The sequence below is a fragment of the Podarcis tiliguerta genome (genome assembly GCF_965153285.1).
Source record: "Podarcis tiliguerta genome assembly, chromosome: Z".
Classification (NCBI taxonomy): Eukaryota; Metazoa; Chordata; class Lepidosauria; order Squamata; family Lacertidae; genus Podarcis; species Podarcis tiliguerta.
Window position 1 is genome coordinate 4202524 of NC_139553.1, and position 121896 is coordinate 4324419.

The 121896-nt window shown below is 44.8% G+C and overlaps 4 protein-coding genes, 4 long non-coding RNA genes and 1 pseudogene across 18 annotated transcripts in view; 5 read left to right on the plus strand and 4 right to left on the minus strand.

The window, feature by feature from the left end:
• Window positions 1–5038, minus strand: part of ST6GALNAC4 (ST6 N-acetylgalactosaminide alpha-2,6-sialyltransferase 4) — a 17112-nt gene extending 12074 nt beyond the window's left edge. The window contains exons 1-2 of one of the 2 annotated variants that reach the window (XM_083423192.1): window positions 4085–5038; window positions 1912–1976 (exon numbers count right to left, since the gene is read on the minus strand). In XM_083423192.1, coding sequence (XP_083279318.1) covers window positions 1912–1923 — 12 coding nt within the window. In that variant the 5' untranslated portion in view covers window positions 1924–1976; window positions 4085–5038. Of the gene's footprint in view, window positions 1–1911; window positions 1977–4073 lie in introns of both variants that reach the window. The other variant, XM_083423191.1, reaches the window with a different exon arrangement.
• A 1216-nt stretch (window positions 5039–6254) lies between these two features.
• On the plus strand, window positions 6255–12504 carry LOC310669336. Of its 3 annotated transcripts, none has more exons than XR_014507093.1 (5): window positions 6255–6682; window positions 7882–8058; window positions 8432–10471; window positions 10548–10605; window positions 12315–12504. It is a non-coding gene; the product is annotated as an uncharacterized lncRNA (long non-coding RNA). The 3 variants fall into 3 exon arrangements; XR_014507094.1 differs by lacking the exon at window positions 12315–12504 and adding an exon at window positions 10972–11067; XR_014507095.1 differs by lacking the exon at window positions 12315–12504 and adding an exon at window positions 11175–12295 and having other exon boundaries at window positions 6256–6682.
• Window positions 12505–17581: 5077 nt separating this feature from the next.
• On the minus strand, window positions 17582–41619 carry PIP5KL1 (phosphatidylinositol-4-phosphate 5-kinase like 1). The gene is made up of 10 exons (XM_083423112.1): window positions 41521–41619; window positions 38146–38346; window positions 33514–33564; window positions 32371–32525; window positions 28033–28157; window positions 27876–27910; window positions 24901–24956; window positions 23152–23264; window positions 20433–20592; window positions 17582–18578 (listed from the first exon to the last, which is right to left on the minus strand). Exons 1-10 carry the CDS (start codon window positions 41536–41538, stop codon window positions 18002–18004), a joined length of 1491 nt encoding a protein of 496 aa, XP_083279238.1. The 5' UTR covers window positions 41539–41619; the 3' UTR covers window positions 17582–18001.
• LOC310669334 (10 kDa heat shock protein, mitochondrial-like) lies at window positions 19636–20248 on the plus strand (annotated as a pseudogene). Its single transcript has one exon. The product of its transcript is annotated as a 10 kDa heat shock protein, mitochondrial-like (transcript).
• Window positions 41620–43025: 1406 nt separating the features above from the next.
• Window positions 43026–48715, minus strand: DPM2 (dolichyl-phosphate mannosyltransferase subunit 2, regulatory). Of its 4 annotated transcripts, none has more exons than XR_014507090.1 (4): window positions 48264–48405; window positions 47533–47622; window positions 45452–46406; window positions 43026–45082 (listed from the first exon to the last, which is right to left on the minus strand). XR_014507090.1 is itself a non-coding variant. In XM_083423219.1 (4 exons), exons 1-4 carry the CDS (start codon window positions 48607–48609, stop codon window positions 44879–44881), a joined length of 255 nt encoding a protein of 84 aa, XP_083279345.1. In that variant the 5' UTR covers window positions 48610–48714; the 3' UTR covers window positions 43166–44878. The 4 variants fall into 4 exon arrangements, 2 of the variants coding, with proteins under 2 accessions (XP_083279345.1, XP_083279346.1); XR_014507091.1 differs by lacking the exon at window positions 48264–48405 and adding an exon at window positions 48607–48715 and having other exon boundaries at window positions 43166–45082; XM_083423219.1 differs by lacking the exon at window positions 48264–48405 and adding an exon at window positions 48607–48714 and having other exon boundaries at window positions 43166–44937; window positions 46304–46406.
• A 5163-nt stretch (window positions 48716–53878) lies between these two features.
• Window positions 53879–58665, plus strand: LOC310669385. The gene is made up of 2 exons (XR_014507164.1): window positions 53879–54373; window positions 55343–58665. It is a non-coding gene; the product is annotated as an uncharacterized lncRNA (long non-coding RNA).
• On the minus strand, window positions 55783–113619 carry EEIG1 (estrogen-induced osteoclastogenesis regulator 1). 4 transcript variants are annotated; one of them, XM_083423129.1, is made up of 13 exons: window positions 113448–113619; window positions 107511–108211; window positions 82883–83003; window positions 81545–81574; window positions 70961–71077; window positions 70324–70370; window positions 68565–68740; window positions 66940–67044; window positions 66111–66300; window positions 64971–65092; window positions 62988–63057; window positions 62192–62217; window positions 55783–62065 (listed from the first exon to the last, which is right to left on the minus strand). In XM_083423129.1, the coding sequence occupies exons 2-13, from the start codon at window positions 107654–107656 to the stop codon at window positions 62034–62036; spliced, it is 1182 nt and encodes a 393-aa protein (XP_083279255.1). In that variant the 5' UTR covers window positions 107657–108211; window positions 113448–113619; the 3' UTR covers window positions 55783–62033. The 4 variants fall into 4 exon arrangements, with proteins under 4 accessions (XP_083279255.1, XP_083279257.1, XP_083279256.1 ...); XM_083423131.1 differs by lacking the exon at window positions 62192–62217; XM_083423130.1 differs by lacking the exon at window positions 113448–113619 and having other exon boundaries at window positions 107511–108223.
• On the plus strand, window positions 63066–90414 carry LOC310669347. Its single transcript, XR_014507121.1, has 3 exons — window positions 63066–63998; window positions 81146–81295; window positions 88395–90414. It is a non-coding gene; the product is annotated as an uncharacterized lncRNA (long non-coding RNA).
• Window positions 113620–114571: 952 nt separating the features above from the next.
• Window positions 114572–119636, plus strand: LOC310669202. The gene is made up of 2 exons (XR_014507074.1): window positions 114572–115315; window positions 117746–119636. It is a non-coding gene; the product is annotated as an uncharacterized lncRNA (long non-coding RNA).
• The last annotated feature ends 2260 nt before the right edge of the window (window positions 119637–121896 follow it).

Below are 121896 nucleotides of genomic sequence, written 5' to 3' on the forward strand. Positions count from 1 at the left end.
GGAACCTTTCAGAGGCAAGCATGCCAGTGATTGGGGGGGGGGGGGGCGGGGTTGGAGGCAGAGGCAAAAAGTGAGCAATGAATGCAAATGTTTACTTTTGTATGGTAGGTGAGATTCTCCACATTCCCCGCTACTGCCCATGCGGACAAGTATAAGAGGCAGTGTTTGCGGACACCTCGTATCCAAGCAAAAGCAAAAGGAGGGCATGAAGCTGGAGCAGTGAGGTGTGTGGCCTGGAGAGAATCCAGGAGGCCAGGTAGAGAGGTTTGGAAAGCCCTATCGTGCCTTGGCCTATGATTCCCCACACCTGGTTCAAACTATGGTTACTTCAAACAAGCCAGGATCAAACTGTGGCTTAAGAACCACTAAGCAACATTCTGAGTTTTGACTTAATGCGGAGATGGGCTCAGTATAAAAGCAGTTGACTAGCTCACTGGGAAGAGCCTGAGACTCTTAATCTCAGGGCCACGGGTTCGAGTTGCACCTTGGGCAAAAGAGTCCTGCATTGCAGAGGGTTGGAGTAGATGACCCTTGTGGTTCCTCCCAGCTCTGAAATTCTATGTGTCTATGAGATATTATTTTAATTAATTAATTGGTCAACCTCTTTATCTTGTCCAAGCCAACTTACAGCCAAATATTTCCAAACGTTTTACTTGCAGTCACACTAAAGAACGAGGGGCAAGCGCCACAAGGTTTGCAAACACCATGCCAAAGCACAGTAATCGTCTCTGGACTCCAATTCCCATTAGCCCCAGCATGGCCCAACGGTCAATGAACCTGGGAGCTGGGGTCTATCACCACCTTCCAAAGGGCCGCAGGTTAGCTACCCATGGTTTAGGGCTGTATCTGAACAGGGCATTCAACTCAGCCTTACATCAGCTGCTCTGCACCAAACCTGTCCCACTCAGACTTCACAGGTCTGCCGATAGTCCCACCTGCCCTTCGTTCCATGAGCTAAGTGGATGGCGATCACTGTGCTCTTAAGAGGCTTGTTTTAGATGCCATAATTGGCTTAGGCCTGCATTGCGCGAGATCTAACTGCAAAGAAGCTTAAAAGAAACAGAGCTTTGGTTTAACTGGTTGCAGGTTAAATTCCTCCCCACCCCACGCAGGTAAGCAGCCAAGTGGCCACACATGGAACAGTATTAGGTATGTGCCCACAACAGGTTTTGGGGAGCAAGGAGGTTGATCTTAAGGTTACACTGGGTCTAAAAGAAACCATCGTGGATGGGGCAGGTGCTGTAGCTCAGCAACGGAGGATCAGATTTGCATGAAGAAGTTCTCAGGTTCAATTGCTGGCATTTCCCAGTATGCCTCAAGCAATTCTCAGGCAAAGGACTGGTTTAAGGCAGTTTCCTGTGTTCCTCAAGGCCAAATGTTGCTGGACTAAAATTTCCATCTTCAGGGGAACAGCCATAGCTTCAGTGTCAGAGAATTCAGCTTGGCATGCAGAAGCCCCAAGTTCAGCCCTTTGCTGAGAACCACAAGGACTAGAATCTTACTTAATCTTTAGGTGAAGAACAACAGCTAAGTAACAGAGTGTATGTTTTGCAAGCCGATGGTCCCCAGTCCAATCCCTGGCATCTGTCAGAAAGTGCTGGGAAACAACTCCTGTCTGAAATCCTGGAGAGCCCTTGCCTGCCAGCCTGTAGACAAACGATCTGACTTGACTTAACTTAAGGCAGATGCCTCTGTTACTAAAGCGGCTGCAACTGTTGGGCAAAAGGAACCCAACAGGCAGAGTTCTGAAAGCAAGCAACCCCCTGGGAAGGTGTGCTATGCCAGTCAAATGAGCAGAAGGCAAGGAGGCACGTGAAGAATGTTAAATGGAAGGAATATTCCCATGGTGAAAGGAGCATATGAGTACAGACTCAGATCCCATATACACCTTCTCCCCAATTGCATACTTACAAACAACTGCATCCTTTTAAGGTCTCATCAGCCATGTATCTGCTTTGGGCTTTGAGGACAATGCCCTGAAAAAAACAAAACCGATTGTTTAAAACACTGCTTCTTAGGACATCTCCACCACATGAAGACATTTGGAAAAGTGGAAGGAGTGCTGCAGACCACTTTTCATACTTGGATATTATCCTTTGTGCTGGGCATGGTCAGTTCAATGGAAGTGAAGTCCAATACACTTTATGTGTCTGTATGTGTGTTCAGTGGGTTTGGTGGGAAGACTGTTTCACCAAACCCGTGAGCTTATGGCCCTCCATATTTTGTTGGACCACAATTCCTCATCATCCCTGGCCATTGGCTAGGCTGGCTAGTACCCCATCCCTCCTGTGCAGGTAGAAAATGCTGCAAGACCTTCCAGGTGGGAAGGGGGAGAACAAATATCCAGGAGGACCTATGAAACTAGATTCAGGAGAAGCGGAAATGCCACTGAGACTCGTAGGGTGGAAGGGGTCCAAATGCAGCCATACCTCGGGATAAATACGCTTCAGGTTGAGCGCTTTCGGGTTGTGCTCCGCGGCGACCCGGAAGTAATGGAGCACGTTAATTCCGGGTTTTGCCACTCGCACATGCGCAGACGGTCAAAATGACATCACACACATGCGTGGAAGCAGTGAAATGCGACCCGCGCGGACGTGCTGTCGTGTCTTACGTTCTGTTCAGGATGCGAATGGGGCTCTGGAACGGATCCCATTCGCATCCCGGGGTACCACTGTAATATGTGCAGACAGAGTCAACTAATTCTACTTTTGTCACCATCCACCTCCCTGCTGAGACTAAGGAGGGAGGCAGTGTGGCCACCCATCCCCAAAATAGCAATATAGTTTGTGTCTCTGCTTTGCCCCAGTTTAAAACTAAGTCAGAACTTTCAGAACTTGTCATGTTGGTGACACACTTTTTAGACATGCCCCATTTCACGAGACAGTAATTTAGTTTTACTACCAAAATGGAGGTTAAACTAACCCCAGGAGAAGCACAGGCTTTGCTTGCCGAAGATTCTAGAGGTGTAGTATATGTGCATATGTATGTATATATACACACCTACGCACAGGGAGCTGGTCTGTTAGGGCACACAGGGCTCTGCCTCACCACCTCAGCCTGTGCTCAGCCAGCTTTTTTGATTACAACCAGCCCCAGAGATGGCACAGACTGTCAGCTGCCTCCTCCTGAGTTTTTTATTTAACTGTGGGTAAAATTGAAGCTAATCTGTTGGCTAACATTCCTGCAAATTATTTACTGTTAGACATGTAGGCTAGGCATCAAATGGCACCTTAAATCTAGATTTGCAGAATGTCTATTTGCCAGGGGGTTGGACTAGATGATCCTCACAGTCCCTTCCAGCACTATAGTTTTACGGTACTATGATCCTATGATCTCAGCTACATTGCTTGACTTTAGCTTGCTCTTACAACAGTTCACTTGTCCTAGGATGCAAGAAGGAAAAGCTCTCACAGTGGAAATGGTATTACTTTCTATTTTGTTCTCTTCCTGTCACGTGATCACAACAGCTGCCTTTTTAACACCTCTCTTCAGCATCACTGATACTGTTTTATTTCAGGCTCTGTGAAGTTTTGGCAATTTGGCCACTTTCAGCTTCTGTAGTGTTGTTCGATCAGTCACAGGAGTTTTTCCTTGTCTGTGGTGGACTTTACAACTAGATTCTTGCTGCTGTGCGACTGATGGGTTGGACTTTTTGATTTCATGTTTTTATCGAGTGCTTCAGGTCTGCTCTTCTTACCATACATGTTGGACTTGAGAATACTGTATTTCTATTAGGCAACTCAAAAACTGAGTTAAATAAACAAGTAAAATTTTGTAAGTAATAATGAGAATAACTGACAACAATACTGTAATTAAAATACTGTGGGTCACTTCCAACTGCTAAGTCACACTCCAGAGAAGACTCACTGAAATTACATGACATGACTAGCTTAGATCCATTAGGACTATTTTGAATAGGGTTTAGTTGGATACATCACAATCACACACACACACGACCATTTTTGGACAAACCACATGCCCAAATATCTAATCTTAGCCGGATACCGCGGGGGCACAGTTGATCAAAGAGGAGGAGGGCGTTCTGCACATGCTCAACAGCACATTCATCATACCTGCTCTGTACCTGAGCTCAAGGAGGGGGCGGAGGCAATGGGTGGTCTTCCTTCCACACGTAAAAGCAAGACTGGGCTGAGAACCCTTTTGCTGCTCCGGTTTCCCCGGCTCAAATTCGGACCGCTGACTTCACGAAGCTCGACGAGAGCGGAGGCGCAAGAGGAATTGGGGCCCCCGCTGCTATCTCGGTGACTCGGTCTGGGAAGAGGAGACGTGCGCGACTCCCACAGCGCTGCAGAGGGCCGGGAGGAGAAGCGCGCATGGCCCCCGAGGGCGGCCGCTTGGCGAGGAGGTATCCTTCCCAAGGCGCGCTCTGCAAGTAGACTTTGATGTGCCAAAAGGCGCGGCGGGAGGCGGAGGCGGAGGCGGCGACTGGGACTTCCCAGCCTAGCTGTTTGCTCGCGGGTTCCGAGGAACGGGCCTCGCCCGGCGTTTCGCAGCCTCAGCCGAGGTCTGCGCGCAACGCGGCCGCACGCTCTCCAAAAGCGCAACGCTGCGCGCAACCGCTCGGCCAGCTGGTGCTCTGCTTCCTTCCTTAGCTGATTGCGACTCCGCCCTTTCCCCTCCCAGCGCCGGAGGGTTCGCGCGACCGCAGCTGTTCCCTTTCGCGGCGCGCGGGAAACGATTCCAGGCCGGTTGCCTTGTGCCGAAAAGCACCGCCTCTCCTTCCAGCTCAGGCCCGGGCCGCCGGCTCCCCGAATGATGGATAGGTTCTCTAGGCTAGGGTTTCAGGAAAAGAGGGTTCTTCCTATCCCTAGCTAAAGATGTTCCACCTCGGTCCTTTGGGGTGGGGGGAACGAAATGAAAGAAAAATTGGAAGGGGGAAAGCTGGTGCTTTAGCGCCCCTTCCTAGGGGCTGCGATCCAAAACGCAACTTACAATTGGGAATCTGCCCTCGGAAATCCCTGCTCCCGAGGAAGCGCATTGCAGAGCCCTGACCCAAGAGCAAGGGCAACCTTCGGCAAGCCTCGTCTGTACCTCTCTTGCCTTCCAGACCCGCGGGTCGTTTGGCGCTGTGGCATACTAGCTCAGATCCATTGGTGGCTGATCCATTAGAGCCAGTGGCTTCCTGCCAGTCCTCCTACTTAGAACCACCACTGGGGTGGCCCTGGCTTTCAGCTTCCCCCAGCTTAGCCTCAGTGTTGCTGGGAGGATGGGTGCAAAACTTGAATTACACAGACCCTGCCTGTCGTTGGCCCTGGCGCCAGCCACTGTTGGTCCCCCTGCCTTCTGCCCTACCAGCCCCAACAGGCAGCAGCCACCAAGGCCTGCAAAGCCCAAAGTGGGAAGATGTTCCTACGGTTGGAGCACTACTACTCAAACTTTTGACCAGGACTGCTGTGAACATTTTTGGATCTGGATTCAGAAGATTAAGAAGGCAGAAGGAATTGAAACCGTTAATTTCTTTTATCTGGGTTTGGGAATTAATCCAATACGAAAATGTTTCCCTGTACCCGGCACATCAGCACCTTTTCATATTGTGTTAAATAATATTTTGAATTTTGGGATTGAAAAGTCTGATATTTTTAAAAAAATAAAATAAAAGCAAGAAAGACAATTTTCTACCTGTAATCCCTTGGGAGATGTCTGTTGATGGTGCCACTTTCAATTACAACTAGGTAGAAATTATGGGAGGAACAAGAACATCTTATTATAGGGAAAGGGAAGAGCATCGACACCGCCCCCCCCAAAGAAAAACTGGCTATGGGAGGCTCAGGAGAATCTCCAGAAAAGCACACTGTGGAGGAGAATTTCCCATCTCCCACTCAGTGAAGAATTCGAACTCAGGCTGCAGAGTCTACCAAAATCTTTAATGCTCAGATCAGTGTGATACATGGGCAAAATGCCATTCAAAGGCACAGCAGGTGCTACACATAGCAAAGCAAGCAAAGACATTGATCCAGGAACAACATATAACCCAACTTAAGAGCTAACTCTTCTTAAGCCCCCTCCCCAATAAAATATTTGAAGGGACTGGGACCTCCTCCAAAAAAGTTGATGGGTATTGCCATTCAAATGGGGGGGGGGTGCGCCATGTCATGTGATTGATTATGGAGGGCAGAGCTTACTGCCCCCCCCCCCAATATTTTATTCAAGTTGGCACCCAGCAACCCTGTTATTAGGGACTGGGGTGGGCACTAATTTCTCACTCATGCGCAATGACCCCATGTTGTAAACAAACACATTTGTATCTACTGTATTAATGGGCAGAGGGACTTTTTTATGTGCCTTTATGACCAACAATGGTGGAAGGAGCGAGCCAGATTCTAGTGAGTGAGACTGTCCCTGGCTATAGTACTGGTTTTAGCCCTCTCACTGGTCAGAGCTGGAGGAGCTAATGGACAGAGAGATTAGGAGAGGGAGGCTGGGGAAATAGGTTTAAAATGGAAACTAAAACCAGTTTGGGTTAGATTTATTTTCAAAACTATTGTTAATTTTTTTTTTAAGTAAGCAAAGGAATTGTAAGGCACAGAAAAATTATTATTTACCACTTTAAAAAGAGATATAAAGGAAAACGAATACAAATTAAAGAATGTGAGAGGCGAAATCAAGTTTATTTACCTTGCAACCAACAAGTTACTGGGTGTGAAAAGGAGCACAAGAAATGGTAGGTGGATATGAAGTCTGCTTCAAGCAGAGTGAAGAATAAATACAGAAAATAGAAGGCTTTTCTTTTAAAAGGCAACTGGAGAAGCCATTTCATAAAAAGAATGGGGTTTCTGTTGTCAAAGTTGTTATTTGTTTGTTTGTTTTCTATACCCTATACCCAAAGGTCTCAGGGCTGTCCACATAAAATATCAAATACACAAAATCAAAACAATAACAACCCAGTAACCCCCCCCCCCCAAGAGAGCCAGCATTTTAAAAAGGGTATAGGATGTAGATCAGGTCAGGCAAATGCCTTGTTAAAAAGGGACGTTTTTGCCTGGTGTCTAAAGTATATAGTGAAGGCACCAGGCAAACCTCACTGGGGAGAGCATTCCACAGGTGGGGAGCCACTGCAGAGAAGGCCCCTTCTTGTGTCGCCACCCTCTGGACCTCACATGGGTGAGGCACCCAAAGAAGGGCCTCAGAAGATGATCTCAGGGTCCGGTTAGGTTCATATGGGAAGAGGCTTTCCTTGAAGTATTGTGGTCCTGAGCTGTTTAAGGCTTTATAGGTCAACACCAGCACTTTGAATTGGTCCCAGAAACTAATTGGTAGCCAGTGCAGTTGGACCAGGATTGATGTAATATGCTCAAACCGTCTTGCTGCAGTGAGCAACCTGGCCACTGTATTCTGCACCAGCTGAAGTTTCCGAACCTTCTTCAAAGGCAGCCCTATGCATAACGCATTGCAGTAATCTAACCTTGAGGTTACCAGAGCATAGACAACAGTAGTTAGGCTATCCCTGTCCAGATACAGGTGTAGCTGGGCCACCAGCCGAAGCTGATGGAAGGCACTCTGGCCACTGAGGTGATCTAAGCCTCAAGCAACAGCAAAGGATCCAGGAGTACCCCCAAGCTACAAACCTACTCCTTCAGGGGTGGTGTAACCCCATCCAGAGCAGGCGACCTCCCAGGGTTAAACAACATGGGGGATAGAATTGAGCCCTGCGGAACCCCTGTTGGAGGTTCCACAGGGCTGAAAAGTAACACCCTCCGGGAGCAACCATCCAAGTAGGACTGGAACCACCGCAAATTGGTGCCACTTACTCCTAGTTCAGAGAGTTGCTCCAGAAGGATACTGTGATTGATGGCATCGAAAGCCACTGAGAGGTCAAGAAGAATTAACAGGGACATGTTTCCCTTGTCTCTCTCTTGACAGGTCATCACACAGGGTGACCCAGGCAGTTTCTGTGCCAAAACCAGGCCTAAACCCTGATTGAAATGGATCCAGAAAATCAGCTTCTTCCAAGAACACCTGGATCTAGTCTGTGACCACTCGCTCCAGAACCTTACTCCAGAAGTTAGAAAAACCAAGATTGGGAAGATTTTAACATAGGTAAGATTTAGAAGTGAGAAGGGTAGGTGGATCTCGGGGGGAAAGAAGGCTGTGCATGTGATAAAGAGCAAAGCAGAGGGGAGAAGGCAGCATAGTTCCTTTTAATTTTATGTTATCTCAGGTTGCCTTGTTGACAAAAATGCTTTGCAGCCATTTTGTGATAGCTCTTGGGGACTATAGATAAGCTCCTTTGCTAATGGGCAGAACTTAATTTTATTTATAATGTGGCTTCCAAGGAATAGAATAACAAACCCTCTTGAGCAGCTGGCTTAAAAGTGGTGGCATTTGGCATATGAAGCTAGGAAGAGACATTATTATTATTATTGTTATTGTTATTATTAATACCCCACCCTTTTCCCTGATGGGAATCAAGGTAACTGACAAGCATTCCAGGAGCCACTTCAGACTGGTGAAGTTAGAACAGAATGAAGGCACGAAAACTATTGAAAAGAAAAGATTTGGAAGTCACTAGGATCAAGAATTGGTTCTGGGGGAAGCAAAAAAAGGAGGAAATAACTGAGAAAACCACAAGGAGCAGCAGCAAAAAGCAACCAACCAAAGATGAGAGTATTATACCTAATTGTAGTTACTGGGCAACTGCAGAAGACGGTCACCAAAATATTGTTGAGTTTTTGTTTCTTCAGATGTCTATAAATCCACAAGGTTCCAAACATGGTTTGGATCCTCACCAGTACTTCTGCTCCTAAGGTAATACATTAGGAATACCCATTTTAAAACCTGATGCATCAAACTGCTTCCTTTGTCTGTAACAGTTGCCTTGCTGATTTCAGTGTGAAAAAGCAAGTAAGGCATTTTGAGGGTGAATCTACTGATGGCAATGGTAGAGGCGGCCTGGTAGAAGCATTGGAGTGAACAGAGGTTTTCACCATTTTGTCGGCCATTTTTAAGCAAAGAAAAGTCCAGCGAACATTTAAGCAATACATATTCATAATTAGGAAGGATGAGCCTTGACCATTTTTCCTGTACATAAAGGGCAGAAAATTTTGTCTGCTAATGGTAAGGCTGAAATGACTGAGAAAATAATTGAAAGCTTATGAATCCTGACTCTGGCCATTTTGACTCATACATAAGGGGGTGGCTGATTGTTCCACTAATGATCAGAGCAGGACCACACAAAATAATAATAACCCATGTTTGTGAACATTTTGGAATAGAGATCTGTACCCCTATCTCCTGTAGATAAAGGAGGCATGTAGCTCCCAATTTTCTTTGCCTGGGGTTCAGATAGGTCTGTTTACTGCAGGAAATATGATCCATTTATTAGAAATTTAATTTGACCAAAATTGTATTACTGGCTTTTTGGTGAAAACTTGCATGATAGGGTTGATAGTTGCTGGGTTTCCGACAAATACTAAAATTTGGATCCTCACCAGTACTTCTGTTCCTAAGGTAATATATTAAAAAACCTGGTATAGCAAACTTATTCCTTTGTAACGTCTCACTTAGTTACCTTCAACTGCAATCGTAGCTTCTATTTAAAAAAAACTTTTGAATTATCAGAGATTGCGATAGGCACTAATAACTAACAAGTGATCTCTAAGTGCTTTATTGTAATTATACCAGCAATACAGTTGTGTGTCTTCTGGCTGAAGGTCAACTAGGTGAGTATCTTGTGCTTGGCTGAGGAAAAAATCTCTGTTGTGTTCTGCCTGCAACTCTTTGTACAAAGATTCTTTCAGGTCGCAGTGAGGGGGACCATTCAAGCACCCTGAGCCCGTTAGAGAAAAGGTAGGCTCCAAATGGAATAATACATCAAATATGCAAACTGAATATTCCAAAGAGCTTGTATTGAGCAATGTTGGTTATTCAATCCCTTTTTCAGAAGAGCTGCAAACTCGAAAGCCTAATGCAGTCACTCTCCGTGCTTCTACCTGGAGGGACTTCTCTTGTCGGGACACCGCTGCAAGGGAGGCCCTTTCCTGTGCCATCGCCACACAGTAAGGTACATCTTTTGGTGGGACAGCCAACCTTGCTTTGTTCCAGCTCTTTTTTTTTTACAGACCTCACAGAGCTACCTGTGCCTGAAGCAGATCTGCTCAATTGACAAGAGGCATTGTCAGAGCTCTTGATATATCAAGTGAACATCTGCAGCATAGGATTGAGAGATACTTGCGTATTCACTGCGCTGCTTTAGGTAACCTCTGTGTCTGGAGGGGAGGGCTGCTGAAGACCCTAGTCTCTTCCAGGTGCATCTCAGTGACACAAGAAATGGAATTTTGCAAGCCTTCAGGAAACTTAACGGCAAGTGAACTTCACACTCCACAATTCAGTGATCTTTTTCAGTACCATCCTTTTGTGCTGGCTTCTCCATTTCCGTTCGCTTGATCTCTTCACAATTCTGTCCAAGAGCCCACCACACTCAGGGGAAGCCAGCTCCTCCTGCAGAAGTCAGGTTGGTAAGAACATTTCTCTGGAATTGGTGGGAATAGGCTGGGGACAAGCTAATGAGTCCAAATTGCTTTTCACAGACCAGCAGAAGGAACTTCCAGGCCCATGAATTCACACTTCAGAGGGACAAACAAAAAGGTGAGCCTAAAGGCAGAGTTTTAAGACTTGAACCAGTCTCTCTCTGCTGCCCTGCAAATTAATGGCCCTGCAAATATTGACTTAAACACATCTTGGTGAATATCCCTTAAAACCTCGATTGTGTTCTGTCTGCAACTCCATAACTCTTAAGGGTTTTCTTTTTCCTGAGAGAACATTCAGTATTCAGAATGTTCGCTCAGGTTTTGCTTTTCACTTTGTTGCATTGCCAAAAAAAGAAAAAGGAAAAAAAAGCAAAAGGCTCTGGTGGTTGGCACTCCTGGTTTCCAGGACGGGGTTCAAGTCCCTGCAGTGCCTTTGCTTACTTCCAATGCAACCTCTTTCTCTATCTATCTCTTCTTCCCTAAGAACTAAATCAAGCAAAGCGCTCCCCTGATGCATCACTGGCGTGTGTCTAAAATAAGCTGTATTACATGGATGCTTCCCATTCTAGCACTCCCAGACATAGGGAACAAAATACTTCTTTTTTTATTGAAAAAAGACTGTCTCTGAATTTTGCATTGTTTGTTTAGGAAGCAACCTAAATATACAAACAAATGGATCCTATTTAGATTATGCAGAATGTGGAAAAGGCCGGGATGAAAGAGAAATGGCATCACGTTCACTCATCAGCAGAAGAAGAAGAGCAAATATAAGATGCTCAGGTGTCCTATTTTACAGAAGACAGTGGTAAATTATCAGGGATATCAGAGGCTTAGGATGTGGACGTGTGACAGTTCTCTGTATGAAGGTGTCCTCTATTTGAATGGCTGTGCATTCCAGGTCTGGTTGAAAGATACAAATTGGTGTCCATTCCTTTGGCCAAGTGTCAATGGCCACTCTAAACAAAGAGGTGCCCAATTTCTGCAGTTGGGAGTATCTAGGGGTGCAATATTGCATGTTCAGTCAGGCCCTTTTGTTTTCTCCTGATCGTGAGGAATGCAGTTTGACCCTAAGTAAGTTTACTTCGAAGGAAGTCTGAGTGCTTCCAAAGACTTACTCCCTAGTAAGTGCACGTTGGAGTAGGTCTACAGCTCCGTTTCAGAGTGCATGCTCTGTATGCAGGAGGTGGTGTCCCAGGCATTTCCAGATAAGGCTGATAGGAAACATCCTTACAGAGCGACTGCAAGTCAGCGATACCCAGGCATTAGAAGAATTATTCAACCAGATCTTCAGGAGGGCCAGAATTGCATTTTGCAACATTTTCCACATTAGTTTGTGGAAATTTCTTTCTTACTTCGGGGCGGTATGTTGCTGAAGGGAACGGCACACCTTCCCCTGCAGTGAGATTTTCAAATTCCAGTTATCTGGAACATGCACATTTTTGCTAGGTATCTGAGGAAATATTTTACAGTAAACTGGAGGAGGAAGTGTGAGTTACTGGTGCCCCCACATCCCCCAATATGTACATATATTATATATGTATGGCAATGGAGCACCAATGACTCACACTTCCTCTTCCAATATTTATTTTAGTGTGTGTAATTCCCCTCTTTGAGAAACTTCAAATATTACTGCATTAGAATGAAGCGCATGGGACACTAAATGTGACACTCATGTGGTACCAATGTTCTGGGCCTGGTTACATGACACAGAAGTGCTCTGGCCTGGCCAGAGACTAATTTGGAAATTTATACATGATTCTACAAACCATCGTCTTCACCATAAATCTACAGCAGTACTCATAAACCTCTCTGTTCGTTGTTTTACAGCTTTATCAGAAAATCAAGCATGTGTGAAAGGCCACAGCCACACCATACACACGAAGCACATTTAAAGCACATGGTCACACCCACCCAGAATCATAGGAACTACAGTTTACCCCTCAGTTTCTGTGGACAGCTTGTAAAGATTTTATCTTTCACTGATGCATAAAATTGGACCTAGTCCTTTGTGCTTGAATTTCTTCCATTTTTATTTGCTCTTACATATTTTTATGCTTTTTTTTTATGGAATGCCAAATGGTATCCTTTTGGTAAAATATGCAGGGATATCTGATATGTAAAATGAACCGTGGAAAGAGACGAAGGGAAGTCATAGATATCTTAAGGGTGTAAAAACGAGTGCTTTAAATGGTAAAACAGAAAATTCAATAAAAATTATATTACACACACACCCCAATGGTTTTAAAAGAAACGACACGAGAAGACTCGTACAAAGTTATTCCAAGGAGCGGTTATTTTGTTTTGCATCTTTCCCTTTCCCTTTCCCTTTCCAATTTCCCGGGCAACGCCGCCTCCCGAAGCCGAGAGCGGGGGCAGGGCCACGAGGCCACGAGGAGGGTTAGGCCCGCCCGGCAGGCAAGGAGCAGGACGGCCGAAGCCGGGGACCACGCCGCGGTCTCTCCGCCGACGTCCCCCCGGCCAAGGCAGGCCTCGCGGGGAGCTGGGCGGCGGCACCCTCCTATAGCGACGCCCTGCTCTCCATCCTCGCCACCGTCCCGGGGAGTCTCTCGGAGGGCAGGGCAGCCGAGTCAGGCGTCCAGAGGGCGAGGGGGAAGCAGGGGCGTCCCTTGCTGGGGGAGTGGGGGACTTTCCCCGCCACGCGCGGAGGGCGGGCCGAGCTGCACCTGTTGGAGTCCCGCCTGCCGCGCGGACCAGGAACGAGGCGGGTGGAGAGACACAACCCCGGGGCTGCCCTTTCGCATGGAAGGGGCGAGGTTTCTGCAGCAGCGCCTCTTCCTTTTGGAAGACGAAGCAGCGTGGCTGGATTAGAACCTCAGGACGCAAGGATAGCTAGTTGCTCCCCTCTCCCTGTGCGCAGTAACATGGCAGAGGTCTGTCATCCGGAGGTGGTTGACCAACCCATCTTTACTTGGTGAGGTTCAGTCTGCAGCAAACTTCTGTCCTCCTGAACATGACCCCTTGAGTCATGGCGTGATTGCTTTTCATATCTCTTGAAAAGTGCACAGAGCTTAGAGGAAATTGGGAGAGTGGTCCTCGCTCCCGTTTCCTCTTTCAGCTCTGCTTTTCAAGGTTTAGGATTAAGGCTGTGTGTGCACTCTCACTCCCGTTGACTTTGAATGCAGTGTACAGAGTAAATGTGCAGATAGGTTGCTTTTCTCAATCTGGATCTAAGCTGGGGGGGGTTGGGGGGATGCCATCAAAGTGCAGCATTTCATAAGACAGTATAAATACAAGATAGATATGGATTGTGGCTAATGTGGTTGGATTGCATTGGGTGCAGAATAAGTAGGAGTGTGTACCCAGTCTAATGGCTGTCATTTTTACCTAGATCCTTTGGGATGGCAAGATTTGTGATTGGGGGGGGGGCAGAGAAGTGAATCTTAGAAGCAGCACCCATAACCGACACAGATAACTGCTATTGTGCCCACAGGCCTAGAAAGGTTTGAACCTCTAGAAAAGATTGTTCTGTTTGTGGAATAAAGGTAAAACCATTAGGTCCAGTCGTGACCAACTCTGGGGTTGCGGCGCTCATCTCGCTTTACTGTCTGAGGGAGCCGGCGTACAGCTTCCTGGTCATGTGGCCAGCATGACTAAGCCGCTTCTGGCGAACCAGAGCTGCGCACGGAAATGCCGTTTACCTTCCCGCTGGAGTGATACCTATTTATCTACTTGCACTTTGACGTGCTTTCGAACTGCTAGGTTGGCAGGAGCAGGGACCGAGCAACGGGAGCTCACCCCGTCGTGGGGATTCGAACCGCCAACCTTCTGATCAGCAAGTCCTAGGCTCTGTGGTTTAACCCACAGCGCCACCCGCGTCCCTTTTGTTTGTGGAATACACCAGTTCTAATTCAGCAGTGTCAAAAATGTAGAAGATGGGGAGAAAAGCTCCGACTATCACCCAGATAAGGACGCTTTTAATTGATCAGCTAGTTAGTTACTTCTTCATAGATTTGCCCATGAGAAGAAAAACCTAATTCAAATTGGTGGGAGTTGCCAGTGCCTGTCATTCTTCAAAGTTCAGCTCCTGGCAGATGGTTTCTGGACTGGGGCTGATGCTGTTGGACTGCAAGTCCCATCATCCCCAACCAGGGCCATGCTGGCTGGGGCTGATGGGCATTGGAGTCCAACAGCGTATGGTGGGTCACAGATTCCCCATCTGCTCTAGACACAGATGGAGAAGGAGATGGAAAGGGCGATTTTGAGGTCATTGTTAGAGGATCTGCTTTGCACACAGAAGATTCCAGGTTCAGCCACCAGGATCTGCAGGTAGGGCTGGGAAAGATTCCCTCACTGTGGTCCTGGAGAGCTGCTGCCTATCAACCCCAGGAAAGATGAACCAAAGGTCTGACTCAATTATAAAGCAGCTTCTTAAGACTTTTAGGTAAAGGTAAAGGGACCCCTGACCATTAGGTCCAGTCATGGCCGACTCTGCGGTTGCCGCGCTCATCTCGCTTTATTGACTGAGGGAGCCGGTGTACAGCTTCCGGGTCAAGTGGCCAGCATGACTAAGCTGCTTCTGGCCAACCAGAGCAGCGCATGGAAATGCCGTTTACCTTCCCGCCAGAGTGGTACCTATTTATCTACTTGCACTTTGAGGTGCTTTTGAACTGCTAGGTTGGCAGGAGCAGGGACCGAGCAACGGGAGCTCACCGCGTCACAGGGATTCGAACCGCCGACCTTCTGATCGGCAAGTCCTAGGCTCTGTGGTTTAACCCAAAGTGCCACCCGCATCCCCTTCAGACTTTTAGGCTGAGTTTATTTCCTGAACTTTTAGGCAGTTTGTTTGTTTGCTTAAAGAAGGTCCAAATCTGTTTACTAGATTTAGATCAGGGGTCAGCAAACTTTTTCAGCAGGGGGCCGATCCACTATCGCTCAGACCTTGCAGGGGGCGTTGCGGCGGACTATATTTTGCAAGGGAAAAAATGAACGAATTTCTATGCCCCCAAAATAACCCAGAGATGCATTTTAAACAAAAGCACACATTCTACTCGTGTAAAAACACCAGGCAGGCCCCACAAATAACCCAGAGATGCATTTTAAAGAAAAGGACACATTCTACTCATGTAAAAATGCACTGATTCCCGGACCGTTCGCGGGCCAGATTTAGAAGGCGATTGGGCCAAATCTGGCCCTGGGCCTTAGTCTGCCTAACCCATGACTTAGATCTACAGCAGGGATGGAAAACCAGTAGCCCTTGCAATGTGGTTGTGATTCCAGTTCCCATCATCTCTAGCCTTTGGCTCCACTGGCTGGGAGCTGGAGTCAAACATTACTTGGAGGGCCACAGATGTTCCCAAGTCTTGTTTCAAACAAATGCACTGCTTGTTCTCCTGTCCTTGTTCTCCCTTTCCCCATCCCCCATTCTTTCCCAGCTCAAAAACTTGCTATCCCACCAGCCCTAGCCAGAATGGCCAATGAGCCAAGGATGAAAAGAATTGCAGTCCGTCATCATCTGGAGGGTTAGATTCCTCACACAACTCCTTTTCTCAATTACTCAATACAGTGGTTTCTCAAACTTTTTCCTTTGGCCCACACTTTCAGAATAAAAATTTGCTTGCGCAAAGTTTTTAATGATAATACATTGGAAATACAACCAGGATTGTACTCAAAATTACATGGAGCTTTTGCTCTCCTTTTGAAAAGATATCCTTTGTTATCAAATGTGATATATATATATATATATATATATATATATATATCTCCTTTGAATATATTTATCCTTTGTTATCAAAATACACTGAAATGTTTAAATGTTTCTTTGATTGAACCTTCCTGCTATACTTGCCATCCTCACACTTTGAGGACCACTGCCTTAACAGTTCTCAAAATTATGGAATAGTTGGAGCTCCATAACTGCATGCATTAACTGTCTTCAAATATAGGAGAGCATATATTTATTGAATATATGGGAAATAATTGTGTACAGCTGAAAACGCTGGCAGAGTTAAGATAAACCCAACAGTGTAAATAAGGTTTGATGGCTGCAATAATGGAATACTGATTGGTATAGTTTTTGTAGAATATGCAGGGATTTATGATTTGTAAAATGAACCATGGAAAGACAAGAAGGGAAGTCATGGCCATCTTAAGGATGTAAAAGGAGTTTTTTAAATTGCAAAACAAAATTTAATAAAAATTATGTGTGTATTCACAGAGTGAGAAAACAAATATAGGAGAGCATTTGTGCCCACCCATTTCAGTGCGATGCCTTTTGTACTGCTGGAGGACAATATGCAAATGAACTGTTGTCTCTGTGTGGACCTAGAGGAATAGAGCCTGTTGATCATGACCTTTTGCATTCCAGTTTGTATTATGTGTTCGGGGTGTTAACATGGGTTTCCAGATCCCTCTAATCCCTGGATCCAGCATGTGTTAAAATATAAGCCAGGCTGGCTTTCTGATGAAAGATAAAGCCAGAATTTAGAGTTGAAAGTGATGAGATGTCATAAAGAAGAAAAGCGTCAAGCTGGAAAGCCAGAGAGGCAGAGCAGTGGTTGGTATCTGTATGGATCCAAGACTGCAGTTACGAGAGAAGAAAGACCCTTTTGGGGTGTTAATGCCATGAACCCCTCCATCATAGGCTTAGCTTGTATATAGGTATAAATAAACCATATATCCTAAAGACAGCACTGTCTCCGCTGTGCCTCGTTTCCAAAAAGAAACATGAGCCCTGGTTGAGCACCAAGAACCCCTGGGATTTCGCACTGCTCACAGATTGGGGTGTTGTGAGTGGGGGAGAGGTTGATTCTTCACTTATTAAGAACTCTCCTGGGAATTCTGCTAAGATTTGGTATTTTTTTTTTTATGAGATGCTTTATTCCGTATTACTGAAAGTGTTTCCCAAAAAATATTCCCAATTTTAATGAATATCAGTGCAACTTTCTTGTCAGCTTCTTGAAGGGAAAACAAAGTATGCGTATAGCTATTTATTTTTTAATCGTTTGCCATCAGTGGGTTGCTGTCGCTGCATGTCTGATGTCTCTTCTCCCCTCCCCTTTAACTCCACCTGGCCTCCTTAATGCCTCTGTATAACTATGCTCAATAACAAGCTGGGATGCAGAAACACACACAAACACTTTTGTAGATTCCTGTATTGTCACCACCCTCATATCCAGGATGCAGCAATGATGTTTACAATGTCCAGGATTCATATCTAAATCCCAGCAGTTGCAGTGTCTCAGCTCTTCAAGACACACGTCTCCCCACCCTCACAAAAATACACACCACTCCTGCAGAAAAACCTGTTCCCTTCTGGCCCTGTAACATAACCCAGCTACCGGGATACAGGGGAATTTTAGTTTCCTGCAGATGTTGTTCCCATCCCTGGACACCAAAAAGTTTCCACAACGACCTCCAAGTCCCTGGAGCAGTCACTTCAAAGCTTGTTCTTGTGTACTTGTTGTTTTCTCTGCAAGGCATGTAGGGGACAAGACTCTGGGGACAGTCTGGGGATGTTTCCCTCAGCCCTCCTGCAACTGCCCCCCTCCCTGTGTTCATGCGGTATGGTCTTGTACCCATTTGCGAAGCCTCCTAGCATAATAGACGGGGCCAACTGTGGAGAAACTTTTATCGCGGAACCGAAGGGTCTTCCAGAAATGCTCCATCTTCTTGCGGAAGTTGTAGACTGTGAACAGGTCAACGATACCTATGTAATAGCGATAGTCAGGCCCATCGATCACGTGCAAGGCATTCCGCGTGTTGGGAAGGAGCCGCCTGTTCTGGGCAAGGTGGAAGAGTGACTCCGCCAGATGGCTGAAGGTTTGGGGATGCCCACCCTCCTCTGTTCCAACAGGACACTGGGCGTTCGGGTCGAAGCTGATCCCATGGAGCACGTAAGGAGCCAAGACTTCCTGCATGAAGGTCTCGCTTCCCCTAGAAGAGTCTGCCTCCTTGTCTACGTTTGCTTTCCTCTTCAGGTACAGCGCCAGCATGTTCTGGATGGTGTACCTGCTTTCGGGAGAGAGCTTGTAGAACTGGTCCACACTAGAAGAACAGCCATGAGACGGGTGAGACTCCAGCAAGGCGTTCCCAAAGTTCTGGTTCTGGTGATCACTGTTCGTGTCAATCGACCTGTCAGGGGAACATAAGCGCATTTGAAGAGCCTTGCTGGGTCAGGCGAAGGCCCATTCAGTCCAACATCCTGTTTGTATAGTGGTTCCTTTCAGATGCCCTTTTTTGTCGATTCATGACAGTTGTATGCAATACTGTATTCAGTACTGTTTGTGCCTGCAAAGCTTTCAAGGCAGACATACTCCTACATTTCCAACCAGCCCCCCCTAACTTCCAGCTGAAACCAGGTAACTTTTTAATACCACAAGTGTTATTTCGTGGTGGACCATGGTGTCTCAAATTTCAGGGGAGCCCTGTATGATGCCAAAATTCAGTGCCCCCACGCCTCTTGACGTCCATTAAACATCATAGTTGTGGTGCCCCCTGCGGGGCCCACAAGGCTTTGTGCCAGTGTGACCAAACCAGTTGCACTCCCCTAATTCCATCTAAATGTTATGGGGAGGGGGAGTTGTCCCACTTAAGTTGCACTTAAGAGCTCAAGAGAGCCCCTCTGGCCAACAATAATATAGTAACACAGGGGAAGCATCACAGAACAACTTAGAAAGCAAAATGACATGTGGACGGTCCACCACAATTGCAATATTATTGCATCAGTGACCTGCAAAAATGTCTGCAACAAGTCACTGACTGCAGCAATAGTGCCCTGCTATGCCTTTCACACATGGAGCAACTGGGAAGAGATTTTGGGGGCCATCCATAAATAAGATAGTATAGAATAAATACCGGTACAGTGGTGCCTCGCAAGACGAAAAGAATCCGTTCCGTGAGTCTCTTCGTCTAGCGGTTTTTTTGTCTTGCGAAGCAAGCCCATTACCGGATTAGCGCTATTAGCGGTTTAGCGGCTATTAAAGGCTTAAGGGATTAGCGGATTAGCTGCTAAAAGGCTATTAGCAGCTTAGTGCCTTAGAAAAAGGGGGTGGGGAGCGGAAAAAAACCCCCAGGAATCGCAAGCCCATAGCAAATTCGTCCTGCGAAGCACCTCCAAAACGGAAAACCCTTTCATCTAGCGGGTTTTCCGTCTTGCGAGGCATTCGTCTTGCGGGGCACCACTGTAATTCATATTTATTATAGTATACTGCATATGTTCTCCTCCACACATACAGGAGGACATGCAGACTTGTATGCAGGGGTATACAAGTTTGTAAATTAAAAGAAAATGTTTTATTTTTAAAAAAATCTCAAGTTCTTGCAGAGGGAGCAGGTAGCCAGAACAGGGGGCCTTGCAAGTGTGTACCATGGCAAAGCAGGCAATGAAAAAAATTCTTCCCCTCTTTGACCGTGTATTGGTTGAAAGGTGTGCAGCTGAGACTGTAACAAAGGAGGCATTGTGATTCTACAAGCCACTGTTATGGCAATTGGAACAGGCTCTAAAGGCAAGGAGGGAGACACTCATCCAGTTAGTTTAAAAGTTGGTGAGAAGTTTCTGCTACTGGAGAATGATGGAGAAACAGTTTGACTGGATGACAAGGACTGTTTCATATTTAGAGATATTCTTGGAAAATATGTGGACTGAGTAGTTCATCTTGATGCACTATCATTAAGTTTTCATTCATTCATTATTAGTATTATTATTATTCTGAAAAAGTGCTCAAATGGTTTTGTCCCACCGCATAAATAATTTCTTTATTTTTCCAATAAGTACAAACTCTCCCAAATTACCAAGCATCATTCTGACTGTGTGTGTGTGTGTGTGTGTGGAGGTGGTGTGAGAAGCACCTGGGAGCTTTCAGGGCTTGTAGAACATTGAGTTGGCTGGTAGAGGGTAGGGAGAAAGTAAGGGCCCCGCCAAACTGGCTTCCCCTATGACACATACCCCCCACCAACAATAGCAACAACCCCACCGTAGGGCCTCACATGCTTCTGGCAATGATGTTGGCAAGTGCGTGGCTCAGGAGCCTCTCGTCCTCATGAAGGGGCTGCAAGCCCACCAGAAGGCTGTAGTCTATCACGCCCAAATCCTTCAGGAATTGTGTGTCCAGCTCAAGCTGAGTCAGCATCCAGGCACGCTGTGGACCTGCATGGATGAGAGACGGGCATATTCGGCCAGTCAGGGGTGAAGAGGTTGCAAGATCCCCTGTACTGAGCAGAAAAGCAAACTCTTTGGCCTCCGAGACCTCTCCCAACTCGGAGCAGCCTTCATTAGAGGAATTTTGTCCTGCTTTTGCTGAGCTACAACACAAGAGTGCACCCCCAGGTGGCAATAATGTGGTAACCCTGGGGAAGCATTGCAAAGCAGCTGATAAAGCAGAATGATGTTTGTGTGGACAGTCCATAAGAAAGCTGCACTATTATTGCATCTATATAGCATATTGCAGAATACGGCCCCCTCCACACAAAAACATCAGTCTGGAGGGACAGTAGCTTTCATTTCGGAGATTGTGGATTTACATGTTGCCATTTATTTAAGATTATTTACTTATTTCAGGGACGTGGGTGGCGCTGTGGGTAAAAGCCTCAGCGTCTAGGGCTTGCCGATCAAAAGGTCGGTGGTTCGAATCCCCGCAGCAGGATGCGCTCCCGTTGTTCGGTCCCAGCGCCTGCCAACCTAGCAGTTTGAAAGCACTCCCGGGTGCAAGTAGATAAATAGGGACCGCTTACTAGCGGGAAGGTAAACGGCGTTTCCATGTGCAGCTCTGGCTCGCCAGAGCAGCGATGTCACGCTGGCCACATGACCCGGAAGTGTCTCCGGACAGCGCTAGCCCCCGGCCTCTTGAGTGAGATGGGCGCACAACCCTAGAGTCTGTCAAGACTGGCCCGTACGGGCAGGGGTACCTTTACCTTTACTTTACTTATTTCATGGGACGCGGGTGGCGCTGTGGGTAAAAGCCTCAGTGCCTAGGACTTGCCGATCGAAAGTCGGCGGTTTGAATCCCCGTGGCGGGGTGCGCTCCCGTTGCTCGGTCCCAGCGCCTGCCAACCTAGCAGTTCGAAAGCACCCCCGGGTGCAAGTAGATAAATAGGGACCGCTTACCAGCGGGAAGGTAAACAGCGTTTCCGTGTGCTGTGCTGGCTCGCCAGATGCAGCTTTGTCACGCTGGCCACATGACCCGGAAGTGTCTCCGGACAGCGCTGGCCCCCGGTCTCTTAAGTGAGATGGGCGCACAACCCTAGAGTCGGACACGACTGGCCCATACGGGCAGGGGTACCTTTACCTTACTTATTTCATAAAATGTATACGCTACCAGATTGTAAGGAACATCAAAGCCGTTTACAGAAAGATAAATCCAAAAAATCAGGAAAAACTTACAGTACATTAAATGTTGAAAAAGTGAATACCAGAATAGATTAAAACTCCCTCCAGCACATCTAAGCATCTCGTCTAAATATGAATTATTTTAGCAGGCATCAGAAAGAGTTCAATGAAGACACATGATTGATCTCAATAGGCAGGGAGTTCCGAAGTGCAGGGGCTGCCACACTGCAGCTCTTACAGGTATGGAATGGGTACCATGTGGCATCTGTAGCAGTACCAGTTTTGTCCATTGAAGCAGCCAGGTGGGCACATGTAGGTAAACTGGTCCCAAGGGGTTAAGGGTTTTGTATACTAATAGCAGCCCCTTGAACCTGGCCTGGTCGCAGATCAGCAACCAGTGCAGATCTCTGAGAAGAGATGTTATATATGCGGACAAGGCCTCACTCCTATAAGCAACATTCTAAAATAACTACCGGTAATTGCTCTGTGGCAACAGGCTGCAATGACAACTCTTTGCGGATGCACGGGTGCGCTACAGAATCCCTGATATTTGCACTTTCTGCCTAAGACACCCGTTGTTGTTTTACACACACAGCTATTCTGTAGAATGCCTGAACAATGTGGGAGAGAACAGATTTTCACTACTTTGGCTGGGTTTTATTTTTTGCAGAAAGTGTAGATTCCCCAGAGATTCCTTGGATTACTTGCGCTGAAATGTTGCCTGTACGCGCACACATATACCCTTGACCCCGCCTTTAAGGCAGAAATGGATGCCAACAAAATAGTCATAGAATCATAGAATCATAGAGTTGGAAGAGACCACAAGGGCCATCGAGTCCAACCCCCTGCCAAGCAGGAACCACCATCAGAGCACTCCTGACATATGGTTGTCAAGCCTCTGCTTAAAGACCTCCAAAGAAGGAGACTCCACCACACTCCTTGGCAGCAAATTCCACTGTCGAACAGCTCTTACTGTCAGGAAGTTCTTCCTAATGTTTAGGTGGAATCTTCTTTCTTGTAGTTTGGATCCATTGCTCCGTGTCCGCTTCTCTGGAGCAGCAGAAAACAACCTTTCTCCCTCCTCTATGTGACATCCTTTTATATATTTTACCAATATTGTGGTTAGGTGCCCAAGAATGTATAGAGCAGCAAATTTGCTGTCATCTGAGCAAAACATCTAGTTCAACATCCTGCTGATGCTGTTTTCTTGTGCAAAAATAAATATTAAGCAGTTGATTTATTTATAAATAAATAAACAGCGAAATAACACACACCCCTGGACTGCCTCCCCTGCTTTAGCACAAAGTGTGACTTTTGTAGGGACGGGGGCCAGGAAGGTCCACATCTCCTTCAGGTGGGGTGGGGGGTGGCGAGACCTACCAAGGCAAATGGTCTTATCAGCAAAGTTTAGATCCTTAAAAACCACAATGATTTCGCTGCCCTTCGGGGCCGGATCTGTCCAGCGGCCCACGTCACATCCTTTAATATCATACCTGCGAGGAAAAAGGAGGGCTGGTGAGTGCCAGAGAGGTGGTCTTCATTCCCTCACATGTCGTCCAAGAAGGCCTGGGGCATCCCAGCAACAACACCCCCCTGAGGTAGGTCAGAGATGTTGACACCCAAGACCACCCCAGTGAGCTTCCTGGCTGAGCAGGGATTCGAACCTGGGCCTGCTGGATCAACACTCCCAACTTGCTTTCAGGGCTCTGTTGTTCTTTCAGCAACCCACTTCCCTTCAGAGTAGCAGGCCAGAGAACAATTTTTATAGTGAGAACAGTGGCTTCCAATCTGCAGTCCGAGCAATGCTAGGGTCCCTCAGAGGTTTATGAAGGAGACTCAAGATTTGGTGACAATGGACAAACTTCTCTTGCTTCTCTGCTACACCTCCTCTCATTCCCTGGCAACACACAACTTCGCGGGGGGGGGGGTGCACACCAGACATGTCCCTGGGTGTGTGCAGTTGGGCCCAGGTCTTGCTGAGGCCAGGTACCTGCATCTAAGCTGTGGGAATTCATACTTGCTAGAAACGAAAACAATAAATCCCTGCACACAGAAACCTAACATGTCAGGGAGAGGGATGGTAAGCCTTGCTTCAAAGAGCCCAGTCTTTGAATTTGATAGGGAATAAGGTCTTCCTCCACAGCACAACCCTGTGCACGTTCCTCCAGAAGTAAACCCCCTCCCTTTGTTCAACGGGGCTTACTCCCAGGGGAATAAGGAAGTCTAGCTTGACTACTGTAATTCGCTCTACAAGGGGCTGCCCTTGAAACTGTCCCAGAAACTCCAGCGGGTGCAAAATGCTGCAGCGAGGCTCCTCACGAGGTCCCTGCCATGGGAGCATATTCACCCAGTGCTTTACCAGTTGCACTGGCTCCCGGTGGAGTATAGGGTCAGGTTCAAGGTGCTGGTCTTGACCTTTAAAGCCTTTTGTGGCTTAGGGCCCTCGTATTTATGGGACCGCCTCTCCTGGTATGCCCCGCAGAGGACCTTAAAGTCCACGAATACCCATAGTTTAGAGGTCCTGGGTCCTAAGGAAGTCAGACTATCCTCCACCAGGGCCAGGGCCTTCTCAGTGATAGCTCCAACCTGGTGGAATGCTCTGTCCCTTGAGACTGGGGCCCTTCCGGATTTAACCTGCTTCCATCGGGCCTGTAAGACACAGCTATTCCACCTGGCCTTTAATTTGAATTCAGCCTGATCTTTTATTTCCCTTCTCTTCCCTCCCCCTCCCATTTATGAAGATTACCTGTTCTGAGACCCCATAGCTAATTCTCTCCTGGCCTCCTCGCTGGCCTAAGTAGGGCCAATTCAGTCAGCTAGCCCTGGTGATTATCTAATGCTTATTTCCCCTAAATTGATTCTAAATTTTGAATTTTATTGTTATTCATGTTTTTATACTGTATTTTATGCTGCTTTTACAATTAAGTGTTTTAAATTTGTTGTTAGCCGCCCTGAGCCCGGTTTTTGAACCGGGAAGGGCGGGGTATAAATTATTATTATTATTATTATTATTATTATTATTATTATTATTATTGGACCCAGGAGTGGAGGAAGGCCTCTATCGTCAACTCAGATCCACCCCCCAGCTAAAAATGGTGCCATTCCTCTCAAACCATGCAAGGAACTCACCGCTCGACAATCTTATCGTGAGGGTAGAAGATACTCTGCATGATGATGAAGTATCTCTAGAGGCACAAGCAGAAAACAGCAGCAGGTCAGTCCAGGGCTCAGACCGTTCAAGCATGCAGTACTCATGGCAGTCTGCAATCCCTCCCATAGGACGTTTACAGGATGCTTAATGCTAAGATGGGACGTGGGTGGCGCTGTGGGTTAAACCACTGAGCCTAGGGCTTGCCGATTGGAAGGTCAGCGGTTCGAATCCCCGTGATGGGGTGAGCTCCCGTTGCTCGGTCCCTGCTCCTGTCAACCTAGCAGTTCGAAAGCATGTCAAAGTGCAAGTAGATAAATAGGTACCACTCCGGCAGGAAGGTAAACGGCGTTTCCGTGCGCTGCTCTGGTTTGCCAGAAGCGGCTTAGTCATGCTGGCCACATGACCCAGAAGCTGTACGCCGGCTCCCTCGGCCAGTAAAGCGAGATGAGTGCTGCAACCCCAGAGTCGGCCATGACTGGACCTAATGGTCAGGGGTCCCTTTACCTTTAATGCTAAGACAGAAAGATGGGTAGAAGGTAAGGGCCTTCCTCAATGGGTGGGGATGGGAAGGAGCCCTAAGACCCACCTCTTGACCCTGGCTTTTGACACTTAAGATGTATATTTTTAGGACGCACTTTACTTCTGTAATTTCAACTTCTTGTAAACTATTTTTAATATTGTGTTTCAATCATTTTAACCTGCCCTGGGATCTGAGGGTGAACAGTGAGTAAACAACAACAACTTCTGAATGCTACTAAGCATTGTTGTTATTTTAAATAAAGCACCTACAGTAGGGGGGTGGGGTTTAAGCCATGGGTGGTGATCATATTCAGCCTGCCCCCCTCAAAAAAAGTGGGTCTCCAAAGACTCCCCAAGTCTGTCTTTTCTAAGAGGAAAAATGATTTTTAAAAAGGTGTTTTTTCTTTTGGTAATAAAAAATTATTGACTTCCCCAACTGTGATGCCAAAGTCTTTTTTTTTTTTTTGTGCCTCACAAAGCTTTTAAAGTTTGTCCATTAAAAAACTATTTCCCACCCCTCATTTTCAGGGTTTGCTGCTGTAATGCTGTGATGCATACAAGGCCCCTAAAAATGTGTTCAGTTTTTTAAAAAATATTTTTTTATTTTATTTTTTTGTACAGCACCTGAAAATCTCTGGATGACATTAAATAAAAAAACTCCAAAAAGCAAGACAGGCTCTGCAAAAAGTGAGATGAGGACAAGAAAACAAGCAAATGTAGGTGCCCGTTCTTCCCAAGTTAGATAATAAACATAATGGCTTGTAGCCAAATAAGTTCAGAGTAGAACCATTGGAATTAATGGGCCTACGTAAGCCATGCTTGGCAGTTTCGATGGGTCTACTCTGAGCAGGGCTAGCACTGGGTACAACACCTCAGGCTTTTCAAAATAAAAATGAGGGGGCTAGGAGAGGAGGGGTGATTACATAGCCGCCGCCCCCTCTCCAGGCCTTATTTATAGATGTTTCTGTTGTGGCAATTATCTAACATTCCCTCTAACAGCAAACTCAAGTGTTTGAGTGCGAACAGGATTGTCTCCAAAACAGGGATATTGAGGAACAAGAGGGAGGTGTGCAGAAGCTGCAACACAGACCCTCCAAGTGTCCCTGATTTAGAGAAGCCATCCCAAATTCTGATGTGATCCCGGAATGTCCTGCTTTTCATTGGAGAAATGTTGGAGGGTATGGAGTGATCAGACCCCCGAGCCTTCTGAAGGGAATTCTGTATAGGGAAGTTTTTTTAAAAAAAAATGTTTAATGTTTTATTATGTTGGAAGCTGCCCAATGTTGGGGCAACCCAATAAGATGTGTGGGGTATAATAGTAAAAATATCATCATGGAATGGGATGTCCCTATTTTCATCAGAGAAATGTTGGAGTGTATGGTAACAAAATGCCCTGGGGGGCGAGTGAACTGCCCTGTTTGAGCCCCCTAACTAGCTCATTTCAAGGCTGGAGCCCCAGCAGAAATATTCCAGTAAGGGAGCTTTGAAGCCCTGCAAAATCTCCTCGCAGGTACTGTATATTAACTGAAGGAGGTGAGGACAGGTGACCCCACCTAGGCCCAAAGTCACCCCCCCAACCAGGCCTCAAACTGTCCAAAATTCCTTTTCTCTCTTCTAAAAATCCACAGCTAGTTTTCCTCTGTTTTCTCACAAGATGCTGTGGCAAAGGCAAAATGTTATTCTTTATCAGTACGAGAAGGCTTCAAAAAGCTAATGAATAGGCTGTCATTGCCAAGAATACTCAGGCCTGAGAACTGACTCTTATCTCATTTGGTTGTAACACATCTTGAACACGCTGAACCGCAAGGCTCCTCGACCCACCCCCTAGGCTTCTACCCCGCTTTCCTGGGAAGAGTCCAAAAGAGTCCCAAAGACAGGAGCTTTCTGTTCATGCTCAGGAAACTCACTCAACATGGGGCAGGACTCATGAGGAGGAGGAGAAAGGGGAGGGGAATATATGCTCTGTGCAAATGACTGTGAACCCGTGCTTGTTTGTGAGTTATCACACTTGCTCCTTCTACCAGCCCGGATGGTAGAAATACAGTGGTGCCTCACAAGACGAAATTAATTCGTTCTGTGAGTTTTTTCGTCTTGTGAATTTTTCATCTTGCGAAGCACGGTTTCCCATAGGAAATGCATTGACGGTTTCCCATAGGAATGCATTGACGGTTTTAAGAAAAAGGCGCAAGATGTTTTTCGTCTTGCGAAGCAAGCCCATAGGGAAATTCGTCTTGCGAAGCAACCCAAAAAACTCTTTCGTCTTGCGAGTTTTTCGTCTTGCGAGGCATTCGTCTTGCGAGGTACCACTGTAAAGCTTTTTCCTCTGAAACTATTCCTTGAGTGTCTGTTGACTCCCACTTCCCTTTCCCGGGCGCAAAGCTCTTCTCACTCGAGCCTAAAAAGGCTACATTCAATAGCTCACATAAAACCTTACCTTCTTTTCCCGAGGGACGATAATACTGTGGACACCTGTTGGAAGGAAGGGAGAAACACACATCACAGCCAAAGGATTTGGCCTGATCATAAGAAACCTATTACTGCTGCTGACTTTTAAGGCTTGTTTTCATTCATGTTCTACAAGCATGTCTTACCCAGGAATTTGACGAGGATGGAGTGAGGATATCTCTCCATGTGCTCAAGATACTTGGCTAGGTTCGTGAGAAGAAATTGGATTTCTTGCTTACTCTGAGTCTTCAGGAAGAAGCGCTTATCATTGCTGTTTAAGACGGGGAGGGAAGCAGAAATTCACTTATATGTTTAAATTTACATATCACTTTCTCATGCAAGTATGCCCAAATCAGCTTTCAACAGAACAAAACTGCAAATCAATACATCATTACAACAAAGCTCAAATATGAAATAACTGCATGGACTAGATGACTGTTGGGTTCAATGAGTTCAAAAGAACACCCCCCCAACCCCCCCCCAACAATCCAACAAATAACTCAGGTTGTTTATACGAACACCATAACATTTCAAAGTCATCATATAGCAAACTATCAACCATTAAAATAGAACAATTATTGCAAAATGTAATTAACATTCCAATGTGATTGCATGCCAGTGATAATATAACCAGCAGTAACTGCCTGGCAAGAACTGTATCAAATGGTAGAAGAATTAACAAAGTCCATAAATTTTTGTTGTTTTGCTTTTCTTTATTTGCAATATATATCATTCATAAACAGTGATTCATAGATAGCACATGTGGAGAGGCTAAAAATGTTAAATGCATGCAATTTTTAGTAGAGTTAGCGCACAGCTTGGAAGCTGGCTGTATACTGAATACATGTTGCTGAACGCGATCTAGTGGTGAAACAATCACACTGAGTGTGGTAAACTTAGTTTATTATAAGAAATACATATTGGATAGTAAATAGTTCCTACTCCAGCTAACAAGCTGCAAAGGAGCAGAGCTTGCTCTCTGATCTCAGCAGGAGAGAGAAAGGAAGATGGATCCTCTCTGCTTCGGAAGGAACAGGGTAGGGTCAACAACCCTAAGACCCTAAGAGCAGCAAGCTAGTAATACACTGGTACCTCGGGTTAAGAATTTAATTCATTCTTCACCTGAGGTACCACTTTAGCTAATGGGGCTTCCCGCTGCCACCGCACCACAGCAGTGCGATTTCTGTTCTCATCCTGAAGCGAAGTTCTTAATCCGAGGTACTATTTCTGGGTTAGCGGAGTCTGTACCTGAAGCGTCTGTAACCCAAGGTACCACTGTACTGTACAGTCATACCTTGGTTCTCGAACATAATCCATTCCGGGAGTTTGTTCGACCCCCCAAACCGTTCGAAAACCAAAGCGCAGCTTCTGATTGGCTGCAGGAGCTTCTTGCACTCAAGCAGAAGCCATGTCAGACGTTCAGCTCCCGGGGAAAAAAACTTTGCAAACTGGAACACTTCTGGGTTTGCAGTGTTCAGGAGCCAATTTGTTCGGCAACTAATCCATTTGAGAAGCAAGGTACCACTGTATAGGAAAGGTCAGCACATGTTAGTTTAGATTGAAAGACAGTCTAGGAAGTTTGGAGGTACTACTCTCTATCTGCTTTGTCCTTGCGCAAATCTCATCCAGTATGAATGCAAATTGAGTTGCATAAGAGGCAGATCTGGGAAGCACAACTGGTTTGGTTGCACAGAGTAGGGAGTCTGGGGCACCACAAGGGATGTTGCAACTATGACTTAGAATGGAGCACAAGAGGTGGAATTTTAGCAGTGCACAGGATGCCACTGAAGTGTGAGACCCATAGATCTGCCACTGGCTGCATTCTAACAGCTCCAACATAAAATGCATAGGAATTCATAAATATATACAGTGGGACCTTGGTTTACAAATGCTTCAGGTTACAGACACTTCGGGTTACAGACTCTGCTAACCTGGAAGTAGTACCTCGGGTTGAGAATTTTGCCCCAGGATGAGAACGGAAATCACACGCTGGCGGCCCGGCGGCAGCGGGAGGCCCCCCATGAGCTAAAGTGGTACCTCAGGTTAAGAACAGTTTCGGGTTAAGAATGGACCTCCGGAATGAACTAAGTTCGTAACCAGAAGTACCACTGTACTATAAAGTGCATAAAGAACTTATAGAGGCTAAATTTTAAAGTATGGTACATTTCATAGCAACTTGATCATAGAAAGTGCCCAGAGAAACACCTTCATTAGTGAGAGATGGCTGCTTAAGGCAGCCTTGGCCCAGTTCAGACACCTGCGTTCAAACACACACACACACCTGTGTTGCAAAATATGAGTCAGCAATATCAAAAGCAACACGATGGCCAGAAACAATTACAATGTGAAAAACTTTATGGAATAAGTCAAAACATCAAAACCAACAAACTGAAGTCTCTGAAAGTCCATAAATGAATCACGGTGCCAGACTTTACCCGGCAGAGAGCAAGCTGTGAAGCTTTGTATAATCAGCAAATGTCCAATTCTGATGTCCAACTCTGAACTCTGCTGAACAGTGTTTCCGGATAACAACTACTATTTCGTTGAATTCTTCACCAGCCAATTAGTTCAACACTCGTAAGTAGAAAGATATGTAATTTCTTCATTAACCAATCTTTTTTTTGAATAGATATAATATACATGAGAATGAAAAATACTGTGGAACAGTGTTCGTGCGATTATGATTCATTGAAGGACTTTCAGAGACTTCAGTTTATTAGTTTTGATGTTCTGAATTATTCTGTAAAGTTTTTCACATTGTAATTGTTTCTGGCCACCGTGTTGCTTTTGATGGGTTCAAGCCCCACACTGAGCAAAAGACTCCTGCATTCTAGGGGGTTGGACTAGATGACACTCGTGGCCCCTTCCTACTCAACACTTCTATGATTCTATGCCCCAGCCAACCCACTGTCCAGCCTTGCATGAGTGGCAGGGGCCACCAGAGCAGATGAAGGATGAGAAGAGGACAGAGAGTGGGGCGGAAAGAGCTGTGAGTGGAGGAGAACCCTTTCCCCATCCTTTGGACCCCCTGGGAAACTCTACAAATTCTCCACCTGGAAATGAGTGTGGAGAATGCAGCTGAATGGGACACAGCTATAGGCAGCCTGAGGAAGCGCCACCAACCCTGGGCCTGCCCATAGAAAGCAAATCCAGAGTTTGGATCCTGGTTAAGAACCCAGCTGCTGAGAGGGAGGGTGTGTCAGAAGGAAAATGAATTGGTACTGATTTACGGGGAGCTGGCTTAAGCACCAGGCCAGACCAAGTCCTGATTGCAAAGATGTGTGCAAACTGGACATGAAGGCTGGCAACATTCACCCCGCCATGTGGGAATTCCTTGCAGACGACCACAGTGCCTGGAGACAGACAGGTCATGTGCTTCCATAGAAGTGGAGGAATGATCACTGGGAGGAGCACAGAGAAGAGATGCCCGGGTGCATCTGCAGCAGCACACCTGGACACCTTCACCTGCTCCAGAGGCAACAAAACATGTCTCTCCCATATCAGTCTCCACGGCCACAGCAGGCGCTGTAAATCTCCAGTGGTTTGACTTCACCCCCAAAGGCGCACTCCTCCATTGTCACCTGAGAGAGATGGATGCCAACAACAACCATGTATTAATGCAACATTTTTTATACAAATGAGCTGTTTGTACTATTAATTTTGGGATGCGGGTGGCGCTGTGATCTAAACCACAGAGCCTAGGACTTGCCGATCAGAACATCGGCGGTTTGAATCCCCGAGACGGGGTGAGCTCCCGTTGCTCAGTCCCTGCTCCTGCCAACCTAACAGTTCGAAAGCAAGTCAACGTGCAAGTAGATAAATAGGTACCGTTCCAGCGGGAAGGTAAACGGCATTTCCATGCGCTGCTCTGGTTCACCAGAAGCGGCTTAGTCATGCTGGCCACATGGCCCAGAAGCTGTATGCCGGCTCCCTTGGCCAGTAAAGCGAGATGAGCGCCGCAACCCCAGAGTCGTCTGCAACTGGACCTAATGGTCAGGGGTCCCTTTACTTTTACCTTTGCTATTGATTTACACTATTGAATCCTGTCAGAATAATGCTAGGCTGGATGGACTGCGAGTCTGACACAGCAAAAAGCAGATTCATATTAATATATTCACATTATTCCCTGTATTTCCAATGTGCAGTGTGTGTGCGCGCTGATGCTTCTAGGACAGAACCACCCATCCACAAGCAGGCTTGGGAGAATCCCAGAGTTTGCTGATGTACCAAAAAAAATCCCTTTGGGGGGGGGGGAAGCCTAAATGAGGGTGAGGGCAGTGAAGAGACAGACTCAAAGTAGTCCAGTGAGAACTGAGCATGCTCAGAGTGCATGGAAGGCTCACGGATTGTTGTGGGGAGGGGCAACCAAAAGCCAGGGAAGCAGGGCAGGGGAGATATGCTGAACAGCAGCAGGACACGCTGCAGCTCTTCAATGCAGGTCTCACTTGTGTCTTTTCTTGCTGTGGACAAGGTAGTTCTCTGACCTGAGGAAGAAGTCAGCCGTGCTTTTAGAGTTGCTGATGAACTGCAAGTATGAGCTGTCACAAGTCAGTGACCGTTGGTAATCGACATCCACCATGCCAAGGAATTTTCGGAACCGGGTGAAAGCAGGAGCAGCGTATGTCCTCATCTCAAAGCCCTGCCGGGAAGCAGAACTGAGGTCAGTGCAGAGAAAGGGGCGGCCAGAATGCTCAGGGGGCCAAAATGCTGCCCTTCTGGTGGAAAGCCCTTACAGCTGAGCAAAATCTCTGATAGGGAGGGAATGATTCGATTCAGTTCCCATTTCAAGGCAAATATATCTGCTTCACACTTTTCAAAGCAATATGTGGGAACTGGAACACAGCAGACCTTCAAAATGTGGACTCATCCAAATCGCCCATTGCTAAGTTCTCCAGCCAAGAAAAAATGCACACTAAAAGTGTGCTTAAAATGCACATATTAGTGATAATAGACACAACATACGTTATATTAGGAGGAAATTGCTTAGCATAAAATGTGTTTATTAGGGTAAATTACATACATAGACACACGTGCTCACTTCAGTCTAATTCAGTCTCTGGAACTGGCAGTGTTACATGTGCCACATAATACTCATTCAGCATTTTTAAGAAATCTATCTTTTAATCTAGCAGCATCCACACTTTGGAACTCCCTGCCTATTGACTTCAGGCAGACAACCTTCACTGTACTCCTTTTGGTGCCTTCTAAATATATTCTTGCTTACCCAGATATGTATAATGCTGACATGTGTTTCAATTTGTGTTTACCTTATTGCTGACTTTTAATGTTATAAATAGCTTTCTAAAACTTTTTTTACTGTTAATTTCATTCCTGAATTTCATTCTTTTTGTATGCTGCTCTGAGGCGTTTTGTATTTTAAATTTCTATTCCTCCCTATAGCCGTAGATCTCAGGGCGGTTTCACAACAAACGTTACGAAATAGTAAATAAATAAGGAGAAATGTGTGCTCAGGTGCTGATGAATTTTCATGTGAAGAACTGAACCTAATGCTGGAAAAAGGAGGAGTGGAGAGAATCTGGAATGTTGGTACAGATCTGCCCAGCCCAAACCCAACTTGTGCTTGGGAAGTTTCCTTTGGGGACCCCCACCCTTCAAAGGATGCCTACCTCGTGCATCTGTCTGAGGACTGCCTTAAACTGATCCTCCCTCAGGACGTCCTGCGGAGAGAAAGAGAGTCAGAACACCCACCCTTTCCCTCTTCTTGTCCTCAGAACTCCCAGCAACTTCCTCAGGATTTCCCAGCAAATTCCTCACAGGCTTGTCACCAATAAAATACATCTCTTTATTATCATATGTGGTGGACGTAGAATCATAGAATCATAGAATCATAGAGTTGGAAGAGACAAGGGCCATCGAGTCCAACCCCCTGCCAAGCAGGAACCACCATCAGAGCACTCCTGACATATGGTTGTCAAGCCTCTGCTTAAAGACCTCCAAAGAAGGAGACTCCACCACACTCCTTGGCAGCAAATTCCACTGTCGAACAGCTCTTACTGTCAGGAAGTTCTTCCTAATGTTTAGGTGGAATCTTCTTTCTTGTAGTTTGGATCCATTGCTCCGTGTCCGCTTCTCTGGAGCAGCAGAAAACGACCTTTCTCCCTCCTCTATGTGACATCCTTTGATATATTTGAACATGGCTATCATATCACCCCTTAACCTCCTCTTCTCCAGGCTAAACATGCCCAGCTCCCTTAGCCGTTCCTCATAAGGCATCGTTTCCAGGCCTTTGACCATTTTGGTTGCCCTCCTCTGGACACGTTCCAGTTTGTCAGTGTCCTTCTTGAAGGACACTGACAAACTAAGGTGTCCTAAGGTGAAAGACTTCTGGGAAAAGAAATATAATGAGTTGAAAAAAATATTGAAAACTACATTTTTTAAAAGCCAGAAGCCTTTCTACTTGGAATAATAGGATTGGAATTGCCCCAAAAAAGATGTTAGATTGTTTTTTATGCCACTACAGCGGCAAGACTTTTATTAGCCAAAAATTGGAAATCGCAAGAGATACCAACAATAGAAGAATGGCAGATGAAGATGGTGGACTTTTTGGAGCTGGCCGACCTGACTGGAAGAATCCACGACCAGAAAGAAGAGGAGACACAAGAGGATTGGAAGAACTTTAAAGAATATTTGGCTAAATATTGTAATTTAAGAGAAAGAGAAATTTATTGGAAGTAATAATTAGGCTTAGGGGTAGAATAAGAACATGTTGTTAATAAATATTAAGGATTAAAACATTAATAAAGGAAAAGAAGTTAGTAAATGAAAGAAGTTAATATTATTAGAAATATGAATTTGGAGAACTGCTAAACAGGAGATATAATGAAACTCAGTTAAAGGGATTCGAGGAGTCAGTTATCAATGAAATAAAATTAGGATTTGGAAGTAAAAATTCTTTTTTATGTGTTTTTCTTTGTTTTTGTGTATTGTAATGTTTTTCTTTTTTCTTGCTTCTTTTTTATGTGATAAATGAGAAAACAAATAATTTTTTTTGGAAAATAAAATAAAATACATCTCTTTACATGTAATAAAAACTTGAATCTCTCAGGCATTTCTCAAATCCTGAGGCTGCTGAACAGCCTCTTGCACTGGGTTGTTGTTTATGGGGTATGGCATGCGGGGTTGTTGCTGTTAATTTTATGTGTCTCTATTATGGATCTTATGATTTATGTCAGTGGCTCTCAGAAGATGTGGTGCACCATAATGGTGTGGCAGTAGAGGGTGGGAAGGGTGGTGGAAAGATTCAAGGCCAAGTGTGTGCTCAGAGGAAACTCCCATCATCCCTGTCCATTGACCATGCTTCCTGAGGCGATGCGGGTTGAAGTCCAAAACATCTGGAGGGCCACATGTACTCCATGCCCAATGACAGGGAGCCTTTCTTCAATTCAAGGGCCTTGTTGCTTTCTGAGCAACCTTCAAAGGGCCAGTGAGTAGGTGAGTGGGGCTGGGGCAAAACTGGGCAAAGCAAAAATGTTGATACTACCTCTGGACCGTGCAATGTTTGCTCACCCTTCTTTGTGTGAAGAAGACATCTTACGTGCAGGAGGCTAGTTTCTACATCCAAACTCACACACCCTTCCCCATCCTATATCTAGGCAAGGAAGAGCCATGATCAAGGATGCATCCCAGTGAGGCAGGAACACTCCATGAATGTGCAAAGCAAAGGGTGCAAGGAGTGTGACTTGGGGAAGAGGGGTGTGGCCTCAGGATAGTCGTGAAAGCCACATAGATAAGCCTGGGGGAGATATTTAGGCCTCAGGCCTCAGAGGTTTTCCACACACGGATTCACATAGCACCATCTATACATACCAAGAATGAGGAACCTGCCACTCTTCACCTCTTCTCTCGCCAGAGTGGTGCATGCTCTAGTTATCTCCCGCTTGGACTACTGCAATGCGCTTTATGTGGGGCTACCTTTGAAGGTGACCCGGAAACTACAACTAATCCAGAATGCGGCAGCTAGACTGGTGACTGGGGGTGGCAGCCAAGACCGCATAACACCGGTCCTGAGAGATCTGCATTGGCTCCCAGTACATTTCCGGGCACAATTCAAAGTGTTGGTGTTGACCTTTAAAGCCCTAAACAGCCCTGGCCCAGTATACCTGAAGGAGCGTCTCCACCATCATCATTCAGCCCAAACACTGAGGTCCAGCGCTAAGGGCCTTATGGTGGTTCCCTCATTACGAGGTTACAGAGAACCAGGCAGAGGGCCTTCTCAGTAGTGGTGCCTGCCCTGTGGAACGCCCTGTCATCAGATGTCAAGGAAATAAACAACTACCTGACCTTTAGAAAACATCTGAAGGCAACCCTGTTTAGGGAAGTTTTTAATATTTGATGTTTTATTGTATTTTTAATATTTTGTTGGAAGCCACCTAGAGTGGCTGGGGAAACCCAGCCAGATGGGCGGGGTATAAATATTAGTAGTAGTAACTCCCACCATCCTTGTAACTGTAACTCAATTGGCCAGGGCCAATGGACCTTGGGAATCCAACAACACCTGAGGGGCCACAGCTTCTTCATCCCTGATGTGGGCCTCTCTGCCCTCTCCTTCCTAATAGTGTGGGTTGCCAGACCTGGGTCAGAACAAGTGTTGTCGCCCCCCCCCAACCTGCCCCGCCCCTTGGACTAGGCAGCTGGAGTGGAGGCATGCACCTGAGAGGAGAGGCTTTCTCCCTCCTTGGTGGGTGGTGCTGCTGCCCTCCCCCTCTATCCCTCTCAGACAGGCCAAGCAGCACATGAGTGGTGGTAGGAGAGCTGAGGGCTGCTGTCCTCACATATTCTGCTGTTGCCCACCAACCATGGCCTCCCACCGCCAGCAAGGCCAGCGCCAGGACCACTGAATGGAGGTGCCACCGCTCCGCACACAACGACCCCAACTCAGCCTCTTCCGTAGCCTCCTCCTCGCCCTCGGTGGAAGCAGAGGACTGGGTCACGACCACTGCTTCCACTCGTGCCTTGCGTTCCCCTGGCCCTGCCACCTCCATCCTCGACACCTCGCAGGCTGGGCAAGCAAGCCCTCACCTCTTGGCCAGCCCAGGAGCTGGGTGCATGGGGGCATCTGAGAAGGACCAGAAAGCACACAGGCCCAGCCCGGGCGTGGCTTCCCTCCCTGCGTCTCCAGAAGGCAACAGAAGCGCAGCAGAGTGCCTGCCATAGGAGCACCTAGTTCAGGGGTAGGCAACCTGAGGTCCATGGGCCAGATGTGGCCCAATCACCTTCTCAATCCGGCCCATGGACGGTCCAGGAATCAGCGTGTTTTTACATGAGTAGAATGTGTCCTTTTATTTAAAATGCATTTCTGGGTTATTTGTGGGACATAGGAATTTGTTCATATTTTTTTCTTTCAAAAAATCCACCACATGGTCTGAGGGACAGTGGACCGGCCCACAGCTGGAAAAGGTTACTGACCCCTGACTAGTTGAATCCCTCTCAGGATTCTGCACCTGGCACCCGGGAAGAATGGCAGATGAAGCTGATGGACTATATGGAAATGGCGGAAATGACTGGCAGAATCCAAGACCAGGGAGAAGAGTCGATGGAAGAAGATTGGAAAAAATTTAAAGTATATTTACAGAAATATTGCAAAATTAATGAATGTTAGAAGAATATTGGAATGAAGTTACATGGTTTTAGCAGAAGTGTTATTAAGAATTACATGAATATTAATTGTTAATGCGCTAAAGTGGAAAATTTAAACTGTGTTAGGATAAATTATAGAACAAAAATTGAGAAAGAGGGAAAGGATTTGTTGAACTAGCTAATTTGAATTAGAATACAAAAAAGGGAGGTGCGAGGAAGTCGAGGAAACAAGCATATGAAAGATAATGAAATGAAATTTGGATGTGTTTTTAAATGTTTTAGGTTTTTCTTGTTGTTTTGTGGTATTGTTTTTTCTTTTTCTTTTTGATGTATTGTTTGTTAAACTTTCAATGTTTCTTTTTCTCTTTTTATTTTTTCTTCTTTTTGTAACTATTAAACACTTAATAAATATCATTTTTTTAAAAAAGGATTCTGCACCTGGTTTCCCCCCCCCCACTCCGCTACTGCCTCCTCTTAATCTTCTACACCTGGCTCCAGATGGTCAACCTTGGGGTTCAAGGGGGAGTGGGAGGAAAAGTTGATCCCCCAAACATAAAGTCAGCCCATCCCTGTGCCCAGAAGGCTCCTGTTTCACAGTTGCCAAGGAGGCATCACAGGTGGGAGTAGAACCTGCCCCCCCACATCCTGCAGCCCAAACTCACTGTGGTTACTGGGTTATGGATAGCATGATTGACAGACGCCCTGAGCCCCTTCTTTATCATACTGGTGAACTGATAGAGCGGGTGATCCTCGTTGATTTCAAAGAAGCCCAAAAGGTTCCACTGCTGGCGGATTCTCCAGAGGATCCGGTACAGGAATGGGTTAAACCTCCGACTTCTACCTTTAGGTAGGATCTCGCAGTGCTAAAAGGGAAGGCAGAAGAAGGAAGGAAGGAAGGAAGGAAGGAAGGAAGGAAGGAAGGAAGGAAGGAGTCAGTAGTGGATGGGGAGAGGCAAAGCGGGTAGAATCAGAATAAGTCACACTCAGAGCAAACCCAGCAAAATCAATGGTGCCTTAGTTCTCATACTTAATCCGTTCTGGAAGTCAGTTCCAAAACCAAAGCGTTCCAAAACCAAGGCGTGGTTACCCATAGAAAGTAATGCAAAATGGATTCATTCTGAAAGGTCACCAGCTTTTTAGCATGAATTTCTACCAGTATATTTATTTTTCTACCAGTATATTTATTTTTGTAAGCAATTTTGTGTCTCGCATAGTTTCAGAAAGTGCATGGTTTAAATGCAAACCAAATCAGATTTCTCCCCCGCTGCTGATATTCACTGGGTGATGTCTGACAGAGTGTGGTGCAGCTGAATGTTGCTCAGTGCTTGGAGAAAAGGGCTGGAGATTCGTTTCTATCAAATGGCCCAGGTCCAGAATCTGTTACAGCTGCTGTAGCGGGTGATCGTATGGATGTATACATTGCCAGGTAGCCTACATGTGAAGAGGTGCAAAAAAAAAAGTGTGTGTGAAAGGATATTGTTAGGATAATCTGCTCACTTTATGTGTCAAGAATGTTTGTGCAGGAAAAGAATGCAGCCTTGGACCAGTTTTGTAGAAGGTAGACACTGAATTATTCCTGCTGAATCAGGCAACCAGCTCTGATAATGCAGGCATGCTTTTCCTCTGAGAATGTGAATTTATATGCATGTGTACAGAAGTTTGCCTAGAGTCCCTTGTGCCATTGCCAAGGCAATTTAACAGTGCCCCCCCCCCCAGTCCCTTACACCCTTGGCAATCGCTGGCACTTTCTGTACAATTTTTGCATCCCCTAGGTCTGCGCTGTTGGTGGGGGGCAACCTAGCCAACCCCTAGTTATGCCCCTGAATGTGTGGGGTTTTGCCTTTCTATAAGCATGTATAACTTATGGGCCTGTGGACTCTGCTTTTGTGAGTTCCTCAGTGGCCGCTCTTGTTCTGAGGAAAGTAAAGCTGCCTTAAACATCATAAATTGAAGAAAATCCACTATAGCTTTCTCCAATCTATGGATCTCCAAATGTTATTTTTCTGGGGCTTGAAGGGTATATAAGGTAAGAATAAATTCCTTGGCAATATCTGATTCACCACATCACGACTGAGTTCATGGTTTACCACTTATCTGATTTTTTGGTAAGACTGTTGGCCAAATGATAGTCCCAAGATGTAACATCCTTTGCTAATGTTATTGTACCAATGAATTTATTCAGTTAACTATATACATAACTATATACATACATACATACATACATACATACATACATACATACATATACACACACACACACACCACTTGAATGCAGCAAAACCTCTACGCAGTTTTCAAAAAATATTAAATTTATCAATTAAAAAAATTAAAACAATGGAACTCTCTCTCTCTCTCTCTCTCTCTCTCTCTCACACACACACACACACACAATGGTAAAAGAGATTAAGCATGTCAAGGTGTCTGGATCAGCTTCCCTAAACAAAAATGTTTTAAGCAGGTGCTGAAAAGTATATAGCAAAAGAACCTGTCAGGTGTCAACAGGCAGGGAGTTCCGAAGTGTAGCTGCTGCCACATTACAAGGTCTTTTTACTCACAAGCGCAGAGTCTTCTGGGGCACCTGTAAGTGCCAGCTCTGTAGATCAATGCAGAATTCTATTGTTTGTCTTGATTTTATCCCAGATTCAGTCCTCAGAAGGACTAAATGCAAGACCAATCACTGGAAATGTAAGGAAGCAACAGTGGCCTAGAAAATTGTGGATACTCTTTATCAGTGGATAGCATACCATATGTCTTGAAATGCATTTGCACTTACTTGCTCATGAAATATATGAATCCCAGATGCCATTTTCATTTAAAAACAAAAACCTCTCAGTTGCTAAGTTGTGAACAGGAATGGTTAAACCCCATTAAAAAGGGAAATACTCTGCCAATTGTTGTAAATGGATTTATCTCACAGAAAAGTGGCTCTTATAGGAAATGCCTGGATTGGCTCCAGTGTTAGTTCAACTCAGGCACATTAAAAATGGCGGCCAGGACTACTGTAGCCCCACAGTATTTTATTTCAGTGGGTCCTATCTTGAAAAGGAAGTAGTAGCACTGCGTACATCCCTTATTAGCTTCTGTGTATCTTGATATTAGTATAAAATACATTTGTTTGTTTGTTTGAAACCGGGACATACCTGGAGGGTACCAGATTGGGAAGAGCACCGCACATCATAGTCACCTTCAACTGGACTTAACTGTCCAGGGGTCCTTTCTCAATACCTGTGCCATCAAATAAATACCATATGCACATGGCATTGCCGTGAGGTCTCATTCCAAGGAAGGGGACAGGAAGCTTTAGGGAACACACTGTCACTTATCTGGGAGTAAATCCCCATTGCGATCAGGGGGACTTTCTTCTGAGTAAACAGGCAGAATTGTCTGGGAGCCCTTTAAAAGGACCTGGCAGTGTGTTCCACTGAGATGGAAGAAACATGGATTAAGAGTGTTAGGGGACCCTGAGGGCTGCATTTGCTTCTGGGCAACATTCCGAGGGCCACATGACAGTGGTGGGTGGGGCAAAGGCAAAAAATGGGCGGGGCACCAAATGTAAATATTCCTTTTGTACAGTAGGTTTGGTTCTATGCCCACACACCTCTATCCTCCATTCAGGCAACTGAGAAGCATGTTCAGAGTTCAAGGACATATTCCAGCCAGGCAAAAACACCTGGGCTGCACTGTAGGCCCAGTGAGGGGTGTGTGGTTGAGGGAGAGTTCTAAGGGCCAGGCAGAGAGGTGTGGAGGGCGACACTTGACCACTGGGCCCGAGGTTCTGTATTAAAGGATTGATTTGTGGATTCTGCACAATCACCAGGAAATGAGCCCACCAATGATGTGGACTGACTCCAACAAGCCTTTCATTTTGTTCAAAGCAAGGGAATGTGAATACGAGTCCATTACTGGGATGTTTTATGGTGTGGGGCAGCCTAGCCTTCCAAATGCTCCAATGAGTGTCAACTTTGTGACCTGGAGCAAGGGGTATGAGGAAGGACCACAGGTTTTTGTGAACGAGTGGGGGAAAGTTTCCTACATACCTGACTTTTGGAACTCATGATAAACGGACGGGTCGCACAGTCACTTCTGAGAGAAACAAGCTGGTGACGACCAGGTGCCTTCTAATCTCCCTAGAAACCACGGAACCACTCGGAGGTTCCTTTCCGAGGTGGCAGTTCAGTCATCTTGTCTTATGGCCTTTCAGGGGGCCACGTGGGAGTTCCATTGCATGAGGAGAAGAAATTGGATCGGGTTCTTGGGCCGAGGAGGCTGGTCCATACGGGTGAGTGTGGCACTGCCTCCACCAACCACACTCTGCCCTCAGCCAGCTGTCCATCCATCATGGGCACCGACATATCCTCCAACATTCCACAGATTAAAATAGGGACATTTCACACTCCCCGCTCCCCATATTTCATCCCACCCACACTGAGCATTTTCTATCAGAAGAAGAGAAAGTGCCGCCGCCACTACTCCTATGGGACACAGAACACTTGCCCTCCAAAGTCTTGAGAAAACCCCTTAATAGAGATTTTATTTTTTGGTAGATTTACAAAAAAGAATGCACGCCCCAATAAATAAATTTTACAAAGGGGCAAGATCAGATGCACAAAGCATTTCTTTATATTTTTAAAAAAAAATCAAAACTTTGATTGAAAAGTGTGGAACAAATAATGGGAAGACGTGTAAGCACCCTGCAATCAAAGGTGGGTTAATAGAAGATGAATTCTCCATGTCATATAACTGCCCTGTAAATAAATAAAAATGAATGCTCAATAAAGACCAGGTTTTGGGTCACATTCACACCATACATTCAGACCATGTGACTCCCACCCCTCCCCCGGGGGAATCCTAGGAATTGCAGTTTGTTAAGGATGCTATGACTTGCAGCTCTGTGGTGGATGAACTACGGTTCTTTGAGGGAAGCCATGTGCTTAATATATGGTTTTAAACGTAAGATGTGGATGTGACCCCATAGCCCAACCACCACATAAGCTTCATGCAAGCAAATCAGGATGAAGGCTGAATAAACAGGGCTTCTGGAGGAACATCCGGACTGGAACATCATCTGTCTTATGCCAGGTCAGACTGTCTATAACCAGCCCAGTCTTCTCTCTTCTGCCTCTTCAGGACTTCAGAGAGAGACCACCCCCTGCTTCTTTTCATTGGAGACACCAGATTTTGAACCTCTTCCCCACTCCTCACTCACCACCAACCACAATGGTTTTTTGTTTGAGGAAGGCAGGGGTGGTGCGTCCCATTTCGCTGCCTGAGGTAAAACGGGAAGATGCTACCTGAGGTAAAACGGGAAAGGGCCAGCTGAGGCGAAACAGGAAGGTGCCACTCCACCCCTGCCAAAATATGGCCCTATAAAGCGGGGGGAAATAAAGAAAAGAGATGGAGCCTGCAAAACTGTACCCATGGAAGAAACTAGCACATACTTTATTACTAGAGCTGCTGGGGATTACTCCACCCCTGCCAAAATATGGCCCTATAAAGCGGGGGGAAATAAAGAAAAGAGATGGAGCCTGCAAAACTGTACCCATGGAAGAAACTAGCACATACTTTATTACCAGAGCTGCTGGGGATTACAGGGCAAGAGCCTGGGGAGACAATTCTGAGGAGGAGAGTCTCCAATACATACATAGGCAGAGGAAATAATAGCAATAACAAAAACTAGAAGAAGAGGGGCCATTAACTGTTTATTCTGATAAGCTCAATACACTTTGGTCAGGAAACCTGTTTTCAGCTCAAAGAGCCATACAGAGGGTTGTCCAACGCTAGTCCTATTTCACAGTAGACCCACTAAAATGAATGGGGCTAAATTAGTCATCCCCAATCATTTCAATGGGTCAACGCCGGAGTAGGACTGGATTGGATATTCTTTTGCACTGCTTTTCGGGCACTGCTTCCAGCTTTTCCTCTCCTCTTTCTCTTTTTAATGTTCAAAAGACAGGGTGGTTTCAAAAAAGGTTCTTCCTGCTTGCGAATCCCCATGCTGTGAGTGGAACCATCAACCCCCCTCAGTGTTTATACCTCCATTTAACAGATGTGCAGTCTGAGCCCCAGCTAGTGGGTTAACTTTCCCCGCCTCTGGGTTAATAAAATTACAAAGCTGAATTAATACTCCAGGACAACAAAAGCGGGCTCTTGTGTGCTTATTGAACTCCTTAAAAACCAGGCCAGCCAGGCAGCCTCAGACAAGCTCTAAGTCAGGGTAAGGAATCTGTGGCCCTCCAACCATTGGAGGACTCCAACTCCCATCAGCCTCAGTCAGAACAGCCAATGCTTAGGGATGATGGAAGTTGGGAGTCGAACAGCAACCCTGGCAGGGCCATAACTGCACACATACAAACATGCCACAGCTGTAAGCAAAGCTCTGCTCTCATGTGGGACCTGCTTACTCATCAGACAACTCTGGGTCAGCACAGCAGTAAGAGTGCCGGTTTCAGCTATATGACCCTGCTTCAAAAGTCAGGCTGTCCAAATGCTGCCAGTAAACATGTGGAAGTGTTCCTAGGAGCTCTTTTGCAATTTTGACAAGGAGCTCGCAGGATGCAGCAGATCTGCCCAGGGCTTCACAGTGACGGCAGGACACTGTACTAGGGGAGGCCGAACTAAAGGAAAACACGGTCCAAAGAGCTGAAAGGGGAGTGAGATTGTTGGTGACAGAGAGATGGAACTGAAGGAGGTGGAGGAGGCAGGGGAAGAGGAAAAAGTGTGTCAACAAAAAGAGGTTGCAGTGCAACCAGAGGTAGCCAATATGGCACCTTGCAGCTGCTGTTGCGACTCTAGCTCCCATTAGGCCCCAGTGGTTCAGGGATGGAAGGAGATGTAGCCTAACAACATCTGGAAGGGCCACAGGTTCTCCATCTGTACTCCAAGACATCCCCTACAGCATTTCAGAGATGGAGGAAGACCTCTGTTTGGACAAAGGCCTCCCTTCCTGAGAAGGGATGGGGAACCTGGTGCCCTTCAGTCGCAACCACTGGATGGCCAATGGTTATGGGATGATGGGGGTGAGTGTGACAACATCTGAAGAGCATCTTGCTGGCTACCCCAGATTTAGGCTCTTTACTGGGGTAGCCAAGAGGACATTGGGGCACTGATCTAAGTATTCCAAAAGGCTGGAACAGAGCAGCATTGCTTGTGGTGCCTCTGGCTTTGAGTCCCTTTGGTCCATACCCAGACTGGGACATAGCTGATGAGGGTAGCAGCCAAGTCCCTCTGCCCTTCCTAGCATCTGCTGCTGGTGACTGCTAGTTATTGTGGGCTGGGCCGCCCCAGAAAATGTGTTGCTGTTCAGTAAAAATGATTTGGTGGAAAAAAACCCACACACGTTGCTGCTGTCAAAAGTGCCTGCAGGATTTCCTGTGTCCTCCTTCCTTCTTGCCACCTTCATGCAGATTTCTTCGCAGTCTTCCGGTTCTTCCATGTGATGGTGGCTATGAACGTTCCTAGCGAAACACAAAGGGAGGGAAATCTGTTTTAAGGCACTGCTGTGCTGCCCTGAGCAACGTCAGACTCTCGGCCATCAAGTTATTTAAGAAACAAAGCTGTTGTACGGCAATAGAACCATTGGTGCATTGGAAGAACTCTTCTCTATTTACAGTGGTGCCCCGCAAGACGAATGCCTCGCAAGACGGAAAACCCGCAAGACGAAAGGGTTTTCCGTTTGCAGAGGCACTTCGCAAGACGAAATTCCCTATGGGCTTGCTTCGCAAGACGAAAAATGACGAAAAAAATTGAATTTTTTTTCCGCTCCAAAACCCCTTATTTTGAATCGCTAAGCTGCTAAAAGCATTTTAGCAGCAAAACCGCTAATCTCCCAAGCGTTAAAAAGCCGTTTTTAGCCCTTAAAATGTCAATAGCGCTAATAGCGCTACTCCGTCAATGGGCTTGCTTCACAAGACGAAAAAACCGCAAGACGAAAAGACCTGCGGAACGGATTCTTTTCATCTTGCGAGGCACCACTGTATCAAAGTGAGGAAGGAACCTCATTTCCTCGCCCCCTAGGCTTTACATTGCGCATTTCAGGTTATGTGAAAGGAAGAACAGGCAACACAAATAAGACAGGTTCTGCTGAGAAGCCAGTTCCATCAGGCACCTCCGTCGAGCGATTGTCATCTTCCAGCAACTATTCCATCAGGCTGCCGCAGAGGGAAAGAAGGTAAGTGGGGCTACTCCATTGGCCTGCAAAGAGACCAGCAATTTCTGACTCCTTTCCTTGAACAGTTTCCCATTCCAGTCGGTTTTGGGGAGGTACTGCCCAAGCAGGATTACTGCCCCCTGCTTTCTTCAGGGTTTGGGTACACCAAACAGTTTCTAGTAAGAACTTGCTGGCATGCCTGAACCAGACAGGATTTAACTCTCCGGTCACCAGCTGATGTGCTATTCAATCCTGCTTTCTGCAGCCGTGTCCCTACCTGCCCCACTACTGATCTCACACGCGACGTCAGGTGTGGGGCAAGTGGGCATTGGTTGGGGCTCGTGGGCAAAATGGGGAGGCTGGATGTTTCCCACCCCTGAACTACTACCTGTGTTTGTTTTAATCTCCTCATTCCTTCTGTGACATGCCTTTTAGATTGTTGGCTGGTGCTGATGGAAGCTGTAGTGCAATGAGATCGGGAGGCTTGCCCCCCCCCCCATTATTATTTTTTACAGCTTTTACATTTTGTATCATTTGCTGGCCAGAGAGTGTTAATTATTGGGCAGTACACACATATTATGAATCAATACAGAGATTTCTTGCTAAGTCCTTATCACAAGTTTCCATCTGTAAAAAAACAAAACACAACATGAAGACCTGGAGATATGACTTACCTATAAAGAGCAGCAACACAAGCCCCGCAACTATAGGGATGATCACCGAATACTCTCGTGGCAAAAAATACTTGTGAATCAGGTGGTCAATTTCAATGAAGGGCTGAAGGAACAGGTACATATGTCAGTGAGTGCAAATGAGGAAATGTTTCTGTGCCTGTACCCTCAGCAGCAGACCAGATTCCAACACCCCTCCACCTTTTTGAACAGAGATTTTGTGAAAGTCAAAGGGACCACAAACTCAATGGTTAGGGAGCTCACGCTTTGCATCTGGAATTTCCTGGATTCAACCCCTGAAACCTCCAGTAAATAGGACCACAGAGTGGGCGACTGGAAAGACTTTCCTACAGAAGTTCTGTAGCTAAGTGGCAGAACATCTGCTTGAAATGCAAAAGGCCACAAGTTCAATCGTCAGCATCTCCTTGTAGGGCTGGAAAAGTCCCCAATCTAAAATCTGGGGACCCACTGCTGGTCAGTGTTGACAATACTGAGCTAGATGGGCTATTTGTGTGACTTTGAATAAGGCAGCTTCTTATGTTACTCTTTGGGAAGTTTGTGGCTCAGTGTTGGAGAATCTGCTTGGCATGCAAAAGGTCCCAGGTTCAATCTCCAGCATCTCTTGGTAAGACAGGGGGAAATCCCTGTCCAAAACCTTGGGAGAGCTGCTATGACGATTGTGCTGCAATTGAATTTGCAAGAACCGGTGTTGTGCCATGGTTCAAGTGAGACTAGGGAGTCGGATTTAAACCCACACTCAGTCACAGTGCTAACTAAGTGCTGCTGGTTCAGTCACTATTGCTCAGCCTAACCTGCCTCACAGGCTTGTTGCGAGGATAAGCTGGGGACGGGGAGAATATTACAGAGCACCTTGAGCTCCTTAGAGCAAAAGTAGAGAACCGTTTTCAGCACAGGGGCAACATTCCCACCTGACCATCCTAAGAGGCACATGCTAATGTTGGGTGGGACCAGAGGCAAAAGTGGGCCAATCAAAGAATGTAACATTTCACCCTTATACGGCAGGCTAATTTCTGCGCACACACCTCTCTACCTTCCATTCAGGCAGGTGACGGGTGAGCTCGGGGGGGGGGCAGTTCCGAGGGCCAAATAGAAAGGCCTTAAGGGCCACATTTCATCCCCAGAACTCAGTTTTCCTACCCTTGCCTTGGAGGAAAGGCTGGGTATAAATGTACTAAAATAAGATTTTTTAAAAACAATAATAAATAACATACCAGAATGATAATCCAGACAGTATAGTAAGCAAAGAGAATGAGACTGAAGGCTACCAAGCCATACCCAACCAACTGGTCAGTAGCAGTGGCCTAAAACAAAGCCAGAAGTAGAAGAAAAATTAGGGTCGTCTCAATGAAAGGCAGTCAAGATATAACATAAACCAACATATACGCCGTTTACTCAACATCCAAGTGGTTTACAAAACACAATGTAAAACATTTGTTAACAAAATACAGATAAAAAGCAAACATTACAGACAAGCTCACATAAAATGTTACAAAAATATGAACAAAATCAGAAATTTTAATGTTATGCTATTTGTGCTAGGGTTTTTTGGGCAGGGCGTTGAAATGATTGATTTTTTTTACTAATTTAAACTGTTCAAAATTATTGTTATATTGTTAGAATTGTATATTATTTTAACTCCGTGCAAACAACCCAGAGGACTTTTTTAAAACAACAACAACAACAACCTTTGCTTCTTTTCTTTAAGTAAACGATTTTCAAAAAAGAGTAGATTGCATTAAAGAATTAATATATTGAAACCCAATACTTGACGTTATGCTGTACAGTGAAAACAGATCAAACCAATGTATTGTTCCACAGTTGTCCGTGAGAATCGACCCATATCGTATAACGAGGTCCAAACCCCACGGCCCAGCCCCCACCCCCCAAGGGCAGTGCGGTGTTCTTTTCATAAAACTTATGTGCCCTATCATCGTGTGACAACCATGCTTCGGAGAGGTCCTGAGAAAGGTCCCTTCGAGAGCGCTGCTCCCTGGCTGAGCTACAGATGATTCTACCAGCCTTTCTCAACCTGTGGGTCCCCAGATGTTGTCGGACTACAACTCCCATCATCCCTAGCTAGCAAGGCCAGAGCTCGGGGATGATGGGAGTTGTAGTCCAACAACATCTGGGGACCCACAGGTTGAGAACCACAAGAAAACAAATAAGGGAGGCGGCCGCACCTGCAACGCCCAGCTCCCCGGTATGAGTCCCAACGAAAGAGAGGCAGCAAAACGCCCTTTCCCCGCAGCGAGACCCTCAACCAGCGGGGAGGGAAAGGGACTCACCATAGTAAGCGCGGCTAGTCCGGTCTCTCCCTTTCCAAGGCGGGTTGACGGGTTCACTTCCGGCCAGGCTGTCCAACCAGAACTCAGGACGTAATACAAGCGCCGGAAGAGAGCACCCAACCATAGAGATAGGAAAAGAAGGAAAGGCTATACTAGCAAGTGACTTTCGGGAACGTCGAAACCTCACCATAGACTTATTGAATAAATAGACGGAAGCACGGAAGCCATATTTTTATTTTTCGAAAGAATATTTATTTCATTCTAACTGACAGGCTGTTCACATTACCAGTGGAGGGAGCTGTAACAGGGGAGGAGGGGGAAAGTGTCCCTGCCCCTCCCCCCAAAAGCAACAAGAACAGGGACCATCGAAGAAAAAGCCCTTTCCCAAGCACATACTGTTTTTGTGTGAAATGTTCAGTTTTGTTGGCCATTTGCAGTGCAGTCCTGCAAATGTCTTCCCAGAAGTAAAACCCTGATTAGTTGAATGGGGCTTTCTGTCCTGTAAGTGAGCCTGGACCTTAGGGAGCTTCCTTACACCCAGTCAGCTCCACCTCTCTTTCAAATCAGAACCAGTGAAAGCAGTGAAGGTCCTGTGTGAGTGTCTGAAGGAGGTTGGAGAATGGATGGCGGCTAACAGATTGAGGTTGAATCCTGACAAGACAGAAGTACTGTTTCGGGGAGACAGGCTGGTGGGTATGGAGGACTCCCTGGTCCTGTTTATCAGCTCCATCTGGTACACAGGCTGAGACCCACCTGCCCGCAGACTATCTCGCCAGAGTGGTGCATGCTCTGGTTATCTCCCGCTTGGACTACTGCCATGCGCTCTACATGGGGCTACCTTTGAAGGTGACCCAGAAACTACAACTAATCCAGAATGCGGCAGCTAGACTGGTGATTGGGAGACCACATAACACCAGTCCTGAAAGACCTACATTGGCTCCCAGTACATTTCCAGGCACAATTCAAAGTGTTGGTGCTGACTTTTAAAGCCCTCAATGGCCTTGGGCCAGAATACCTGAAGGAGTGTCTCCACCCCCATCGTTCAGCCCAGACACTGAGGTCCAGCGCCGAGGGCCTTCAGGCAGTTCCACCACTGTGAGAAGTGAGGTTACAAGGAACCAGGCAGAGGGCCTTCTCGGTAGTGGTGCCCACCCTGTGGAACACCCTTCCATCAGATGTCCAGGAAATAAACAACTATGTGACTTTTAAAAGATATGAAGGCAGCCCTGTTTAGGGAAGTTTTTAATGTTTTGTTGGAAGCTACCCAGGGCTTCAGGCAGGGGAATTTCCCCAGCCCTCCCTGGAGATGCTGGGAGTGAACCTTCTGCATTTAAAGCAGATGTTCTGTCACCACCAATGTCTCACTCACACCCTATACATTTAAAGCACTCTTAATGCTGCTTTCACAGATGGTCATGGAGACTACCAGGAACTGTAAATTCTTCAGGTTGCTGGGAATTGAAACTCCACATGGTCAGCACCCTCAACAAACTAAATTTCCCAGGATTCCAATGACTCCATCTCATTCTTCCTCAATAAATCATCCTCCCCATTGCCTTGCAGTCCAAGCCCTCCAGTTGTTCACCCATGCTCTAGGCCTCCAGATGTGCTCCTGGTGGTTGTAGCATCTTGCCAGGCAGGGCTCCTGCCTCGCATAGAGTTGCTTTTCTCCCCAAGGAAGCTTCTCATGCATTTTGCTCGCAGGTGCTTCCCTTCAGCGAACTGCTGGCCCTGTTGTTGCTCCATTTGGTCAAGCCACTGGCTTTGCTGCTCCATCAGCAAGTTGAACTGCTCCAGGAGTATTTTTTGTTTTCTCCCTCCATTTTGACTTCAGCCACACTTTGTTCTCAGGCCTTTTTCCACTAGGGAACACAGATTCTGCTGCTGACACGACCATTAAAGTGGCATAACAGTGCTTTTTAGTGTATAGCGTGAATGTGACCTGAGTTATGACCCATCTCCTCTGGGAATGTAGCCAACCTGCCAACAACAACCCTGGACGCTATTGCAGATATATTGTGCGCACCACTTCTCTTCCTGATTTGAGCACTGGAACACATTGCTGAGTTCGTCCCCACCTTTCCCTGCCACTCCCTGCATCCCCCCCTCTGCCTCAGCCAACTTGTAAATAGTGTGCAATACAACTAGACTACATTGTAGGGTTGTTTCAGCCCAATGCCCAACGTAATATATCCAGGAAGACCTGCACGGCACAGCTGTCATCACCCACTCTCCCCTGGACCCAGGCTTCTCCAATATGCAATATGTAATTTTCATTATGGATGTTTATGTTATTTTTGTCCTCTGTTGTTGTTGTTTAGTCGTTCAGTCGTGTCCGACTCTTCGTGACCCCATGGACCAGAGCACGCCAGGCACCCCTGTCTTCCACTGCCTCCCGCAGTTTGGTCAAATTCATGCTGGTAGCTTCGAGAAAACTATCCAACCATCTTGTCCTCTGTCGTCCCCTTCTCCTTGTGCCCTCCATCTTTCCCAACATCAGGGTCTTTTCCAGTGAGTCTTCTCTTCTCATGAGGTGGCCAAAGTATTGGAGCCTCAGCTTCACGATCTGTCCTTCCAGTGAGCACTCAGGGCTGATTTCCTTAAGAATGGATGCGTTTGATCTTCTTGCAGTCCATGGGTCTCTCAAGAGTTTCCTCCAGCACCATAATTCAAAAGCGTCAATTCTTCAGCGATCAGCCTTCTTTATGGTCCAGCTCTCACTTCCATACATCACTACTGGGAAAACCATAGCTTTTACTATACGGACCTTTGTTGGCAAGGTGATGTCTCTACTTTTTAAAATGCTTTTTAAAAAATAATAATTTTTTTTTAAAGCATTTAAAAAAAAAAATTTGTCCTCTATAAACCTCTAAAAGGAGCCGTATTTTGCACCTGAATGGTTTTGTATATAAATTAAACAGAAATAACGAAATTTGCATGGGATGTATATTGGTGAAGAGTGGTGGGCAACTTTTTCTGTTGAGGGCCACATTTTCTCAGGGTTAACCTATCTTATTTGGTGGGGTGGGGCCACCCCATTTTCTTTCTCATTCAGTCACTTTTTCCTCCATGTTTCAATCACCATTTCCTCCATTAAATTAAGCCAAGGCCTTAATTGCACCTGAGAGCTGCAGGTTGCCAACCCCCATTTTACTTGAGCAACAACTGAATCAGAGCAGAAAGCTCCTCTCTTTGCTACCGTTTATTTGGTGATGGAGAGGGCACATGGGTGCTCAATTGCCAGCTTTGTTAAATGGGATTTCCACACCGATTCCTAGCAGCAGCTTTCAATTCCTCTCCAGTGTCGGGGGGCATTTAAAAATGGCTTCTCTATTATTATTTTTTAAAATAATTTTTATTACATTTTCAATTTTTTATAATCACAATATCCATACATAAATCAATAAGCTCAAACATCACTCTATCCGAGCATCTACTAAAAATGGCTTCTCAGTGTGAACCAGGAAATGTCATACATGGAAAATGAGATGGTTCTTTTTATTTTTTGGCTATGCCACTATCAGTGAGTGCCTGTCACTCTAACCCAGAGTTTTCCAAACTTTTCATGTTGGTGACACACTTTTTAGACATGCATCATTTCTCAACACAGTAATTCAGTTTTACTAGTAAACCAGAGGTTAAACTAACCCCTTTCCAGCCCCGGGAGGAGCATGGGGAGCGTTCACACGTCACACTAACGTGTCACAACATGCAGTTTGGAAAGCTCTACTCTAACCTTTAGGATCCGTTTTTATTGTTCCAACCCAGTTATTTTATCAAACAGATATTTCTGGCTATGAGAGCGACATCGGAGAGTGCCAGCCGTGTCGTGCTCTGTGACCCAGTGTCCTGCTGCTTGCACCTTGATGCAAGCTGACAATCTCGGACAATCTGCGGGTCTACGAGACAGTCCTCCCCCACCCTGGGGGGTCTGCCAGGGATAATTACCCCCCACATCAGCCCTGAATTACTGGCACGACTGCGATCCGATCGTATGGGAGACAGCCATTTCCCACCGCCGGAAACAGGAAGCCCACCACATCCTTTTCTTAGTGCTTACAGACTGTTTAATTACCATATTTTTTGCTCTATGACTCACCTTTTCCCTCCTATAAAGTAAGGGGAAATGTGTGTGCGTCTTATGGAGCGAATGCAGGATGCGCAGCTATGCCAGAAGCCAGAACAGCAAGAGGGGTTGCTGCTTTCACTGCGCAGCGATCCCTCTTGCTGTTCTGGCTTCTGAGATTCAGAATTTTTTTTTTCTTGTTTTCCTCCTCCAAAAACTAGGTGCGTCTTATGGTCTGGTGCGTCTTATAGAGCGGAAAATACGGTATGTGTTTTAGGACCTTTACTGATATCAATATCAAGCTCACCAGTTGGTAGTTACGTGGGTCTTCCCCCCCCTTTTGAAAATGGGAGCATTTGCCCACCTCGTCTGCAGGGACCTCACCCGTTCTCCCAAGAGTTCTCAAAGATTATAGACAGAGGCTCTGAGATTACATCCACAACCTCCTTTGTGATTTCCCTTTTCTTCCATTTCTTATGCATGCCCTTCTTAAATTTCACCTCAACTGCAAGCTCCTTATGCAGCCACACTGGTTTCCTTATATGCCTCCCACTTTTCTTTCTTGTTGGGAATTGTCTGCATTTGGGCCTTCAATATTTCACCTTTTAAGAAAGTACTGTCTACTGTGCACCTCCCCCCCCCCCCCGAGTTGGGGAACATCAGGACCAGGGCGGAATGCAACCCTCCAGGCCTCCCCTCTTTGGCCCAAGGCCATATGTTCAAGTTGAGGTGTGTATAAAAACCAGTAGCTTTTGCATATACATAGTTAAGTTGCTCTGCCTACTTTGGCATCTGGGCCATGGAAGGCTTCCTCATGATAGATATGCAGCCACTTTGCTGAAAGTAGTTCCCCACCCTGGGGGCTCCCTGCTTGCAGAATGTTTTCCCCCAGGCGGCTTGCCTGGCACCAGCACTAGGCAGAAACATTTTTCTCGCCACATCTTTGGTTATTAATTATTTGTGGCCTCCTTGAGTAGGTGGAATGTTTCACTCCTGTCCTTTAAAAATAGGATTGTCTTGTAGATTTTTGTTGTTCTTTTGTGCCAGTTTAAAATGTGTGTATTTGTTTCTATATTGTAAAGCTCTTTATATTGTTACCTTGGTAACAATATGCAACAAATCCAATTTAATAAAAATTAATTGCATTGTCAGAATTCCCTCTTTTCAAACCAAGTAACACAATATTCAATCCACCCAGGCATATTTAACAACTTTATAGGTGCTATAGGTTTGGAGTATTAGTCTTGATGATATCTGTGGTCCTTTCTAGGCCTATAGTTCTTCATCCAGTAAGGTTTAGAATCTAGTAGCAGCAGTTGAACAGTCAGACCAGTTTCTTCTTCATAAGGTAATGGCCTTAGTTAAGTGCCACCATTTACACATCCCAAGATAAATGGGGGTGATCCTCCCCCACCCATTGAAAGCAACATCACCTTCCAAGGTTCAAGTGGTATTGTCAGTTTGGTATGTTTTGGCTGATGCTGGAAGACGAGGACAAAGACTCATTTTGCTCTGTGCTGGCGCCAAAGCTGTGGCTTGGGGCTTCCCTAGAAACCCAAGGGGGAAACCAGTATCTGTTGAAGTGTTAATGCAGCAGGCCTTTCCATCGTACGCTCAAGTTGAATATATGTGTAAACAAAACCGTGTATCGTAAAGAAGCCAGTCTCCATTGACCTTTATCTAAAGGAAACCAAACCCTAGGTAAGTGGGGGAACTCCTGGAGTCTCTCACCCCTCCAGGACAGGGGTACACACCTTTTCTCTCCCTCTTAGTGCACTTTTACTGCTTCTGCCTTATTTTCTAATAGAATTTGGGATCTCCAGTTTGACTGATTTTTTTCCCCTAGTATCAGGATATATCTTTACTGTGTTGGGCTCTTCTGAGTATTACATAATAAGTGTGGATGGCTGTCACTGAATCCTAGCCCCAAAAGGCAAATGCAGAAACTTTGTAGAGGGACTTAGGCTTGTTTCCAGCTATGCAAGAGTTGATGTGCAGACACTCAGTGAGATGGGCATCTGCCATGAATGCTTTAGTTGAGAAACCTGCATTGCAGGGGTGGGGTTCTATGACCCTCAGGATCCCTTTCAACTCTATAATTTTGTAACTCATTGTACATTAAGAATCCCACTTACAGTGGAATATTATTATACAGTGGAATATATTATGCCTACTTTTGAAGCAAGTATGTTTGTATTTAAATAGCTGTACTACTGGGTAAGCAGCCCATTCTTTGGCTTAGGATTGCCATGGGGGGGGGGAGGTTCTTGTACTTTCTTAACAGCTGTATCACCACAACCAGGACCAGTAGGACATAGTGGACTTCCCATGGTTAACAGGTTTGGGGAGCAGAATTAACTGTGCTCCATAATCTTGTTATGGTGCCCATGGTGGTGTTTTGCTGTTATGCCAAACCCCTATGGCAGCCATTTTGTGACTGGACCGAAAACACTCTCAAAATTCAGAATGTGCCCGCTGTTCCAAAAACTATCATTAGCTAATATTGATACGGTATCTCATTGCTATTCAACTCCCACCTTGCTATTTTCTTTTTGATATACCTGCCCACTAATATGTCACTTCTTGCATTTCGATGAAATGGGCTTATGCCATAACAAATTTGTTTCATATTTTAAAGGTGCCACAAGAATTTCCTTGTTTTTGCTGCAGGAAGCTGAAACACGGCTACCTTCTAAAAATGTTCATGTGGCTTATGAAATTCAATACACTGCCTTCTCAAACTTGGTACCCCCCAGATTCTTTGTAGTGCCAGTGCTATCAGCCCCAAAACAGGTTGGTGGAGGTTGCAACTACCACAGAAAGGGAGGAGACACTGGTGTTTGTTTATAGACATCCATGAGCCAAGGCAGAATGCCAGAAAGTACAAATCACATGGTTTTCATGAGCTTCCAGGATGGGCGTCCTGGAGACATCTGTCTGGTTACTGTAGGAAACAGGAAGCTGGACTAGATGGGCCTGTGGTCTGATCCAGTAGGGCTCTTGTATTCTCAGCAAGTCCAGAGTGCTGTATTTAGAGGTGTTTGCAGCCCATGAATGCCAAAAGACAAAAAGGAAACCCACACAAAAAAACAGTCAAGACAGATCAGATGTGAAGTACCAAAAAGAAAAAGAATGAAGATCACCTTTATTACCCCCAAAACCGTAATGACATTTGACATTATAGTGATTTTTCTCATTTATACTTGTGGCTTCTCTACATTAGGAAGCAAAAATCAGAGAACACAAACACAATTGGTTGAATCAGAGACGGCACAGCATTCCATTAGAAAACAAAAAACCAGAATACACTAGTGGAGCAAGTTAGAAATGGTGTGGGCGGGGGGGGAAAGACACATTCATAAACCATTCTCCTCTAGCCCCACAAAATCTGAACAAGAATAATTGAAAGAACAGAGCAGTGGAACTAACATATCTTCTATACTTGCTTTTAATGATAACGGAATCTTTAGATTTTACTTAAATCTGTGTTTAGTTTAGAATAGGCATAGGCAAACTCAGCCCTCCAGATGTTTTGGGACTACAACTCCCATCATCCCTAGCTAACAGGACCAGTGGTCAGGGATGATGGGAATTGTAGTCCCAAAACATCTGGAGGGCGGAGTTTGCCTATGCCTGGTTTAGAAAATGTTAAATCTATCTCTTCAAGCATTCTTAAAAAAAGTTTGCATAGTCCCATTTTCCCTTTCCAAAAATATCTACGCGCTCTCTTTCTCTCTATAGAATTATCTGAATATAAACTGAGCGCAGCTCTCTTCTGAGCCTCAATAACTTTTCCAAGAAAATAAACATGATCTCTCTCATTATTTTTTCTAACCCTCTCAAAAATATGGGCTTAAAAAACAAAACTAGCAAACATTTTCTCTTGAAGCAAAGTAAAAGAATCAGAGGCTCTACTCTTAAGTTCCAAGTTCCTTTTACTTCTCCAGGGGAAGGGGAATATATCTCCCCCCCACTAGCCAAAGAGGGAAGGGGAAAGGTTAGGACAGACTGGGGTGGCTTCCTTCGCCACGCTGGTTGGGACTGATGGGAACTGCAGTCCACCAATATTGAGAGGGCGGCCACGTTTCCCAGTCCTGACATAGGATGGCCAGGTGCAGTCAACCCACAATGGGGACTCTGCAGAACAAGACCCTTGGGATGTGGAGGGCTAAAGATCCTACAAACACTTGCTACTAGGCAGAGAGTTTGTGCATCAGGCCCTATGAAGAGCAGCCCTGTCCACAGGGCAAAGAAACAATGGCACATATTTCCTTAGCTAGCTTGAGGAGGGGAGCAGGAAAAGTGGGTTCGTTTAGCAGCTCCTGAGATCAAGCTACAAGGGAGAGATCTGCTCTTCTCCTTGAGGTTCCCCCTCTCCAGGAGAGGTGCATTTAACACGGGCGCTTTAACGCGATGCGTACCAGGTATGGGGCCTTCCAGAGGTTCACATTATGGGCACAGTCCAGCTGCACAGAGTTTGTTTGTTTTTTGTTAAGCAGGGGGGGGGGGAGAGAGAAAGAATACACAAAATGAAATATAAACACAGCTCATGTTCAAGACCTTAAATTGCCACTCAATGGTGTCTTGGGCTTTCTTTGCAAAGGAACAAATCATGCCTTTTAAAATAAGGAAATAAATCATCTCAACCAGTCAGGGACAGCCAAGTGAATTTAGTACATAACTACTTTTTTTGCCCCTCCCCAAGTGCTGAGCAAACTGTGAAATTCAGTTACCTGATCCCTTTCACCACGATTCTAGCCTTCAGGGTCTCTACTGAGCCCATCTCCATCATCAGTGCAGCAGGAGATTAGCACGATTCACTAAGGCTCAATGTATTACCCACAGGGAAAAGGTGCCTCATTTGCTACCCACCACAAATACCATTACACTGAATACCCTTTGCATTCTGCAGATCAGATTCACAGAGAGACAGGGAGATACCAAAACACAGGAAGTCTAAGTTGCAGGAGAGTTGAAGCCCAACCTGTTCTCATTTGGCACTGGACATAGGAGGACAAAAATACTGCTCCCTATCAGCTAACAGCTTTCTCTAACCAGGTACCTCCAGATAAGCTGGTCTACAACTGCCATCATCCCTGATGATTGGCCATACTAGCTAGTCCTGAAGGGAGTTGCGAGTTCAACACCATCCAGATGGTCTTAGGGTGGTATCCAACTATGTTCTACCCAGTGAAATTAATGGGCCCAAGTTGGTAATATTCATTGATTTGAGTGGGTCTGTTCTGAGTAGAACCAACATGGATACAAACATTTGCCCCTATAAAATCTTTTGCGAGACCCGAGGGGATGGGAATTTGATGGAGGTGTTACTGCAGAAACTTCTGGGTTTTAAAGCAGTATGACTATCAAAATGGCGAGGCTTCACTGGGTTCCTGCTTTGTCTCACACAAGCTAGAAATAATTATAATAACCCCCAACACAAGATAGCAACGAAACAGTGATTCCCCTCAAAAAAAAGAAAAAGCTGCAAAACACCAGCCTGCTGGGTTCATAAACAAAATTCAACAAAAATTCAAGAATAAAGAAATGAAAAAAAGTCTCCAAGCGGGATCAGTGGTCTGAGAAGTTCAATTAAGAAACAAAAAACAAATACAACCATTATCTTCCAGTCAACTAGGAACAAACACACCAATCATGCCAAGAAAGACAGTGCTTGTGATGCAACTAACATTTTAAGCAGCAGCAGAATGGCTGACCAAAAAAAGTCCCCAGCTCCCCCAACACAGATCCTATTCAACTAGTGAAGTGCACTTAGAGAAGAGCCATGGATGGAATTTTAGGATGGGGTGATAAAACCATAGACCCCACAGACTCCCTTGGTTCTTACTAATATTGAAACAAAACTGGTTTAGCCTTGAAAGCAGTACCAAGTGGCTTGGCACAACAGAGCACACAATTTCATCATAGCAACACATTTTAAGTCAAAGCTTCAAGAACCTTACAAGCCATAAAGAGCACTGAAAGATGGCCCCTACTGGCTGGGGCCTGCAGGGAGCTGTCGCCCCAAACTTCTAGGGGACACCAGTTTGGGGAAGGTAGCAACAGAAGGATGCCCTTTCCCCTCCTACTTCCTCCTGATCAGGGGTCCCCAAACTAAGGCCCGCAGGCCGGATAAGGCCCGAGGGACTCATTTATCCGGCCCGCGGCAACCCCCACAGGGTCTATCCATTTGGTCCGTGAAGCTATTTTGGCCAAGCCATGCCCACCTGCCCTACACGGCAACTGAAAAGAGGGGCTTGCAAGCACCACTGCTTGGCAATGCCTACAGAACCCCTAAGAAAAGCACTGCTCAAGGTAGGACTGTGAAAGGGGCTCCTGAAGAGCAGATAATCAGCTGATTGTTGTGTCTTCAGAAGCTCCTTCAAAGCCCCATCCAGCACAGCATTTGGAAAGGGGTTTAGCAAAACTGATTACAAGGCCCCTTCAGGTTTTGGCCACCTGTCAAACTTGGCCCAAAAGCGGTAGGTGGAGTAAAATCTGGCCCACTAGTCAGAATGAATTCCCCCCTCCCTTCAGTAGGTGATGTGCGCAGCCTGGAGCCCTAAATATAGCTAAACCCTAGAGAAAGGATGCTCCAAAGCATGTACAGTGGTACCTCTGGTTGAAAAGAGCGCAACCCGCAGCGGCATGTCTGCGTACACGCGGGTTGCGATTCACCGCTTGTGCGCATGGCGTCATTTTCCGTGTCTGCGCATGCGCGAGTAGTGAAACCCAGAAGTAACCCTTCTGGGTCGCCGCAGGACGTAACCTGAAAGAACATAAATGAAGCGGACATAACATGAGGTATGACTGTAAAGTGAAGGCTGTGTGCCCGCACTTCCACCTCAGAACACAGTGGTCTAGTCAGTTCAGAGACAGCAACCCTACAGAGCCATGTTTCCTTTCCCAATTCCCACCCACCCACCTGAATTCCATCTGTGGCACTCCATTCACAAATACCTCTGTTACAAAGATGGCTCTCAGCCCACTTGAGTATAAGTATCAGGGGTGGGGAGAAAGAAAAGGAGGAGCCCCTCCCATCCATTCTACTTTGCTGCAGGTGATAAGTGTGAATGTGTGTGCTTTCATGTACACAAACACCCAGTGCTGAGCACACGTGTTAACAGAACATTAATGGCCTTGGCCTCTTCTCAACAGTGGCTGGCAGTGCTCCCAAAATGTATATGCTGTCTGCAGAGCAGCAGACATGAAAGTGAGGTGGGGAAGGTGCTAAATGGAAAATAGCGTATAGGCTGAAATTATACACAAGTGTTGCCCGTGTCCTGCCTGCAGCCAGGTCAAGGTAGGAAACCCCTTAAGACCTAGCAATACAATTGCCAGGATTATAAGAGTGGAAAGAAAATTGAGCTCAGACTCTCTTTCTCCTCTTCTGAATACCTGAACTGTTATTCCCACGTCCCTACAAGGTCTCAGTGTTGGAAGGGGAAAGAAGAAACAGAGAAAAAGCTCAGGCATCAATTATTACAAAACCCAATCCTGTCACCATGCTCCAAATCATGGTAAACTAGTATGAGGACACAGCAAGCACAGGCGGGAAAATGAAGTAGTAGAAGAACCCCAAGATGGCAGTTTTCTCCCATGAAAACAAACATCTCCTGCAAGCAGAAATCTACCACAGCAACAAGTAGACTGAGCTAGACCCCCTCTTCCTTCTGTGCTGGTGTTCTACTTCAGAAGAATGTTTTTCTTTACACAGGGGGAGCATTAAAAAACCGGAATCTCTCCTGTTTTAAGGTTACTCTACCTCTACATTCTGCTGCTTGCATTCAGCAGATTTAGCTTGATTCGGCAAGGGATGGATGGAGTCCATGGGCCAAAGCAGGAGCCTCCTGGACAGATTTTAGGCACATTTTAGGCAAAGGGAGAGGAGACTGGACTCATTATAGCAGCAGCAATTCCAGCAGCTATTCCAAATCAAAGCTGAAAGACTGGTAGGGGACAGGGGGAAGAACGATCAACCATGTTTCAGTTTTGGAAGAGTGTCCAAACTCTCCCTACCCAGAATGGGATAAAAGACTACCCTAATTCAACACATTTTGTGACCCAGAAGGTAGCCGTAATGTTAAATGATTTCTCCTACGGGCCTCACAATGAGCAGACAGAATCATGATTACAGTGGATGCTCAGGTTGTGAATGTGATCTGTGCGGGATGCACATTCGCAACCCGCAGCGTTTGCAACCTGCAGTGGCATGTCTGCACGTGCAGGTTGCAATTCGGCGCTTCTATGCATGCGTGGCCGCCAAAACCCGGAAGTAAACTGTTACGGTACTTCCGGGTTTCGGTGGGTGCGTAACCCGAAAAAACGCAACCTGAAGCAGCTGTAACCTGAGGTGCTCTGATGCTCAACTGTTACAGACACCCCTACCAACCTATAACATCAGTTCTTTGTTGCAAAAAATGAATGAAGAGTGCAGGTTGCACTTCTGAAAACAGCCTTTCAGGGGTACGTTTGGAATCCGGAAAGCGCTCTATCTAATGAAAGCTGAGGCCAGGCACCCCTTCCATGTCCTGCAGTGGAGGGCGGGGGGGCGGGGGGCTGCTACTGTAAGACTGCAGCTGACAATACCAAGATGTGCTCAGCATTCGTAATTCATTTGTTTTCTCTCTTTCTTTGAACAATCAAGTTCTATTTTTCAGCAACTCTTGAAATGCACTTTTGGAAGAAAAACAGAAATGAAAAGCCATTTCCTAAGAATGGATGATCTTTGGGGCTGTTGACTTTAAACTTTAAAAAAAAAATGTTTGGGTGCTCTGCTCAGCAGCTGTCCTCACAGCAAAGTTCTCCCGTGATCTACAAGGCAGAAGCCTGCTGAAGAAAAAGCTGCAAGAGTGATTGCACCAAAGTGGCTGCTTCCACCTCGCCTTTTGCATTCAGTTAACAATGCTTCTCCTCAACCCCAATTCGATTTGGGGAGGGGGGTTGAGAGGAAGTATTCAAAGTGGTATAACCCAATGGCTGAGAGTCACAGGATCAGCAAAATACTACACATGAGAAGAAAAAGTGGTTCAATGGAATGAGGGTTTGACATGGAGTGCAGAGTTGCCTTCCCCTGACAAGGAAGATTGGCAGGAAAATTCTGGGACACTGCCAGATAAATCTGAGGAGACATGAGGCAGATTTGGGCAAAAGTGCATGTTCTGGAGTGTCAAGTCCTCGGAGAAGGTTCTGCAGTGCACACATGTCAGGGAACAGGTTTTGGGAAATCCTGCCTGGAATGTTGCTTGAAGAGAGGTTAGAAAAGGAATAAAGAATGGCATCCACCAACACCACCGCAGATGGGTAAGGAGACTGTTTCCAGCAGGTCTACTTGCTTCTGTTCACATTTAATGGGTTTCGATTACCACTGGCTCGTAAACTCCAGATGAGACTCTGTGTAAGAAAGAGGGGAGGGAGCCATTATAATCTCTGTGTGTGCAGGTCCCATTTGTAAAGAGCTGAAACTTAAAAATGAAGACATTAAGAACTGTTCTAATGGAGATATTGAAGATAACTAACCTGGCCTGAAATCATACGTCAGAAAGCTTTTTGGTGGGGGGTTTTCGGGGGTGGGTGGAGAAAGAGAGAAAGACACACAGACATTGCTTTAATTCAAGACAATTTACCATGTTATTAGCAGGGCATTTTGATACTAGTAAAAATGGATTTCAATGGAGCTAAATATCAGGATTCCTCCTGCTTTTAGCAAAGTTTGCAGATAGGGTCATATCCTCTAACTTAGTAGTAGATAATGGGTACTATGATTTTGTCAGTGAAATGGCCTAAGGGCTGTGGATTTGTCCTTACAAAACAATGCCTGTGATGCATTATTTTACAACAGGCTTCAAAAAGGTCACTCAGGACTACAGCATATGCTTTGCATTCAAAAGATTCGAGGTTCAATCCCTGGCATCTCTAGGTTAGGTAAGAATACTGCCTGAGGTCAATAAAGACTGACATAGTGTTCACCAACTCCCATCAGCTCCAACCAATAGTCAGGGATGATGGGAGCTGTAGTCTGGGAAAGCTAGTGTAGACAGTACTGAGCTAGATGAAGACATGGCATATGGTTGCAGGGGTGACTGAGCATGCGTTAGCCAAAATAGCAGTACCAAAATAGTACCTCCCTAGGCCTTTTACTTCAGTATTTCTTAGGCACTGCCTAGATCCATCCCCCCAAATGAGCTCTTGCCATCAATTTCCAAAGTTGTGGATTAACTGAAAACACCCACCCACAAAATACCAGCAAAAGCATCTCCCCACGGGCATGGTCTAAACCTAGTCTTTCAAAAGGAATCTGCTAGGGAACTCATACCTGTTGGCAAGCTGAATTCCGCTTAGTGTAGTTGTGCCATCTCTGCTCACAAACAGCCTCAGGTTACTATCTGTAAAGAACAAAAGAAGGGGAAGAGTGAAATATAAAACTGCAACAATCCCCAGAGGGTCTCCTGCTGGCTATGCAAAACTGCTGAGCAAGGGAAGGCATTTTCACAGTTGCCATTTTGCACGGCCATGAGATTACACCGTCTTCAGCATCAGAGAACATGCTTAGCAGAGTATTTGGGAAAGTGCTCTTCATACTGGGTTAGGCACTCTCAAGCTACAATAGCAAAAGTGCAGCACAGCAAACAGGAAGGAGGAAGCTGGGATGGCACCAAAAGGGGAGCACATCTCACACGCAAGAAATGCTTCCACATATGGAAGATCCCCTAGATAAAAATAAAGATTGTATTTAGAATGATAAAGCAGTTTGGGAGTCTGGCAGGATTTTCTGTTAATAAGGATAAAACTAAAATGTTGGTAAAAAATATAGATCAATGAAAGAGACTTTGCAAGAGGAATTGGGTGTTAAAGTGGAAAAAAGGTGACATATCTGTGTGGATATGGATAACAAATAAGAATGTATTGTTGTATCAAAACAACTATGAAAAAGTGTAGAATACTGGGAAACAGGACCTATTAAATTGGGATAGGAAAAAAACTCTCGTTAATGGGAAGAACCTCAGCTGTAAAAATGAATGTATTGCCTAAAATGTTATTTCTTTTGCAGGCAATACTGATAATAATAAAGCATGATTGTTTCAAATAACGGCAAAAAGAATTAACTAAATTTATCTGGCAGGGGAAGAAATCTAGAATAAAATATAAAATACTAAGAGATGTTAAAGAAAGAGGAGGATTTGCACTGCTGGATTTAAAATTGTATTATGACTTATCATGTTTTATGTTGTTATGGGAATGGTTGCTATTGGAAAATACCAGATTGCTAGATCTGGAAGGATATAATACAAGGTTTGGATGGCATGCATATCTGTGGTATGAGAAGGCAAGAGTCCACAGAGATTTTTAAAATGTATTATAAGAAGCTGTCTATACAAACCTATTGGAAAGAAAAGCACCATTGCGGCTATCCCCCATAGAGGCATGTGCACAATAGAAAACAAATATGGGGGCAAAATGGGGAGCTTATAGAGATATATTAAGTTTTTCCGGAAGCTGGTTGTAAACTTAAAAAATAGTAAGAGATCCAACAATGGATGTGATTGGTTTTAGTATTGTCAAGTAAACGAAATATTTAAAAAAGATATGTAGAATGGTTTTACATAACAAAGGACAGAATTTGAAATCAAACTGTTAGAGGTTACGGTAAAACTGATCTCAAAAAAGTATAAACTGTTATTGGAATGGGAAGCAAAAGATGAATGGTTAAATCAGTCATGATACAATGGGTCAAAGATTTAGGGCATAATATTGATATGTCTTCATGGAGAAAACTGTGGAGAGTAAATCTGAAATTTACTCCTGTTATGCATTAAAGGAAAAAGTATATTAAAATGATATGCAGATGGTATCTAACACCAGACAAATTGGCAAAGATGTAGAAGATGGTATCAAAACAAACGCTAGAAATGTAAACATAATGAGGGAACATTTTTTCATATGTGTTCAACATGTGGAAAAAGCCAAACGTTTCTGGGAAATGATACACAATGAAATGAAAAAATGTTTAAACCGGTAATTCCCCCAAAACCTGATGCTTTCCTTTTAGGGTCAGAAACCCCCCAAAAGATGATAAACTTATTTATGTATGCAACAACAGCAGTCAGAATCTTGTATGCACTACAATAATCCTACCATGAAAATTGGTCATTTCTTCGTCAGAGGGCGAACGGGCAAATTTAGCAGGGGATCAAATACTTTTTTCCCTCACTGTAGGAGGCAGGAAACAAACCTCAAGACCATGAAAACAAACCTCAAGACCACGGGAACAGAGTCTAGTAAATACTAGTAAACTCACCTTCAGTGTTGCTGACATCCGTGAAGTCCTGACTCTGCATGATTTTCTCCACTATGTCATCTGCATCAATCCGGGTGTCATCCACCCAGGTGGGATGGCTTTCCACAGAATCCTTTTTTCTCCTTAGTAAATAAAATATGGAAAAAATAGAGAAAAGTGAAGGAGGCTATCCTGATAATGAAAACCTCAATTTCTGCCTGGAAGGGAAAACACAAAGTTCTGCTTTTATATCCAAGAATTTATGTCCCACATATTTAAGCATCACTTTTACAATTTTAACCTACTGCAGGAAATTACAAAACAGCCATAGCCTAAACTGCCCATTTGGCCCGTAAGACATTTGGACAAGCCATGCCCACCTGCACTACATCTGATGTCATATATGACTTCAGACGTAGGGTAGGCAAAGCCAAACCAGAAGGGTCTTTGCAGGCATTGCAGATTGTAGGCACAGTGAAAGGTGCATTGAATAGCCAGCCACTCCCAAGCATGAGACAACCACCTGGTTGTTTTTAGGAAGCACTATGCAAGGGACTTTGGCATGTGTCAATCACCTGGCACCAAATGATTGATAAGCCAGTTGTCCTGCCCACCTGCCAAAGCTAGCCAGTGGGGAGAGGGGCAAAAATAAAAATAAATATATCATATCTGGCCACCAGGATTTCACTGTGCAGGTCTGGAAACCTTGTTCATTGCAGCAGGCAGCCCAGAGCTAGAAGAACCTGAATTCTTATTCAGAAAAAGGAGAAATGTGCCCAGATTACTGAGCAATGCCATTAACTCAGTGACATAACACATACTTTGAATGAATAAGATCCCAAACATAGACTCCATCACGTGCAGTTTAACTAGTGGTGGAGAACATGTAGCCCACCTGATGTTGCTGGACCAGAACTCCCAGCATGTTTGGCCACTTGTTGGTTGGGGCTGATGGGAGCTGAAGTTCAACACCACCTGAAGGGCCACAGATTTCCATACCATTGAATTAAAGTGTCTTGGGGATCCATGGTCTTAATCTGGCATAAAGAAGTTTCATATGTGCTCCAAGAGACACAAATGAATTTTCTCCCATTGCACCAGTGATGGGAAACCTCCAGGCACTTTAGATGACTTCCATTACACCAACCAACCGTTTCTCACCTGGATGATCTGTCCAACAGAAGGTTTGGTCTTGGTGGGCGAGGTGGTTTCTCCGGCTTGTGCTCCCGCTCACCCTCCGGGCACTCCACTGTCATGCTAAGTCCTCCTGAGGCGCTACTGCTGGTGGATGTGTTGCGGCGGTGGGTCAGGTCAGACAAGCTGGAGGATCGTGAATGCTCGGTGCTGTAGCCTGTGAATAGATGTATCAGGTACTACAAGCAACCCACTTTTCCACACCACAGCCACCAGGCACAAGGGTTTGCATGCAGTTTGCTCCACAAACAAGGAAAGCTTTAATCTGCTTATAAACAGGACAATTCTTGCTCCAAGTATATCCTTCATGTATTGTCAACACCAGTCTTCACCAACCAGGTGCCTTCTAGATTTTTGGACTGCAAGTCTCCAATGAGAATCAGAGTCCAAAATATTTGGAGGCTTCCTGGTTTGCGAAGAATGTATTGTCTGAATCAGTGGTTCTCAAAGGGTGTGGTGCGTTACACTGGTATGGCAAGTGTGGCAGGAAGATTCAAGGACAGTCACGCAGTGAGCTTCACGGTTAATTTGGGACTGGAACCAGGCCTTCCAGGTCATACCCCAACCCTCTTACTACTACATACTGACTCTTGGACAGTAACACAGAGCTCTGCCCCACCAAAGAGAGATGTATGTGCTTGGTTGTTGTTTTTTAAAGCATTGTACCAAAGAATTTTATGCTTTCTAGAGTTCTGCAATTGCAGCAAAGATAGAATTAAGCAAAATTAAGTGCAGCAAGGAACAACTGCAATGTACTTTGCATTTCCCTGGCAAGCTATGCAACAAGCAAAGTTACCAGAGATTTTGGATTGCTGGCTGGCGTAGCTTGAATTCCGTGAGTGTCCGGAATGGAATACTTCATCAGGACTTGACAGGTTCTGGTCTGGTTCTTCTGTTACACCTGATAAGGAAAGAAGACAAGGACATGGAAATATGCTGGGAGATGTCAGCTATGTGGTTTCTCTTTCTCTAGAAAAGTCCCACAAGATTTGTTTCAACTGGCATGTAGCGAGGAAGCCATGCCATCAAATTTCAGTATTATCTGTGTAAGAGGAGCAACAGCTCTGGAACTGCCAAGCAACTTCCCACAACGATAGCATGAGGCATTCCTTTGGACTGCCCCCCCCCCCCTTGAGAGATCAGCCAATTCTTGAACGGGTCTGACCCTTCAAGTTTACTGGGTGAGGTGTATCCTTTGATTCTGTACAGCAGTGGTGGGGAAATTCTAGCCCCTTGGCTCCAATTGGGCCTGGTAGTGGTCACAAACCACAGCCACCAGCCCAATACTTGACATTTGTATGTGACATCAGATGTGAGGCAGGTAAAGACTTGCCTGGTATTGACTGCACTAGGGAGTTCCTCATCACTACTGACAGCAAGTGTCTTTGGAATTGTTCCCCAATGTAGTAGTAGTAGTAGTAATAATAATAATAATAATAATAAACCCAAAGGATTTTAATGTCAAAGTTGGTCCATGGAGCAGGTTAAGAACAAGTCCACCCACTGTATCCCGTTTCCTTCCCCTGCTGCAAAGGATTCCATTTTTAAAAAGCTCAGCACAACCATCAAGAAGTCAGCACACAGCACTCCAAAGCTGGATTTTTCTTGGCCTCTGCTCCCCTTTTGTGCTTCGTTTTTAAAACCTCTCTCATGCAACAGAGCAGGCACATCGTTGCACTATTGAATGTTGCCACATGGTGCAGACTGGCAATTGCCCAAGTGGAAAGGGAAAAGATACAGTGGTACCTCAGGTTACAGACCCCACTTACCCAGAAATAGTACCTCGGGTTAAGAACTTTGCTACAGGATGAGAACAGAAATCGCGCGGCAGTGGCAGTGGGAGGCCCCATTAGCTAAAGTGGTACCTCAGGTTAAGAACAGCTTCCGGTTAAGAACAGACCTCCAGAACGAATTAAGTTCTTAACCTGAGGTAGCACTGTACGAAGGAGAGTCTGAAGTCAAGGCAGAACAAGTCTAAAAATGGAAGGGTAGCGGTAGAGCACACGTTCTGCCTATAGGAGGTCTCAGATACAATCACAGGCATCCCCAGATGGGGCTGGGAAAGACTCCCTGCCTTTCTGAAACCCTGGTGAGAGATTAACAGTCAGTATAGACAACACTGACCATGTTGGACCAATGGACCAATTTGGTATAAAGTGGCTTCCTGTGTTCGCTGAAAGGTAGGGGAGCTGTTCTAGGCCCAGACAAAATAGTCCGGAGCAAGGAGAGAACCAAGTGGAGAACAGTGGTCAATAAATAGTAAATAAACTTGTTCCAGAAAAAGAGGAATGCTGCAAATAGAAGAAAAGATACTATTTGCAGAAAAGAGCTGAAGCACTTAAACCCAAAGAACAGCAAGCTTGATGCTAATTCAGAATGTGGTGGAGATGTAGTAAATGTACTTCATAAAACATGTATTACCTGTACCCGAACCAAGAATGGTGGGTCTGGGCTTGTTCTGACGGACTGAACCAATGGTGGCAGATGTGCTACTGGTGGGAGTTGTGCTGCTGCTGGTCGTCCCCTCCCCTTTACAGGTCAACTGCAGGGTAGAGTCCTGGCCTGGTATAGTAATTGATTTGGCTGTGGACGGAGGCCTACAAAAAGCAAACACACAGAGAGAGTTTAACAAGATGCACACAGCGATCTAGGAACATTAGCAGTAGTCAAGTCAGCCAGGGAACGTTAGCACTGATTATTGTGCTTTGCTGCATTACAAGGAAGGAAAGAGACAAGCAGGTTGTAAATAACAACATAACAGAAAGAAGGGAGGGAGAAAGAATTGCTCATGAGAAGCTGAGGTCCTTGCTGGTATGTCCTTGAAAAAAAATCCGTAACAGCTGTGTAAGTGAAGTATGCAATATGATATGAAGTAAAACACTAGCAAGCCGAGATTGAAATATTTTAGCATGTAAACAGAGGGCTCTGAGGCAATGAGGGCTCCATTTTGAGTATACTGTACAGCATTAAGACATCTTCCACAGCAAACAGAAACAACCTGATAGTCTTGAGACATAATTGCATTTTACTTCCCTTCTCCCCTCAACCTAATGAAGGAGGACAACAGGGAACCATGTGACAGGCACTTTAAAATGGTTATTACATAGTGTCTGTAAGCAGCAATGATTTGGCCAAGTGGTTCTCAGGAAGAGAAACTACCTGTTGTGAGGCAACAACAGAAAATATATCCTTTAGCAGTAGCTGTTGAAGCAGAAGTACCTTGTGAATAAGTGGTTGTTGACTGGCTAGCAGCCCTCTCCAAAGTCAGCAGCCCCCGCACACGCCGTGCAGGGGCTCTTAAACCAGCCAGCAACAACACACAGGCACAGCACTGACAGAAATGCCAGAACACAGAAAACACAGAAATGTGTGTTCTCTCTGAGGCAGCCACACAAGCGTGAGATCTTTTCAGTGGCGGCTCCCTGTCTGTAGAATGCACTCCTCAAAGAGTTGCGCTGGGTGCCATCATGATCAACCTTTAGACACTGGGTGAAGATATTCCCATTCACTCAGGCATTTGACTCTTAATTGGGGTGTAATCTGCCTATATTGGTGTTCATCTTATAGTAGGGTGGGGTGGAATTTGTCCTTTTTATGTTACAGCAGGATAAGCACTTTTAGTCAAGAATATTCTTTTATCTTTTTGATTTGTTTTCAATTTTAGAATTATGTAGGCTTTTATACATGTAAGTCGCTCTGAGACATTTTAGGCAGTAAGCGACGAATGCAAGTGATAGTGATGATTTTGTTACTGGTGAAAGAAGCACTGGAATCCTGGACTCCTCTGGGAGGAAGGGTGGGGGTATAAATCAAATGAATTAATAAACTGAATGAACCAATACTCTCGCGGCTGCCCCATGGCAGCAGCCAGCAGTTCCCACCAGCAAACAGCTTTACTATAGCCACTGTTGAATGTCACCCTGTACAGAGGTGACCTCCAACAGGCAAACACTCAGAATTACATCCCAAGCCACACACCCTGCTCAGAAGTCAGAGGGAAACAGGCAAAGGCATGGCAATCCTGGGCTTTGCACACAGCTCCTCATCATCTCCTTCTAGTGTAGAAGTGTTTGGAAGCACAACAGCAGACATAATTTTCTCTCTGAACTCTGCCTGTTTTTCTCAAATCCCTTTGCTGACAAAATAATGGTAAAACAAACAAAACAAAACAACCACTCACGTTTTGAAGCAAGGATCTCCAGAGAGCAGGGACATGCCAATCGTTACCTGAGGAAGATTGAAATGAAAGTCTTGAAAATATATATGTAGACCACCCTGGTAATTCATAAAACAAAAACCATAGTTTTAAAACCAACCAGAGTTCTGGGTTTAGAAGTTATTGGGAACTGTCATTGGTTTTTTTTCCCTTTTCCCTTTTAAAATGGAAGCAAAGGCTTTCCATCTCTTTCTGGCCATAGTAAGGGAAAGGGAAGGGTGCGCTTGCAAGTCCTTGGCTTGCTGCGGTTTGTTACCATGGCAGGAAGCCATGGTTTCCCTTTACGTCTGAACCAAGTCTAAAGGAACTGAAATTGCCCCTAAAAGCGATGACAGCATAGCACTAGGCAATGTGCGTGGATATATATTTTTGCTGATCATGTAGTTCTCCACATCCTATATGGGAAACTGTTTTTTCCCGTTGGGTAGGGAACCAGCAGCTTCAAGTTCCTCTTTTCAGCACCCTACTGCCAAGACACACCAGAACCGGAAGAAATAAGAGGTTAGGGAGGGGGTGGAGTAGAGAGAAGGATTTTAAATATATACACATTCAGGCTGAAATTCAGAAACAGCACCTGTCCATGGAATTTCTTAGCATTTACCTTCAATATGGAATTATCCTGCCGAGTATTCTTGGTGTCATATCCCTCCAGCAAGCAGCATCTGACAGTGAACCCAGAGCCTGCAAATTCTGCTAGATTCAGATCAGCAAAACCCAGCTGTAAAGGCAACAGAGTCAAGATCAGCAAAACTCCACGTGAATGCACACGCATGCACACACAAACTGCACTGCACAGTAAACAAGAAAAAAGAAGAGCACCAAGTGGGACAGGATCAGAATTTGCAGTATCCAAATCCCATTTTGGAACATGCCCTGTTCCTCATCTGGAGGAAACTTTCAGAAAAGGTTTGTTCAGGAAACATTTACAGAAAGGGTGGAAGAAACAGAACTGCTGTTCTGGCAAGGACAGCGTTAACCCGCCTGGAGTCATTGCATAACCAAGGACATAGAAGACACTAGGGTCAGTGATGTGGAAAAACACACACTCCTATGCGCGCGCGCCCCCCCCCCAACATAATAAAACACTCTTTGTATTATGCCACCCCAGAATGCACTGCAGCAAGCATGCCAAGAGATGAAAGGATATTGCTGTAGATGAAAATCAGTGCACAGTTCCTAAGGAACAAGACTGGGAGATTGCACGGAAACAAGGCTTCAGACTTATTTTAAAATTCTGAGGAATGAGTTAGAAATGCTCTTGTACAGCAAGCCATATGGTGAAGTGGAGGAACTTGCCACTAGAGTATGAGATGTCCAACTGACATCTAGTTATAACATTCTCACATACTGATCCATCTAGCAAAGGAAACTTTTAGGGGATATGTTTCGAGGAGTTAAAAATCCATTATTGTCTCCAGTTATGAGAAGGACTGAATGCAGCTGTGAGGGGGGGGGGGCAGAGGATGATACCAACATTGTTATAAGTCACCTTTCTAGGTAAATGGCCTTCCAAAGCAGATTACAAATGAAACAAAAAGTACAATAGCACAAAATTTAAATGTGCAAGCCAACAACACTATATATATATATGTATGTATGTATGTATCCCAATCACAGAAATATAACTGATCTCGTCTGGAAAGCCAGTGCAGGGGAGAAATAGGTCTCTGGGGCCTTATGCAAAGCCTAAATTGCAGGTACTGAGTGCTGGTCCAATAGGAGGGAGTTTCACAACCTCTGGGTCACCCACCTTACTGACAGGAGAGGATGGACACCCCAGGAGAGCCTCCGAATCAGGCCTTAGGGCGCTGATTGGTATAGGTACATGTGGTCTAATGAACAGCTTAGAACCAAAACCATTTAGGTATCTTACTTAAGCAGCATTTTAGCCCATTATAGGATATATTTAGCGTCAAACATAATTTGTTTAGGGTTTCCATCGCCTGATAAAGAAGAATTCTGAAGGCAGGCTTTCTCCTCCCTTTCCCTTTCCCCCATATGTCCCCCATATGGGACAAATCACAGTAATTGCTTGCAAATTTTAGTATTGGCACCACAGTACAATCATACTGGAGGTGTCGCCACTTTTAACAGGGTGTAAGGGGTAGGACAACTTTGTTTTGGACCCAAACATACAACACGTGGCTAAGGTGTAATGGTGGAAGCTCCCAGCTTTCTTGTATCTGACACCGCTTCAGTAACTAGTTCTATGGCAGCCATGTCCAATGTGTCGATCGCGGGAGTGATTCTGGTCAATCTGTCAATCTCTCTCTCTGGACCCAAACCAGCTCTTTCTGTCTCTGAGGGCTTCTCTCTCTCTCTCTCTCTCTCTCTCTCTCTCTCTCTTTCTCTCTCTCTCTCTCTCTGAAGGAGAAGGCGGGAGGAGGTCTACGCAGATGGAGAGGCTGAGCAAGAGAGAGAGCGAGAGAGAAGCCCTGCGCGCTGGCTCCTCAAGAGAAAGGGCTGGTTTGGATCCAGAGAGAGAGAGCGTGCGTGCGTGCGAGAGACCACAGTGAGGCTTACACCCAAGTAAACACGTGAGAGGGAGGGGGGACCCTTCCTGGCTGCTGCCATCCCGCCCACATTGAGAGATTTACTTCCGAGAAGACATACAAGAGGATTGGGCAGAACAAAACTGAAGGGCAGGGGGAGAGAAATTCTGGAATGCATTGATGGGGAAACAAAAATCCTACAGGGTGTGCAGTGTGTCCCCCCTCCTCCCCGCTCTAAAACAGCCGGCCTTTATCTACAAAAACACCCCTTCTGCGCTAGTAGTTTGCAGCAGCAGAGGGGATGTGTGTGTGTGTGTGTGTGTAGAGAGGGAGGGAGGGAGGGAGGGAGGGAAGCCCTGCGCACTGGCTCCTTAGAGAAAGGGCTGTTTTAGGTTTACTCAAAAGGAATGGATGGGTTGGATCCAAGGGAAAGGGCTTCTACAGGTTTCACCCAGTTCTTAAGGTGGTGCATGAAGGCTGTCAGTTGAGTTTACCCAATTTCTGTTTCAAACTATTGGGGAAACCGCTGTGGCTGACATGTGCCTGACTCATTTGAAAAACAGCAAGAGCCCTGGGGTACTTTAAAGACTTAACACATTTATTATGACATGAGCTTTTGTGAACAACAATCCATGCATCATGTTCTGATTATAATGATGATAATAATAATAATAATAATAATAATAATAATAACAACCTGTCCTCAATGTTATTTTCTTATGTTATTACAAGTATACAAAGCATGTATTTTTAAAAATATATTGATTTATGATGAACTTTTCAGATTTCATGGAAGTGATTATCATTTGTTACTACTTTTATCATAAGCTCAGCCAAATATAATATGTTTAAGTTGAAGAATGACATGGGGAGAGTGTGGTAGATCACTGCCAGTTTTTGATACTGGATAGTAGATCAAAGCCTCCTTGAAGCTAGACATGCCTGTTCTATGGTCACTCAGATACTCCACCATACCAGCTAGTAAACAAGCAAGCATTGACATCGAACATTTCAAGGATGTTCAAAGCTCTTAGCATATGTTATGTTAGGATGTATGTTGCCTTGGTTGCTTTTCCTTAAAATAGATGTAAGTATCAGTTAAGGAGCTCAGTATTTGCTGAGGTGTGGCACAGAAGTAGAAAGAAGGAGGTGGCTTGTTTACACTCATCTAGAGAGTTTGCAACTGAGGTGAGATCTGAACTGAGGACTTCCTCATCTCACTGTTCACACTCTTAGGCAACAGATTTAAACTGCTAAACCAATCATCCTGTCACCCCTCTCATATTCTGGGAGGGGAGCTAGGGTTAATTATTGGTACCTTCACTGAAATAAAATTCCCAGGATTTTCTGTGGAGAAATCATAACAGTGAAATTGATATTTGTAAGTTTGTAGACAAGAGGTGCTCTTAGCTGTTACACAATACTGGTTACCTCTTGCTTGATCTTTCATGTTTCCAAGCTTTCATCTTGGGAAATGTGGGATAGGACAAATAACTCTATGGTATCTTTTGAGAGGGAAACATTTCCATGACCAAATGACGGTAAAAGAAATGGGAGCAGACATGCAGTGAATTAGCCTTTAAGAATTCTGCGAGTTTGTTTTCACAGACAATGATACATCTTCTGAGTTTCTTTCATTTAAAATTGTTTAAAAACATTTCCACCTGGTGTGTCCTCAACATGCCTTGGTGGGGAACCTTTTTAGCTCCTGGCCCACATCCTTATCAGGCTCAGCCTTGTGGGCCAAATTTGAGTGTGGGCCAAACTTGTGGGCCAAATGTGAGTGTGGCCACTGACCTGGCACTCACATGGCGTCATTATGATGTCATTTGATTGTCAAGTGAGCAGGGCTGCCCACCTGTCAAAATCCCTCACACAGTTTTGCAATTCTTTCTACACTTCCCTTTTAAATCCAATGTTGGAGGTTTAAAAGAGGAATACAGGGAGACTTGCAAAGGCCAGAGCTTGGAGTCTGTCTTAAAGATGCAAAGCAGCCTTTGAAGTAGTCTTGAGAGCAGGAGGGAGCTTGCTTCAAAGTGTGCTTTTGCCTGGCACTCTAAGATTGAATCTGCTGCCTATGCTCCTTTCTTTCTCCTTTCTGGGGAGAAAGAAAGGTGATTTTGCTAGCAAAAGCAATGGAGGTAACTTCCTCTGCCTTTGCTTGCAAAATGCTGCCTTTTAAGATTGTAGCAAGATGGGGACTTAGAAGGAAAGAAGGAGGAAACTTGCAAAGGCTTCTGTGAGTCTCTCCACTTCCCTTTTCAATCTTCAGTCTCACGTTGATGTTTAATTTCCACTCATGATCAGAAAAAACAACAACCATGTTAGGAACAGGATCATGCACCCAATGCAATGTTGGGAGTCGTAAGAGTTGGAGTTCAACATCATCAGGAGGCCCACAAGTTATCCATCCCTAGACTAAAAAGCAAAATGGGTAGATAATAGCAGTTCAAATTGTGATCTGATCTTAAGCTTCTATTAAAGGCTCATGAAAACACAACAGACTCAGCCAGGCACCTATGAGACCTCCATTGCCCTAGTTATGAGTTATGGCACTAGCAACAGGGTACTTCAGAAAGCAGCTACAGAACATTTGAATTCTCAGTGGTCAACCAGGTGTCCTGCTTTTACGTGATCTACACATCATAGACCCGTGCACCCCCTCAAAGGCAAAGACATCTCCAAAACGTGACAAGCTAGTTTTCCGGAACTTGCCCCAATACATTCTTCCACTTGTGCATTTTATTTTCTGTTTTAACATGACCACACACCCACTGCTTGCTCCTGCTATAAAACATCACCTGGCTTTGTCATTATGGGTGGCATTTCCCAGATGGCAAATCTCACCACACCCTTCTCACATTAGTCAACAGCTTGGAACCCTGAAGCAACAAGAGGATTCCTTCAGATGTTTGATTCAGGGAAATGAATCATAGAATCATAGAATCATAGAATCATAGAGTTGGAAGAGACCACAAGGGTCATCGAGTCCAACCCCCTGCCAAGCAGGAAACACCATCAGAGCACTCCTGACATATGGTTGTCAAGCCTCTGCTTAAAGACCTCCAAAGAAGGAGACTCCACCACACTCCTTGGCAGCAAATTCCACTGTCGAACAGCTCTTACTGTCAGGAAGTTCTTCCTAATGTTTAGGTGGAATCTTCTTTCTTGTAGTTTGTATCCATTGCTCCATGTCCGCTTCTCTGGAGCAGCAGAAAACAACCTTTCTCCCTCCTCTATGTGACATCCTTTTATATATTTGAACATGGCTATCATATCACCCCTTAACCTCCTCTTCTCCAGGCTAAACATGCCCAGCTCCCTTAGCCGATCCTCATAAGGCATTGTTTCCAGGCCTTTGACCATTTTGGTTGCCCTCCTCTGTACACGTTCTAGTTTGTCAGTGTCCTTCTTGAACTGTGGTGCCCAGAACTGGACACAGTACTCCAGGTGAGGTCTGACCAGAGCAGAATACAGTGGCACTATAACTTCCCTCGATCTAGATGCTATACTCCTATTGATGCAGCCCAGAATTGCATTGGCTTTTTTAGCTGCCGCGTCACACTGTTGGCTCATGTTAAGTTTGTGGTCAACCAAGACTCCTAGATCCTTTTCACATGTACTGCTCTCAAGCCAGGTGTCACCCATCTTGTATTTGTGCCTCTCATTTTTTTTGCCCAAGTGCAATACTTTACATTTCTCCCTGTTAAAATTCATCTTGTTTGTTTTGGCCCAGTTCTCTAATCTGTCAAGGTCGTTTTGAAGTGTGATCCTGTCTTCTGGGGTGTTAGCCACCCCTCCCAGTTTGGTGTCATCTGCAAATTTGATCAGGATGCCCTTGAGTCCATCATCCAAGTCGTTGATAAAGATGTTGAATAAGACCGGGCCCAAGACAGAACCCTGTGGCACCCCACTAGTCACTCTTCTCCAGGATGAAGAGGAACCATTGATGAGCACCCTTTGGGTCCGGTCAGTCAGCCAGTTACAAATCCACTGAGTGGTAGCATAGTCAAGACCGCATTTTACCAGCTTCTTTACAAGAATATCATGGGGCACCTTGTCAAATGCCTTGCTGAAATCAAGGTAGACTACATCCACTGCGTTCCCTTCATCTACCAGGCTTGTAATTCTGTCAAAAAATGAGATCAGGTTAGTCTGACATGACTTATTTTTCAGAAATCCATGCTGACTATTGGTGATCACAGCATTCCTTTCTAGGTGCTCACAGATTGTTTGCTTAATGATCTGCTCCAGAATCTTCCCTGGTATTGATGTTAGACTGACTGGGCGGTAATTATTTGGGTCCTCTCTTTTCCCCTTTTTGAAAATAGGGACAACATTTGCCCTCCTCCAGTCTGCCGGGACTTCGCCTGTTCTCCAGGAATTCTCAAAGATGACTGCCAGTGGTTCTGAGATCACATCTGCCAGTTCTTTTAATACTCTTGGATGCAGTTCATCTGGCCCTGGAGACTTGAATACATCTAAACTAGCCAAGTATTCTTGTACTATCTCCTTAGTTATTCTGGGCTGTGTTTCCTCTGCTGAATCATTTGCTCCAAATTCTTCAGGTCGGGCATTGTTTTCTTTATCGGAGAAGACTGAGGCAAAGAAGGCATTGAGGAGTTCAGCCCTTTCTGTGTCCCCTGTTTGCATTTCACCATCTTCTCCTCTGAGTGACCCCACTGTTTCTTTGTTCTTCCTTTTGCTACGAACATACCCATAGAAGCCTTTTTTGTTGCTTTTAACCTCTCTAGCAAGCCTGAGTTCATTCTGTGCTTTAGCTTTTCTGACTTTGTGTCTACACGTGCTGGCTATTTGTTTGAATTCCTCTTTGGTGGTTTCCCCCCTTTTCCATTTTTTGTACACATCCTTTTTAAATCTTAACTCAGTTAAAAGTTCTTTAGATAGCCACCCTGGCTTCTTTAGGCACCTTCCATGTTTCCGTCTCATTGGTATTGCCTGAAGTTGTGCTTTTACTATCTCCCTCTTAACAAACTCCCAGCCATCATGAACTCCCTTTCCTTTTAGTATTACTGTCCATGGGATCTCACCCAGCACTTCCCTAAGTTTTATGAAGTCGGCTTTCTTAAAGTCAAGAAATTGAGTCCTAGTATGCTTGGCTGCTCCTTTCCGTTGTATAGTAAACTTCAGAAGAGCATGATCACTTGCGCCTAATGATCCTTCCACTTCTACCCCATTAACCAGGTCATCGACATTGGTTAGGACCAGATCTAAAATGGCTGTTCCTCTTGTTGCTTCTCCCACTTTCTGGACAATGAAGTTGTCTGCAAGGCCAGTGAGGAATCTGTTTGACCTTATGCTCTTGGCTGAGTTTGACCTCCAACAAATATCTGGGTAATTGAAGTCCCCCATTACTACTATCTCCCTTCCTTTTGCATGCTTGGCCATCTGTTCCAGGAAGGCATCATCTATGTCCTCCGTTTGGCTTGGGGATCTATAGTAAACTCCCACAATGAGGTCACTATTATTCTTCTCTCCCTTAATTTTGACCCAAATGCTCTCACTTTGGCTTTGAGGTTCTAAATCTTGGATCTCTTCACAGGTATACACATCCCTGACATATAACGCCACTCCTCCTCCTTTCTTGTCTGGTCTGTTTCTGTGAAATAGATTGTATCCCTCCATTTTTACATTCCAATCGTGGGACTTATCCCACCAGGTTTCAGTGATGCCTATTATGTCATATTTAGTTTGCTGTACCAAGAGCTCAAGCTCATCTTGTTTATTTCCCATGCTTTGTGCATTAGTGTACAGACATTGAAGTCCATTAGTCATTCCCCCGTGTCTCTTATTTAAGGATTTTTTCCTCCCACCACTAGGTCTGCTTGCTGTTTGCTCCATTTGGTCTATGACATTTGGATGATCATCTTCATCAATTAATAGACTCCTACCTTCAGGAGCACTGTCTCCCTCCCCCACATTAGTCAGTTTAAAGCCCTCCTGATGAGGTTTCTTAGTTTTTTGGCAAAAACATTCCTCCCAACCGTTGTGAGGTGCAGCCCATCGCTTGCCAGAAGTCCATCCTCAAGAAACTGCAGTCCGTGATCTAAGAATCCAAACCGTTCCTGTTTACACCATTTGCGAAGCCAGCTGTTTACTTCCACTATTTTCCTCTCTCTCCCTGGGCCACGTCGTTCAACTGGGAGGACAGATGAGATGACGATTTGTGCATTTAATTGCTTCAATTTCCTGCCCAGAGCCTCGTAGTCTCTTTTGATCTTCTGGAGGCTATTGCTTGCAGTGTCATTGGTTCCCACATGAACCAAGAGGAAGGGGTATTTGTCAGTGGGTTTTATGATTCCTTGCAGTCGTTCAGTTACATCTTGGATCTTAGCCCCGGGGAGACAGCACACTTCCCGAGACATCTTGTCAGGCCCACAGATCACTGCTTCTGTTCCCCTCAGTAGGGAATCCCCTATCACCACTACACGCCTTCTCTTAGGTTTGGTCAGGGTTCTTCCGTGAGCGGTCCGTTCCAAGGTCGCCTGCACATTCCCTGAGGACTGACTTTGCTGCTCATCTTCATATACGTGATCGACTGTAATGAGGGAGAGATCCTCAAATGGAGTCTGCTCTTCGTCTTCCATGCTAGGGGAGAGGACCTCAAAGCGATTGTGTATTTCTAGACAATCAGAGCGAACCCTGGGCCTCCTACTTCTTTGAGTCACGTTTCTCCACATATCGGGCTCCTGTGTTGGTGAACTAGCCTCCTTCTCAGGGGAGTCCCCTGTCTCCTCCTTGGTGGAGACGGTGTGCTCTGTTGCTTCCAAGAAGAGCTCCAGCTCTCTAATTCTTTGGAGCGTAGCTACACGTTCCTCCAGTTGCTGGACTTTGTCTTTTAGGAGGGCAATCAACATGCAATTGCTGCACGTAAAGCTGCCTGCAACCTTTGGCAAGATGGCAAACATTGCGCAGGAACCGCAGGCAACTGCAGCTGTTCCCTCCCCCTCCATCTTGAGAATGTGTCGTTGGGCTTGAGACTAGCTCCCCTAGATCTAAAAGATGGTTCAAACTGCGCGCGCCAATAGGCGCGCGCCGCTGCCCTGCAAACACTGATAAGCTCCTCCCACAGCTAATCACCTGCCTCAACAGAAACCCTGCCCCCTCTGACCTTTGACCAGGGAAATCAGCTAATCAGCCACAAGAATCACACACACAAGAAACCCCTTTTGGCTCCTTCTTCAGCCGCTGCCCTGCAAACAGCGACCTGTTTTTTGGTGACCTATTTTTTCAGCATACCCCGCTTCTCCCTTTTAAAGTCACTTATCCGCTCTTAATTCATACTAGTGAGTGCTTCCCAGACTGAAATACAAAGAGGGAGGACCCCTCCGTCATGGAAAAGTCTTTAATTCTCCACTATGCATGAATGCAGCCGTTGGCAACCTGGTGCCCTCCTACTAGGGCTAGTGGCAATTGTAGTCCAAAATATCTGGAGGGCAGCAGGTTGGTGAAGGCTGTATTAACACATAGCAGAGAAATGTGGGGCTCTTGCTGGCTGCAAAGAAGACCCAAGAAAAGATGCTGTGGGTTCCTAACCCAGTAGCCACCAATGCTATGTGTAATACATGCTGAGGTCTAAACTTTTCCCAGGAAATGGATTCCTGAGAGCAAATAGATAACTGAAGACAGCCAAAAGCTGCTAGAGGAAGGGCAATACTTTTAACAAAAGGATGTTCAGATATAACCTTTCAGTACAGCTTCCTTAATTTTCATTCCATAGCCAACTCTGCCATCCGGTTCAGAACCTAGTGTTTTCTCTACATCAGCACATCCATCAGATCTCTCCCAAAGAAATAATTTAACTGAGTACAGAGATCTTGGGAGCCTGGCTTTTGAACAGTACATGAACCCAGCTTAAAAGCCAGACACTAAAAAGGGGCATACCTAATGAATCAAAGATGTGGAACCTCAGGCCCAGGTGCCAAATATGACCCTCCAGGCCTCTCTATCTGGCTCTTGAGATCTTCCCCAGCCACACATCCTCACCCCAGGCCTCACCCCTCACTGGTGTTGCTTCATACACTCCTTGGATGTTTTTGTTTGCATAGAATGTGGTCGCTAAATAACACTTTCTGGTAGAGATGGTTCATGGCCCCAACCCCCAAAACACTAGTCAGCCTCTGAAATGACACCCAAGATGCATGGGTGGGTCATTCACACCAGCTTCCTAAGCCCAACAGAGTCAGTCTTCCATTATTTTAAGTATTTTAAATGGCAGAAATTACAGAGTCCTAGAACTGCAGGGCAACCCATTGACAGAAAGTGTCCTTTAGGCAGTAAGAATGTGGTGTCATTATCTTAAAAGAAAGACAACAACAGGTAAAGGAGAGCTGATATCCACCAGGAACCAACAGGTGCAACAGCTGAAAACAGAGGGAGACACAAGTCAACTCCGTGTAATTTAGGGGGCTACCCATTCCCAGGTACAAAGTACACCCACATCTCTGAGTTTCCCAGAACTATTTTGCCAGACTCTGTAAGACAGCATCATTGGCCATCCTCTCCCTGGTTCAGTTCCCCATCTGCATTAAGGGGATAATACTAAACTACCTTACAGGGCTGTTGTAAAGATTGCCAAGAATGCATTCAAAGTGTTTTGTATGCTCAAAAATTCTACAATTACAAAGAGATTATGTAAAGTTTGCTTTTTCACTGCTCATAATCCATCTTACCTTGGAATAAGTTTTCCCTCCCTTCAGTTCCTGTAATGAGAAAACAAAAAGAGGACAGAAGAGTTTCATTACAGTAATTATAGCAAGGGCATCCCTCTCCTTGCCTGAGTGTAGTGACTGTACATGGTGAAAATACCTTTCAGTGCAATGAAAGGAATATGCAGTACTAACCATTCATCCACTGCTTGAAACAATTGCTGCATTCCTAGCTATTTAAATTGGGTGCATTAGGTTCTCTGTTAAAAATGAGGTACATTTAGGGCTAGTCAAGCAGCAACCACTTAGGACTGACATGCATTACATGTGTTTGTGGGGTGGGGGTTTTATTATACTATATTTACTTTTAAAATGTATAAACCTTTTATCTAAAAGACATTCTAAAACCAACCAATGACACACACAAAAATGTAAAAGGAATAAAACCTTTAGACTAACTAAATCTGCTAAATATATTGGAAAGTTGTTTGCCTGCTTTCTATGCATTTGGACACCCCTTAATAATTCTGTATTATGGTTTCTGAGATAAAGGAGCAAGTTTTTATCTATGGTTGAAAGCAACTGGACGCCATTTTGAATCAAGATGGCAGACAACCTTTCAAAACTGCACTGTTTTTGTTTCTTAGAATTCCTGAGCAATGCCAGGTACAAGGCTGCTACTATACCATTATCTAAAATTCATGGGAAAATAAAAAGGTTTTAAACTGGGATCAAAAAAACAAAATACAGTCTCAGCACCAGACCTACCTACACTAGGAGGGCATTCCAGAGTCAGAGAACCACCACAGGAGCAGCTCTCTCTTTTCCACATACTTGATGTACTTCTAAAAACTGCACATAGAGAAAGACCCTCTCCGATGACCTTACTGCATAGGAGGTGCTCCTGTAGATTTTTGGGCCCCAAGCCATTTAAGACTTTTAAAAGCAAGCACCAGGACCTTGAATTGGGCTTGGTAATGAATAGGGAGCCAATGTAGTTCCAATGCATTCTCTACATCCTCCCTTCAGGAATAGGAACCCAAAAAATAATGCATTTTATCCAAAAATTCTGCCACAAATAGCAGTTTGTGGCCTTCTGTACAAGGAGTGGGGTTGGTAAGCAAGTTACAATTGTGAGGGAAACTCAGGGGAATTTGGATTTTTATACATATAGGTTCGAACAATTCAGGGGAAAGCTGGGGGTGGTGATAGAGGGAAATCGTATTCTTAGCTAAACAGAGAGAACAACAACTACAGAAACTATTTAAAAAAGGAATTATTGCTGGAGACTGTATTCCCCACTTAAAGCCATAGTTCTAGGTCATAAACCAAACAGGGGTAGAGTCAATGCGGGATACTCACCTTGCGGACAGACACACGGCAGATGCAGGGGTCCAGGAGGCCAGTGGCAGGATTGGCACTCATTTTACAGACAAAGGTAAATTTCTTCTTCCAGTGAACACAGTTCTCCTGAACTTCTTCTCTATAAAGAAAACAAAAAGAGGCAATGTTGGATTCAAACCACTTTGAACAGATTCCAGAACTAAGCTATCTAGGCTGTAGACTTCAAACCCAGAAAAAGAGAGAAAACATTACCTCTTACCCATTGTGTCCCTTGAGCTCGATCTACATTTACAGTGGTGCCTTGCAAGACGAAAAGAATCCGTTCCGCGAGTCTCTTCGCCTAGCGGTTTTTTCGTCTTGTGAAGCAACCCTATTAGCAGATTAGCGCTATTAGCGGCTATTAAAGGCTTAAGGGATTAGTGGATTAGCTGCTAAAAGGCTATTAGGAGCCAAAAGGCATAGGAGCCAATTCCTAGGAGATGAGGGCTCTTCACCGCCTCAATAAAACATTTGAGGGGGCCAGAGGCCCCCAAAGCCGATGTGCATTGCCATTCAAGTAGTGTCCGTGCACTGCATCATGTAATCAGTTAGGTAGGGCAAGACTTACTCCCCCCCCCCATTTTATTAAAGTTGGCAGCCCTGATCGCAGGTAGTGATATCAGTAAGTTACATGAACAAATCTGTTTAGCTATAAGATCCACTGTCTAACACATACCTCCACTGTCCACATATCACCCTGCTTTAGATAGTGAAAAGCAGGTGTAGTGGTTATCCTACACACCCTGATTTTGTATTCCTTAACAGTCAGCATAACATTGAACCCCATACCACACCCTGGGAAAGCCATTTTTACCCAACTAGTTACTCTGGTACCAATCACCCTCTTTTAGCTATCATCACAGCATCATTGCGAAGATAAAGGAGGGTGGGGGGAATCTGTCATGTACATTGCTCTGAGGTCGTCAAAGGATTAAAATGTAACTAGTAATAAAACAATCAACATTAAATAACTCAATCATTTGCCCCAAGATACTACACAAGTGCAGACTATAAAAGGGTAGGATACTTTGTGAAGCAGCTTAGAGAAAATGAGCAGCAAATTAAATTAAATTAAAACAAAGTAAATTTAATTAAAAAAAAAAAATTTGTGGGGGAGAAGAAATGGACTAGGAGAAATCAGGAAGCAGTTTGCATTGTAACTGCTGTAACCTGCCCTGGGACATTACAGTGAAGGGCAGGTCAATAATAATAATAATAATACAAAGAGGAATCAAACTCAAAATCTAAACCTCAAAGACAAGTTGGGAATGGGGGGGAGAAAGAAACAAATTTGATTTAAGAAAAATTAGAAGTATCCAGGCCACACAGCAGAGAAGAGATGGAGGAAAAAGGGTAGGGTCACACACCCTCAGTTTTGGGCCTGCTTACAATCCCTGCCCCCTAAAATGGTGAATGTAGTGCTTTGACAGAAAACAAGTTTGCCCACCCCAGACATACTGTTTTCCTCAGTGGCATAATAAATGTTTAATACAGTGGTACCTTGGGTTACATACGCTAACCCAGAAATAATACCTCGGGTTAATAACTTTGCTTCAGGATGAGAACAGAAATCGTGCTCTGGCGGTGCAACGGCAGCAGGAGGCCCCATTAGCTAAAGTGGTGCTTCAGGTTAAGAACAGTTTCAGGTTAAGAATGGACCTCCAGAACGAATTAAGTACTTAACCCGAGGTACCACTGCAATCCCAAATCTCAAATGAACACATGGAGAACAGTACCCTACTTTCAGCTGAATTTACTCTGCCTTTTGACCCAGTTTGGAGACTCTCTTTTTTACTGGCCTGTTGCCTCCATCAACCCAAACCAGAAATGCATGTTTTACAGGGGGAAAATGTGGGAAATGGCCCTGGTGACAGGACACTTGACAAAATAAATGGCTCAGGCAGAAACAGATAAGAACAACAACCTGGCTGGTGCAGGCCTTGGCTTTATGGCAAACCAACAGAAACATTAAGGCTGACAATAGACTGGGAGGAGGGGGCCGTGTTGCAGTGAAAAGGTTCAGGTTTTCATTTCTTCTCTGGGGTAAACCATCAAGGGTAGTGGGAAAATAGGTAGAATTGGCCAGCTCCCTTTTCAGTGAGAATAAACACAACTGTGAATGTGTACAAGTCAGACAGTGTGAGTTTCCCTCTGAATGAGAGGGTGTACTTTTATGAATCAGGAAGGCTTGTCTGATCAATTTGTGGGCCTGCCCACAGCTCTGAAGACAATTAACAGTTCAAAGTGTAATTTGGAGGGGATAAGAAGAGGAAAAAAATAACAGCACTGAGATTAGTGGAATACTTCTCTAGCTACCGGATAGAAATTTTCAAGCACAGAAGAAAAAGGAGTGGAGTGGGGGAGATAGTACCAAGAAGACATTAGATAAGATTGTGCTTCAATAATTAAATGCAGCTCTCTCTCCCCACTAATAATTAAATGTGGCTGTCTCTCCCTCATCCCTTTTTACCCTTTAGGCACAGTGCAAGTGAACAGAAACAGAATCAGTTGTTGGCTGGTAGGAAGAGGGAGCTTTATCCACTGCTTGTTCTTTGCTTTCCAACATTTGATTATGGCTAAAGGGACTCTTTTCAATGTTTAGGTTTGCGAATACACCCGTAAAAGTAACAAGCTCACAAAATGACATACTAACCCCCACACACATTTATTCTTGCCATTGTCATCATTATCCATTTATTACAGTCAGCAGATCATCCCAAAGCCAACACAGTACAATACCTTTATTAGGACTTTTAAAAAAAAGTTACAAAATGGCGGTAAACAGTATCAGCCACTCAGTGAGGCCTTCCTTGTGATTTTTTGGCCTTACTGATTTGGACCATAGACTCAGGTCTGAACTCCCACTTAGCCACAAAGCTCCCTGGGTGACTATGGACCGGCCACAGTCTGTCAGGCTAATCTACCTCATATGGTTGTTGAGAGGTTAAATTAAGGAGGGGGAGGGAGAAGAGAGTACTTTATGCCACCTTGAGCTCCTTGGGTTAGAAATATAATAAAGTCAACTAAATTATGGGATAACCTGAACATTGCTGTAATGTGTGTCAAAAGTCTGCGTCACTCTAATACATTCTCTATATATTATTGGTGGTGGGAGGTGTGCTGCAGTAGAATTCTAGAAATAAACTTTAATAAAGCTTGGGTTATGGGGGGTATATTTTCTGCCTGCTCAGCTTAAGTCTTTAAAGTGAAGGAAATTACAGGGAGCATAATTTAACAGCTGACCTGGGTGAGACCAAGAAAAATGTGTGTAATAATCACAAAGGGTACAATTAGAGAGGGAGCATGCACACAGAATGAAGCCAACAAGGTGCCAGAAGCAAAGCACAAAGACAAGAGGAAAGTAACAACATTTCACAACCAAGATTACAGGGCAACCCCAGCTTCACCCTAAATCAGATGCCAGAAATAGATGCATCCAATTTGAAAACAATGCCCTGTGAGTGAGAGGGTGGGGTGGGAATAAGTTAGACCAATGACTGGCCATTAGTGCCAGATCACCACTGGGCTTGCAAGTGTCTATCTAATATCATTAATACCTCTAGAAACAAACATTATTATTATTATTATTATTATTCTATTTCTGCCAGGTCAAAATATTTACATTTCATTCATATTCTTATCCTTCAGAAAAGAAGTAAAATATCCAAAATATCCAAAAACCTACCACTGCACCCTGGAAATTTCTATGAGGGGCACAGAGGAAGGCCAAAGTGTTCTGTCTCTCTTCTAGCACCATTCACTTGCCTGCACGCAACTTTCTGGCTCAAGCTACCAGGCTGGTGCTTAAATACAAGGCTATTATCATGGTTCCATTTTACTTATTGACACTAAATGTTCATATATTCTTGGAAAGAAAATGCCATTTTTGCTTTTTTAAAGTTCCTGCAGTTACATACAGATTCAGTTTCCAGGACAGCTAATTTTGTGCAAGTACTTCCTCAAGAATTACGCTGAAAAACAGAAGTGGAAAAGCCCAAGTATTTTAATGGCACACAAAGGTCAGATTTAGGTATCCCCATTTACAGATCCTTAAGTAATGGGGCAGAACAAACTTCTTCCAAGTTCCTCAAATTTATCCAGGATGTACGGTATAACGAAGAAAAAAACTGACAGGAGATTGTACAAAATGCAGTTCACGTATGCCTATTCCCCAAGGCCTATTATAGATTATGCATGGCCAGAGAATATACACAGTTCAGATGAAATATGCACATTCCCCAAAGTCTGTTGGACATTATGCATATTGACCGAGAAAAGTGCACAATTCTCTCTTAGTGGATAGATTACGTGCACACTCTACATGAGACCAGGTGAATGTGCACATGGCCAATCATTATGCACATTAACAACTCAACTTACATTCTGCTGAATAGACATATGTGACACACACGTATTTCACATTTCATCCTCAGCACTAGGTACAAAAAGGGATCTCAGGTTGCAATGAAAGACTATGGGGGAAAGAGAAAAAAGTATAGCAGCAGCAATGGCAGCTCTCCCACAGCATAAAAGCTAGCATTTATTCAGATAAATAGCTTTGTTTACTTCTCATTTTCAGGGGTCATCGTGCTTTTGCGATATCTGCTTGATTAAAACTTTTATCACTAAGATATAAATCTGGGTCAAACCCTCAAAAGCAGCACTAATCCGCTTGTGCTATTGCACCAGATGGCTCTGCGTGGCATGTTGGCTCACCACTTTGTTTGAGGATGCCCCAGTTAAGCACCAAGGCCATGTCACGCTACCTGTTCTTTATCAGTAGGACAAGCCAACCTATCTGATTAGAATAAGTCATTCCCCCAGCCAATCCTAAAAATCCAGTATTGGAGGCTGTATGCCTCTGAGTAGCAGTTGCTGGGAATCTAAGGTGTGGAGAGTGCTGCTGTGCTTAAGTCCGGCTTGTGGGCTTCCCATGGACTTCTGGTTGGCTACTGTGAGAACAGGATGCTGGACTAGATAGGCCTTTGTTCTGATCCAGCAAATCTCTTCTTATGTCCCATTGTAAAAAAAGTTAAGAAAAAATAGTAGCAGCAGCAGCTGTTTTTCAAGTTTGTACTAACTTCCTTACTATGCAACTTGGTTAACTAGAAGAGTTTAGCCAGTTTCTTAATAGGGTTGCCAAATGTCCTCTTTTTCCAGGACACATCTACCTTTTCAAGGGAATGTAAAATGAGAGTAGCCATAGTGATCCATAGTTAAAAGTAGAAGTTGGCAAATGTGTCCTCTTTTTTGCTCTTCAAAATATGGCAACCCTACTTAATGTAATCCAACAATGGGCACCTTTGCTGGACACTTTCATCCTAGTGAAAGGCTTTCCTAATATTAGCACCATCAGCTAAAATATGTTTGTCTATGAGGTAAAAAGCATATTGCTGGACCTCATGATGGCATGACTCTCCTACTTAAGCCATCAGGCTGGGGTTAGGATATCTATAGAACCACCTACTCTTTTGTCCTCTTACCATTCTAGGTGCAGCAAGTGGGCATGTCAGAGACAGGACCTTTTTGATGGTAACACCAACAATGTGGAATGCCATCCCAGGCTCTGCCACTGTTTGCGGTTCTGTTTCTCCAAAGCAACTTTCTCCAGAAAAATCAACCAAATCTCCCCTCCTGCTCCTTGTTCCTCGCGAGAAGCAATCCATTTGTTTGAAACCACACCATGTTTCTACCTGCTAATCAGTCAGATCTCCCTTCCTACTCCCTGCCCACATGAGAGAAGCAATACATTTAACTGTGTGAAAGAGCTTCTTCACAGTTTGTTTGCAATATGTGTAATATTTGATGTGCTCCTCAGCACATCAAAAAGAGCAGATGGAAAGGAAACACTTCAGTCAGTCAATCAGGGCAGTCTCGCCCATGCCACTGCCCATGTATGAGCCAGTGGCAGCATTCAAAATTTGTCAGGCACCAGGCACATTTTGCACCTGGCTATTGGCCACTTGTGACCAGGTGAAGATGCCTGGGCGCCAGGATGGCACCTGATGTCTCCACCATCTGGAGCTGCATGCCTGGGGATCCTAGGATCTTGCCTGTTTTCTAACAACACAGCCTGCAGAATTTTGTGATATTTTATCTGCACAATCAGAATTAATTTCATGTATCCAAAAGTCATATTGAAATATATGACTTTCAAGCTGTCTGGCCCCCAAATGGCAACTAGACATTCCGTTTTGATGCCTATAACCCTAGTTTAAGGAGGCATTTGGTGCCTAGCTTATATACTGTATCTGGGTTTCAAAGACTGGCCAGTGAACCATCCTGTGATCTTTGGATGAAGGGCAGTAGACAAATTTAATAAATAAATAAATAAATAAATAAGATCCAACTTATTAATAATCCCAGAACACAATAGGAAGGGCTCTGAATCAACAGCTTTTTGTCTTGGACTGCAAGACGTACCTTTGACACAGCTAGTCAATGCTAGAAAGTCATTTGTTCGTGACTTCACTCACGTCATCCAAGACAAACAGCCAAACTTAACAGATGAACATTCAGCTGTTTTCATTCTCTACATGCTGTTTCTTTCCCAGAACACTGAAGTAATTATCCAAGCAAAAAAGAAGGGGGGAGCCTTTTCTAAAATGGAAAGAGTATGGCTCAGACACTGATGATGTAAAACTTTGTTATCAATACAAATCTTAAATTCAGTTGTTAATGCAAACAACTCAGATGTTCCACAGTGAGCATTTATTGAAGGTCACGCAAATGAGTTACCACATCCTCCTACCCATGAAGTTACACTCATGCTTTTATAACCCACACAACTACAAGCTAACTCCATCTCATTCTTCTATAGTCCTATGCTTACCTATCTTATTCAGATATCATGACAAGGCTATATGGAATGCTAAACATCTGCTATTTATTTTGGAAAGTTGTTGCTTGTTCACTATGCAAATTTTGCATGATGATTCCAAAGATTCAATAAGGTTTCTGCCTACATGTGAATAATATTGGACACCATTTAGAATCAGAGTAGTGGACTGAACCTTTCAAAATGGCACTAATTTTAACCACTGATTGGCTGAGGCCAATGCAGCTTGTTTTTCCAACATAGCAGTATATCGCCAGACTGTGATGTTTGGGCTGGTGATATACCCCAATGCTGAAAAACTGATATTGCCCAGCCCTAATCATGAAAGGTTGCTGACCAACTAGAATGTGAAGCCTGGAGAGTGGGATGTTCGTTGTGGGGAAAGGTGGACATGTTTCCCAAGGAATGTCAACGTAAGTCTTAATCTAATTACCAGTGCAATAGGTCTGATGGAGGAGGTCCTACTGTCATTTTCCTAGATTTAATTAACAAGTGATTAAAGGGCATAGAAGTGGACACTTACATTAGGTCTGGCAACAGTTCTGGGGGTTTACTAGGCTTAAGCAGCCATCTTTCCACATGAATAACTTCAATCTCTAGAAGGGTTAGTAACAAAAGCTAGGAGTCAAATGGCACCTTGAACCTAGGTTATGTTCACACAATGATATGTCTGGACACAATTTTTTTACAGGATTACAAAGCAAATGAAGACAAGATTGCCGATCTAGCTGATATGGAATAAATGCTGTGCATAAAAGGCAAGTTAAAATACAGAAACGATTACGTGGGAAAGCAGCCTAAAAGAGATGAGACTGCCGTTTCACGCTAGGAAAAGTAAAAACCAAACTTCAAAGCAAAGCTAGAATACACAGCTAAAATGCACTGAAGTTCCCATTGAACTATGTTTCTCAGTAAAAAAATTGCCTGCTGGAAACAGAAAGATGGCCACATTCAAATGCAGCACAAATCCATGAACAGTAATTAAATAAATTAGCCTGTGTACAAGCTGGAGCCTGAACATTCCCTGCTTCCTTCCTTCCTTCCTTCCTTAAGCAGGAAAACAAACCATGGAGCAGCTGGCTATGTGTAAACCATTGCTCACAGTTCCTTCCTCCCAAACTAACCTGACTGTGAAACCAAGCACAAGCCTTAGCTTCAGATCACTTTTTGGAGAGTAACAAATGGTTTGGTTCACACACAAATGGGTTGTTTATCCACCAGAATAAGGAGTGAAGCAGGAAGGCTTGGACTGCATTCATCAGCCAATTTCCTTAACTCTGGTTAATGGCTTCATGCTATATCCAAACATACTCAACGCCTGCTAACATATCACTGGATGGATAAGACACTAGTTAAGCATGTTATGTTCACAGAGGGTAGGGAATGAGTAAGAACGGATTATATTTGAAATACAAATGGTTTGCTACTGTTATAGCTTTATTCTAAAACAGTATCTTCTTTGTGTGATGGATAGGTCATGCATACCTTGCTTCTACAAATTCAAAGCAGTCTTTTCCAGCTGTTAAAAGACTATCCGACAGGGTCTGCAACCACATACTAGTTAACTACTGCTTGCCCCAGAAAGTATATTTTTATCTTCACAACTAAGGAAATATAAATTGCAATTCAAAATAGCAGTGAGCTACCACAGACATGCTTAAAAGGCTTGAAATGACACATCAAAAAGAAGGGGGGAAAGGAAGTTGGTTAAATGAGAGATAAAGACTGCAGGAGCTAAAGTAAGGCATTAGAGGGGTTAATAGATTATGAGTTATGATCAACTGCTGCAAAGGAGTGCTGATGCACCAGTACAATCAGAGCGGGTGGGCAGTTCCAACTCCAGAGTCTTTCTGCCACATCTACAGAAAGAACATGGATTGCTTTTGGTCAGAGGCCAGGGATGCTTGCCAGAGAAAAATATCACAAGGGTCACAAAGTGAGCTCATGCTGCAGCTCGAAGAGACAGATGGCCCTTGACAGAAGCAAAGCAATAACTGGGCAGGCAATGCTCTGTTACTAAAAAACGCACCCAGAACTTTCAACATTACAAATGCAAACAACACAGATTTGCAAATAACCCTACAGAAAAGCTATCAATTACTACTCAACATGGTGGCTATATACTGCCTCCAATAACAGAAGCAGCAATCCTCTGAGTAGCAGTTGCCATGGGACAGCAGGTGGGGAGAGGGCTATGGTCCTCCGCTCCAGCTTGTGGGCTCCCCAGGGGTATCTGGTTGGCTACTGTGAGAAACAGGATCCTGGATTAGATAAGCTTTTGGTTTGATCCTTAAATTCTTTAAAAAAACCAAACACCTGTCTTACCTACTTTCACCAGTATGGAGGCAATTGAGATGCCAAAGCAGTGACACCTGGCTTTGCAGCACCAGGCTGACTGGCTATCAGTGGAACCAGGAAGGGTGAGGAGCATGGCCTGGGGAGAGTCTGGTGGGCCAGAAGATTCTCACCCCATGCTACAGTACAGAACTCAGCTGGGACATCAGTTAAAATCCTGGTAAGTTGGGGAGTTAGGAACAATGCATTTACTATGGCTACCTGCAGCTTTTTAGGAACAATTCAGGTTTGTCCATAAAATTCCAGAAGTCTGGGCACAATATTATCCACCAGGCTGACCAGGATTATGTAATCTAATCATCAAATGGCACATTAAACCTAGGTTACAGTTGCCACAGTGGAACATCTAGGCACCATTCCCCCCAATGGGATTTATTATTGTTATTGTTGTTGTTCATTCCATTTGTATAACGCTTTACGTTTTAAAGAACAAATCTCAAAGTGGTTTACAATACATTAAAACATCAAATAAAACAATCCAGAATAAAACTAATTCAAGCTTCAGGGGAAATATTTCAGATCCTTCTCCAAGTGACAATTTTGCTTTTCCCAGTCGCCAACCTGGAGTCTAAAGATCTCCACGGAGTCACAATTGGATCTGCACCAGTGACAAAGTGTGCCTGATGCCTGCCTAATTTTGAACACTGATACCACCCTTTTGAGTCTATCCCCGTATCAATTATTGGAAGGCAAGGACCCTGGAATAGTCACAGTCTCTCAGCCTAGGTTACCTTATAGTGCTATAGAGAGGATAAAATGGAGATGAGAGAACCATGTATGCCACCTTGAGCCCTTGCAGGAAATGTGAGGGACCTTCAAAGAATACTTCTTTCCCTTTTAAAATTGCATTTATAGCCCACAACAGTGAACAGCCTTTCCAATAAGTTACCAAAGGCCAGACACCATTCAGAACTATTAGGTATTTAAGATACAATCTGCACTTAACTTTGGGTGGCTGAGGTTAAGCAAGTGAAAAGGGTGGGGCTTTATTGCCTTTTGGTTGGTTGGTTTCATGTAAATAGCTGACCTATGTTCTCATTTCAAAGAGTTACCTTTAGACATTTAAATAGGAGCACGTGTACTTAAAAAGCAGATAAAACTGAGGTACGTCAGTCAAGAAGAACAACTGGTTGAGCAAATCAACAGAACAATTCTTCTTCCTTCAATGGTGACACACTATTAACAATGCAGAAAAACTGAGTGCACACACAAGATCGCGGGTTGTTATTTTGGATTTTGAGAACAGCTACAATCCCCTTGAAGATTACTCACACCATAAATATAGGTTGGAAACTACTTTATAAAACAAATGTATGGATACAAAACAAGTGTCTCTTTTCTGTCTAATCTCTTCATGAAAAAGTGAGTGACAAGTGATAAACAGTAATCATGAGATCATCTTGTTATGCATTCTAGGACTAGTGCTAGCACTGAAATGGAGACACGTGAACTCAACTTTATTTAGCAAATTGGATAACAGAACGAAGTGGTGGGGAAAAGAAGTGATAGGTTTTAAGATCAGTCGATGGAAAACTTACAGGCACATGTTTTGTGGTAGGAAAGGTCATTCTGGATATTGGAATCTGACTTCTAGTATTAATATTTTCCTGAGAAGCAAAGGGCTACTGTTGGAAGCTCAACTCAGAAACTGACTTACTGTTTAAGTGACTGAGGACAGCAAAAGTTGGGGTAGAGGGGTAGTTAAAACCATTCAAGTTTCAATGCTCTCCACTGTCCAGTACCGGCGACACCTATGCTTACAAGCTACCTAGGAGCATCTGGATGACTATGTCTGGATGGAGACAGGCCTGGTTCACATATCACTTTAAACCAGCCAAATTTCACTATGGTTAAGATGGAAGTGCAGAGTGCTGGTGCACAGCGACTTGATTGGCTTTTCCCTAGCTCCCAAAAGCACAGAAGGAAGGAAGCCATGATGTGGCTTAGTGCTACATCCCCTAACAAACCACAAGCAAGACACCAAGAATAAACTTTGGTTATAGCTTGTGGAGATTTATAAACCAATGAGCCCAAGTTTAGACATAATGCCTGGAAGAGAAGGGGAGGACCAATGCACCCACCTTTTCAGCCCTGTGCATCACCATGCTGCACATTCACCTCTGAATCATAGTAATGGTAAAGGGACCCCTGACCATTAGGTCCAGTCGTGGCTGACTGTGGTTGACATCCATCTGTCTCAAGAAACGGCATGTACCTCCAGCTTCTAGGAACTACAGGTGAGAGCTGAGTGCTGAAGGAGCACGACATGCCCCCCGCCATATTTAATTAACAATGAAAAATGAAAATAATGAAATATTTTATATGATAAAACATTTGTATGCAGTTTTGCCTAATATATTGCAATAATGAATTTTCTGGTGTTGCCTTTTATATGCATTTTTAGCCACAAAGGTAAAGGGAACCCTGACCATTAGGTCCAGTCGTGGCCGACTCTGGGGTTGCGGCGCTCATCTCGCTTTATTGGTTGAGGGAGCCGGCATACAGCTTCCGGGTCATGTGGCCAGCATGACTAAGCCGCTTCTGGCAAACCAGAGCAGTGCACAGAAACGCTGTTTACCTTCCCACCGGAGTGGTACCTATTTATCTACTTGCACTTTGACATGCTTTCGAACTGCTAGGTTGGCAGGAGCAGGGACCAAGCAACGGGAGCTCACCCTGTCACGGGGATTCGAACCGCCAACCTTCTGAGCGGCAAGTCCTAGGTTCTGTGGTTTAACCATAGTTAAGGTTAATAGTCAAAATGACATGCAAATGAGGCCATAGAGGTGTTAAACCTGGTTACAAGATCAACTTTTTGGGGCCCTGGCTTGGAGAAACATGATTCAGAATTCCTTCTGGGCATATTACTATCAGATATATATTGCTCTAACTCTCTCCTCCCATGCTCCTTTAAAAATTTGTTTCCAGGCCTCAGATTCTGAACTAACATATTGGTTCCATTTTTATTTTGCTTTTTATAGGCATGGTGAGGCGCAATTCATCTTCACTTGGCAGATTTACTAAAACAGAGAGTAAAAACCTCTCCAGTGAAAAAAGAGGCAGTCCAGAGCTGGTAGCTTTACTAGTATCTTCATTTTAGATACAGTTTCCAATTCACCCTTCGGATCTGCAAATAAACTGAAGCCTAAGAGAGCTATGCACGAATAATATAAGCCTAAATTCAGTCCTGCAGTGAACTTTAGCCTTGCTTTTTATCTCCAAAGTTACACCACCTTTAATCTCAATACAAGAAATGACAACATAATCTGCATTATATAAGAGCTATAAAAATAGCCCTGATTAAACAATATGTTCACACCCCAACATGTATGGACTTGTCCCATCAAGCAACACTACCAGGTGCTATCAAGTCCACAAAGAAACAAGACCACCACCACCATCAAGTCATGTTCTGCCTCTGAATACCAGCTGCTGGGAATCACAGGTAGGGATAGCCCTGTAGCTTTAAAAAGCCCCCACCTCACCTCCAGCTTGCATTAGGCAACCTAGAGGTACAGGCTCCATTAGACTCCGCCCCCCTGCCAAGGCAGCCACATCCTTGGCATGTGGCTTTGGTGGGCTCAGCCAGGCAGTTCAAGGGCTCTCTGATGCTGCTGCCAGGTCCAGAGCTTGCTAGCAACCTCAGGTAGTCCCACCTTGCGGACTTCACCTGGGAGGGTGGGTAGGAGCCCTGAGGTCCCTGTTCATGCACAAGCAACAGGGACTTCAGGGCTCGGTCAGCTAGGGGAAGTGGTCAGCTCGGTCAGCTGAGCAGCAGTGGGGTCAGTGCATTGGCCCCAGCATATGAGGCGATGGGGTGAAAGCGCCTCAGCTCCCATAATGAGAGCTGACTCAGTTTCACCCCACACCTCGCTGGCTGGGGCCAATACAACTTCTTTCAACATCATAGTTTATCGCCAAACCACACTGTTTGACAGGTGATAGATACATCACGATGTTGAAAACCTAACATCGCCCAGACCTAGGAGTAGTAATGCTGCATACTTGTTAAGCCCTTAATCCACTTCCATCACTACTGCCACTTGGTGGTGCAGAATAAGCAAAGTAAGTAATTTGAGGAGTGGGGTGGGTAGAAATTCTAGTGGAAGGCAGGAGTCAGAAAACAACTTCTTTTACCCTCTTCTCCTCTCCCCATAAGTTGGCTCAGTGTGATGGCACACAAAACACAAGAGAGAAACCCACTAATAATTAGGCAGTGGAATGAGAATAAAAACAGCACTGTGTCATCATATAGCTCCATGAGATGCATACACCCAGTCAGAATGTTGTGTACAGTACCAGTCACCCCACCTCAAAAGGATATGCCAAAGAGACTGAAAGGAGTATGATTTAGAAAGACAAGCTACATTCACTGACTCAATTAATATATAGTGGCATTGCTCATATTAAGAACTTAGGGATCTTCAACATTAAATCACTTCAGAAATTACAGGTGCAAACATGACACACACCACTACAAATTGGTTACATACATATCTGTGAAGTTCTTAAGATTTGTTAAAAACTATTTCTTTACATAAATAGGACTATCTATCTATCTATCGCGCCTGGTGCGCTATATAGCGCCTATGATGTTGGAGGTAGGGTTGTTTTTTTAAATTCTAGGGAACAACCTAGAGGAAGCATTACAAACAAGATAGATTTTATAAATAGATGTTGTGATTATGCATCTGTGCACTGAGCAATACAATATTATAGTACTGAATTATGGTAAGCCAGTTATTTAACATATGTATTGTTTTAATAATGCATATTTAATATCTGTGATCGTCCACATGCTTGACTACATCTTTCATCATTCCTGAAGACTGGTCATTCAGGCTGGGGCTTAAGGAAGTTGGAGTTCATCAACACCTGAAATTCACCCAGTTTAAAAAGAAAATATGATAAAGATTTATAAAAGTTATCAGTATCATGAAGTGTTCAAAGTAATTTACTCTCATGCAACACTGAAACTTTGTCACCCAGTTAAAGGACAGGCATCAAGTTAAGCACTTCCTCCACCCAATGCTTAATTTACTTAGGAAGTGATCCAACCAGATTTACTTTTCATCAGTTTCATGGGGGAGAGTTAAAGCATGTGAGCTCAATGGGGCTAAAAAATACTTTATTTGACTGGGTCATGCCATTTGTTACGGCAAGAATGGTGATGGCTACTAGCAATAGATGGCTACTTAGATGATTTAAATTATATTCAGTGAATCAGTCTACCATAGCTTTATTAGCCTGTGGTGATGGTGGCTAAAACTAAAATCTTAATGGCCAGGAATACTTTCTCTCTCCAATTACCACACACACACACACACACACACAGAGAGAGAGAAGTTACAAAGCAGGAGATGACTATGTAACTGCCCAAGGCATCTGACTGGCCTTTGTTGGGAAACAAATCTCTGGACTGGATCTTTTGGTGTGATCCAGCAGGACAATTTTTGAAAGGTTCAGGAAAAACTATGATATTATTATTATTATTCACTCTCACAAGAGGTAGTGATGGCCGCCTAATTGGATGACTTTAAAGTGTTGACCCAGTGTGCAGCAACAGTGAAAAGGGCATGCTATGGATCATTAGGAAATGAACTGAAAATAAAATTGCCAATATCATAATGCCATTATACAAATCTACGATGCAATTGCATTTGGAGTTCTGTGTACAATTCTCAAAAAATAAATTGTAGAGTTGGAGATGGTTCAGAAAATGGCAACTAAAATGATAAAGGTGATGGCGTGACTCTCCTATGAAGAAAGATTGCAGCATTTGGAGCTTTTTAGTTTAGAGAGACGGCAAGTAAGAGGTGACATGACAGAAGTTCATAAAATCATGCAAGGCATAGAGAAAGTGGATAGAAAATATTTTTCCTCCCTCACTCACAAGACCAGAACTCATGGGCCTCCAATGAAGCTGAATGCTGGAAGATTCTGAACAGATAAAAGAAAGTACCTCCCCACACAGAACATAGCTAAACTGTGGAACTCACTGCCACAGGAGACAATGATGGCTTTTAAAATGGATTACAAAAATCCACATAGAATAAAGCGATCAGGAGGTACCAGCCATGATGGCTGGGGAAACCCAGCCAGATGGGCGAGGTATGTATATATAAATAGATAAATAGATAAATAAATATTATGGTTGGAGGCAGCAATGTTTCTAAACACCAGTTGCTGGAAACTGCAGGAGGGGAGAGTGCTCTTATGCCCAAATCCTCCTTGTGGGTTTCCCACAGGGATCTGGTTAGCCACTGTGAGAACAGGATGTTGGACTAGATGGGTCATTGGGCTGATCCAGCAGGCTCTTCCTATGTTCTTAAAAGAGGATTACACAAATGAATAAAGGGTAAGCAGAGACATCACCTTGCCAACAAAGGTCCTTATAGTAAAAGCTATGGTTTTCCCAGTAGTGATGTATGGAAATGAGAGCTGGACCATAAAGAAGGCTGATCGTCGAAGAATTGATGCTTTTGAATTATGGTGCTGGAGGAGACTCTTGAGAGTCCTATGGACTGCAAGAAGATCAAACCTCTCAATTCTTAAGGAAATCAGCCCCGAGTGTTCACTGGAAGGACAGGTCGTGAAGCTGAGGCTCCAATACTTTGGCCACCTCATGAGAAGAGAAGACTCCCTGGAAAAGCCCCTGATGTTGGGAAAGATGGAGGGCACAAGGAGAAGGGGACGACAGAGGACGAGATGGTTGGACAGTGTTCTCGAAGCTACCAGCATGAGTATGACCAAACTGTGGGAGGCAGTGGAAGACAGGAGTGCCTGGCGTGCTCTGGTCCATCGGTCATGAGTCGGACACAACTAAACAACAACAAGGGTCTCTATGGCAAATGGTCACAATAGCTATGTTCTGCCTCCACTGTTGGGAGACAGGATGCTTCTGAATACCAGTTGCTGAGGAACACAAGAATTATTAATTTATTTCCATTGTCATTTATGGCATTTCATTGTCACTTACCATTTTATTAAGTACCCTACTTTGCCAGGGTGCTGAAATCCACTGAGAAGTACTACTTCCCCACTTAAACTTTAGTCTTTATCCTCCAGTTCTCCTGTTTCAAGAGTTTAATGAACTGAAGTAACCTTCTGAAAATATGAGTCATAACTGTACATATTTTTCTGAGCACAATTTGATGGGGGAGCTTTGGTCATGAGAAGGCATGGGGAAAGAGAAAGAGTCACTACAAAAAGATTTCATTTCCTCCACCCTCAACTCACAAAAACTGGATTCATTTTGTGAACATAAGCACAAGTGTTTTATCTAACGAGAACAGTCTTTCAAACCCAGCCAGTACATGAGATTCAGGGCCCAGCTGAATGGTACCACATCGAGATTAGCTCAGAATGATGGCACTGTGATATGGCTGCGACACGCAGATGGGCAAATAGCAAGCTTGCAGGAACAGGAGCAGAGTCCAAGAAGAATATGTAATTCTACATAAGACTGGCACTCCCAACCCTAAGATGAAGTATTTAGAACTCAGGGACTAATAGTACCAATTAGTCTGACCTTTTTTTTTTTTTAGAGCAACACTGAAGAGGATAGGTGAAATAGTTGCTTTAAAAAGAGGAAGGCCTCTCTTAGTGCCACAAGTGGCTATGAGCAAAGACAAACTTCTTTCTATTCCCACTCTCCCTCATAATGTAACAATATTAATTTTAAATAGCAGGAGATACAGAGAAGGGTTATTTTTTTCAGCATTATTACATTTATATATGTACTGCCTTGCTACCATGGAACTCAAAATGATGCACAGATGCAAAGCATAAATTTTCAGTAGGGTTCAGTATTATTAATGTTATAAATAATAAATAAATAAATTTATATACTCCCCTTCCTCTGAGGTTCACAGAGAGGTTTACAGTAGGCACACAAAAATATGTGACATAATAACACACAAAACAATCCTCCCCCCCTGTTCAAAAGCCCATAGAATGTTTTCACCTGGCACCTAAAATATGTATTGAAAGTGCCAGGTGCGCCTCCCAGTAGCAGTTACTACCATGTAAATGTGTATAGGATAGACCTACTGAATGGTCTAGGCTAGGCGTATCTGTTGCTGCAGGCCTGCAGCACTGCTGAAGCTAATGAAGTACGATGGAATGAGAAGCCACTGGGAGACCAATGCAACAGACAGGATACAACAGTTTTGAGTTTGCATAGGATTTCAGCATTATTTCAATATGTTACCAGAAAAAGGATCACATCAGAAGTTTAGCTTTCATTGCTGGTTTCACCACAGCAGTTAAAACCCAGTGAAGCAAACTGTCTTTCATCATACTCTGACTTTTACAAATGAAAACAGAAAAAGTAGGAAGTCAGAACCTGTAGGTCCTATCCTTACATAAAAGATGCAGACCTTCATAGGACATAAGTTTTTTTAATCACCCCTTTCACAAAAGGAGCAGCACCTCTTCTTAAAGCCCACAGGGTAGAAAGCTTTGCTTAAGAGAACAAACAACCATTTGCCGTGGTTTCCGTTTGATCAGATGACGCAGGTGCAAAAACCACAGCCTGGAGAGATAAACATCATGATGAAAATGAGATACACTGAGAAGAAAATGTAACTCATATCTACAGAAGGAACACTGTCTCTAGGACACATTTATGCTGCCTGCTCTGCTGCTCCCTTTCACATAGTTTTCCCCACTTCCCACTCTTAACTGAAAAGTGTTCTCTTAGAAGCTAGCGCCATCTGGACCTCCTCCCTGCCAAACTGGTTTTCAACATTCCACTGGAAACAGTCCATATCTATTGTCTTGTTTATACTGCTAGCTTTCTCTCCTTCCATTACATTTGTGGGGAGGCAGACAGGGGAGGAATGAGTGAGCACAGTCACATGTGTGATTGATACAACCTTCTGCCCAAGTTACCTCTCAGTGTTAAACTGTTACTACTTCTGATAATGGATGTGATGGGGAAAAATATTGTGTAAAACTGACTTCCTAATTTAGTAACACTGGGATGGGATATGCAATAAATACCTGTTTCCATGATGAAACTTCCGTATGTTTATCTGTGGTCTTTCTTGAAACATTCTATAACAGACTGCATAGTAAATCTCATAGTTGCACTTTGAAAGCAGAGGTGCTGGCCCAGTATTTGTGAGCCACCTAACATCTTCTGTAGTGCTTTTGGTGGATACAAACTACAGCATTTTAATAGTGACGTTTTGGAGAAAGAGAAATTCACATTTTGATCAGAGGAACCTCATGTTCTAATATGTTGCATATCAAGTCTGATTCCAAACTGTTGTAAGACTATTTCTGTGGCAATAGGTTACAGGGAGTTGAGGCAACAGCTTTTCTCTTTTGTGGCGCTTGGTCAAGGGTAATTAAAATTCCAAGTTGGAAACTTTCAGTCCAGCCTATGACACTATTTCCTATAAAATCCAAGCTTGGAAATATTAATGTGTTCCAAACAAGCTAGGATTGGTATTCCTTGAACAGTTGGAAGATTTTTATTATTTTGTTGTCATTTTTGACACATTGCTATGATCTAGTAAATTTATTCATGATGTAGTATATGTTTTAATGAATTGTTTAAAAAGATTTACTGATCTAATATTTTGTTTTTTGTGTGTTGCCTTATCATGAATTTATGCTTTAGCTGCTGGAAAAAAGTATAGGCTAATTTGGGGAGGGGACTGTATTATTATGTTTTTGTCAATTTGATGTAAATCACCTTGGGCATATATTGAATGGAGGCATATAAATAAAAACAGTAACAGCAAACAAGCAGTAAGAAGTTATTAAAAATATCCCAAATCTGGATTTGCTTTCAGGGTCTGCTAGTGAGAGAATGAGGGAAATCCACATGCACTAGTCTTAAAGTGACTCAAACTGCTTACACTGCTGCAGCTATCAACACTGGCTTTAGGACCCAGCATTCATGGGCAGATGTGGAAGCCCCAGCAGCTCAACAGAGCCAAGCACTGATGCCAGCCTTGGGTTCCCCATAAAGGCAGCTGGATCTCTGAGCTGGCCGGCCATCATTTGAATTACCCACAATGCCTAAGAACCACACTGCCAGGGCTCTATAGGTTAATAAGATAGTGTATGGTTCACAGATAGCCACAGATTACAATGCTACTGTAGAGGTAAAGGATCTCTGGATGGTTAAGTCCAGTCAAACATGACTATGCTACTGTATGCTACTGCCACCAGAAGCAACAGATAACACTTTGCCAAACACCTTCAAACCTACATCTGGTCCTGATGACTAGAGTGTGTTACCATTGACTTTCTAAAAAGGAGTCAGCGCTAGGAATTGGGCACCTAAGCAGAAAGGCACACCACAGCATCTCTGTTGGCAGATTATGTGAACAGTATATAAAATGAGAACAATTACGTCCTCCAGAGAGTTGCTTTGAATATAAAGTTGTAACACATAGGATGAGTGTTAAAAGTTTACATGTTACTGCAACAGTTGTCAAACCTGATCGTGATTTTCTATAATCTGAGCATCTTATTAAGATGTAGGGGAGGCTGCAAAAATTAAGGCCAGTTTCAATGCACAGCTAGAACCAGAGCTTAGGGAGTGGAATGTGGATCACACACTCTTCAACCCCTCCCCCATAACCCCTTTCCACTAGCCACCTGCTTTTGTGTGACCAACCATCTCTATCCTATGAAAAAGTCATTTTAAGAACCTTAAATTTTAGAAGCATACCTGGCTCTTACTAATCTAGGATAGTAAGCACACCCATGCACACTCACACACAGAAGAGAGAGAAGGGTGGGGGGGAGGGGATACACCCTTAACCCTTGTTCTTTGTACTGTATATCCAAACCCATCATAAGAGGACATAAAGGACACTGTGAAAGGTTTCCATGCCAGCTCCCTGAATATGATGTGCAAAGCCCACTTGAGCTCTTATAGAGGTTGCAGAGTCCAGTGGACAAGACAGCAAACTGTGAAGCTTAGTGGAAAGGAAACATGTTTCCACACACTTTCTCATTTGGGGCAGGCTGCCCATGGGTGGATGGGTGATCAGACTGCATACTCTATTGCCAGTTTTCCACTTTACTGGTTTATGAGTAACCATGCTGGTAGAGAGAAAAATGCATGCATCTGGATTAAATTAGAGGCAGTTTCTCTGCTGGAACACATCTGTGATCTGCAACAATCACATGCTGAGAGGACTGCTGAAATTCAGCCAGGGAGGGGAAAAAAAGACACATGAGTTCAGCAGCAGCAGCACTAGAACTGGAACAGACAAACAACAGAACTACACCGCTGCATCCAAGGTCAACAAGGAGGCATACTAAACATTACTTGCAAGCAAATTACCTAGATTCTTATTTTGTTGGGGAGAGGGAGAATTAATTCCTTCCTCTTCCCAATCTTTCACACACTTCAAATTCCAGAGATAAGCCTCTTTGACTCAAAACAATAGGTAAAACTAAAGTGGGAGAAAGGGGGATCTCAAAGGGGGTGGGGTGATGGTCAGGCAGCACTTATGAAGAACTCAACCATTAAACTAAAGAGCTTCCAGATTTGGAGGGAAACAAATCTGGCCTCTGCACAGTACAAGGGGGTGGAGCATCTTCCAAAAAGGATCAGCAAAGGGAAAACACTTCCACCTGGCCCAGGGCGGAGCCTGACAGGCCTCTGAACAGCAGAGATGGTTCTTTTTAAAAAATGTTTTTAAATTATTCTTTTACCCTTTTAAATTCTTTTTTAGCATTGGGGGTGGGACAAATGTTTAGTTGGGGTTAGGGATTTGTTTAATTTTAGTAAGATTGTAACTTTTTATTATTTTTAGTTTCTATTGTTTTGTTTTTTGTATAGGTTGTATTTTGTTTTAAGGGGTGGGGTCAGGGCTGGCTGGGAGTGGGCCCCAGCCAACAGAATGGCTGGGGCAGGTTCCATGGGGGGGGGGGATGCACTGGGACACCCGATCTCAGTGATCAGGGGTAGTAGGAGGAAGAGTTACGCTAAGACCAGGCCATGTCATTACCAAGGAAGAAGATTTAGTCGCTGTTTGAGGACTATCCCTGCCTCCAGGTCTGGTCTTGACTGGATGGATACTGGAATCGGCAAGGGAGACCCACATGACCTGAACATGCTGCTGTGCAATGCCAGGTCAATTACTGATAAGACCACTGCCATCAAAGACTTGACCGTGGATGGAGGACTTGATCTGGCATGTGTAACAGAGATCTGGTTGGATGAAGCATGTGGGCCTGTCCTTGCCGCTGCTTGTCTACCAGGTTTCTCTTACGCACAGCAACCCAGGTCATGTGGGCGGTGGCGGCGGGGTGAGGGTTGCAGGGATTTTTAGGAAGTTATTAGCATGCACCAGGCATCCTATTGGAAAGACCCAGTTTTCTGAGTGCATGTTCTGGAGGTTGGGCAATAGGGGCAGTACAGGATTCCTTTTGGTGTACCAACCTCCCTGCTGCACCAAGGATTCCCTGCCTGAGATGCTTCAGGTTGTTGTGGATGTTCTCCTGGAGACACAGAGTTTGGTTGTCCTGGGGGATTTTAACATCCACGCCGACACAACGTTACAAGGGGCCTCTCGGGACTTTGTGGAAAGCATGGCCTCCACGGGGCTGTCCCTGAATAAGTTTTGCCCAACTCATAGTCGCGCATATGCCTTAGACCTGGTGTTCACCTCTATAGATGTGGGTGATTTGACACTACGTAAAAGTGAAACAAAAGAAGTGCCATGGTCGGATCACTTCCTGGTGCAACTGGACTTCTCCGCAACCCTTCCCCTCTGCAGGAAGATGGGACTGATTTGGCTGGCCTGTCCCACCACTTAATGGATCCAAATGATTTCCAGAAAGTTGTAGGGGATGTTTTATCCCATGTTGATGACCTTTCAGCTGATTTCCCTGGTGGCCCTCTCGAATGTGGAGTTAACCAGGGCTATTGACTGTCCAGCTTTGAAGCACCCTCTCCGATTGCATGGAGCCTGGACAGCCCCATGGTTTCCCCCAGAGCTGAGGGCAATGAAACAACCACTGAGATGGCTAGACTGCCAGTGGCGGAAAACTCATTCTGAATCTGACCGGACACGGCTTAGAGCTCAACGTCGAGCCTACCAAATGGCAATGGCAATAGCAACGGAGAAGAGGACCTTCTTCACCTCCTCTATTGCATTTGCAGAAAACAGCAGCAGGAGACTCTTTCAGGCAGTTTGCAATTTAGCGGTACCACTTGAGCCATCAGTAAGGGCCCCAAGATCTCCTGCAATGATTTTGCAAGGTTTTTTGCAGATAAAGTCGCTCAGCTTCAGGAAGAGGTAGACTCCACTGTGGGAACAGGGCTGGGGCGGGAGAGTGCTGGAGTCCTGTCTAGTCCAAGTTGTGTGGGATCAATTCCAATCTGTTACCTCCGAGGATGTGGACAGGCTGCTTGGACGAGTGAAACCAACCACCTGTCTCCTTGATCCTTACCCGTGCTGGGCTGTGTTCAGAAAGTGGTGTTGGGGGATGAGTGTTCAGACATCTGGGCTCTCATTTGTGGGATGCCTCAGGGTTCCGTCCTCTCCCCATGCATCTACATGAAGCCACTGGGAGAGATCATCAGGGGGTTGGGGCTGGGTGTTCATCAGTATGCGGATAATACCCAGCTCTACCTCTCTTTTAAATCTGATTCAGTGAAGGCTCTGTGTGAATGTCTGGAGGCAGTTGGAGGATGGATGGCAGCTAACAGATTGAAGTTGAATCCTGAAAAGACAGGAGTACTGTTTTGGGGAGACAGGGGGTGGGTGGGTATGGAAGACTCCCTGGTCTTGAATGGGGTAACTGTGCCTCTGAAGGACCAGGTTTGCAGCCTAGGAGTCATTTTGGACTCACACCTGTCCATGGAGGCGCAGGTCAATTCTGTGTCCAGGGCAGCGGTTTACCAGCTCTATCTGGTATGAAGGCTAAGACCCTACCTGCCCGTGGAATGTCTTGCCAGAGTGGTGCATGCTCTGGTTATCTCCCACTTGGACTACTGCAATGCGCTCTACGTGGGGCTACCTTTGAAGGTGACCCGGAAACTACAACTAATGCAGAATGCGGCAGCTAGACTGGTGACTGGGAGTGGCCACCAAGACCACATAACACCAGTCCTGAAAGACCTACATTGGCTCCCAGTACGTTTCTGAGCACAATTCAAAGTGCTGGTGCTGACCTTTAAAGCCCTAAACAGCCACGGCCCAGTATACCTGAAGGAGCGTCTCCACCCCCATCATTCTGCCCAGACACTGAGGTCCAGCGCCAAGGGCCTTCTCGCGGTTCCCTCACTGCGAGAAGAAAGTTATAGGGAACCAGGCAAAGGGCCTTCTTGGTAGTGGTGCCCGCCCTGTGGAATGCCCTCACAAAAGATGTGAAAGAAATAAACAATTATCTGACTTTTAGAAGACATCTGAAGGCAGCCCTGTTTAGGGAAGCTTTTAATATTTGATTAATTATTGTATTTTAATATTTTGCTGGAAACTGCCCAGAGTGGCTGGGGAAAACCAGCCAGATTGGCGGGGTATAAATAATAATAATATATGAAGAGACAAAAAAACTTTGGCTTCGTGCTGCTTTTTTAAAAGAAAGCCACACAAAAATCAATTTTTGTCCCTTCCTAGAGACCTACGTGCTTTTGTACAAGTACAAGAAAAGCTTCTAAAATCTCCTGCCATGAGTTACGGAACAAGGCAGTTCACGAGCAAGTCCAGGATTGTTTTTGGAATTTGTTTTGGCACAATGCTAGGCAATAATCAATCTGCACACAGCCAACAACAAAAGCAACATTTGATTAACAGTTACTGAAAGACAGGGCAGTCGCCTTTTAGAGAAGAGAGAAAATAATCCTACAAATTAAATGTTTTTTAAAAAGGGACTCCCTCCATGGAACTAGAACCGTATTAGTTTAGATTCATGATACAGCATTTTGGTCTATTAATGAATGTAAAACAACAAGAAAAGAGAACAACACAGCATCTAAAGCTGTGATTTTTCAAACAGATTCTCAAGTATCACATACTTTGCAACCTAGAATAAGCTAAACAAGGGAGCAAAGAGGAAGGATATGCAGAAAGATCTTTCCCAAATCTCAAGTTCCTTAGTGAGTATCAATACACACACTCATCACTATATGCACTACTAGGGTGGGGAAATGAAAAGTTTTTCAGATCACAAATGCTTTAGTTTGAAAAGTCTTGAAAAATGTGTACCCAACTTCCTGAAGAACCTCACACAGCAGGCCATCAGTGTTCACAGAACTTCATTTCCTCTCTCCCCACCCACCATGCACACACAAAGCATAAGGGGGGCACTAGACAAGGGGAAATAGCCCTAGTGACACATAATTGCTCAGTACAACAAATATCAAACAGGGAGGGCCAGATAGGTGGGGTATAAATAATAAATTATTATTATTATAAATGAAGAACTTCCTACCTGGAAGATAAAGTGGCAAAATCTCCTCCATCAAGAAGCCTAATTTTGCAGAACAGAACCCCATTCACAAAAGGAACAGCAGTCAGCTCCTCTAAAGTGAAACTGGTTTGAAATTTGAACTTCTTCTTCTTCATCAAGAAAGCCATGGGCAAATTCAAACAAGACCAAAAAACACAAAGTCTAGAAACTCCCAAAGAAAAAGAGCAAAAATATCTATAGAGTGCAGCAGCTCCAAATATAAACAATAAAGATGTTTCAAAGAAGGTGAAACCACAATGTAAGAAATAAATCCACAGTCAATCCAGTTTACAAAAATAGAGCACGGAAATCTCAGTTCAAATGCAATGGCACCCTAGCTTTAAATGAAAAATCCTCTTCTCTCTTTGGTGGTCTGATCTGGCTATAGTATCATCGCTGGTGCAGACTTCAGGTAAGGAGGAGGGCAAGTGAAGTCTCTGGTTCATCTCCAAGGGTAGAGGGGGAAATCTAAGCTCCAGACCAGCAGGAGCTCCCTTGATTAGAGATTGTGGTGCTTGGCTTCTCTCAGGGCTCCTCTTGAAAGTACTGCTAGTTTCTTTCTGAGCTGCTGCACAGCAGTGTCAACACTTCACAGTTCCAGTCTCCTCCCCTTGTGCAAAAGCTTCACGTGGACAACTGCATCAGCAGCATATGTTGTGGCTCCCACAGGTTTCATTGGAAGCCTACAGAAGGGAGAGAAGGGGTTAGTCTCAGCTTATTATCCGCTAGTGTCAGTTCCTCCCTCTGCCGCCCAATCTAATCATAGATAAATGGATATTCAAGTATTATCCCATATCTATCTATAAATAAATTCAAGATGCCTTCATCGCCACCAAAACACTATCCTTTACTTTACATGCCAAATGCTTCTGCAACCTGCTTGAATAGTTTTTATTTTTCTGTACTGTATACATAGAGGATTAGATCTTCAGGTTATCTACAGCAAGCAGTCTCAAAAAAGGACGGATGCTCATAGGCACATTTGCATGTATGCATGTGTTCTCTCTCTCTCTCACAAGCACACACGCACACACACACACACACACACACACAGTCTTCCAGTGAAAAGGATGTTCAAAAGAGAAATAAGTAGTCCATAGATGGCTGATAGAGATCAGACTGTGGCGTATCAAGGATAGGCACTTTCCATCCACCACACCTCGCCTTTCAGTCAGCTTCGCCACAACAAGAAGCAAAAAACATGTCAAGTAATGTGACCAGGGTGTTACAAAACATGGTTATGAGGCTTGCTTTTCCTAGGCCTTAGACATGCCTTTACATCAGGGGTATAAGGCTCAGGGTTTGTTCAGCCCATTAACTCTTTGGAGAAGACAAAACAGATAACCGGCTGTGGGCACAGTCAGTTTCAAAAGCAACTCAAATTACAGTTAAAATGTAATGAGACAGTAATGAGACAATGAGCTTGCCAAAAGCCAAATTAAAATTTATGAAATTATTTTTTAAGAACCTAGCCTACATGGCAATTCTTGAGATACTTCCAGCATTTTTTCCCTACCCCACTCTGCCTTGATGAATGCTTCTAAAGTTCGATGAGTTCATTCTGATCTGTAGCTACATATCTCGCCTGCTGTGTTCAGCTATATTTTAAATAAACAGCTGACCCAAGTGACTCCTGGGACTTCCTCACTAACTGCCCTAACCACAGCCCAATTATCCACCCCCCCTCCAATATTAGCCCACATTGAATACCCCTTCCACAGACAGCAGCAACATTTTCCCAGTCCAAGTGATTCTCCCAGATTCTCAGCTTTCCTCAGCTCACTGACCAAGTATTCCCATTAGACATATTAAGTGCTTACAACCCAATTCACCAACAAATCCCATCCAAGTAGCTTTGTCTGTAACCCACGAACATTCCACCATCACAAACTTCACTTCCCCACCAGCTTGTAAAACAAAATGGCTAACCACTTGCAATAGGAGTCACCTCCCCCTCACTCCCACCCCTCCTATATCAGGTCCTCCTCAGCTTCTACCCCAACTATAGAGTTGCCAAATCTCCAATATCAGACCTGACACAGGAGATCTGGGGTAACTCTGATGGGGCAGGAGACAGAATTTAGTGGACACACAGTCTATATAGCAACCCATTTTCAAGTCAACTTTTAATATCTACACATATTTTTATAGCCCTTTCAGTGAACATTGTGCTTAATTGACATGACGCATTATTTATTCTGAACAAGGGATAAAGCTATACAGTCCTCAGGACAGATGAGGTAAAAAATAGTTGTGGGTGTCCTGTTTCCCACCCCTCATAATCTTACTCCCAAGCAAGTGAAAGATACATCAGCGTCTACTGGTGAACCACATGCCAATTTCCAGCGGACCATGTAGCTTCTGCTGGTTTGGTGTGATTTCTGCAAATAATGTTTCCCTGTGTAGACTTTGGCCGGATCCAGTTATATTCTCCTTACATTTCTATGCAATGAGCACCTAGTGAGGATCACTGGAAATAGTGTAGTTAGGCTTAAAGATATCCTGATTATTCAACCCTTACTCTGTAAATTTAGAACACATTGGCGGACTGTGCTAATTCTTATAAAGAAAAAAGGAGGCCATACCAGATTAAAATCGGCTTATCCTTGTTATAACTATTTGCTTCTGAGACCCTGGAGAGGAAACTAAACCTATGAAACTACAGAATCAACCTCTCACAGGCAATCAAATCCTCAAATATATGTACAATCGCACCTTGGTCGTAGAACGCCCTGTAATTCGGACGTTTTGGCTTCCGAATTCCGCAAACCTGGAAGTGATTGTTCCAGTTTGCAAATGAACGTCCGACGGGGCTTCCATGGCTTCTTACTGGCTGTAGGAGGTTCCTGCAGCCAATCAGAACCTGTGATTTGATTTTCAAACGTTTTGGAAGTCGAATGGACTTCCATAATGGATTTCATTTGACTTCCAAGGTACTATATTCTTAGACATGTTCTGGAGTAGCAGCTCTGTTGTAGTGCAATCCAAGTAGGGCTGGGTGATATATCGATATATCATCCAAAACTGGTTTGAAGTCCATATTGCGGTATCAGCTGCATTGTTTTTGACCTGGAAATATATCACAAATTATGACTGTGTGTGTGTGTGTGTTATGGAAAACTCATAATGTAGGAAAAAACGTGAAGCCAGCCAATGCTTCTTTTGATTCCTGCAGCCCCTGTTAACTCTGCCAGCTCAGCTTTCCCCTGCCTCATGCAGGGGGCAGTGAATCACAAGAGCAGGCGCTGGCAAAATCACGATGGAAGAAAAACCATGAAACCAGCTAATGCCTCTACATAGCTCCATCCTTATTTCAGGCATTGTGATATATCACAATGTTAAAAACCAGATATTGCCCAGCCCTAAATCCAAGACAAGTCTTTTTCAGAGTAAGCTCCAGAGTGTTCAACAGCCTTACTCCTAGATAGGTTTGCTTACGATTGCAGCGTTCTTACATTCCAGCCATTCTAAACAGGCTAAGGAGGAAGGTCACCTGGACACATGGATATTTATTTCCAAACATGCCCATGAGTGTACAGCTTAGGAGTGAGCACAGGAGTCCTATAGCACCTTAAAGACCAACACAACTTGCAACAGTAAATCTTAAAGTACAATTCATTCAAAAGCAAGTGCTTTAGAACTCCACTAGTTTCAACATTAACTTTAAAAAGTGTGCCACTTTGGCTAGATCATGGCTATAATGTTTGTGTGTCTGTAGGCACACAGAACTATATACATGCACAACATGTAATTAATTACCGTATTTTTCGCTCTATAAGACGCACCAGACTACAAGACGCACCTAGTTTTTGGAGGAGGAAAACAAGAAAAAAAAATCTGAATCTCAGAAGCCAGAACAGCAAGAGGGATCGCTGTGCAGTGAAAGCAGCAATCCCTCTTGCTGTTCTGGGTTCTGGGATAGTTGTGCAGCCTGCCTTCGCCCCATAAGACGCACACACATTTCCCCTTACTTTTTAGGAGGGAAAAAGTGAGTCTTATAGAGCAAAAAATACGGTAATATATTTTACACACTTTTTATTGCTGAAGCAATAAAGAGCGGACTACATTAAAACAAAACAGGCAAGAATACACACGTACACATCCCTAAGTGGTGCAGCAATTCTCACAAAAAGGCTTGGGCAAATAGATACCAAGCTTGTATCAAGAGCCTAAAGAAATCAGCACCAGACATATCTGAGAAGGGAGAGAATTCCATAAACTGGGTGCCTGTACTACGAAGGCCCTCGCTCATGGTGCTAACTGTGGCAGAGTTTAGAGAGTCTTCCCTGTGGACCTTAAAGCAAGGGCACATTTATACAGGAAAATTTGTTCTGCCAAGAACACAATACACATATGTGGACACCACCACACATGTATCTTACCTGCACACACAAGATATGTATGAATGGGTGTGTTGTATAAATTCACATACGCACATGTAGGTGCATATGTACACACACCCACACATAAAAAGTGTGTGTAATTTAGATAAAACTACACAGGTGCATTTGTTCGTATCTACACTCTACAAAACAACGCTGGATCCAGACTTCACCACACCGAGACTAAACCTCCTGAAATCAACAGAGCTAACCTAAGCCCTACCGATTTCAGTGCAGTCTGGCTCTAAGTATGATCAAGCCTGATCCAACCCACAAATTAGACTGCATACATTTAAAGCACATCCTCAACCACCACGACCAAAATAAAATAAAATCTTGAGAATTGTAATTTAGCCCTCACAGAGTTACAATTCCCAGCACCCTTAAATTACCCTTCCCAGGATTTATTTATGCAGGGCAAAGTGCTTTGAATGTATACAGCTTTACACACTTTCAGACTTAGGCTGCGCACACAGCATATTTTAAAACACATTCTCTTCCAAAAAAAAGAATGATGAGAACTGAAGTTTGCCCCTTGCAGTGCTTCAATTCTCAGCATAGCTGTCAACTTTTCCCTTTTCTTGCGAGGAATCCTATTCAGAATAAGGGAATGTCCCTTTAAAAAAAGGAAACGTTGACAGCTATGATTCTCAGCTTACATAAAATACATTTCCCAGGATTATTTGGGTGTTCGCATGTGTGCGCTTTAGATATATACAGCTTTACACTGTTTCAAACTTAGGCTGCATACAGAGCATACATTTATAGCACATTCTCACCATACCTAATAATAATATGCGTTGTTCATCCCTCACAGAGTTACAGCCAGCAACCATAAACTACATTTCCAATGATTACTGGGAGATGTATACAGCTTTGCACAAAGTATGAATGTTTTTCAAGTGCTTCAGACACACGAGCCACCCGACGGCGCAGTGGTGTAGCGTGGGTTGTCAGCACCCGGGGCAAGGCAAGTAATTTGCGCCCCCTAGAGTGAGTGAGCCAGGTAGGGGCAGAGAGTTGCGAGTGCGAGCGCGCCCCCCCAGATGTTGAGCCCGGTGCGGCCGGCCCCCCTGCACCCCCCACGCTACGCCACTGCGACGGCGAAAAGAAAACCCCTCTTTCCCGCCCCATACAAGAGGGGGCGGAAGAAGGGGAGAAATAAAAGCAGGTCTTAAACTCTCCAACCCCCTCCGCTCGCCCCATACAAACTCTCCCCACACAACTAGAGCCGTGAGGAGCCCTTCGCCCTTCACTTTCCTCCTAACCCCCCACCCCGACTGACCCTCAACATCACCCCATGGCTCTCGCCCTCCTCCCACTCAGGCCCCTCTTAAAATAACGCCCCCCCCCCGGAGAAAGCTTTCCACTCGCAGCTTATTTTTTTTATTAAAAAAAACCCTCCCCCACTCCAAAAGACAGATTGACCCCCCACGATCTCTTCTGTGGGGAGAAAGAGGCCCCCGCGCAAGGACCTCCCCCCCGCTTTTACCTCACACTGCCCCCCACCCCCCACCCGAGACAGACTCGCTCTCACCTCCCTCCTCCTCGGCGCTGGCACCCCTACGCCGAATGCGCCCGCTGCGCCGACAGCGTAACGCGAAGAGGCGGAAGGGGATGGAGGAGCGGGAGGAGGCGCCGCCTGCGCTTGTACAGTCAAGGCATTCGCTCGCTCGCGCTCTGTCTGTCCATAAATTGGGAGAGAGTGCGGGGGGGAAGAAGAAGACGTGCAGCCGCTCTCAGAGGATTGGGCAGTGCTTTTCTCCTCCTCCCCTCGCCACGCCCCCAATGGAAAGAAGAAGAAGTAGAAAAAAACGAAGGGGCAGGAAGAAGTCCGGTTTCCAATTGGGCGCGTGGATGACTTCAGCGGCGAAGCGATTGGAGAAGGCGTGCCTTCGCTCAAATGAAAGGGTCCGCCTCCTCTTCCCCTCCCCCCCAATACCTCAGGGTTTTATGGAAATGGCGGGAAAACGAGGCGTAAGGGGATTCGGGAATGGATTGAGAGGAGAAAAGGAAGGAAGAGGAAGAGAAAGAGAAAAAAGAGTAGGTTCAAGCAAGGGCCTTACTTTGATTATTATTATTATTATTATTATTATTTAAATTTACACACCACCCTTCATCCGACAAACACAATATAAAACCAAAAATATAAATACTTATTTTTGTAATGAGCATCTCTCCTCCAGAGAGATGAATGTAGCATTTACACATTTTATTTATTGAATATTTCCCACTTTTTCCTCTAAAGGAGAAGAAGAGAAGAGTTTGGATTTGATATCCTGCTTTATCACTACACTAAGGAGTCTCAAAAGGGACGCGGGTGGCGCTGTGGGTTAAACCACAGAGCCTAGGGCTTGCCGACTGGAAGGTCGGAGGTTCAAATCCCCACGACGGGGTGAGCTCCCGTTGCTCGGTCCCTGCTCCTGCCAACCTAGCAGTTCGAAAGCATGTCAAAGTGCAAGTAGATAAATAGGTACCGCTCTGGCGGAAAGGTAAACGGCGTTTCCGTGCGCTGCTCTGGTTCGCCAGAAGCGGCTTAGTCATGCTGGCCACATGACCCGGAAGCTGTACACTGGCTCCCTCGGCCAGTAAAGCCAGATGAGCGCCGCAATCCCAGAGTCGGTCACGACTGGACCTAATGGTCAGGGGTCCCTTTGAAGGGGTACAGTTAGGGTTACCCCAGAAAGCCCTAAAAACTGTTTGTGAATTCCCCCCCCCCCAGCCAGGCCTCGGCGTACGCATTTTAAAAACTGCAATTTCCTCTAAGACAAAAAGCACAAGCTAAGCAGTCCTCTTTGTAACAAAAACGCTGTAACAAACCTAGAGCTGAGAACGGAAAACCTTTCGGTTCCCAGATCTAAGCAACCTTGTCCTGGTACATTGATTTGCAACATACTTCCGGGAACAGAACCAGGGAACGAAAAAAGCAACATTCTATGTAAAAATCTGTGAAGGGGGAGAGGGAAAAGGGGTTTGAAAAAAAGGATAAAACCTGCTTGTAAAATGTTTTCGGTGCGGCCTGTCTTTTGTGAACTGAATCACACAGGTGCCTCTGCCCTTCCGGATGGCAGAATAAAACGCTCTTTCTCTGGATTAACCCCTTGGTGTCGTTTGGCTCCTTTTGTCTCTGCTCGGGTGCAACAATTATTCCTACCCATGGATTAAAAAGGCTACATATTTCTGGTGCATCGGCCGGGAAATAAGCACGTTCCCCGAGATCGAGGGACAAAGAGGTCCAGGGCGTCACTGCAAGGCGAGCAGCTCAGGATCCTGGGTCAACAGTTCCAGCGCGCATCCTGCCATCTTCGTGGGAGGGACTGGCCACCCGTTCCTGAGTGGACACGCGACAAGTGACGGAGAGAAAGAGCAACGGCCGTGCAGAAAGAAGGTACCTCGAGGAACAAGGTAAGCTCCACAGGGATAGGTGGGAGCAATAAGAGAGTCTGATCAACTCCGCCAGCAGGGTAGAAGAAGTGCCACTGGTTTTGGTATTGCCCAGAAAAGCAGCAAAAAGGGTGCTGCAGGGCACCGGTCGAAGTCTAAGCGCTGCCGGTTATGGTTGGTTTTGTGCCCAGAAGAAGCAGTAGAGTGCTCTTGGGCCCCGGTCGAAGTCTAAGCGCTGCCGGTTAGGGTTCTTTTTGTGCCCAGAAGAAGCAGTAGAGTGCTCTTGGGCCCCGGTCGAAGTCTAAGCGCTGCCGGTTATGGTTCTTTTTGTGTCCAAAAGAAGCAGTAGAGTGCTCTTGGGCCCCGGTCGAAGTCTAAGCGCTGCCGGTTATGGTTCTTTTTGTGTCCAAAAGAAGCAGTAGAGTGCTCTTGGGCCCCGGTCGAAGTCTAAGCGCTGCCGGTTATGGTTCTTTTTGTGTCCAGAAGAAGCAGTAGAGTGCTCTTGGGCCCCGGTCGAAGTCTAAGCGCTGCCGGCAGAGTCATGGGAAATAAAAGCAGTAAAACAATTCTTGAGACACCACTACAGAGCTTTCTGGAAAACTGGAAAAGTGCCACGAAAGCAGAAGAGTGGGGATGTAAACTCAAAAAAAGCAGACTCCAACATTTATGTGAAGTTAACTGGCCTTCGTATTTACCAGAATGGCCTCCTGGAGGATCCTTTGATCCAAACTTGGTCAACATTTTATGGAGTAACATTTTCAAGGCCCACACAGATCAGATTCCCTATATTTCTATCTGGAAAGCCAATGTGGATCAAAATCCCTCATGGCTTCGGAAAAATAGAATTGTGACTGCCCAAGTCAAACTATGTTCAGTACAATTACAAGTTAAAAAGCCACCAGTTTTGCCAGTCCCAGAAGAACAGTCCCAGAAGAAGAGGAAGGAGGAATAATTAGCCCCCTCCACCCTATGCAGCAACTGCACCAGGGCTAAATGAGGTTCCCCCTACCCAACCCCCTTTTGATGCAAGCAAGGAAGGTGAAGAGGAAGGTGATGATGATAATGATGATGACTTCAGAAAAACTCTAGATAAAGAGATAAGATGGACTAGTAAGCAGTCTGACAGAGTGTTCCAGTATGTAGAACCGTTTAAAAGAGTGAGCTGGATGTGGCTTCTTGGTTCTAGAAGCAGCACAATGTAAGGATGTGAATTGGCAGACGGAAAGAAACAGAGCAGAAGGCTTTGAGAGCCGCATGGGACAGAACTGTTAAAAAAGAGACAATTAAACCCAAGGGATTGAAAGCCCTAGGATTACAATACTGACCATTGAGGAAATCCGCAAGGTAAATGCCTGTGCCAGGGAACAGCTCAAGGCAGCGGACAATACTGATGTTGCAATTGGGGTAGCTAAAACTCCACTTTGATGGCCCACCCACTGACTGTACGACCCCCTGGAGTCATCCGATGTCCACGACCACAGACCTCCAAGCACTTTAAATCAGAATCCTTCTTTCGAAGAGGACCCGGCCAAAATAATTAGGGGCCAAAAATGCAATCCCGAAGGGTGCCCACGGGAGGGAAAGAAGACGCCTAGGGAAGAAACCAGTGCACCATCTGCAGGCAAGAGGGTCATTGGGAAATGGAATGCCCATAGGCCCCACGCCCGACACACCCCACCCCCACAGGCTGGGAACAATAAGATTTCTCAAAAATGATTTCTTCTCATCTCTGTTCTTGCTAAAAGACTGTTGCAGCTAGAAGCGAGTGAACTAACTGTTTCTAACATTCATTCATGCAAGTAACAGGACATCAGCTTTTTTTTTTTTTTTTCTCCTTGTGCCAGGCGCTTGGAGGTAGCTTCAGAGCGTTATCTCTTGGCTGCTATCCCAAGAGGAAAATGCTGCATTCTCACCAACCAGCTAGCCTGAACCCCACACTGTCTGGATTTATGGTTCAGCCACAAAAAAAACCCAGAAGGCCAAGGGTTACCCACCCCCTTGCCCCAAGCACTAACCTGAGGAAAGTGACTTTCTTAAAAGCAAGTGAATGCTTTCTGTAAACTTTGTCAAGTTTTTCTGTTTAAGGTGCAATTTTACTCTGAAAAAGGAGCTGCAGCATAACATAGGAATTTTGAAACTTTGATACTTTGCCAGAAGCAAGGGAACACATTGGACACTAGCAAACTTGGCAGATGAAAACTGAAATTTGCAACATGGCTTACAGGCCACGAGAGCTCTGAAATTTAGAGCACATGAATGAGACTTAAAAAAAAAAAAAATCTCAGCTGGCAAAACTAAACCCAAGGAACAGAACTGTTAACCCCTTGCGAAGTTTCCTGCCAAGCATACCCTTTTGAATTAATGTTTGCTAGGCCTATACCTTAGGTGCAAATGCTATCTGTCAATGTACAGTCGTTCTGCCGTGTGTTTCTTTTTCTCTTCTCTTGACAGGTAAACCGGCCAGAGGCTGTCCTGTTTCTCTACAGCTGTTAAAGTCACCAGCATCTGTGACACCTGATCTACACCGCCCACCAGACTGGACCCAGACGCCCAGACATCACTCCAGCATTGTTGGAAGAGACCCAAGACGTCCAACGCCCACCAGACGACTGAACGCCCACCACACTACAGCCCTGCTCACGTCACTCTGGAAGCTGACGTTTTGCACGGCTCAAGAATCCAGCATGGATTGAAAGAGGACATTTTCACATTTTCTTTTCTTTCCTTTTGCATAACTGAACTTTATTGAAGGTACCTGCGCCTGGTTTGCTTTACGCCACCCCTGCAGAGGAGGGTGTCTAGTGAGTCTTTTCTTTCAGCATAATTACACCCCAGCCCACTCTCTAGCACTTACCTAAGCCCCTCCATGTGTATACAATGGCTCAAATACGACTGTGGGTCCCCGTGCTGGTATTTCTGCTGCCTTTGACCTTTGATATGCCAATACCACTCACAGTGACCAGACAACTGCTGCAATCGTGGGGGGCCCACCACACATATAATAAGTGGATTCAGGTTGCTGAGATGGTTGCGTTCTCTGCAAATCGGACCAATTGTGCCGTTTGCACTCTGGCCCCTGTAGATGCTCTGAGAGGAATGCCACTCCTCCCTGTGCCTTGGAATGAATCCTTGGTTACAACTCCACTGGTTGCCTTCCAGCCTCTGGGCAACCATTCTTCTTTATGGAATCATTCCATCCCTTTCCAGGTTCACAGGATCACTGGCTGCCTTTGTGTCAACAAATCAAATGATGCCAGTGATGCTCAGACCTATGTGGGCACTTCCCACTGTGATCGTACCTTCCCAGCCCCAACTAACATGCCTGAGTCCAAATTGACTGCATGCCTGGCCCGCTTGCTGACAGGCACCACATCTGCCCATGGTCAGGACGTTTACTGGGTGTGTGGCAGAAAGGCCTATCATGCCCTCCCAAGAGGATGGTATGGGGTCTGTTTTCCAGCCTACTTAATACCCCCCATGTGGATTCCTGACCAAATACCCTCTGCACCCCCTAGAAGGAGGCGTTCGGCTGACCTGGCAACACTTGCAGGTGGCAGCTCCCAGGATTGGGGCCAAAATCAGTGGCCTCCGGAAAGGATACTGGCCCATTATGCGCCAGCCTCCTGGAATCGGGGAGAGAAAATCTCTGGGGCAAGGGGGCCAATCTATAACTTGAACCGCATAATCAGACTCCAGGCAGTGGTAGAGATTGTTGCTAACACGACAGCCACGGCCCTTAGGCTAATTGCCACGCAATTGGATGAGACACGCAATGCGTTTCTCTCAGTCCGATTAGCGTTGGACTTTCTCCTGGCGCAACATGGCGGCTTTTGTGCAGCATTAAATCTCACCGGTGGGGCCTGTTGCTTTAACATCTCTGATCATGGTGAGGCCATTCGCAATTTGGCAGCAGGACTTGAAACAGTGGCCCATATTCCTACCCAAACCTGGGAGGGATGGGACATGTCATGGCTTGACTGGTTGCCAAAACCAGGATGGGTAAAAGGCCTGTTTTTGCTGCTGCTTGGCCCACTTTTCATTTTGCTAATTTTTTTGCTTTTCTGTACCTTGCTTGCTGCAATTCTTGCATACAATGACACGCAATATGATTTCTCGCATGCTTCGCCCCCAGATTATAGCTCTGACCCGAGAATATCAGCCTGTGCCTTCCTGGGACGAGCCTTTTTGAGAAAAAGGCTGTCCAAAATTGAGAGGTATGGAATGAAGGGGTACAGTTAGGGTTACCCCAGAAAGCCCTAAAAACTGTTTGTGAATTCCCCCCCCCCCAGCCAGGCCTCGGCGTACGCATTTTAAAAACTGCAATTTCCTCTAAGACAAAAAGCACAAGCTAAGCAGTCCTCTTTGTAACAAAAACGCTGTAACAAACCTAGAGCTGAGAACGGAAAACCTTTCGGTTCCCAGATCTAAGCAACCTTGTCCTGGTACATTGATTTGCAACATACTTCCGGGAACAGAACCAGGGAACGAAAAAAGCAACATTCTATGTAAAAATCTGTGAAGGGGGAGAGGGAAAAGGGGTTTGAAAAAAAGGATAAAACCTGCTTGTAAAATGTTTTCGGTGCGGCCTGTCTTTTGTGAACTGAATCACACAGGTGCCTCTGCCCTTCCGGATGGCAGAATAAAACGCTCTTTCTCTGGATTAACCCCTTGGTGTCGTTTGGCTCCTTTTGTCTCTGCTCGGGTGCAACAATTATTCCTACCCATGGATTAAAAAGGCTACACCTTTACCTTTAAGGCGTCTCAAAGTGGTTAACAATCTCCTTTCCCTTCCTATCCCACACTCTGTGAGGTGAGTGGGGCTGAGAGACTTCAAAGAAGTGTGATTAGCCCAAGGTCACCCAGCAGCTGCATCTGGAGGAGCAGAGACGCGAAACCAATTACAAGTCTATACTCTTAACCATTGCACCACATTGGCTCAAGATAGCTTATGTATATGGTTCTCTTCCCGTTTTATTCTCACAACAGCCCTATGAGGTAGAGTTCCTTGCAGTAGCTCCTTAGAGACCAACTAAGTTAGTTATTGGTATGTATTTGAAGAAGTGTGCATGCACTCGAAAGCGCATACCAATAACAAACTTAGTTGGTCTCTAAGGTGCTATTGGAAGGATTTTTTAAAATTTTGTTTCTGTGGCAACATGCTCAGGGAAGCCATTTTGTGAGTTAAAATGTTAAGCAAGGAAGTCATTTCGTTGCTCTAGGCCAGGCCCCCATATCCAGTAAAAACACTCAGAAACCCACTACAGTGGTACCTCGCAAGACGAATGCCTCGGAAGACGAAAAACTCGCAAGACGAAAGAGTTTTTCGTTTTCTGAGTTGCTTCGCAAGACGGATTTCCCTATGGGCTTGCATCGCAAGACGAAACATCTTGCGCCTTTTTTTTTAAACCGCCAATGCATTCCTACGGGAAACCGTCAATACACAGTGGTGCTTCGCAAGACGAAAAAACTCGCAGAACGAATTAATTTCGTCTTGCGAGGCACCACTGTACTCAGAGGCATAGAGAGATCGGCTGATAAGGATTACCAAATGAGGACATGGAAGGGTAATGTCCAACTACTCATGCCTTATCTCTAGGCGGAACCTAATGTATCTACTGTATCTGGATATCTCTAGGTGGAACCTAATATATCTCTCTGGAACACAATCTCCAGGCAAAGCAGTTCTTGTCTCTAGGCAGAATCTATTGTCTCTATCTGAGTATGTGTAATGCTGTAACTTTTGATTGGATAAAGACCTGATTCATGAATGTATAAAGGGAAGCCTCCCCTGTTGGGAGAGGCCGGACTTCGGAACTTATTCCTCCACGCCATTGCTTGGTGCCAGCAAACAATTTAAACTTTATTGCTTTATTTCTCTGATTGCTGCGTGGTCATTTGACTGGCCTATTTGCTACATTTCGACTATGGAAGGCCAATGCTGCTACCTACCTGTACATAGAACTATGAGGTACAGGTTAGGCTGAGAGACTGACTGGTCCAAGGCTAGCCAGTGAGTTCTTGGGCCTACCAGGTCCTAATCCAGCACTCTAACCACTATACCACAGAGCCTCTCAAGGCTATTTCTCCTCCATCCCCCTCCCCTGCCCACACCAGTCCTATGGGGTGGGGTCAGATCCAGGGGGAAAATGACCAGCCCAAGCTTGTTGGCTGTAAAAAGAAATATGAAAACCTGGTAAGAACTGGAATGGAGTATCATGCAGAAGGGTATATGGCTGGCTGGAAAAGCAACAAGGAGCTCTTCACACTAATTTTTGTGGCAGGTCCCACCTGAACTAGTCAACGTTTTCAGATGTACACAATTTCCCCCCTATAGTCAATAAACATTTTCCAATCTTCTTTAAACAAATGTTCTTCTTGTTCTCTTATTCTATGTTAGATCTGCAAGCTGTGCATATTCCATCAATTTAAGTTGCCATTCTTCTTTGGTTGGGACCTCACTTGTTTTCCATTTTGGGGCTAACAAAACATGGGCCGCCGTAGTGGCATAGATAAATAACCTTTTTTTGACACCTGGGAATTTCCATCTCTGTTGCCTGACACACTCTAACACACATGCAACCTAGCAACAGGAAAAAACACAC

Excerpts from the sequence above, each read along its gene's own strand:
- EEIG1 (XM_083423129.1), bottom strand. The coding sequence starts at position 107,656 with ATGGCTTTCTTGATGAAGAAGAAGAAGTTCAAATTTCAAACCAGTTTC. Across the intron at positions 70,371-70,960 it reads AGGATAATTCCATATTGAAG|GTAACGATTGGCATGTCCCT; the intron begins GTAAATGCTAAG and ends AATCTTCCTCAG. Across the intron at positions 68,741-70,323 it reads GGAGATCCTTGCTTCAAAAC|GCCTCCGTCCACAGCCAAAT; the intron begins GTGAGTGGTTGT and ends TGCTTTTTGTAG.
- PIP5KL1 (XM_083423112.1), bottom strand. Across the intron at positions 27,911-28,032 it reads CATCCTCGTCAAATTCCTGG|GTGTCCACAGTATTATCGTC; the intron begins GTAAGACATGCT and ends TCCTTCCAACAG. Across the intron at positions 20,593-23,151 it reads TGATAAGACCATTTGCCTTG|GTCCACAGCGTGCCTGGATG; the intron begins GTAGGTCTCGCC and ends TCATCCATGCAG.
- DPM2 (XM_083423219.1), bottom strand. Across the intron at positions 46,407-47,532 it reads CTGTCTGGATTATCATTCTG|CCCTTCATTGAAATTGACCA; the intron begins GTATGTTATTTA and ends CTGTTCCTTCAG. Across the intron at positions 44,938-46,303 it reads TGTGTTGCTGCTCTTTATAG|GAACGTTCATAGCCACCATC; the intron begins GTAAGTCATATC and ends GTGTTTCGCTAG.